This window comes from Oncorhynchus kisutch, linkage group LG5, assembly GCF_002021735.2.
Source record: "Oncorhynchus kisutch isolate 150728-3 linkage group LG5, Okis_V2, whole genome shotgun sequence".
In the NCBI taxonomy this organism is placed as follows: Eukaryota; Metazoa; Chordata; class Actinopteri; order Salmoniformes; family Salmonidae; genus Oncorhynchus; species Oncorhynchus kisutch.
Genome location: NC_034178.2, coordinates 58601473 through 58718589, shown reverse-complemented (window position 1 = coordinate 58718589; position 117117 = coordinate 58601473). Strand labels below are relative to the sequence as shown.

At 43.0% G+C, this 117117-nt stretch overlaps 6 protein-coding genes and 1 long non-coding RNA gene across 16 annotated transcripts; 2 read left to right on the top strand and 5 right to left on the bottom strand.

The window, feature by feature from the left end:
• Positions 1-967: 967 nt before the first annotated feature.
• Positions 968-3901, bottom strand: LOC109890276 (uncharacterized). The gene is made up of 2 exons (XR_002255393.2): positions 3793-3901; positions 968-2742 (listed from the first exon to the last, which is right to left on the bottom strand). It is a non-coding gene; the product is annotated as an uncharacterized LOC109890276 (long non-coding RNA).
• A 3717-nt stretch (positions 3902-7618) lies between these two features.
• Positions 7619-16121, top strand: LOC109891333 (NCK-interacting protein with SH3 domain). Of its 2 annotated transcripts, none has more exons than XM_020483794.2 (13): positions 7619-8031; positions 9168-9280; positions 9719-9896; positions 10041-10116; positions 10289-10830; positions 11084-11254; positions 11534-11620; positions 11848-11986; positions 12699-12779; positions 12918-13046; positions 13409-13498; positions 13663-13835; positions 14022-16121. In XM_020483794.2, exons 1-13 carry the CDS (start codon positions 7861-7863, stop codon positions 14238-14240), a joined length of 2169 nt encoding a protein of 722 aa, XP_020339383.1. In that variant the 5' UTR covers positions 7619-7860; the 3' UTR covers positions 14241-16121. The 2 variants fall into 2 exon arrangements, with proteins under 2 accessions (XP_020339383.1, XP_020339382.1); XM_020483793.2 differs by having other exon boundaries at positions 10286-10830.
• A 3413-nt stretch (positions 16122-19534) lies between these two features.
• Positions 19535-33176, top strand: LOC109890275 (cAMP-dependent protein kinase type II-alpha regulatory subunit). The gene is made up of 10 exons (XM_031825518.1): positions 19535-21592; positions 21985-22026; positions 22172-22311; positions 26277-26383; positions 26642-26795; positions 26874-26975; positions 28579-28653; positions 28741-28806; positions 28973-29111; positions 32581-33176. The coding sequence occupies exons 1-10, from the start codon at positions 21352-21354 to the stop codon at positions 32703-32705; spliced, it is 1191 nt and encodes a 396-aa protein (XP_031681378.1). The 5' UTR covers positions 19535-21351; the 3' UTR covers positions 32706-33176.
• A 506-nt stretch (positions 33177-33682) lies between these two features.
• LOC109891332 (msx2-interacting protein) lies at positions 33683-54407 on the bottom strand. Of its 4 annotated transcripts, none has more exons than XM_020483791.2 (15): positions 54295-54407; positions 52366-52686; positions 49255-49743; positions 48821-48984; positions 48334-48534; positions 48021-48184; positions 47776-47901; positions 47520-47633; positions 47303-47416; positions 47115-47215; positions 39433-46987; positions 39224-39307; positions 38861-39055; positions 36729-36887; positions 33683-34979 (listed from the first exon to the last, which is right to left on the bottom strand). In XM_020483791.2, the coding sequence occupies exons 1-15, from the start codon at positions 54378-54380 to the stop codon at positions 34848-34850; spliced, it is 10005 nt and encodes a 3334-aa protein (XP_020339380.1). In that variant the 5' UTR covers positions 54381-54407; the 3' UTR covers positions 33683-34847. The 4 variants fall into 4 exon arrangements, with proteins under 4 accessions (XP_020339380.1, XP_020339381.1, XP_031681376.1 ...); XM_020483792.2 differs by having other exon boundaries at positions 33694-34979; positions 48021-48172; XM_031825516.1 differs by having other exon boundaries at positions 33694-34979; positions 48821-48981.
• Positions 54408-60537: 6130 nt separating this feature from the next.
• Positions 60538-66094, bottom strand: LOC109891330 (transmembrane protein 82). Of its 2 annotated transcripts, none has more exons than XM_020483787.2 (6): positions 65576-66094; positions 65336-65408; positions 64947-65163; positions 64024-64441; positions 63290-63474; positions 60538-61784 (listed from the first exon to the last, which is right to left on the bottom strand). In XM_020483787.2, exons 1-6 carry the CDS (start codon positions 65658-65660, stop codon positions 61596-61598), a joined length of 1167 nt encoding a protein of 388 aa, XP_020339376.1. In that variant the 5' UTR covers positions 65661-66094; the 3' UTR covers positions 60538-61595. The 2 variants fall into 2 exon arrangements, with proteins under 2 accessions (XP_020339376.1, XP_020339377.1); XM_020483788.2 differs by having other exon boundaries at positions 64947-65160; positions 65576-66045.
• Positions 66095-66108: 14 nt separating this feature from the next.
• LOC109891331 (solute carrier family 25 member 34) lies at positions 66109-75864 on the bottom strand. Of its 4 annotated transcripts, XR_004210093.1 has the most exons (8): positions 75667-75864; positions 72827-73231; positions 72490-72653; positions 71821-72000; positions 70182-70247; positions 68750-68902; positions 67594-67728; positions 66109-67359 (listed from the first exon to the last, which is right to left on the bottom strand). XR_004210093.1 is itself a non-coding variant. In XM_020483789.2 (6 exons), the coding sequence occupies exons 1-6, from the start codon at positions 75730-75732 to the stop codon at positions 67177-67179; spliced, it is 1008 nt and encodes a 335-aa protein (XP_020339378.1). In that variant the 5' UTR covers positions 75733-75851; the 3' UTR covers positions 66109-67176. The 4 variants fall into 4 exon arrangements, 3 of the variants coding, with proteins under 3 accessions (XP_020339378.1, XP_031681373.1, XP_031681375.1); XM_020483789.2 differs by lacking the exons at positions 71821-72000; positions 72490-72653 and having other exon boundaries at positions 75667-75851; XM_031825513.1 differs by lacking the exons at positions 71821-72000; positions 72490-72653 and having other exon boundaries at positions 72827-74282; positions 75667-75850.
• Positions 75865-79477: 3613 nt separating this feature from the next.
• Positions 79478-109027, bottom strand: LOC109891329 (F-box only protein 42). 2 transcript variants are annotated; one of them, XM_020483785.2, is made up of 10 exons: positions 108842-109027; positions 107894-108175; positions 94673-94789; positions 92178-92312; positions 90421-90574; positions 83677-83787; positions 83279-83375; positions 81571-81627; positions 81334-81450; positions 79478-81203 (listed from the first exon to the last, which is right to left on the bottom strand). In XM_020483785.2, the coding sequence occupies exons 1-10, from the start codon at positions 108897-108899 to the stop codon at positions 80163-80165; spliced, it is 2169 nt and encodes a 722-aa protein (XP_020339374.2). In that variant the 5' UTR covers positions 108900-109027; the 3' UTR covers positions 79478-80162. The 2 variants fall into 2 exon arrangements, with proteins under 2 accessions (XP_020339374.2, XP_020339375.2); XM_020483786.2 differs by having other exon boundaries at positions 107894-108198; positions 108842-109003.
• Positions 109028-117117: the final 8090 nt, after the last annotated feature.

Genomic DNA, 117117 nt, shown 5'->3' with positions numbered 1-117117 from the left:
GTCATAATTCAACAGCTCAGACACAAGATTAATATGGCAGGGTCTACAGACAATCATGGACTACAAAGGGAAAACCAGCCACTTTGTGGACACCGACGTCTTACTTCCGGACAAGCTAAACACGTTCTTCACTCGCTATGAGGATAACACAGTACCACCAATGCGGCCCGCGGTACTAGGCGGCTTCCACCCAGATATTTAACCCTGCACCTTACAGGCTGCTGCTCCATATACATAGACTTGAAATCATTGGCCACTTAATAATGGAACACTATTCACTTTAATGTTTACATGTTTTTGCTTTACTCATCTCATATGTATATACTGTATTTTAGTCTAAGCCACTCCAACATTGCTCTTCTTAATTTGTATATATTTCTTAATTCCATTCTTTTACTTTTAGGTTGTGTGTATTGTTGTGAATGGTTAGATATTACTGCACTGTTGGAGCTAGAAACGCAGGCATTCAGCAACACCCGCAATAACATCTGCTTAACATGTGTTTGTGACAAATAAAATTTGATTTATATTCTTCCGAGTTTAGTGTATTAGGAGAGTATGTGATTGCGTGTGAATGAATGGTTGAATGAATGAATGGCCATGTGTTTGTGTGGTGAAGCAAAACTAAATAAATAATCTGCAGGATACGTGTATCAACTAATCATCTCTGAGAAGAACAAAGCCAGTGGAATTGCGTTGTATTGTGAGACAGATAGAGAAATGGGTGGTTCGGAGAGGTAAGGGTAGAAGATAGACAATGACATTAAAGAGGTTAATCCAAATGAAGGACAATCACCTTGGGTATATCCCATATGCTCTCACTCACTGAATTATTGATATGAATCAATGTCTTTCTGTTCCATTTAGTACATTTCTCCTGATAATCAGCAAACGGTGCTCAATGACGTGAACATGTCAGCATTACTCATTATCTTCAACACATGCAATTAAATAGATACAAAAAAACTGTTGTAGATATTGTTTATTGCTTCAATGGTAACATGCCACATGTATTTACAATGATACAGATAAAAACCACTAAAACACCCCCTCCAAATCATATCCTCCAATGCTCAGAAATACATAATTGCCAACACACTCCACTTCTCTTTTTCATTTTCATCTTCCCGTACACACACAAACTTCTAGAAATGTCTCACCCTGTTCACATAAAACCATGATACAACCTTCGAGCAAGGAGTGCAATTGCAAAAAACATACAGCATCTGAATCTGTCCTTATTCAGCATACTGAATAAGGACAAATTGACCCAGATCATGCATCCTAGAGTGGTGAACAAACATCCTCTTTTCCATCAAATCCCTCTTTTCCAAAAATACCTCATGTTGTTGTTGCTAGACTACTCTAGCTCTGTGCTGATTGGAGGAAGAATCAGACCAGCCGCCACCACTCACCTTTCACTGCTCAGGAAGTTGCACAAGCGTTTGGCTGAGGAAGGAGAAGGGATGAGTGTCAGAGAGAAGAAAAATGCAAATCATAGCTGCCCTACACATTCTATAGGCAGGGGCTGCCCATGTCTGTGTATGGATGGAGCTGTGGTGGCACACAGTAACTTACTGTGAGAGAAATCTCTTAAGAGGATATTCTAAACCAGGCTTGGGTAAACATGTCTATAAATGCTCATGTACTGAAATATATTGCACAACCACACATCCCTAATACTGTAGACAGATGTCAGTTGATGTCAGGTGTCCCTACTGTGTCCTGCACCTCCACAGTGATGCCTTTGCTCCGGAGAAGGGCCAGGATTTTGGGATCAATCAAATCTGACCCCCTGTATCCAGGACCTCTGTGGACACATATCATTCATGAGACAAATCATGACCATACAGACATACACTATAGCCATAACTCTGAAGTGGAATTCACAAAAACATTTGAAGTATGAACTTTCAACTATTTATAACAAATGACCTATAATTCACTGTGTTTATTTTGTCGGTATATGCCAGGAAAATGCAAGATGCAAAGACAGAAGTACATGAGGTTGTGTATTTATACATTTGAGTATCACATTTTTTGTCTATCATAATTTGTGTCATCTTGACTGAAGTATAATTCAATTACAGTACCAGTCAGAAGTTTGGACACCTACTCATTCAAGGGTTTTTCTTTATTTGTACTATTTTCAACATTGTGGAATAATAGTGAAGACAAAAAAACAATAAAATAACACATATGGAATCATGTAGTAACCAAAAAATGTGTTAAACAAATCTAAATATATTTGAGATTCTTCAAGGTAGCCACCCTTTGCCTTGATGACAGCTTTGCATACTCTTAGCATTCTCTTAACCAGCTTCACCTGGAATGCTTTTCCAACAGTGTTGAAGGAGTTCCCACATATGCTGAGCACTTGTTGGCTGCTTTTCCTTCACTGAGGTCCAACTCATCCCAAACCATCTCAATTGGGTTGAGGTCAGGTGATTGTGGAGGTCAGGTCATCTGATGCAGCACTCCATCACTCTCCTTCTTGATCAAATAGCCCTTACACAACCTGGAGGTGTGTTTTGGGTCATTGTCCTGGTGAAAAATAAATGATAGCCCCACTAAGCGCAAACCAGATGGGATGGCATATCGCTGCAGAATGCTGTGGCAGAGAAAAACCCTGGAATGAGTAGGTGTCCAAACTTTTGACTAGTACTGTGTCGCACCAATTCGAGGTTCCAGCACGTGAAGAAGGACCATGCCCTCGACACTGATATCTTTATAGCTGCCAACCTGCAGGGGGCGACATATGGAAAGCTAAAAGGACATTCAACATAATAAATACACTGTTAAATCTCATATTCAACTCATCACTACTCATCTCTCTCTCACACAGCACTCAACAGTATTACAGGAAGCAGGTAAACTAAAGCTGAAGAAAGATTTTTTTTAAATAGAACAGTCATAAAGGTTGACTTCTGGTGAGGATTAGAGCAAAGGTCGAACACAACATGGGGACCAGTACTGAAAAAGTATGGAAATGTATCCACTCACTACTGTATGTCGCTCTGGATAAGAGCGTCTGCTAAATGATTTAAATGTAAAAATCTAAGTGTATATTTTGCATTTGTGAAATTATTTTGATGTGATATGAAAGTAAAGGGCTTTATGTTTCTAGAACCATATCGCAATTCAGAATCGATTCACATTTAGATGGAGAATTGGCTGTTTTGGCCGCCAGAGCAAGTCTACTTGTGAAAATAACATATAAGGTCCTTTGACCTCAAGGAATAATGATAGACTGCTTAAGAGTACACCTTGGGCTAGTCCGTCCCCAGTGCAGCTGTAAGCAAGCATAGGGTTGGAATCTACTCCGGCTAGGATGATAGGCTGATGTGGGATAGGGACATCAGACCTGTATACAGGGCTCAACTGTAAAAAGTTGGTCTCAGCATGACTCTGTCAAAATAAAGGTTCATATATATATCTTTTAATTTCACCTTTATTTAACCAGGTAGACCAGTTGAGAACAAGTTAAATTGAGAACCAGTTGAAAACAAGTTCTCATAATAATAAAGACGTGGCAAACTTTGATATTAGGATTCACTTTGAATTTTGGACAGATTATATTAAATGGGGATCTCACATGTAGCAAGAAGTAATAACAATAGATCTGGCATTGGCAATAGCCTTGTTTGGCTGAAATGTCTCAAGTAGCAAGACAGTTTGAAACTAGCATTTTTGCTAACTAGCTTGCTTCCAGGGGGCAGAGATGTCAAGTTGTGCAGCTAACGTTAGTTAGCACTAAACCTTAGTGTATTTTCTGAATAGTCAGTGCTTTACCTTGTGAACGCAGGGGGTGTGAAAATCTCTGGAGATACAGTCTCGCATACATCGCGACAGACATGTTGTTGACAGTTACTTACCTAATGTCGATGGGAACTAATTTTGTGTAGCACAAAGTGTGATACTTCCGTTTGAGTACTTCCGGTTATTTTATTACGGACATGATCTTATGTAAATAGATTGTAGCAATCAGTGATTAATTATATCAAAAGATAGGTTTCCATCCAATTGGCGACAGATTTTCATGTAAATGTTCTCAAATCCGCATAAAGAAAATATGTGCATTTTCCCTCCAGCGGTGTGTTTCCACCAAACGGACTTATTGCAGAGAAAAAACAGTGCGTGGTAGTGCACACAAAATGTAATGTAAGCAAATGCGCTGACTCTGGTTTTGATTTGCGCTCAAGCCAACAGCTCGCAGATACATTGCGGTTAGAATATTCTACTCTATATGTTGACCTTATTATGGATAAAAACAATAATATTTGTATTTGTCAAACGGCAGTAAAGCATCGATCATCATGTCACCAGAAGAAGACCCTCGATATATTGGAAAGGAGTATTAAGCTCATTGCGTGCATTTTCAAGACCTTGTGAAACTCATCATAATTTACTTAGTCTGTTCCCTCATAAACTGCGTAAATTTCCCGAGTCCTAGTGGGTGGACCACACCGGATCGCGTGACTCCCAAATTTGCTTCGATATTATGGTTATTATATCAATATTTGCGCATAAAGTCATATCCACCGCCATTTCTCGCATAATACATTTTACCGACACAAAAATATCTCACCATGTCCAATGAACTAATTATCTTTTGACATTTATACAATTGTACCGAAACTTCCTGTTTTTATCAAAGCTGTCCTGATTTTTTAAAACAGTATAACTTTTACTGGCATCAATCTGTGGATGGAAACGTGGTTAAAGCAGAATTTGGGGGGATGATAATTTGCAAGTGGTAAAATGAAGCAGTTAGGCCGGAGGAGGTGTGGTATATTGCTAATATACCATTAAGGAAGTTCTTAAGCACCACACAACGCGGAGTGCCTGCATACAGCCCTAAAAGGCTCTACATGGTCAACCCGGCTTCTGCATTAGCCATGCAGCATTTACAGTGATATGACCTCTGCAGAAGTCAGGGGATTCATACTTCTTGCGTTTCCCAGAGGAGCACAGAGCTGTTTCTGTTTATACAGGACATCCTGTCCTCACCTCACAGCATGGACTGTGAAGCAACACAAATATAGGCACAGACACATGCATACACACGATAACATACGCAGTATACACACATACACATGGATGTGGTGGTGGTGGAGTAGGGACCTGAGGGCACATAGTGTGTTGTGAAATCTGTGAATTTATTGTAGTGTTTTTAAAATAGTTAAAACTGCCTTAATTTTGCTGGACCCCATGAAGAGTAGCTGCTGCCAAGGCAATGGGGACAAATAATAAATACAAATACCTACTTTCAACCAATCATGTCAATGTGGAGCTGTATGAAGCCCTCCACAGACAGTTAGGAAAGCTAAGGCTAGCTTTTTCAAACAGAAATCCTGTAGTACAAACTCAAAAAGTTCTGGGACACTGTAAAGTCCATGGAGAATAAGAGCACCTCCTCCCAGCTGCCCACTGCTCTGAGGCTGTTACCACCGATAAATCCACTGTAATTGAGAATTTCAATAAGCATTTCTCTACGGCTGGCCATGCTTTCCACCTGGCTACCCCTACCCCGGTCAACTGCCAGGCACCCTCAACAGCAACCCGCCAAAGCCCCCACCATTTCTCCTTCACCCAAATCCAGATAGCTGATGTTCTGAAAGAGCGGCAAAATCTGGACCCCTACAAATCAGCCGGGCTAGACAATCTGGACCCTCTCTTTCTAAAATGATCTGCCGAAATTGTTGCAACCCCTATTACTAGCCTGTTCAACCTCTCTTTCGAATCATCTGGGATTCCCAAAGATTGGAAAGCTGGGGGTGACACTCTAGACCCAAACTATTACAGGCCTATATCTATCCCACCCTGTCTTTCTAAGGTCTTCGAAAGCCAAGTTAACAAACAGATTATCGACCATTTTGAATCCCACCGTACCTTCTCCGCTATGCAATCTGGTTTCAGAGCTGGTCATGGGTGCACCTCAGCCACGCTCAAGGTCCTAAACGATATCTTAACTGCCATCGATAAGAGACATTACTGTGCAGCTGTAATCATCGACCTGGCCAAGGCTTTCAACTCTGTCAATCACCACATTGTTATTGGCAGACTCGACAGCCTTGGTTTCTCTAATGATTGCTTCGCCTGGTTTACCAACTACTTCTCTGATAGAGTTCAGTGTGTCAAATCGGAGGGCCTGTTGTCCTGACCTCTGGCAGTCTCTATGGGGGTGCCACAGGATTCAATTCTCGGGCTGACTCTCTTCTCTATATACATCAATGATGTCACTCTTGCTGCTGGTGATTCTCTGATCCACCTCTACGCAGACGACACCATTCTGTATACTTCTGGCCCCTCTTTGGACACTGTGTTAACTAACCTCCAGACGAGCATCAATGCCATACAACTCTCCTTCCATGGCCTCCAACTGCTCTTAAATGCAAGTAAAACTAAAAGCATGCTTTTCAATCGGTCACTGCCTGCACCTGCCCGCCCGTCCAGCATCACTACTCTGGACGGCTCTGACTTAGAATACGTGGACAACTACAAATACCTAGGTGTCCTGTACGCTCTCGTTGGTTGACCCTCGCTTCATACTCGTCACCAAACCCACTGGCTACAGGTTATCTACAAGTCTCTGCTAGCTAAGGCCCCGCCTTGTCTCAGCTCACTGGTCACCATAGCAGCACCCACTCATAGCACGCGCTCCAGCAGGTATATCTCACTGGTCACCCCCAAAGCCAATTCCTCCTTTGGTCACTTTTCCTTCCAGTTCTCTGCTGCCAATGACTGGAACGAACTGCAAAAATCACTGAAGCTGGAGACTCATATCTCCCTCACTAGCTTTAAGCACCAGCTGTCAGAGCAGCTCACAGATCACAGCACCTGTACATAGCCCATCTGTAAACAGCCCATCCAACTACCCCATCCCCATACTGTATTTATTTATTTATCTTGCTCCTTTGCACCCTAGTATCTCTACTTGCACAGTCATCTTCTGCACATCTACCATTCCAGTGTTTAATTGCTAAATTGTAATTACTTCGCCACCATGGCCTATTTATTGCCTTAACTCCCTTATCTTACCTCATTTGCACTCACTGTATATAGACTTTTTTTTTCTTTTTTTTCTACTCTATTATTGACTGTATGTTTTGTTAATTCCCCTGTGTAACTCTGTGTTGTTGTACGTGTCAAATTGCTATGCTTTATCTTGGCCAGGTCGCAGTTGCAAATGAGAACTTGTTCTCAACTAGCCTACCTGGTTAAATAAAGGTGAAAAAATAATAATAATAACATTGTTACACAATTTAATGGCGCACAGCAATGTGGTATGGAGCTCAAGGTAAGGACCTCTGGCCTCTGCATGCCTCTGGGTGCATCACACCATCCGACCATTTTCGGATCAAGCATAAATTGTCTCTTAGCTGTGGTATATTGGTCATATACCACAAACCCCCAATACATAGTAAACACATTTAAAAAAGTATATATTTACATTAATCTGGCAATAGTTTCCAATACGGACATAATTATGGCCCTATATCTGATACACCTGTGAAGCAAGCTTGCATTAACAGTTGTCTATATATATTGGATTTATATTGCAAACAAAAATGCAAGTATAAAGATTGGACAACAACAAGCCTCCTCCGTCAGCTCTGTCATTGATTATTTTGCCTGAATACCAAAGGGGCGTGCCCTCTACTGTCGGACAAGCGAGAGTCGCAAGTTGTAGTACATTGTAAATAGAAAGCAGGAGAATCATTCGCCCATGTCGTAAATATACATTACAAATGATCTTCGACTGAGTACATGTAATAATTAGCTAATTGTGTGTTTGCTGAAACAGTCATATATGTGTTTTTGAGGAATTACAAGGGATTTAAAGCAGAAGAAATAGCTATGTATCGGTCTCTGTATGCCTTCCGATCTGCGGAGCCCAACTCGCTCCACTTCGGGTCCGGCGAGAGCTTTCTGATCCTGGAACGCAGCAACAAACACTGGTGGCTCGGCTCACGCTGCAGTTCGGGCGAGACAGGCTACGTTCCCGCGTCTTACATCGAAAGGATTCAGGTATGTTTAACCATGGTTTCTTAACTTTCTTGATTAGTGAAAGTGGAACGTGGATTTTGACAAGTATTCCATGCTAGCTTGTTAGCATGATAAAAGAGAGTGGACCAGTCAGTCAAAGAATTGAACGATCGGGAGAGGTTCAATTGCTGCGTTGCATTCCAATAGACCTGTCTTCAGCTACTTTTGTGACTTTCTTTCACGTGACAGTCCTACGTGAACTGGAGACATGCTCTGCTGCATTGCCTGTCTTTTGCTCATTTGTTTCTATAGGCTTTTAGCTGCATATTAAACGTATTTTACATATTCATCACGACACTTATATGTGGACGTTTACATGCAAATTAAAATATTTTTTCAGAATAAACCCAAATGGTCTAAAGAGAGCGGCTCAGAGAGTCATGCCAAATTCGCAATGCCAGCTGGGTCTGTACCGCAGGGGTAGTTGGGACATAAGCCAAAATGCATGAAAAATGTGTCGACGCATCTGTTATTTGTGTCGCGTCTAAAATCTCGTGACTGATGATGAGATTAGAGAAAATACAATACGCACATAGGATACATTGCTTTTAATCACACAACACCAATAAAAACTGTAATCTAATGTTTCACGCTTTCTATGGGGAGAGTTCAGTTAGAAGAGCTATGCATAGTTTGTGACATCTCAGGCCTTTCAGATTAATGCCAGCATCCCATATTCCATACAGCTACACAGCTGGATGCTCCAATGCATTCTTATTTTAGTCAATGAGTTCACAGTGTGAACTGCATGAGTGTGTTTTGCTGACTTGGTGAAGTGAAACCACGCTCTGGATATTCAGTCATTGTGGATTCCAGGCTATCTCTGACTGTACAGCAGGATTTTCTGTCTGACTGTGTCCCTGCCTGGGCCTTGTAGGTGAGGTCAGGCTAGGTTTTTGTCTGTATTGGTTGGTGTGTTACTGTTCAGAGGGTTTGATTTTGGGTTAGATAACTGTGCTGTCCTAGTTTTTTCTGACTGGAGTCCCATTTTGCCCTCTAGACAAATTTTGTTGACTTGTTTCGTAATAATTAATGCTGATGTTGAATATTTAACTCTCTCTCTCTCTGCCCTTCTCTCTCCTCTTTCTCTCTCTGCTCTCCTTTTCTCTGTGCCCCAGGCTCCAGAGCAGGATGAGGTTTTACAGTCTATCGACCGGGCCATCGAAGGGATCCATAACTTGGCCATGAAGAACGGGGGCAAATACAACCTGGAGCAGCGAGACATGCTACAGTGAGTGCAACATTAACACACACACAGATGTGTAGAATCCTCACGCTACAGTTCCCTGATTGGTGCTGATTCCTCATCATCATAGGGTGGCAAGTAGCCTATAGGTTAGAGCGAAAGGTTGCTGGTTTGAATACCGGAGCCGACAAGGTGAAAAATGTGCCGATGTGCCCTTGAGCAAGTCGCGTAACCCTAATTTGCTCCAGGGGTGCCGTAATACTATGGCTGACCCTGTAAAACAACATATTTCACACATTTCACAGCACCTATGTGACAATAAATACAAATAAACCTGCATTGTTTCTCTCTGATCAGTTATCTTCATAGGCTGCATCTGAAATGACCCCGTATGTATTCATTACATAGGCTTGTGCACTACTTTATTAGGAATACATTACATTTCAGACATAGCCATTGACTCTCTCTTTGCGTCTGGAACAGGAAGTTGATCCATCACAGGAAGGAGACCCTGTCAAGGCGAAGTCCAACTCCATCCAGTCCTAAGCAGGGCCTGTCCTCCTCTACCAGCGAACTGTCCCTCAGCCACACCCCTCAACCACCCAATGGGATCAGCCGCACAATGTCAGAGAGTACCGACAATGTGCAGGGGCTTTACCAGGTCTTGGATAGAGACTTGCATTCATTCACACCAAAAGAAGAATGCATGATAGTCCATTTCATGATAGTCCATTTTTTTTTGAGGAGGCTGAGACATATAACTGATATCCTGATACTTACTCTGATTTACTGTTATGTCTTGCAGGTGCCTCCTCAGCCCCGTCGTGCAGCACCCATAACTCCGCCTCCTCCTGAGAAACTAAGAGCCAGCCGACACCCAGGTGACTGTCTCATCGTCACCATGGAGACACAGCTACTCATCTTCTCTCCACACACATCTTCTTTCCACTCACAGACACACACACACACACACTACTCATGTCATCTACTGTAACTTCTACTCTATTCTCTCTCGCTCCTCCTTATTCTTCCTCATTCTCGCTGTCTCAGCAGAGTCATCCATTCCTCCTCCTACTGGCCCCGCCCCTGCTGCAGGGACTGGCCTGTCCCCCTCTGTCAGCTCTGTCTCCCTGGACTCTGGTTCCTCCCACTCTGTGGTGTCCTCTGATGTCAGCCTTCCAAGCGTTGCCAGCACCCCGCCCCCAGTGCCAAGCCGTGTGAAGCCCCCACCCCCTCCTCCAGACGACCTACCTCCCTCTGACCCCTCTCCCCAGCCAGATCCCTCAAAGAAGGGCCCCGCACCCCAACCTCAGCCCACTCACCCACCACAGCCCAGCACTGAGGACCAATCAGAAACCGACTGGCCTCTTGCCCCGCCCTCTGTCGCTGAAAGCCCCCCTGGCAGCCCCACTCACTCAGAGCCTGTGCCCCGGACAACCGGGGCGGAGCTTATCGAGCTGGTGAGGAGGAACACGGGCCTGAGTTACGATCTGTCTCGGGTAGCGGTGGGTGTGGTCGTGGGTCACCTGCAAACTACCTTACCTCAAGCCTCATCTGCCTTAGAGAATGTCCTCCTCTCATTGGTAGAGAGCAAGGTCAGTTACATAATCGTTTAGTTGCAGAATGTCAACTTACTTGCTCCAATACACAGTATTTCATGGTATAACCTCAACCTTTAGAAGTTAAGCTGTTATACGTGCACATTATACTTGTACATAACAGGAAAGTCTGCTAATTAAAATGCTCTTTATACCAATTATAACAGTGACAATGTTTCGATCCGATGTGGATCTTCGTCAGGTCGAACCGATTCCATGTGCACATATCAACCCAGACTTCTCCCTGTAGGATCAGAGTTCGGCGTTGCCACAGGGACAAGTGTGTCACGATGAACAGCGCCTGGAGGTCATCTTAGGCGACCTTGCCCGTCACTTTGACGACTCTCAGCAGCGCAGCTGGGCCCTTCACGAAGACCACTCTCTCATTGCATGTTACCTGGAGGAGCTGCTGAAGATACTGGTGAGATATGTGCACTCAGGGAAAGTTGACTCAGGACTGACACCTGGGTTGAATTCAGTAGACGCCAAACGGAAGACAACGGAGTGAAATTGGGAGGGACTGCCTGAATGTGTCCAATAAGAAACGCTTGTCTTTGTTTTCCGTTGCAAAATGTTTTGCTATGGTGTGCACTAATGAATACGACCCTGGACAAAGTGATTCCTCGATAGATGTGATAGTATTACCACTGAGACCTTTGGTAACTGTTGAATCTAAGGAAGATGGTGTTTGTGTCCCCAGACGGATGCAGATCCAGAGGTGTGTAAGAAGATGTGCAGGGCCAACCACTCAGAGCCAGTGCTGTCACTAGTGACCTATTACCAGATGGTAAGATATTCTACATGTCACTCACTACCAGACCCTATGTTACCCTGTCATCCTGTTTCCCACCCAAGAGATCCACAATGTAAACAATATTTTATCATTGCATTATTTTTAAACGTGTTGTTTGTGGTATGAATCAACTTAATTATCATAGATGAGTGATGTTTCACCGGCATGTTGTAAATGCATAGTTGCATAGTAACAGTGTTACTTCATGTGTCACTGTGCAGGAACACCGAGTGTCTCTACGCCTGCTGTTGCTCAAGGTGTTTGGGGCGATGTGCAGCCTGGATTCTGCCCTTATCTCCACCCTCCTCAACTCCATCCTGCCCATGGAGCTGGCCAGAGACCTGCAGACAGACACACAGGGTGAGAAGGCCTCCTCTATCACTTCTTTTTCTCTCTCTCTCTTTCTCTCTCAATTCAATTTCAATTTAAGGGCCTTCATTGGCATGGGAAACATGTTTACATTTCCAAAGAAAGTTAAATAGAGAATAAACAAAAGTGAAATAAACGATAAAAAATTAACAATCAACATTACACGCACAACTTCCAAAAGAATAAAGACATTTCAAATGTCATATTATGTCTATATACAGTGTTGTAATGATGTGCAAATAGTTAAAGTACAAAAGGGAAAATAAATAAACATAAATATAGGTTGTATTTACGATGGTGTTTGTTCTTCACTGGTTGCCCTTTTCTTGTGGCAGCAGGTCACAAATCTTTCTGCTGTGATGGCATACTGTGGTATTTCACCCAATGCATACGGAAGTTTATCAAAATTGGATTTGGTTTTTGAATTCTTTGGGGGTCAGTGTAATCTGAGGGAAATATGTGTCTCTAATATGGTCATACATTTGGCAGGAGGTTAGGAAGTGCAGCTCAGTTTCCACCTCAGGCTATGTGCACACTGCCCACAAAATATCTTCCCTTGAGCATCTCTCTCCTTTTCTCTCTCTTTGTGACCTCTGTCTCCTTCCTCATGTCTTTCTGTTTCAGTCTCTTTTATTTAGCATCTCTGTACCCCTCTATATCTCTTTCATGAATGTTTGTGTGTCTGTGTTTTATCTCTCCCCAGAACATCAGAAGATGTGCTACACAGCCTTGGTCCTGACTATGATATTCTCTATGGGGGAGCAGGTGCCCTATCACCACTATGGTATGAACAATATTAAATATAACCACTATGTTGCTTTAGAATACTTACAAACTGCCATCACACAATCGATCAATATGTTCAAACTCAAAGCTGAAAATGTATCTGTCTCTCTCTCGCTGTCTATCTCTCCCTCCACAGAGCACTTAAACGCTAGTTTTGTTCAGTTCCTGCTAGATGTGGTTGAGGACGGTCTTCCCTCTGACCCCACAGAGCAGCTCCCTGACCTCTGTGTCAATCTCATCCTGGCCTTTAACCTGCACCTCATAGGTGAGAGGACACAGGCTTTAGACAGACCATACACCTTTTATTTTAACAGTTGTCTTCACCACTCTTAAAGGGGTACTTCACCACTCTTTAACTTCATATTCATAGTCTGTAGCTCCATACCAGTTCAATGTGAAAACAGTGGTTTTCTGTGTCCTATAATTAATCAATATGAGGTTAAAAAGTGGTGAAGGGGAATGTTCCCTATTGACTGCTTTTATGTATTATGGCAAAGGGGACCCAATAACGCTTGGGTCCCCTTTGAGTGTTTTAAATTACTTGCTCTTTGTGTGTTTTACCTGTGAGGTGTGGTATTTGTGCTAATGTTGTTGTTTCAAGGTGTGTATGTTATTTCTTGCTCTCAGTGCCCAGCAGCAACGTGATAATGCAGACTGTAGTCAAGAAGAACGTGAAGATCTTCTCTGAGAAAATAGTGCTTCTACTAAACAGAGGAGGTGAGACACACACCTTTGTTTACATCGACGATATTCAATACGATACAGTGTGAATCCATTCCAAGTTCTTTGCCGTTTGTTTTCGGTTTCTTCTTTCTATGCTTCTTTTTTCACTTTTCTCTCTGTCTACACCCTCTTACTTGTTATTTCTCTCCTCTCTCCAGATGACCCTGTGTGTGTCTTTAAACATACTCCCCCTGCCCCACACTCAGTACTTAAGTTCCTGCAGGATGTCTTTGCCAGCCGAGACTCTTCAGACATCTTCTACCGCACGGACATGATGGTAATGATAGACATCGCTGTTCGATGCATCTCTGACCTCTCACCTGGGGACAAGGTGAGACTGATATGCACGCGCACACACCACACTTCCCATTGGCCAGGCAGCCTGGGATTTAAGCATGGCTGAGTCTTATGTTTAGCCTGATAAATGCATCCTCAAAAGGAAAGTGAATGTGAACTGTATAATGATTGTGCTTGCTAATGGGTTCACATTCTCGCTCTCTCTCTTATTCCCCCCCAGTTGAGGATGGAGTACCTCTCCCTCATGCACTCCATCATACGCTCCACAGACTACCTGGAGCACCTGCACCGCCTCTCCGACCTGCAGGGCGCACTGCAAAGGATTCTGAGAGAGGAGGATAACTCTGGAGCGGACGAGGGCGGGGCCACAGCTAAACAGATGGATAAGCTAATAGTGCAGGAGATGTACAAGGAATTCCCTCAGATCAGCGAGAGCTAGGAGGACTGAATATGACAGTGGTGATGTGCACTCATCCAGTAGTCTGCTCCTTGATACTGAGGGATGGTGCTGAGGAACTTCCTAGGATTAAGAAAGGACTGTAGACCGCTACTTAGTTTCTGAGATAACATACTGTTACAATTGACTTGAACCATCCATCATAAGGGCTAAAGCCCTTATGATGTAATCCCTTGTACGGAGGGGCCAGTCTACAGTGTTTTATGTAGGGCCTTGTAACCCTGGTACTAGTGTACTGTATTCTGTAGAACAGTGGTTCTCAATCTTGGTCCGGGGACCCAAAGGGGTGCACTTTTTAGATTTTGCCTTAGTACTACACAGCTGATTCAAATGATCAGCTCATCATCAAGGTTTGATGATTTGAATCAGGTGTGTAGTACTAAGGCAAAAACTGAAATATGCACTCTTTTGGTTCCCCGGACCAAGATTGAGAACCACTGCTGTAGACCACTTTATCACTCATTCTTATTCCTCATCACATGGCATGGCCTCACAGTATGTTCAATGAAATGAAAAGACAAATGAGCTAATACGCTGATAACAAAACATTGTGGGACGGTTTCCTGAACACAGATTAAGCCTAGTTCTCTAAACTAAAAAGCATGCTCAGTTGAGAATCTCCATTGACTATGCTTAATCTGTGTCTGGAAAACAAGCCCTCTCTCAGCAAGACATTCTAGGCTTTGAGGTTACTTTTAAAACTCACAATTTATTGCAATGGCAATGCTGCTATGTGGTGAACCTCACTTAATATCTATGGCTGTGATTGTCTGACTGAGCACTACTTGTTACCTTGCTTTCTGCCCTACACTTTATCTATAGTAACCTCCTCTCTAGGCATGGCTAACCTATGACATGCCCTAAATTCTTCCCAACAAGGCCGCTCCTACTCTGCTCTGCTGCTTGTGCTGTAGATGGAACGTAACAGCACTGTAATAACAAGGCTGTACCAAGTAACAACAAGCTGTAACACGTTGCTTCAACATACTAAGCCTTGACTAACTTGGTTATGGCTCTGTGAAAGGGAATGGTGTTTCCACTGGTAGGTATTTATTAGTACGAAATAATAAGGGATTGTTATGTTTCGATTGTTCAGTATTACTTTAACTGCAGTCTGGGGTTAACTAAGTGACTTGTCACCAAATGCGATTGATTGCTTTTCCTTGAACATTTTGGCACGAAATCTCTCTGTTATCAGTCCCATCCTTAAAATGGCACTCCACTCTGCCCCCTACTGTATAATCCACCCCCTTAATATAGTACCCCTGAGAATCACTGTACAAGACACAAAGGACATCTTAGTTTCCACCCATTTTGCAGGACACACACATCCAGTTTTTCACATTGCAAGTCTCACTCTCTTAATGACTTCTCTAAATCACTGTCTCCCACTCTATCAAAGCTTGTTCTCCCTTGTATCAGGTTATTTTTACTCAGCTCTGTTAGAGCTAATAGTGGAAGTGTTTCTGTGGCAAAATGTTCTAGTGACCATCATGATACACATATGCTGTACCCTTTAGCACACTTAGTGTTTACATATTTAAAATGGGATATACCAGAGTGTACTCTGTGATATGTGTTTTTATTATCCTGTGTTTATGCATAAAGCTATGCATGTGTCTGTGTCTATGTATATTGTTGTAAGTGTGTGAGAAGGTGTATGTGTATGGTTTCCTGTTGTTTAATCATTGTCCTTTGGACTTATTTTGTCCCTTAAAGCCCCCACTGTGTTATAGTAATAAAATCAATTTATCTATTTTCCCAATTAAATATATTTGAAATGGTTGTTCAGAGAGAGGCGATGGTAAGAAAGTGTATTTTCTTAATGTTTATAATCTACTAATAAACAAACATCTCAATTAATGGTGGTCCAGTTTTGTGTGTGTATATGTGTGCTGTACTTGTTTTGAATTGAAATAATATTTGTTTTATGGAGGGGCATCCTTCGCAATACCCAGTATTTTAATTTGAAATAGTATTTGTAGAAGTATGTCGAAGAATTGCATTAAAATTCTTCCTGTAGTGTATGTTTACAAATAATATGGAGAGTTTATGGTAGAACTCTAAATTTAAGAGGGACCAAAGCAAACGTGTAACCCTTTACTCGGTCCGGGCACATGTATGGGTGAAATGCTTCTACCACTGCATTGCTTGCTGTTTGGGGTTTTAGGCTGGGTTTCTGTACAGCACTTTGTGACATCAGCTGATGTAAGAAGGGCTTTATGAATAAATTTGATTATGTCCGTACTGGACAAAACACGATGGTGGATGTCAAGAAAATATATCGACCTCTCATTTGAACCGATAGTGGTGACACGGACCGGTTAGCTAGCTCGTTATTTCCCCCAAATAGCTGCTGGTCGTAAAGACGCAACATTTTGTGTTTATTTTCTTGTTAGCTAACCGTCTTTTCTTGAACAGAAACCATGTCTAAATAGCAAGCGATAAACCCAGGGAATAACTTATTCGCTGGGTGCTTTGGTGGTGTCTGCTTGGTCTTCGCAAGATAAGTTAATAACAAAGCTAACGTTTGCTGCTAATATCTTGCCTCGCGAACCTAACTTTCAGTGGTCTCTGCTGCAGGTAGTATTCCTAGCAAAGTAATCAATACAAATGTATATTTAGAGATTACTGGAGATTACTGGTTACTGGATGTTAGTGTCCTTGTTCTTTAAATTTCATAGAACTCATGATAGGGACTGTCAGTTTACACAATGAGCGATTCACTGAGCTGTAGTATTGTGCAGTTTACGAACAAGTCATTATTCGTTTTTTTTCGAGTGACTCCTTCATTTTAGTCGTAAGTTTGACCTGCTGGCCAACCTGGTGTCGGAGCATTTCGTATGTTATGTATTAATTTGTGGGTGTGCATCACCCATTTCGTATGGTATGTTAAGAATTACCAGTTACAAATGTACAAAATGTACTATATGTTACGAATTTGCAAAATGCATGATATTAGCTGACTGGCGTCAGCTAGGCTATGGGTTAGGGTTACGTTTAGGAGTTAGGTCAAAGGGTTAGTTAACATGATAAGTTGTTACAAAGTAGATACAATAGTTGTTAGTACTGGAAAAGTTGCTAATGAGCTAAAATGCTAAAGTTGTCCATGAGAAGATTTGAACTCGCAACCTTCTGGTTGCTAGAGCTTGCGTTATAGCCCACAACTTGGTGGGTGGGCGTCGATTTCGATTTAAGTAACCGTCTGTTATATCATATTATACTGAACAAAAAATATAAATGCAACATTGGTCCCATGTTTCATGACCTGGAATAAAAGATCCCAGAAATTTCTCTCAGATTTTGTGCAGAAATTTGTTTAAATCCCTATTGGTGGCATTTCTCCTTTGCCAAGATAATCCATACACCTGACAGGTGTGGAATATCAACAATCTGATTATGCAGCATGATCATTACACAGCTGCACCTTGTGCTGGGGACAGGGAGCATGCAATTGGCATGCTGTCCATTAAAATAACATCAAATTGATCAGAAATACAGTGTAGACGTTGTTAATGTTGTACATTTTTATTTCTTTATTTTTATTTAACCAGGAAGGGCTGATTAAGATTTGAAATCTCTTTTTCAAGATGCTGCCAAGATAGGCAGCACCAAGTCATTACACAATTACAGACAGACAACATGAAAAACGACAAGTAATCTAGTAAAAACCATAGAATTCACAAGAGTATAACAAAATCATAAAAAACATTGACAGGTCAGGGAATCAATCTCAAAATCTTTCATCAGTGATTTAAAAACACCAATCGGGATAAGTTCTTCCAGTTTAAAAGTATTTTGTAAGGTGTTCCAAGCCGATGGCGCAAAGTACATAAAAGCCCTTTTACAAAATTAAGTTCGGACATTTGGAACAGTTGGCAGGATAAAGTCCTGTGAATGAAGAGAGTACCCACCACATTTATGAACAATAAAAATGCCCAAATAAAATGGAGGTAAAGCCAAAATGGCTTTGTAAATAAAGGTATACCAGTGACTGAGCCTACGAGTGACTAGAGAAGGCCGGCCAACCCTTGTATATAAAGTGCAGTGGTGAGAAAGGGCTTTGCAGTTTAAAATAAATCTCAATGCACCATGGTAAAGGGTGTCAATTGATCTCAAACACTGAGCAGAAGCATTCATATATAAAATATCCCCATAGTCTAGTAAAGGCATACATTTAGCTGATACTATCCTGCTTTTGGCTTCAAAAGAAAAACAGGCCTTATTCCTAAAATAAAATCCCAACTTCAGCTTACATTTTTTTGTAAGTTGTTTGAATATGCAATTTAAAAGAGAGGCCGCCATCAATTAAAATTCCAAGATATTTATGAGGTTACAGTCTCAATCTCATTGCCCTGACAGGTAGTAATAGGTGAAAGGTTTAGAGATCTATTTCTTGCTTTAGAAAACACCATTACATTTAGTTTAGTCACTATTGAGGATAAGCTTCAATTGACACAAGGTATGTTGAACAGTATAAAAAGCAGTTTGCAAGTTTTGGAAAGCTTTTGTGAGAGACGAGGCACAACAATAAATAACAGTATCATCAGCATAAAAGTGAAGTTGCGCATTTTGCACACTTTTATCTAAATTATTTATATAAATAGTGAATAAGAGGGGACTGAGTACAGTGCCCTGGGGCACTCCATTACAGACAGACAATTTAACAGACATGAGCCCATGAAATTGAGTTTTTTATTTTATTTCAGGCAGGGTAGCCTAGTGGTTAGAGTGTTGCCGAAAGGTTGCAAGATCCCCAAGCCGACAAAGTACTAATCTGTCGTTCTGCCCCTGAACAGGCAGTTAACCCACTGACTTGCCTAGTTAAATAAAGGTAAAATAATAAAATTATTTAACCAGGTAGGCAAGTTGAGAAGAAGTTCTCATTTACAAAAGCAGTTCAACACAGAGTTACATGGAGTAAAACAAACAAACATACAGTCAATAATACAGTAGAAAAATAAGTCTATATACAATGTGAGCAAATGAGGTGAGATAAGGGAGGTAAAGGCAAAAAAAGGCCATGGTGGCGAAGTAAATACAATATAGCAAGTAAAACACTGGAATGGTAGATTTGCAGTGGAAGAATGTGCAAAGTAGAGATAGAAATAATGGGGTGCAAAGGAGCAAAATAAATACAGTAGGGGAAGAGGTAGTTGTGTACAGGTGCAGTAATCTGTGAGCTGCTCTGACAGTTGGTGCTTAAAGCTAGTGAGGGAGATAAGTGTTTCCAGTTTCAGAGATTCTCGTAGTTCATTCCAGTCATTGGCAGCAGAGAACTGGAAGGAGAGGCGGCCAAAGGAATAATTAGTTTTGGGGATGACCAGAGAGATAAACCTGCTGGAGCGCGTGCTACAGGTGGGTGCTGCTATGGTGACCAGCGAGCTGAGATAAGGGGGGACTTTACCTAGCAGGGTCTTGTAGATGACCTGGAGCCAGCGGGTTTGGTGACGAGTATGAAGCAAGGGCCAGCCAACGAGAGCGTACAGGTCGCTGACAAAACGGATGGCACTGTGATAGACTGCATCCAATTTATTGAGTAGGGTATTGGAGGCTATTTTGTAAATGATATCGCCAAAGTCAAGGATCGGTAGGATGGTCAGTTTTACGAGGGTATGTTTGGCAGCATGAGTGAAGGATGCTTTGATTTGCGAAATAGGAAGCCAATTCTAGATAGAATCCTGTAGCACCCCCATAGAGACTGCCAGAGGTCCAGACAACAGGCCCTCCGATTTGACACACTGAACTCTATCAGAGAAGTAGATGGTGAACCAGGCAAGGCAGTCATTTGAGAAACCAAGGCTGTTGAGTCTGCCAATAACAATGTGGTGATTGACAGAGTCTAAAGCCTTGGCCAGGTCGATGAATATGGCTGCACAGTACTGTCTCTTATCAATGGCGGTTATGATATCGTTTAGGACCTTGAGTGTGGCTGAGGTGCACCCATGACCAGTTCTGAAACTGGGATTCGAAATGATCGGTAGTCTGTTTGTTCACTTGGCTTTCGAAGACCTTAGAAAGACAGGGTAGGATAGATATAGGTCTGTAGCAGTTTGGGTCTAGAATGTCTCCCCCTTTGAAGAGGGCAGCTTTCCAATCTTTGGGAATCTCAGACAATACGAAAGAGAGGCTGGTAAATAGGGGTTACAACAATTTCGGCAGATAATTTTAGAAAGAGAGGGTCCAGATTGTCTAGCATATGTACATATGTACACATGCTGTGTGGCTCACATTAGGCTGTTGTGTCTTTTGAAAGTGACATTAAATATGCATGTTGGTCGGACAGGTCCATAGAAATACTGTATACTAGAAAATAGTTGATAACGCTCCCCTTCCCAGAAATGAATGACTGTAATAGCCTACTTCAGACCACAGATAGAGCACCTTGCGTCAACGTCCGATACACAATTGGCCTAGGTTAGACTGGCATGAACTACATTTGATCTGAAGGTTTTGACAACCTCGTATACCCAGTCAATACTTTCCGATACACTGCTTCTAGTCTAAATGGGGAAACCGGTAGCCCTGTCAATGAACCAGTCGACGTGGACGGGGGTGGGGTAAAGGATGGTGGGTATCGCCGGGGGGGGGGGCAGAACCGCGCTGTGTGCATTTATCAAAGTAGGCCATGCATTATGTCAGACCTTAACTCCTCTTCAAAAGGCCACAATGCAAGGAGGTCGGTAGATTGGTTAAAAATGTATTTGTTTGATTGCTGTCATTGGGAGTTTTTAGTAAATGTATTTGTTTGACATTTAACCTACTTTGAGATTTGCCATGGCTGCTGATCATTGATCTGGCTCTCTTTATCCTCACAAAGTCTTGGCAACATTGGTGGATGGATGCATTTTATATTGGACAGACACTGAAGGTTATATTCAAATGCTATTGTATTTTTAATACTCAGGCTATTTAGCATTCTTTATGAGTTCTTAAATTTTACAAATCCCTGGTCTTGGAAACTCTTGATTGGCATAGAGTTCTATGATTTTCTTAGGCCTATTGCTATGGATTAGGCAGATAGTTTAATTCAAAATTGTATTTTTAAACTTGTTAAAGATAATTTATAGGCTCGGCCTATCATAGTTCTGTGATGAGCATCGAGATACCTGCTGGCTTGATGGATTTGCTGCAAGGATACACTGTGGAGGTACTACGGCGCCGACCGCCAGATTTGGTTGAATTTGCAATCCAATATTTCACGCGTCTACAAGACAGCCGAAAACACGACAGGCATGTCAAAGAAAGCTTAGCCGATTCTACACGGGAAGGAGTGGCTTTTGATAGTATTTCAGTTGAATCAAATGAAGATGAAGACTCTGATGATGCCTATAGTGAGTGACATTTTTATCTCTATTTGGCCACTATTTTTGCAATATTCTTCATGATTTGATTATTAAATCTATTTTAAAAGATTTTCTCCTCTGTATTTTTATTATAACCTTTTTACTCTAAATTATATAACTTTTTTAACTCTCACTTTTAAGTCTATTTTAAACAAAATAATACAAGTTTGTTTGTGGGTATCTCTGCCTCTTGATAACTCGGTTTCTGTGCCCTGACAATAAGTGATGAGAGAAAATTAGAGAGAAGAATCTGGTATGGTAGTAGGGGGATGGTCATGCACTGTAAGCTAAAGTGTGTCACTGGATCCATAAGAACAACTAATGATGTTCAGTGGGACCAACTTAATATCTGATGCTGAAACATTTCTCTCTCTCGATAGTGCCCCCCTCCAACCCTAATAAATACAGTCGCAGAGCATCTGGTGAGTGTCATCCTTTGGTTTTGCATCCATTATATGCTGTGTATAAAAAATATTATTTCAGTCTCACTTGTGTGTTAGTTACAACATTCCCTTTGAGTGAATTTGTTTGTCCCCAGTGTGTGTCACAGTCATTTTGCTCCCCCAGTCTGTGCAGAGGCCTATAACCCAGACGATGATGAGGATGAGGACTTTGAGCCGCGGGTGGTACACTCCAAATCAGACGAGCAGCGTCGCAGACTCCAGGACGCCTGCCGAGACATTCTACTGTTCAAAACTCTCGACCAGGTAGAGTATTGTATGTAGTCCTGTAAGGGAGTGCGTAACTGGTGGCAGGGAAGTCTGGCGCAGGAGATCAAAACTGGATAATCAACGGATCAGTTTTATTCATAAAACCACCGGTAACCAGAACCACAAACAAATGGGTACAAAACCCGTCGCGCACCAGAGAAAACGTGCACATGCACTTACAATAAACAATTCTGCACAAAGACATGGGCTAGAAGACCGGCGACGCCGAGCGCCGCCCGAACAAGGAGAGGTACCGACCTTGACCGTCTCCAGCTGCGCGCCGACACCAGCCTCAGGGACGACCCAGAGGGCGAGGCGCAGGGCAATCCGGAGAAGATGGAACTCCTGCAGCATTGAAGGGTCCAACACGTCCTCGACCGGAACCCAGCACCTCTCCTCCGGACCGTACCCCTCCCACTCCACGAGGTACTGAACGCCCCTCGCCCAAGGCCTCGAATCCAGTATGGAGCGAACGGAGTACGCCGGGGCCCCCTCAATGTCCAGAGGGGGCGGAGGAACCTCCCCCACCTCAGACTCCTGGAGTGGACCTGCCACCACCGGCCTGAGGAGAGACACGTGGAACGAGGAGTTAATACGGTAATCGGGGGGAAGCTGTAACCTGTAACAAACCTCGTTCACTCTCCTCAGGACTTTAAATGGCCCCACAAACCGCGGGCCCAGCTTCCGGCAGGGCAAGTTTCGGGTCGAGACCCAGACCCCGTCCCCCGGTGTGAACACGGGGGCCTCACTGCGGTGACGGTCTGTGCTGTTTTTCTGGCGCAGCACGGCCCGCTGAAGATGAGCATGGGCAGCTTCCCATGTCTCCTCCGCATGCCTGAACCAGTCGACCACCGCAGGAACCTCGGTCTGACTCTGATGCCAAGGTGCCAAAACCGGCTAGTGGAGCAGTTAGTGGAGGAGTGGCGGAGCGAGTTCTGTGCCATCTCGGCCCAGGGCACGAACACCGCCCACTCCCCCGGCCGGTCCTGGCAATAAGACCACAGAAACCTGCCCACATCCTGGTTTACTCTCTCCACCTGCCCATTACTCTCGAGCCGACCAAGCACCCTGCGCACCAGGGACACATGTTCGGCGCGTGTAGCGGAGTACATCAGAATGTCATCCAAAAACACCACTACACCCTGCCCGTGCAGGTCCCTGAAAATCTCGTCTACAAACGCTTGGAAGATTGATGGCGCATTCATCAACTTTTCCCCTGATCCTTGAGATGGATGAAATCATACCTTGAAGGCAGAACTCAGTGTGTCAGAGTGAGCAATGAGCTGTCGCCCACTCGTAGCTATGATGTGGGCGTGCCCCAAGGGTCAATACTGGGGCCCCTCCTGTTCAGCCTGTACATTAATGATCTACCTTCTGTCTGTACTGGGTCTGAAGTTCAAATGTATGCAGATGATACAGTGATATATGTGCATGCAAAGAGCAAACAACAAGCTGCACAAGAACTCACTACTGTAATGGTCCAGGTTACAAAGTGGCTCAGTGACTCGTGTTTGCATCTCAATGTGAAAAAACCTTTTTGCATGTTCTTCACAAAGAGGGCAACAGATGCTACTGAGCCAGATGTCTATGTGTCAGGGGAGAAGCTCCAGGTGGTATCCGATTTTAAGTACCTTGGCATCATACTTGATTCCAACCTCTCTTTTAAAAAGCATGTGAAAAAGGTAATTCAAATAACCAAATTCAACCTAGCTAATTTCCGATTTATACGAAATTGTTTGACTACAGAGGTAGCAAAACTGTACTTCAAATCTATGATACTCCCCCACTTAACATACTGCTTGACTAGTTGGGCCCAAGCTTGCTGTACAACATTAAAACCTATTCAGTCTGTCTACAAACAGGCTCTCAAAGTGCTTGACAGGAAGCCCAATAGCCATCATCATTGTCACATCCTTAGAAAGCATGAGCTCTTGAGTTGGGAAAGTCTTGTGCAATACACCGACGCATGTCTTGTATTCAAGATCCTTAATGGCCTGGCTCCCCCTCCACTCAATATTTTTGTTAAACAGAAAACCCAGACATATGGCAGCAGATCCACAAGGTCTGCCATGAGAGGTGACTGTATAGTTCCCCTAAGGAAAAGCACCTTTAGTAAATCTGCATTCTCTGTGAGAGCTTCCCATGTCTGGAATACACTGCCATCAGACACACATAACTGCACCACATATCACACTTTCACAAAATGCTTGAAGACATGGCTAAAGGTCAATCAGATTTGTGAACATGGTCCCTAGCTGTGTGTTGCCGCTTTCCATGTTGTCTGTTGTCTGTAGCTTGTGAGGTGTGGAAACACTTTGTTGCTTTTATGAATTTTGTCTTGCTGCTTTTTGTTCTATGTTGCTCTGTCTGTATGCTACGTCTTGCTTGTCCTATGTTGCTCTGTCTGTATGCTATGTCTTGCTTGTCCTATGTTGCTATGTCTTGCCTGTTCTATGTTGCTATTGTCTATATTGTAATTGTTTTTAATAACCTGCCCAGGGACTGCGGTTGAAAATTAGCCGGCTGGCTAAAACCGGCACTTTTACTGAAACGTTGATTAATGTGCACTGTCCCTGTAAAAAAATAAACTCAAACTCAAACCCGTACGGCATGACGAGGTACTCATAGTGCCCTGAGGTGGTATTGAAAGCCGTCTTCCACTCGTCTCCCCCCCGACCGACAGACCCCGATTTGGACGTCCGCGAGTAGCCAGCAGGTTATCCAGACGGATGGACAGGTCCACCAGCTGGTCGAAGGGTGGTGTCTCTGCAGGCCAACTCCCGACGGACGTCCTCGCGCAAACTGCAACGATAATGGTAGATTAGGGCCCTGTCGTTCCATCCCGTGCCGGGGGCCAGGGTCCAAAACTCCAGGGCGAACTCCTGGGCGCTCCTCGTCCTCTGTCTCAGATGGAAGAGCCGCTCACCCACCACTCTACCCTCGGGCGGGTGGTCGAAGACTGCCTGGAAGCGGCGGGTGAACTCCTCAAAATGGTACAACGCTGCATCTCCCTCTCCCCACACGGCGTTGGCCCACTCCAGGGCTTTCCCAGAGAGGCACGAGACGAGGGCGGACACCCTCTCACGGCCCGAAGGGGCCGGGTGGACGGTTGCCAGGTATAGGACGAGCTGCAACAGGAACCCCTGGCAGCCTGCAGCAGTCCCGTCGTATTCCCGGGGAAAGACGAGACGAATCCCACAGGGACCAGGACCTGTCTCTCCCAGCGGTCCATTGTTTGGACAACGCGGTCCATGGCGGTGCCAAGATGGTGGAGCATCGACGCGTGCTCCCGGACGTGCTCCTCCACCCCTATACCAGGGGCACCTGCTCCTGCTGACTCCATTAGCGGTGCGGAATTCTGTAGGAATTCTGCAGGAGAGCAAAACTGGGTAATCAACGGAGCAGTTTTATTTAAAAAAACACTGGTAACCAGACACACAAACAAATGGGTACAAAACCTGTCACGCACCAGAGAAAACGTGCACATGCACTTACAATAAACAATTCCGCACAAAGACATGGGGGGTACAGAGGGTTAAATACACAACATGTAATGAGGGAAATTGAGACCAGGTGTGTGAGAAGACAAGACAAAACAAATGGAAAATGAAAAGTGGATCAATGATGGCCTGAAGACCAGTGACGCCGACCGCCGAGAGCCGCCCGAACAAGGAGAGGAACCGACTTCGGCGGAAGTCGTGACAAGTCCTTGTAAGCCACTGAGAGTAATTCATTCTAACTCAGTGAGAGTAACTTGTAAGTTAAAAGTAATAGCACTTACTCTTTTATCTTTTTATCTTTTGTTTGGTTATGAACTCAACAAGCCCCCTCTCAATAGAGACAATACACATTAGAGATTGTATGGATTCATTTGTGTGATACTTGCTGGGTGTCCCAGTTTAGTATGCAAACACACACACATGGTCCTCTTCTAATGTGTGACTGTTGTTTCTCTCCTTCAGGAGCAGTTCTTAGAGGTTCTGGATGGCATGTTTGAGGTGTTGGTCAAACCACAGGAGCACATCATAAACCAGGGGGAGGATGGAGACAACTTCTATGTCATAGAGCGGTGTGTGTGTGTGTGTGTGTGTGTGTGTGTGTGTGTGTGTGTGTGTGTGTGTGTGTGTGTGTGTGTGTGTGTGTGTGTGTGTGTGTGTGTGTGTGTGTGTGTGTGTGTGTGTGTGTGTGTGTGTGTGTGTGTGTGTGTGTGTGTGTGTGTGTTGAATCTATCATTTTTTTCTGTTTGAGGAGCATTAGGCCTAATCATGTGAATATGATGTTCTTTGATTCCTCTGGTGTCCTGTGTACCTCTCTTTGTCTGCTGTAGGGGTGTGTACGACATTGTTGTGCTGATTGATGGAGTTGGAAAGTGTGTGGGGAAGTATGACAATAAGGGCAGTTTCGGGGAGCTGGCTCTCATGTACAACACCCCGCGCGCTGCCACTATCATGGCCACCCAGGAGGGGGCACTGTGGGGATTGGTGAGTCACAGTAGTGTGTGTGTGTGTTTAATGTGTATCTATGAGAGATGGGTTGTAACCTTTATGTGAATGTTTTAGGATCGGGCCACATTCCATAGACTCATAGTGAAGAACAATGCCAAGAAGAGAAAGATGTATGAAGCCTTCATTGAGTGTGTACCCCTTCTAAAGTCTCTCGAGGTGTGTGAAAAAATCCAGAAAATCACATTGTAGGATTTTTTATGAATTTATTTGCAAATTATGGTGGAAAATAAGTATTTGGTCACCTACAAACAAGCAAGATTTCTGGCTCTCACAGACCTGTAACTTCTTCTTTAAGAGGCTCCTCTGTCCTCCACTCGTTACCTGGATTAATGGCACCTGTTTGAACTTGTTATCAGTATAAAAGACACCTGTCCACAACCTCAAACAGTCACACTCCAAACTCCACTATGGCCAAGACCAAAGAGCTGTCAAAGGACACCAGAAACAAAATTGTAGACCTGCACCAGGCTGGGAAGACTGAATCTGCAATAGGTAAGCAGCTTGGTTTGAAGAAATCAACTGTGGGAGCAATTATTAGGAAATGGAAGACATACAAGACCACTGATAATCTCCCTCGATCTGGGGTTCCATGCAAGATCTCACCCCGTGGGGTCAAAATGATCACAAGAACGGTGAGCAAAAATCCCAGAACCATACGGGGGGACCTAGTGAATGACCTGCAGAGAGCTGGGACCAAAGTAACAAAGCCTACCATCAGTAACACACTACGCCGCCAAGTCCCCCTGCTTAAGTCAGTACATGTCCAGGCCCGTCTGAAGTTTGCTAGAGAGCATTTGGATGATCCAGAAGAAGATTGGGAGAATGTCATATGGTCAGATGAAACCAAAATATAACTTTTTGGTAAAAACTCAACTCGTCGTGTTTGGAGGACAAAGAATGCTGAGTTCCATCCAAAGAACACCATACCAACTGTGAAGCATGGGGGTGGAAACATCATGCTTTGGGGCTGTTTTTCTGCAAAGGGACCAGGACGACTGATCCATGTAAAGAAAAGAATGAATGGGGCCATGTATCGTGAGATTTTGAGTGAAAACCTCCTTCCATCAGCAAGGGCATTGAAGATGAAACGTGGCTGGGTCTTTCAGCATGACAATGATCCCAAACATCCTGCCCGGGCAACGAAGGCGTGGCTTCGTAAGAAGCATTTCAAGGTCCTTGATCTCAACCCCATAGAAAATCTTTGGAGGGAGTTGAAAGTCCGTGTTGCCCAGCAACAGCCCCAAAACAGCCCCAAACACTACTCTAGATGAGATCTGCATGGAGGAATGGGCCAAAATACCAGCAACAGTGTGTGAAAACCTTGTGAAGACTTACAGAAAACGTTTGACCTCTGTCATTGCCAACAAAGGGTATATAACAAGTATTGAGATAAACTTTTGTTATTGACCAAATACTTATTTTCCACCATAATTTGCAAATAAATTCATTAAAAATCCTACAATGTGATTTTCTGGATTTTCTTTTCTCATTTTCTCTGTCATAGTTGAAGTGTACCTATGATGAAAATTACAGGCCTCTCTCATCTTTTTAAGTGGGAGAACTTGCACAATTGGTGGCTGACTAAATACTTTTTTTGCCCCACTGTATGTCTGTTTTATTTGACCACAGAATTGTTTTTGTGTCCTTTACAATCAAAATTGTACTGTGTATTCAAAGTACAACATAAGAGAAGGTACAGAATGCATGTAAAGTTTGATGTATACTTTTATCACACCTTCTGCCCTCGTCTTTTCCTCAGCTCTCTGAGAGGATGAAGATTGTTGATGTCGTGGGAATGAGAGCGTTCAAAGATGAGGAGTGCATCATAACACAGGTATTATGGCTTTTTATTGTACAGTTCATCTAAGATTATTCTTTACTTTGAACCACTGCTTCTTCTACTGCTTTTCTACACTTTTAGGGGGAGGAGGCAGATTGTTTCTACATCGTGGAGTCGGGCCAGGTGAAGATCATGATAATAAGCAAAGTAGGTGTACATGTTTTGCTCTTCACTTGGGTGTGTGTTAGACCTACTCTATAAATAAAGACGTTGCTGTGGGTACCTGCTGCAAGGAACTGACTGTACTGAATGTATGCGTCTAGCATCATTGGAATGTGGTACAACAGACTCAGCTGTATGTCTCCCTACCTAGACTAAAGCAGGACAGCTGGACAATGCAGAGGTGGAGATTGCACGCTGCTCTAGAGGCCAATACTTCGGAGAGCTGGCTCTGGTCACCAACAAACCACGTGCAGCATCCGTCTATGCTGTAGGGGACACCAAGTGCCTGGGTACGTTGTACAGTGAGCTCCAACAGTGAGCTTCAAAAGTATTGGTACAGTGACACATTGTTTGTTGTTTTATTTCTATACTCCAGCATTTTGGATTTGAAATGATACAATGACTATGGGGTTAAAGTGCACACTGTCAGATTTCATTTGAAGGTATTTTCATCCATATCAGAAGAACCGTCTATAAATAAGAGCACTTTTTGTACATAGTTTTTAGGGCACCAAAAGTACTGGGACAAATTCACTTATATGTGTATTAAAGTAGTCAAAAGTTTGGTATTTGGTCCCATTTTCCTAGCATGCAATGAAGCTCATGACTCTACAAACTTGTTGGATGCAAGTTTTGGTTGTGCCTAATAGAAATTAATGGTAAATAATGTATTGTGTCATTTTAGAGTCACTTTTATTGTAAATAACAATAGAATATGTTTCTAAACACTGCTACATTCATGTGGATGTTACCATGATTGCAGATAATCCTGAGCGAATCGTGAATAATGATGAGTTAGAAAGTTACAGACGCACAAATATCATACCCCCAAAACATGCTAACCTCTCACCATTACAATAACTGTCTCTCCGTCTCTAAAGCAGTCAGAAATGAATAGATCAGGGAGTGTATTCAAGCAGGGGGGAATTCTGACCTGAGTTAAGTGCACGTAAATGGAACGCAATTCCCTTTTAATGTACTTCTCTCTTTATGCGTACTCTGTATTCTGACCTTGAATTTAAGCATGAGAATAGCATGCTATTCACCCGCTATTCGTTCGTGGTGATCTAAGAAATGAAGTTGTGACGGAAGTGTGTTTACTGATACGCCATATTCTGACCTTGACTTAATTTCCTCATAATTCCACCACCTTTACACCATGAATAAGTAAACCATGAATACGTTTGAGCAAACCTGCCAGTTCCAAGTAGAAAAAGCATCTACTTTCTTTATTTCTGCAACTGTTTTAGATGATTTTTCCTTATGATCCCTGGAGACGAATGTGAAACCAGTCATATGGAAGCAAACTAAAAATCATATCAACATGACATGTATTGCGGACCCTTTCCCACAGTGAAGTAGGCTATAAATAGCTGTGCTGTTATTCAGAATTGTAATTGTTTGTCCCCCGATGATGTCCCAACGCAGATGCTCGTTGGCGCGCACGAGCAGTGTGGGTACAATAATTGAATAACATATATTCCTACATTTATTTTGCTACGCTTGCGCACCCGAGCGGTATGGTCAGCCTGTAACATGCTGACCGGACACGTCGCCTCCGTTGCAAAATAAATGTAGGAGCATATGTTATTCAATTATTGCCAACGAGCGTCTGCGTTGCCAAGGGCTAAAATAGAAGTAATTCCTATTTCTGACGCAGATCGTGCTGCAAGTCCTGCCTTCACCATATAAATTCAAAGATCAAAAAGCCTGGAAGGAGAAGAGATGACTAGAAATGATTTGGTTGACAGTTTTATGTGTGGATGAATTGTCGGAGTAGAGGACCTTGTGCATTTGATGTAAAATAACAGCTCAATGTTTATATCCCAGGACAAATTAGCTAGCAACAGCAAGCTAGCTAAATAAGACAAATTAGTTAGCATGTGCAAGCTAGCTAGCTAAATTGCCATACATGTTTAATGCTTTTCGACCTGTCCCCAAATTAATGTAATTGGTTCAGAGTTTGTTTTGATATTTTAACCTGCATGTCGTGATCGTGTTTGGTGTGTGGGGGTCAAAATAAATATATGCACAATGGCGCACGCACGCAGCCGGTTTGGGTTCCGTGTAAATGTCTAACATGCTGACCAGACCGCTCACACGCGTGCTTCCGCGTGCGCCATCGTGCGCATGTTGATTTTGTCCACCCACACCAGAAGCGATCAGGATATCAGGATATGCTGGTTGAAATATCAAAACGAACTCTGAACGAACTATATTAATTTGGGGACATGTCGAAAAGCATTAAACATTTATGGCAATTTAGCTAGCTTGCTTGCTGTTGCTAGCCAATTTGTCCTGGGATATAAACATTAGGTTGTTATTTGACCTGAAATGCACAAGTTCCTCTACTCTGACAATTAATCAGATAAAAAGGTAAACCAAGTTAGTTTCTAGTCATCTCTCCTCCTTCAGGCTTCTTCTTTGGACTTTATATGGCGTTTGGCAACCAACTTTAAGGTGCATTACCACCACCAACTGGACTGGAGTGTGGACCTCAGTTCATCTTTCAATCACCCACGTGGTTATATGCTCCTTAAAAACCAATGAGGAGATGAGAGAGGTGGGACTTGCAGCGCATCAAGTGTCACAAATAGAACCAAGTTCTATTTTAGCACCTGGCAACGCAATCACTCATTGATGCTCGAAAGCATTGTGGGTACAATGATTGAATAACATGTATGTGTACATTTATTTTGCAACGCGAGCGGTGTGATCAACATGTAAGCCGTTGGGGGGCTAACATATGGAATTGTTTTAAGTTAGTCATACCATGGATCATTTAGCTAGTCAAAAAGCAAATCTTAAGGAATAAGGTTTTGAAGTGTCTGTCCAATATCTAGGAGATACAAGAAAGCTCAGGAAATATTTGTGTTTGTTTGGCACATATTTAACCCTTTATTTTTAATGGCACAAAACTATTTCCATACTTCTATTAATTTGTGTGGGTTAACTTCAGACAAGTCCTGTGAAACTTATGGGGTCGTAGAGCAAAACGGTGGCTAATATTTAACATGATAGAAAAAGGAAACAAAAAATGTGGGTAGCCTATAATTAAGACATTCGAAAGTGCCCGTCTCTGGAAGTTAAAAGGCCATACAATTTAAATTCTACATAATTGCACAGCATTTCATAAACTTGACTGTGGGAAAGTTGATATGATGATATGCTTCAGTATGCTGCCAATATGACTGGTTTCACATTTGTCTCCAGCGATTTTAAGGTAAAATAAAGGCTATCTAAAACATGTGTCATTTATATTTGCAATTCTGTTATCCAAACAGATTACTCATTTACCTAGCTCTTATCAAATTGTAAATTACAGTGCATGGAGAATGCTGTTATTTCTATTGGAAAAAAATTAAGTAGATGCTTTTTCCACATGAAACAGGTAGGTTGGCGAGACCTTAATAGGTTCCTCGCGTGTAAAGGTGGTGGAATTATGAGGGAATTAAATCAAGGTCCGAATATGGTGTATCTGTAGACATGCCTACGCCACACCTTCATTTATTCAATCTCCACCCAAAATGAATTGCAGGTGAATAGCATGCTATTCTCATGAAATTCAAGGTCAGAATACACAGAGAAAAGTGCATAAAAAGGGAATTACATTCCATTTACGCACGCTTAACTCAGGTCGGAATGAATAAAGGCCCAGAAGATCAGTTTGGGTCTGTTTAGCTTTATCGGCTTTTTATTGTTTGACTTGACTTGCACTCCCTCCTTTTTTCTCTTTCCTCCTACACCCCCGCCCCCCAGTAATAGACATTCAAGCGTTTGAGCGTTTGCTGGGTTCCTGTAAGGAGATTATGAAGAGGAACATTTCCCAATACGAGAACCAGCTGGTAGCTCTGTTTGGTTCTAGTGTAGATTTGAAACATTAAAGTATAATTGTAAGAAACAGCACACTAACACAATCCCACAGAGTGCTTCCTAAATGCATACTAGCTTTACATACTTACAAGATATTTGTTGACATTTAATTGTAGAATCTACTGGACCTGATTTAATAACTGATATCAACGTTACAATGTGAACTGTCTCAAATTACTTTGATCATTTTGTTTATATGTAGTATTTTCCTTGTTTGATTATTGTGGAAGTATCTGTATTGTTTACCGTGTTGACTTGGCAATTGTTCATGCATGTTAGCCCAATTTATTGATAATTCTAGCCCAATAGCTCCCTCACAAACAGATGCTGTTTTTTGTACTGAAATTACCTTGAGGTCAAAGGTCCATCAATCAAATATTAATATGTGCTTTGATATGGAAATACTTTTCATCTGCAGATGGGGAGATTTCATAAATATAATCCCTGGTCAAAATGTTATCAATAAAGTAAATGGAAGTTGGTATTATGCAATGATTTCTGCAGTTAAAACTGTGCTGTGTTACTGATGTGCTGGGTGGCACTGGAGTTTATTGAACTTCAGGTGGTGTGAAAGCCAAGTGTCGGTGGGTAAGGGCTTGGACCAACGTGTTACTGTTATGTAACTATTCTGTGATTAGCTATACAATTCCAATACACAAGTCACCCCTTTGGTAGACAGTATCAGTGATGAAATCCTATCAAACTATAGAATGTTACCATAATGGAATGCATTTGCAAACGGGCGAGTTGGATAGGCGGAGTTTGCACATTTTAGACAGTTCCATTGGTCCTTAACTGAAATCATGCAAAACGAACTGGCTGACTGAAGGGGGGGGGGGGGGGGAAACATCATGTAATCCACTACCGCATCCTATCAATATGTTACATAAACCTAACCCAGCTGTTAGGAATGCAGAAGTAGACTTCTACTGAACTGCAACAGAATATACATCCCCAGCATTAAAAAAATGTTAGTAGAAAACTCAGATTATATTTACACAATGTTCAAATATTTATTTCAAACAGACAGCATCTCAAAGAGAAACAAGAAAAAAAAACATCCAGATGAAAGAGCTCATGACTGTTTTAGTTTTCTGGATTAATTTTTTATTTGAGTAACAAAATGTGAAGTGCCCTCAGCAAACTCCACACAAGTATTCCAACCTGCTGTGTCACAAGTATTTACACCACAAAGGGATTTCCCTCAGTCCTTCCTTACACCCCCAATTAATTAATCCTTGTATACATTGTTGTATTTCCATGGTTGGATGGAAGTCTCTTGGTGTCAAGTTGTCCCAAGTCCTACTTTGTCAGTTTTAAATATTTAAAATATTTACAGGGTCCAGTATTCCAAAAACTCTTAAATCCCACTGTTGGTCGTATAATGCGGAAACAGATGGAAGGGAACAGCCTAGTCTTGTTTAAGTAGAGAAATGGAACAGAGCTGGTGGAATCAAAAGGGGTTTGTTAGGCTGATACAGTCCTCTCTACAAGATCTCAGTGCATCCCAAATGGCACCCTATCCCCATATGGCGCATTACTTTTGACCAGGGCCCAAAGTAGTGCACCATATAAGAAATAGGATGCCATTTGAGACGTGCCCTAAAAGTTTTTGAAAGTTCCTTCTTCCTCTATGAGAAAGGCTGAACAATGAAATTTGTTTGTACATAATCGCTGTACTTAAAAACACCTTCAAATGTCTATTTTTGCCATTGTTTAATGGCTTCCATGATCCTTTCTTATGAAGAATTTTAAAAAATGAACAAAAATCATTAAAATTATGAAGAATAAAAGGCCACCCAGGAAGTCACTCATTCTTCTTATTCATCAAACATCAACATTTTTTCTTCAGTAACTCCCTACGTAAAAATAAAACTCCCCAATAAATACAAATACAGCAGAGATATAGGGTTCTGGTGTAGTCCATCCCTGAGCTCGCTCTTTTGAGAAGGACAAAAATACCAGACAGGTGTGAAAAAGAAAAGAAAAGACGTGACTTGGAAAAAGTTTGAATAGCACGTTATTCCCAAATGTTCCCAGTGTCTCCAGGAGCAAAGATCCTGCCATTCCTCTTGTTTCCTGAGGCTCAACTTGGTGTACATCCACTAATAAGAAGATGTGGTTCCTTTTCCCCACTGGAGGGGGGTGGGTTGTTACACAGAGGTGATGACAATCATGAGGTGAGGGGAGATATTGGAGATCCGGTTGAGGAGGTCAGGGGCTAGCCGGGATAAGTGGCTCTCTGAAAACTCACATGGTGGGAATATCTGCAACACATAGGCAGGCTGGAGAAGAGAGATAAAAATGGATCAGTTGAAAGACTATGCGATCTAAAGACCGCTCCAAAATGTAAAACATAACATTTAATTTGTACAGTGGGGCAAAAAAGTATTTAGTCAGCCACCAGTTGTGCAAGTTCTCCCACTTAAAAAGATGAGCCCTGTAATTTATCATAGGTACACTTCAACTATGACAGACAAAATGAGAAGAAAAATCCAGAAAATCACATTGTAGGATTTTTTATGAATTTATTTGCAAATTAAGGTGGAAAATAAGTATTTGGTCAATAACAAAAGTTTCTCAATACTTTGTTATATACCCTTTGTTGGCAATGACAGAGGTCAAACGTTTTCTGTAAGTTTTCACACTGTTGCTGGTATTTTGGCCCATTCCTCCATGCAGATCTCCTCTAGAGCAGTGATGTTTTGGGGCTGTTGCTGGGCAACACAGACTTTCAACTCCCTCCAAAGATTTTCTATGGGTTTGAGATCTGGAGACTGCCTAGGCCACTCCAGGACCTTGAAATGCTTCTTACGAAGCCACTCCTTCGTTGCCCGGGCGGTGTGTTTGGGATCATTGTCATGCTGAAAGACCCAGCCACGTTTCATCTTCAATGCCCTTGCTGATGGAAGCAGGTTTTCACGCAAAATCTCACGATACATGGCCCCATTCATTCTTTCCTTTACACGGATCAGTTGTCCTGGTCCCTTTGCAGAAAAACAGCCCCAAAGCATGTTTCCACCCCCATGCTTCACAGTAGGTATGGTGTTCTTTGGATGCAACTCAGCATTCTTTGTCCTCCAAACACAACGAGTTGAGTTTTTACCAAAAAGTTATATTTTGGTTTCATCTGACCATATGACATTCTCCCAATCTTCTTCTGGATCATCCAAATGCTCTCTAGCAAACTTCAGACGGGCCTGGACATGTACTGGCTTAAGCAGGGGGACACGTCTGGCACTGCAGGATTTGAGTCCCTGGCGGCGTAGTGTGTTACTGATGGTAGGCTTTGTTATTTTGGTCCCAGCTCTCTGCAAGTCATTCACTAGGTCCCCCCGTGTGGTTCTGGGATTTTTGCTCACCGTTCATTCTTGTGATCATTTTGACCCCACGGGGTGAGATCTTGCGTGGAGCCCCAGATCGAGGGAGATTATCAGTGGTCTTGTATGTCTTCCATTTCCTAATAATTGCTCCCACAGTTGATTTCTTCAAACCAAGCTGCTTACCTATTGCAGATTCAGTCTTCCCAGCCTGGTGCAGGTCTACAATTTTGTTTCTGGTGTCCTTTGACAGCTCTTTGGTCTTGGCCATAGTGGAGTTTGGAGTGTGACTGTTTGAGGTTGTGGACAGGTGTATTTTATACTGATAACAAGTTCAAACAGGTGTCATTAATACAGGTAACGAGTGGAGGACAGAGGAGCCTCTTAAAGAAGAAGTTACAGGTCTGTGAGAGCCAGAAATCTTGCTTGTTTGTAGGTGACCAAATACTTATTTTCCACCATAATTTGCAAACAAATTCATTTAAAATCCTATAATGTGATTTTCTGGATTATTTTGTCTGTCATAGTTGAAGTGTACCTATGATGAAAATTACAGGCCTCATCTTTTTAAGTGGGAGAACTTGCACAATTGGTGGCTGACTAAATACTCTTTTCCCCCACTGTATGTAAATGTGAAGTTATCAAAAACCAGCAGTGGCTGAATGTTTGCAAAAACAGAGACATCTACAGTAACAAACAAGCAGAGAGACTCACCTGATTGGAGCCTGGGTTGGGGACATTGATGATGCCTGCAGCCAGCTTGGCCTGCAAGTAGTTTATGAAAGCGGTCCTTAGGGCCTGGGTCTGATTCAGGACATCGTCCTGGTCCCGTCCACAAGGCAGAGCTAGCAGGAGACAGAACTCACTCTCCCCCTGCAAAAAATAGAAGAAAAAAAAACACATTAAAACAGACATGCGATGTACATGAACTTGAGAATTTCTTCCTTAAAATTGAATTGGTCGCATTCACTACCAAAAGTAAGTAGACACCTGCTCGTCGAACAGCTCATTCCAAAATCATGGGCGTTAATGTGGAGTTGGTCCCCCCTTTGCTTCTATAACAGCCTCCACTCTTCAAGGAAGGCTTTTCCACTGTTGGAACATTGCTGTGGGGACTTGCTTCCATTCAGACAAGAGCATTAGTGAGGTCAGGCACTGGTGTTGGGCAATTAGGCTTGGCTTGCAGTCAGCATTCCAATTCATCCCAAAAGGTGTTTGATGGGGTTGATGTCAGGTCTCTGTGCATGCCAGTCAAGTTCTTCCACATCGATCTCAAACTATTTCTGTATGTACCTCACTTTGTGCACAGGGGCAATGTCAAACTGACCAGGAAACAGCCTTCCCCAAACTGTTACCACAAAGTTAGAAGTTCAGAATCATCTAGAATGACACTATGTCAGGTTGGATGGGTCAAGTCCGGGCTCCGGACATTCCCGAGACTTGTCCCAAAGGCACTCCTATTTGACTTGAATGATCCTAGTGATCGCGCGTTATGAATTTGGATTACTGGGCTAAACGCGCAAACAAAAAGGAAGTATTTGGACATAAATGGACATTATCGAACAAAACAAACATTGTGGAACTGGGATTCCTGGGAGTGCACTCTGATGAAGATCAAAGGTAAGTGAATATTTAGAATGCTATTTCTGACTTCTGTTGACTACACAACATGACTGATATCTGTTTGGGTTGTTTTGGTCTCTGAGCGCTGTACTCAGATTATTGCATGGTGTGCTTTTTCGGGTAAAGCTTTTTTGAAATCTGACACAGCGGTTGCATTAAGGAGAAGTGTATCTATAATTCCGTGCATAATACTTGCATCTTTTATCAATGTTTATTATGAGTATTTCTGTAAATTGATGTAACTCTACAAAATCACCTGATGTTTTGGAACTACTGAACATAACGCACCAATGTAAACAGATTTTTAAAAATATAAATATGAACTTTATCGAACAAAACATACATGAATTGTGTAACATGAAGTCCTATGAGTGTCATCTGATGAAGATCAAAGGTTAGTGATTAATTTCTCTCTATTTCTGCTTTTTGTGACTCCTCTCTTTGGCTGGAAAAATTGCTTTTTTTCTGTGACTTGGCTCTGACCTAACATAATCGTTTGGTTTGCTTTCGTCCTAAAGCCTTTTTGAAATCGGACAATGTGGTGGGATTAACAAGAAGAGTATCTTTAAAATGGTGTAAAATACTTGTATGTTTGAGGAATTTTAATTATGGGATTTCTGTTGTTTTGAATTTGGCGCCTTGCACTGTCACTGGCTGTTGTCCTGTTAGCGGGATCTCAGCCCAAAGAGGATTTAAGCATGAAACATACATCTCTGCCTTATTTTTCCCAGGAATGTTCTTTATTCCTGTCTGTGCAATGTACTGAGAACCCAGCTGGCTATATGGACAGGGACAGTATATCCGGAGAGAGCCATGATTCCGTATATCAGAGTGTTACTTTATTGTCCAGGGGCTTAACATTAGCGTGTAATATACTTGGAAGCGGTATGAACAAATGCTCCAATTCAGGAATGTTAGTGCCGCTCTAATATCCAAAAGTTATTTCCGGCTGTATGTGATAGTGCAAAGGACGTTCTGAGCTAATAATGTGAGAAATAACAAACAAAAAAATGTACACTAAAGTTGCTATCGGCGCCATCTCGCCAGTCCTTAATGATTGGACCATTACTTTAGTTACCGAGTGACTAGTTTAGTGACTAGGTTAGTGAAAAGTGCTCCTCATCAAGTAGCATCCACTCACTTGCTGTTTGCATCCACTTACACTGGGCCAAGTTAACACAATTTAGGATGGACTCATCCTCATGATAGGGAAAATAACTTACAGTCATTCTTCTAGCCACACCATCCAGTTGTGATGCCTCAAGTCTCATTCTCTGGACGATCCGTAGCAGCGCTCCTCCCTCTGGTAAGGGCAGCGATCGTAGAGCCAATGCTTTGTTGCCACAGACAAAATGCAACTGGACAGCAGCTTGGTCATTCTTCAGTGCTAGCAGCCCTTGCCACACTATCGGGTACTTCTGCTCAAACAGAAAATAAAACAGTGATGCAAAATGCTATTTATTTTTGTAAATATTTAAAATAATATAAAAACAAAAATCCTGAAATCCTGTTCAGTTGTCGTTCTGGTTTTACTGTCTCTAATTGCCTGTCTGTTCCCCATTTCCATAAATCCTTAAGTGACTCACCGTGAGCAGCTGCACCATGTTGACAGGTTGGTGTCCAACTTGTTTCACCTTGCCATCAGCTTGTGACTGGCTGGGGTCTGTACCCTGAGGCCCAGAAGAGTGATTTTAGTATAAACAAGTTGTTTTTCCAAACATCATTCAAGACACTACCCCGTGATCATTATCAAAATTGTGCAGAGATACAGTACACTGAATAGTGTTTAACTCACTAAGGCAGAAGTGATGTTGACAGGTGCCTGGTTGACCCCAAAAGAAGTCTCTGGGATCTGGGAATGGACGGCCCGGGTGTTGCTGTACATTCCTGGATACTCTGAGAAGGAAGCTCCGGTCCCTGATGGCAGCAACTGCACCCTTTGTGGGGAAGCCATGGCGGCCATAGATGGCCGAATCCCCATCATCCCATCCTTCAGAGGAGAGTGTGGGCTCTTGACCTCCTGTGGCTTTGTGCCATCCTTCTCAGAAACACCTTTAGTCAGCAGATGTGCCCTGGGGGACAGGGACGATGTGATATTGGCAGATGTCGAAGAGGGGGGGACAGTCTCTTGGATGTGTCCCTGGTGTGGTTCTGAGGCAGAGCGCTCTCCCTGCGGGTGGTGCATGAGCACACGCATGTCCCTGGGTGACATGTACGGGTCCAGCTGTAGCCCACTACGTAGAGCTCCGCGGGGATCCACCTGCATAGTCTCTGGTTTCAGCTGGGTGGCAGATGGTCTCCCTGTGGCCTGATGGAAGCGTCTGGCATCCTCTTGCTCTCCCTCGTGGCCCCTTACATTCCCAGGGTTAACCTTGAGGACCATGTCTCTGCCTACCGCCTGGGGCGAGGTGGGACGTTGCTGGAGAGGACCAGACCAGGGAGAGGCAAGAGGGTCTCCATGCATCCCGAAACTCATCACAGAGAGGGGTGGTGTGTTCACCCTGACCTCTCCTTGGACAAGGTGCCCCATGGGGATTGCTTGGGAGACACGATGGGGTGACATCCTGCCAATGCCACTGTGAGCACTGTGAGGTTGCATGATAACAGACTGCTCAGGGTGGTGGACACTGGTGACATACTGCTGCATGGCGGGAAGGCCAGAGGGCAGCATCCCAGGGAGGCCTTTCGGAGAGGAGCCGCCAATGGGAGAGGACACTTTAGTGAACGGAGAGTGTGGGTGGCCTGACTTGCGAGGAGAACGGGGCTCCTGTTTGACCCCACTGAGATGTGATGGAGTTCTGTCAGTGGCCGAGCCGGAAACAAAGCCTACGTGGTTGCCAGCCGGAGAGGGCAAGTGGGGGCTCATTACAGGACTTATGGCAGAGTTCCAAGATGGTTTACCCCCATCAGCAGTCATAGCATCAGCCCCATCCACTTTTTTTGGATGCTTCAATAACATTGTGAACTCTGGATGATGGTAACCCATCACTTGTGGACTACTAACCGTCTGCTGGAGCCTCTTCACAACTCCTTGAGGCCCTGATGGGTAGGGAGATTCTAACTTTTCCATACCAGTGTTTTCTTGTTTAATAGCAGACACAGGTTGTTGCGTCTTAGGATGCCCATGGTCTGTCTGTATTTGAGGACACTTTGGAGTGTTTGACTGGGAGTGGGTATACATCTCCTGTTTTATTTGGGGCATGGACACAAGCTGCTGAGATTCCATGTCAACTGCAGTAGCTGGTGGGATCTGGCTGATTTTGGCACTGATCCTCTGTGGTCCCTCCTTGATCTGCCCTGAGTGACTCAGCACCACCACTCCCTCTGAGGTATTCACCCTTAGACCTGGGATAGAGCCCGTACCCAGACCGGAGCTCTCAACCAAGTACCTCCCAGCACTTCCACCCTCCTCACCAACTGATGGTCCATGGTACAAACCACTGTCCCTGTCCTCCATGCTGGGCGGCCTGTATGCCTGCTTGGGAAGTGGCATGTCCACACAGGGATTTCTGTCAACAGACATATTAACTTTCTCCATGTCGGGTGGATTGCAAACACGACTGATAACAGAAGTGGCAGTGGAGGCGATAACAGAAATCACAGACTTTGACTCAGGGGATGGTAGTGAGGCTGGGGGCCGGACTACAGGCTGAGCTGGATGAGATGGCAGCCTGTTGTCATTTAGAGGGGCCTTACTAGGCACAACAACCATTGGAGTATTACTATCAGAAGGATGTGGAGGATCCCTAAGGGACGAGGTGCCCAGATTGGAAGGAACAGTACTACTGCATGGGACTGGGAGTGAAACATTTTTGTGCTTCATGAGAATCCTACGCAAGTCACTGATGTTGTGATCAGTCTCCATGTGCTCAGTGTCAAGGGGAAGTCCTGGGTTCTCTACGGGAGCTGCTGATGCTCTAGGAGAGGAAGGGACAATTGCATCCTTGGACTGGTTGAGCCAATCTGGTGGGGAAACTGGGATCCTGCTTGGCTGTGTGGTTCTGATGTTTGGCCGGGTTGGGGGTGGAGAAAGTGAGGGTGAGATGCACTCCGGTGGTGGTGGTTGTGTATGAGGCTTGGTGAGAGTGGGACTTTTGGTTGTGGGGCAGACAGGTTGCAGATGTTTAGGTGGAGGTTGCTCTGCAGGGGCTGGAGGCAACTTTGATTCTTTAGGCATGTCTGTAGTCTTGAGAGCCAAATGCGCCGTTTCAGGCTTCCAAGAGGTGGCTGTAATGACACCAGCAACTGTAGATGAGGGAATACTTTCTGGAACAGGCTGTTCGTTGGAGGGTGTGCTGTCTGATGTGATAACAGGGGTGTTCTCCGGTTCTAATGAACTTTCTTTTACAGCATCCTTTTTGTTAGACTTTTGGCTCTTAGACCGCTTCGGTGTTTTAGCTCTACCCTTAGCACCTTTCCTGGGTGTGGTTGGGAAAAAGGACTCCCCCTGAACAGGAGATATGTTAGTCACAGGTTCAGCTCCCTTGGTCGGCTGGATGAAGGTTGGAATCTCTAGATCTGAATCCACAACAGCACTATTTACCGGCTCTTGAGGCAGAGGGACAGCTATATCCTCACCCATAATGGAATCAATTGCAGCAGCAAGTTCATACTCACTAGCAGGATTGGCTGGTTTGTCTTCCTCAGTCTCAATTTTTAATTCTGCAGGTGGTTGGGCAGGTGGAGTGGGTGGCTCAGCTGGGAGGGTTGGGTCTGTCAGTTTAGCAATGTTCTCCACAGCTTGCTCCAGCTCCTGTTCCTGTTGTAGCAACGTTTTAGGATCTATTGGAGGCTTATTCTCTGATGTCACCCCATCTTTATCCTCGTTGCTAGAACTCACATCTTGTCCTGGACTACACTCTAATAATAATGGGTCATTAGTAGGTTCCCCTGGTTTAGTCTTTTTAGAAGAATCATCCTGATTTCCGGGTTCTTCATCCCCCATTTGAAGTAAATCTTTCACCTCAGTGACATTTAGTCTTATCTTGAGGTTCTTGAGGACAGGAGATTTTGGAATCCGTGTCAAGCGTGGGGCTTTTCCTCTCCCACTCTTCTCCAAAACAGGCTGTTCTTCCATGACTGGAGGTTCAGTCTCTTTCTCACCTAATTTAGTTCCACTGACTTTCTCGTCAATAGGGTCAATTTTCTGCCCGTCTTGATCTCTTGATTTCTCTGTTCCTAGTTGTTGCTTGACATTCTCCTCTTTTTTTGTCACAACTGGCACCACAGAATCTTCTTTACATGAGACAGTGGAATCTGGCATGGCCAAATTGTCCTCCTCTGTAAAATCTATCGGTTGAGCAACATCTTCAGGGGGCTCAGTTTTTCCCCCCTTCCTACTGGATCCAGTCACTGTGGGCGTGGGTAACTGACTTGCCAACACTTTATGACCATGAGGAGAATGTCTGCTTTTTGACACTTTTGAGATTCTTTCACTACTCTCTGATTCATTGGAGTCCGTATCCTTGGTCTCCATTTTTGATCTATCCCCTTTAGCTGTTAACATGTCATCTCCTTTTTGACGATTCTTAGGAGGACGTCCCCGCCTTGAGGTGATAGGTGCAAGTGAATCCTGTTCTAATGGTTGCTGAGGGGCAGCTTCTTTGTCTCCACCTCGCTTTCGTGCAGAACGTGGTGACTCAGTTACATCCTTTCCAGCCCCCTTAGTGGCATCTTCCTCAACTGGGGTGGCATATACAGATTTCACATTTCTACGTCTTGCTCTTCCAACATATATACTTTGCTCTGTGCCATGCTCGGGGTCTGCACCATGTATGGGAGACTTGCCTGTGGATTTGGAATCCAAGCTTCCCTTCAAAGACTCCGCTCTAGGGGATGATGCACGCTTTGTGCGTTCACTCTTGCGTGTAAGTGGTTTCTCTGAACTATTTGCTGAAACCAAAGGAGTCAGTGGGACTTGAGTAGGAGACTTACTCTTTTTGTTCTTGGACTTCTGTGGTGAAATTGACTCATCCCTGGTTTCATTATCAACAAGCACCTGTATCTGATTAAGATCAAGTTTCTTTTCCACCTCTGTATGAGTGTCTGTATCTTCAGTGTTGGTATCCTCTTTTGACATCTCATCAACAAGGTTAGGTGGTGTGTAACTTTTCAATTCAGGTGGTAATTCAGGAGGTGCCAGCTCAAGCTCAGAACGACTCAATAACGTTTTATGAATATGGCAATCACTGTTGGAAGACTGCTCAGGGGTCAATGTTTTAATATCCTGAGCTATATCTTTAGATTTCTCTTCACTAGGGAATCTTTTAACTTTTCTCACCAAACGAATGGGCTCGGGGGCTACTAAATTAACAGAAGCAGGGGGAGACATCGAATGGGGAGACATTTGCGGGAGGGGAGGGAGCTGTTCATTTTTTATGTTTTCTTCTTTAGTCGAAGGTTCTAGAGCAGCTGACTCTAGGGATGGAGTAAACATGACACGTGTTTCCACTGGTGGAGACATCTCTTTGGGTGGAAGGAGTGGAGATATCTGCTTGGGTGGAAGGGGTGGAGACATCTGCTTGGGCATAAGTGGGGGCTGGGAAATCATGTCCTCGGCTGGGCTAATAGGTTTAATCTCTGGATCCATGACAGGTTCTGAGGTTTTAGGTAACTGCAGAGGTTGCTGTTCTGCCTCAGGTGACTTCTCCACCCTATTGTCATCTATGGAATCTGCCTTTTTCACATCCGGTAGCGGTTGGTCTTTCTGCTGTTGAAGCCGTGTGAACTCCAAAAAGCGGCTATGGAAGAGGACAACTGGTTCTGTGTCAGGCTGCCCGTCTGCCGGGCCTTGCTGACCAGTTTGCTGACCCTGACTCTGCTCAGGGTCCTCATGCTTTCGCTCAAGGTGCTGAAGACGTCTTGAGTCCTGCTCAAATATCGAGCTGTGAAGGAAACGTGAGGCAAACAGTTCCCTGCGTTCATGTTCCTCTGGCTTGGGCTTGGGCTCTTCCTTCCGGTCATCTAGTTTGTCTTCAGACCCACTACTGCGAATTTTCTTCTTCTTCATGTACCAAGAGGGTGTAGGTCGAGGTGCTGACTCGACCTTTTCAGTATCTTTCCTACTGCGTAAACCAGCAAAGTGTGAATCATAGTCCAAGAAAGACCAGTTGTCCTCCCTAGAGGAGGACAGAGACTTTGCTCGCTCTAGCAGGGCCTTGGTATCTGGTGTGATGGTTTGGTCAAGTGCAAAGGAGTAGAACTTCATCCTTTCCAAGGTGGCAAGCTTAGGGTCTGAAAATCTGTCCACTCTCTGCCTGTCAGACAAAGGTACCGAAGTGGAGGGCATAGGAGAGTGTGGTTTGTTCTCTCTATCCTCCTCAGAATCGGATCGTACTTCCCCAGGCTCCAAATCATGCACAATTCCGTACTCCAAACGCTTGCGATGGTGTGGATTTTTTGCAATGCCTCTTGAGAAGTTTAAGTCGGGTAAAAAATCTTGCTTGACTCTGCTTTCCCAACGTTTTTCCCGCTCTTCCTCACTAATTTGTAAAGGAGTGTTTGACTTGGACATTTGCATTGTATGTGTCCTTTTGACTGCCAGCTCCAGGTCTGGGTGGCTTTTATCCTCCGTTTTAACCTCCCTGAGGTGTGAAGATACCACAAAGTCCTCTTCAGCATGATGAGAAAAGTGTTGCAAGCCTGGAGATGCAGTGTTGTTCCACTCAGGATCTTCAGCACGACGAGAGAAGTGTTGCAAGCCTGGAGATACAGTGTTGTTCCACTCAGGATCTTCACTCTTTTGCCGGAAGCTCCTGTAGACACGGTCCCCCCTCTTGGCACTAATATCTGCATCAAATTGCTCTAGTTTCTTGAGTTTATGAGATGGGAAATTATCTGTGACGTCTTGAGGTGGCTTGCCCACTTCATGTACCAGACTGCGGTGTTCAAGATCCTCCCTTTCTATGTCTTGTGGACTTCCTGGTTTTTCTTGTTTGTCTGGCTCTTGGAGCTGTTGGTGAAGTCTCCTCTGCTCCATCTGTTTGCGGTAACTCTGGGAGAGGTCAATATCCAGAGGCTCTTCCTTGACACCCTTGTCATTGTCCTGTGCACCATATTTGAAAGGGCTTGGTGGATCTTGATCTCTTGCATTATCCTGATCCATGTTCCCATCGTGGGAGTACCTTCTAGACATGCTGTGGCGTTTTGGGTCTATAGGGTCCACGCTCCCCTCGGGCAGCGCTTCCTGTCCTCTCATTACAGGATCCTGACTACCAGGAAACACCAGCCTCTCCGTTTTGGATCTTGAATCCCTCCGCTGGGAGTCTTTTTGTTGAGCCTTATTGTCGCCATCCGTCTCTTTTGAAAAGGCAGTGCTTGCTCCAAAGTCTATGGGTTGACTCCCATCCTCCAGCCTTCTCCTCTTCTGCCGAATGGTCCTCCCACTGGCATCTCCAAAGCGCCTCTTTCTCGCAGCCAGCCGATCAGAATCCAGTGATGGATCTTTCCCATCATTTCCAGTGTCAGACTTTTGGTGTTTCTTGGATCGTGTTTTAACATCCTTGTCTGCGATCTCACCTTTCCCTGACTCAAGTCTCTCACTTTTTACAGGCTCATGGCGAGAGGTTGTCGCTGTCGGATCTGAAGGAGGAGGGTCATTGTCACCTTTATATATCTGTCTCTCAAGGCTGTCTTGGTCCGACACCTTTCCCCTTCCAGAGCCTCCATCCAGGCTGGGATCTAGCTTGGTCTCAGATGGTGGGATGCCAGGAGATTGCACCTTTCCTTTCCTTGATTTACTCTTCTCCCCTTTTTCTTTGTCACCTTTCTCCTTTCGTCTTCCCCGCTTGCTTTTCTCAGCCCCAGCTCCACGCTCAGGTTCAACCAAGTGGGCGTCTTTTTCCAACCTCTCACTCTTAGAGCTGGCTCCATGTTCCAATGGAGGAGCCTTGTCAGCCTTGTCAAAGCGTGGTGGTGAGAGTGAGCTGCAACTACCACTTCGCTCAGAGGACTGGCTGTAGACCTGTCGCTCTGGGTCTCTGGGAGCACGCTCAGATGGTGAAGGGGAGGCAGATGGGGTGATCGGGCGCCGTGGATGAGACGGGCTCCACCTGACTCGGTCTGCCTCAAAGCGCTCCCGCTCCCTTTCTCGCTCCCTCTGGATGTATGTGTATTTCCGAATGTCCTGCTCAAAAGGATCTCGATAATCCCTGAACTCCCGAGGGTCCTCATGATAGCGTGGGTCAAAGTGTTCTCCCTGGTAATGCTCCAACTCCGAATACCGCTCACGGCTGCGGGCGGGGTAGTCTCTGTGAGGGTCTTCGGGGTAAATGGTGCCAGGGGTGCGTACATTCTCAAAGTAAGCTCTTTCTGCTGAGAACTCATGGTATGGAGGTCTTGGTCGTTCCTCCCTGTAAAGCAGGGGGTTGTGGAATAGGAGGGGACATTTTTTTTAAGTGAGAACCAATAATTACACCAGAAAACAAGTAATTCAAAGTATTCCCTCCATTCATCTCACATTACAAATGTGAACCTTACCTTCTTTCAGTTGGAATTTCATAGAAGTCTCTAATGTCTTGCCCCGAGGCCTGCATAGAGCGATAAAAAGCCATCTGACTCTCTTGGCTGGCAAAATCCACCTGCAAATAAACAAATTAGCTCCCTTCATCTGGTTTACTGTTAAAATGTCAGTCACTGATTGATTAATGAAACATATTTATTCATACTTTTATTTTGTTGCCTCCAATCTTCCAGCCTTTGGTCTCCCTGACAGCTGCCTGTGCAAAATCTGTGTTGTTATACAAGATGAGAGCCATCCCCTTCAACCTGTCAAACACCACCTAAAAGAAGAAAAGCAGAAATCGTGTTGAGAACAACTTCTCTAATATAGTATCAAAAATGCCAGGGATTCCAAGAACATTGGGGAGGGGAAAAAGGGTAGACCTTGACTACATGTCCATAGCGGCAGAAGTGGCGTGTGAGATATTGCTCTGTGATGTTGGAAGCCAAACCGTCCAGCCAAACACATGTTGTGGGCATACTCTTTCCAAAACCCAGCTGCAAAGGAGACCGAAAACACAGGATGTAAAAACATTGACAATAATAATTGCAGAGGGTAGTTCTGTATCACTGAACTCAATTCCTTTTGTACCAATATGGATAACTAGAGGTAAGGGCAATATAGATTTATGAATAATACCTTGAGCCGGTTGCTCCCTAAATACTCTCCATCCATCTTCTTTATAGCTTTGCAGACACTGGCAATATCAGAATACTGCACAAAGGCATATTGAGGAATACCATTGACTTTTTTAATGTCAATATCCTGTATGAGGGATGACAAAATTAATAAATATTTAAAAGAAAACAGGCAATTCTCTGGCATTTTTTTTTTGAAGAGATATTTAACTTGCACAACCCATCAGTGTGCAGTAACATACATACCACAATCTCTCCAAAGCGCTGGAAGATATCAAGGAGCTGTTGGTAACTGGTGGTCTTCTCCAAGTTGCCGATAAACAGGGTCCTTGTGGCCTTGGGGTGGAATTCATCAATCCGTCCATCTAATGGCCTGAATTCATTCTCGCTCTCAGTTTCTGAGGGAAAGACTTCTATTACAATCACTAAACAAGACAATAGAAGTACACTCAACAGTATGTGAATGACCGCTCATTACAGCTCCATTAGGATTTAAGGCCCAAGCTCAAATAATGAAAGAATTACAGATGTTACATTATGACACTAAAAAGTTTCATACCAGGGCCGTTCCAGACAGAAACCTCGATCATCATGCCGAAAAAAAGCTTTCCTTTGGAGACGTTGAGGGCTTTCTCTTGGTCTTCCTGCTGCCTGAAGAACACCAGACCATATCGGTCCTCTGAGGCCCCGTGGATCTGCACAGATGTCACTTTCCCATGTTTCTTGAACTCATGGAACAGTCCATCTTTCAAACTTGTGTCTGGCAGGGGAAATGGACAGTTAATTGATGCTTGATATGGGTCATGCAGCTGCATCGTGAGGGACAAAATCAAATGTTAGGTCAAGGTGGAGAATGGGGATGCTTTGATTAGCTACCTCTACAGCTGAACATGTAGACACGAAATGGCAGAGGATTACGCTATTGATTGGTGACCCCCTTCATAATGCCATGGTGCCCAGCAAAGTGTAACCAGAATGTCAAGGTGCACAGCAAAGTCCAGACAGACTGCATGTTTATGAGTATGCTGCTAGGTATTGGTACTCACCTGTGGAACGCACTGGTAGGTTCTGGACCCTGATGCCAAAGCTTCTGCGTGGCTCATCACCTTCCATCACCATGGAACAGGGCTGAGAGGGAGGTGCATGTGTAGCAGAGGACTGAACAGAGCGTGCACGAGACCCTTCACTTGAACTGCTGTTTGAGTCGCTGCTGCCAAACGGATAAATGTGAGGAAAGAGAGGGGGTAATGTTCAGAGGGTCTTCAGCTAACTTGACTAAATAAAAAGGGTACATTTGTATGCATCTCAAGTCAGCGATATTCTCTCCATAATCCTAGAGTCAAGCAGGATATTTTACAACTGGATTAGTGGAATATGTTCCCTTATCTTGCTACATTCTCTACAACATAGGCTAATTGACTGATGTGTGCTCCATCCATACAAACAATGACATCCACACCATCACAAAAGCACATCCTACCTGCCACTGCCAGTGCTGCTGGTGCTGCTGACAGAATCAGAGCTAGAGGACCTACTGCGGGACCTAGAGCACGGACCTCTTTCTGGGGAGAGGGGGGCTCTTTTGGGGGAATGGGGGGCTTTGGGTGTTTGTCCCGTGGTCCTTTGCGGGGAGGGGTGTCGGGACTGTGAGGAATGAGATGATCGACTGCGGCGGTGATGGTAAGTCCTGTCAACACGACGCCCCCTGTCATCTCGATAGGGGTCGCGGCGTGCAGCACTAGACAAGATGAAGGGATCTCCTCGGATCCTGGACTCAAAATGAGGCTCGGGGGTTTCAAAGCTCCCACCCATTGCACTGCTACTTCCAGGGCCAGGGCTAACTCCAGCTGCAAACATGGTGCGATCACGGTAATAGTCTGCGTTGTAGTGGCGCTGTCTATCAAAAGTGCCAGTGCGCTCATGGTGTCCATAGGGGCTGTGATCATATGCACGCTCCCGGGTCTCTGAGCTGGTGGAAGACACAGGCAAAGGATGGATGGATAGGGGAGAGAGACAGAGTAGATATAGAGAGGGCGAGTGTTAGTGTGACTCCAAAAATACAGATTAGTTCCAACACACAATGAAGTTTAAAATAGGTAGGCAGTGCACTGTTAAAATGTCAACTTAAATAAACACAAACAGGGACCCCGCTGAACACGGGTCTATGAAGATACAGGCCAATCATTTGCGATTCCAGTAGAAGCAATAGAATACACGAGGGGCATTTCTCTAGTATAGGCTACTTATCGTAATGAACGATACCAGCAAAATTCCTGCGATAACTGATTGGTGTCAATAACTTTCTATTTATCGTCCCAGCTCTAGCATAGAGTAAGGTAACCCTGGGACAGGTTTAGTTTCATAAGGGCCATGCTTGAGACTCAAAAATGCATGAACACACATTGTGAGAATTTCTTTGTTGGCCAAACGTAACACAACCGCATCTGTGAAACTATTGAACTCCATCGTTTGCATTTATTCCAATTATCTAGAAGCTGTGTCATATCACATTTGTCAGAGTGAGCAAGTGAGTTCCTACTGAGATCAAATACAATTTCTGAATTAAGTAAGAACAGTGGGTCTTGGCAGTTGAGGGAAATCCTGGTGGACCTGCTAGATCTTAACTAGTCTATATTAAGCCACCTAGTAACTAAGAGAAAAAGCAAGAGAGAGAGACAGAAAAAGTGACAGAAAAGAAAAAGAGAGCAAGGAAGAGAAAGAAAAACAAGCCCTCTGGCCCAAGCAGCTGCATATTTTCTCTCTAAAAGCTCTAACAATTAGTGCAGGAGACGAGGAAAGAGACGCAGTGGGCAGGACAATACCAACCTTTTCCAAAAGCAGTAACCGAACCTATAATCCCAAATACAATCTAGGTCGTCAGAATTGTGTGAGCCGGAATAAAAAATTAAAAATCATTTGCATTAAAAAATTTAAAAAACTTGAGCAAAAAGATTATTTTGTCTTCATGTGTATAGAGTCTGATGTTCGAGTAGAACACTGGGTAGGGTAGGCATCTTAGGTATAATCCACCATCTCTTAATCTCTTCGTTTGATGTAAAAAGAAAGAAAACAACCAAAGAAATTGATTTTTTATGACAACGATTGATACAGGTTTAATTTAAAAAAATAAAAAAACATGAGTCACACTTAAGGGCATAGCGGTGCATTTCAAAAGTGACACTAGAGACAGGATAGACTGAAAACATATCCAACTTGCTAGAAAAAAGGAACAAGTCTGAGTTTTCTGCATATTACTGTCCAAAATAGAGCTCTGTATTATTCCTCTTCAAAACTAGCAATCCAGTTTGCATACCCTCCAGTAAAAAAACAGTATCTTCTCTCACCATAATGCACGGAATAATCCTAGTCCACTGCAACGTAATTAATTCCTTAAAATAGCACTATTACATATCCCAAGGGGAAAATAGACAGTCTACTCCCATCACTGTGTAGATGACATCTTCAGGCTTCATTCGGTTTTCTTTGAAAATGCAGACGTTTCTGTTCTTTGTTAGTAACCCCAAATACTGATGCTGAGAGGATATACAGCTAAATCCACACTGAAGCAGAGTAATCCAACAAAAGAAGTGCGGTTACACCTGTGTACATCCTATACCCAACATCCTTACATCCAATGTGGGGGTTACTTCCATGAGGCAGGTACATCCATAATGCATGTCTTCAGTTGTCTTCATGGCCATCTCTCTCTGAAAAATATTCCAATGGAATTTCTTGATAGGTGTTCTGTTACTCCTCAGTTTCTCTTTAGTTCCTTTTGATATAAACTCCATACTAAATTACAATTATACCCTGTAAAATGTAAGTTCCCTTGTCTGAAAATGATCAACTAGCTGTGAATGATGTATTGATGGGGCCCTGTGATGACAACTAGCCAACTTACATCCTTACGATGGCAACTTACATCCCTTGGTCCATGATGTTATTTAAATCCAGACGAATCGCAGATATCCTTGGTTTGGAGACTTCCAGAAAAATGCTCTCTGCCCAGCAGTGGAACGGTGGTGAGGAAAAAACAACAATCCTCCCTGTCTTCTCTGATGAATAGTCCATAGGTGAATAAACCTGCCTGAATATAATTCTCAAGAAAATATAGGAGTATTTAATCCATCCAGGCACCGATTTACTTCCAAAGAACGACGATCCCAGGTAAATCGCGGTTAGAATCCATGGTTTGTCAAATAAAAATATCCGAAAACTCACCAGGATAAAATCCAACAAATGTGATATCCAAACTCACCAGGATATTCCCCACAGGTGTAATATCCAACGTGAAAGCAGGATACGTCTCACATAATAAATCCAAAATTTTGAATAATACTTCATACATCCATACCTCTCAATAGATTAGCATAAACAATTAACTTAGACCCAGGAAAAAAAGGCCAGGTCTGTGCGGATGGTAAAGGGATTGTTCCCTAGGTCACCTTTATGTAAAACTGTAAGGAATCTATTGCCCTTGATTTATTAATAACCCAACAATGAAATGATGTTATTGCGGGATAAAATATATATATATTTTTACTGACACCACGATCCCCCAGTACTTCAGAGGGAGACTATGTCCACTTACCAGTCTCTTATCCGTTCATACCGCCCCTCTCTGGTGTGGAGGGACACTGGGGGGCCAAACACTGGACCCACTGCCCCCCTAGAGAATCCTGAAACATCCCGCCCGTGACTGCTCGAAGGGGGGTTGTCATCAAGGCCCCGAACAGCACTAGGGACAGACCCAGGTTCGTTGTAGTCAGTGCGCAGGTCTCTGTCCCCCATCTTGTTGACAGCATTGTGAGCCTTCTGTGCACTTTTGATATCCACAAAATCCACAAAGGCTGCCACGCCGCCCTCCGACCCTCGCTTCCGCAGGACCTTGACACTCTCGACACGTCCATAGCTGAGCAAGAACAAAGAGAGAAAATATGTCACACTATTGAGATACTATGTACGCGTCCATTCAGACTTATGATAAGCACAATACTATAATAGCTAGCCTAGTAGCTAGATTTTTAAACAGCAAAGAAAGCACAGGAGCCCGATTTTGCCTGGCAGCCAATTAGTCAAATTAGCATGAAAGGGAAAATCCACTCATTAAATATATATGTGTGTGATATTAAACTTTCAAGAAGCAGAGTCACCGGCATGATGATGTGGCCGGTGACACTTTACTTCTTTAAAGTCCAATATCTTGAAAACTTGACTGCTGACATGCAAAGCATTGGGACTCTATCAACAGTGGACTAAGAAAAACCCCACCAAACAATACTTTCGAGTGGACTTTCCCTTTAAAAATGGAGGCCCAAGTATTTTGGCACCTTTGTGTAGTGAACTTTAAAAAAATAAAATGACTTTTCTCAAATTAAAGTTGTTCTATTCCTTTACTAAATCATCTTACATAGAATATGAGGGTCAGTGGAACCTGTGGATTACAATTATGCTTTAATAGGAATCTATTATTAGTGTGAAAATAGGGTGTTCTGCTGTTATTTTGAAGTCACTGAAAAAATGCCAAGAACTCAAATGTTGGTTCTTCAAGAGTTGCACACTTTCACTGAAACACTAGATCCATGTGTTGGTGTACACAGTGCTCATGTTCACTGAATCTGGCATTTGGCTGAAAGCCAGTTCAAAGAACCTAACGTTAGGCTCAAAGTAGTTGATTATGATGTAAATAGTTTCAAATAACGTATCATAGCTACTTTCTTGCGGTTACCTCCTTGCCACTTTAAAGCATTAGAATATTGAGTGATCCAATAACGTTACCTGGCACACGCTTAAGGATCGAGCAGAGAGATTGATGATTATGGTAGCCACTTTTCGGACCATATGAACCGCTAAACATTGCAGTTAAGGCGTGATGAATTATGCAGTGAACGAGCGATATAATCAAGAAGCTCATATGTTACACGAGGGCTTTCATCGTGTTAGCACGTTGATGAACTCGCTGCCAGGCAATCAAACCCGATATCGTCCACTAGGTAATTATGGCAGCTAACAAAGCTAGCAGTAGCATCGGAGGAACGTGGAGAAACCATGCATTTAGCGATAAAGTTAGATGACTTTGCACTATTCAGTAATCCGACTAATGATTAACACATAGCCCCTACTAAACATAACTAGTAGATGTGATACCACATCCTTCAATCATAAAATTTGCTTCCTAACTAGTATGTTAGCTATATTTCTGCTAGCTTGCTGAACTAGTTACCAAGGCATTAACTGATGTAGCTAGCGACGTCGTTAACGTATATCAAGTGAGCAAACGACAAAATGGTAGCTAGTTAGCTGACAAGCTAGCATTCAGTGACATTTCAGCTTGCTGGATTCCAATAAATTGTGAAATTCTGGTATGTTGTGTGTTTGTACAAAAAATATCACGGGGGAAAAAAAATCTTAAACAACAGAGACCATTTGGTGTTGTATCTTGAAGATGGCTAACGTTAGCTAGCTCAGATAGCTAGCTATTGGACACAGAGCGCGCTGCCTCTCCTCTTGCGTAACTTACCGTTTAAAATGTTCGACAATTTTCTCCTCTCGAACATGTTCGGGTAAATTTCCCACCCAAAGGTGCCTGGTTTCCCGAACCATCATGTACGTTACTTTCCCCCTTCATACACATATGCTCTAGCAAGTTTTGATCTCCGCCGGTCGGGAAGTCCGCCTTACAAAATGAACGACGAGTGATTCCGTGTAAAAAAAATTTTTTTTTTATCTTGGCCTAGTAAGCTCGGTTCCAATGCCTCCGAATGTGTGTGTTCTTCTTGCCTGTGACGACGGCTTCGTTTCTCATGATTTGCGCGCTCACGAGATCATGCGACAGCTATTCGAGAGCAATTTTCCGTGCTTTTTACATTTCATAATAATGTAGCAGTCCTTTGACTTTGCATTATAAAACACATCTATGCAGCATCAGAGGTTGTAATTAAAAGAGAAGTCATCCTGGCTTCGTTACTATGTTGCCTGAGGATGATCTGTGATTATATGCTCCCCAAAATGGCTTATTCCAAGGCAACCCTGTGCTGACAAGGTATGGCACGATCTTTGCCTGCAGTGAATTGACAGGATAAGCGTAATTCTTCCCAAATCAAAGAGCCTTTGTATTTGTATAATTGCTTTGTGAATATTCTATTTAAATGGAGGTTGGTTAAGCAAGTAATCTTTGTATGTCTAAATCATGGAGGTTTTAATGACACCTCTACTGTGTGTGCTCTGATATTGCATAGCACACCATGTCCACCCCTATCATTGTTTATGTTCTCAGAACTATACAGCCCCTGGGTTTATTCCCCTTGCATAGATCCTGTTTTCCTTGCATTATTGAATTAGCATGTGTGTTGTGTTCCCTTGAGGAAATTATGCATAAAGCCATACAAAGAACATGCTTGTCTGAAAAAAGCTTGATGACATGGATAGAGGCAGAGCAGCGCAAAGCAATACTGTATAATATATTTGTTTATTTTGTCATATGAAAGGCTATATTGAGAATGGACACGCAGCACTGAGCACTACATAATATTCTAAGAATGCATACCACAAAATACTTAGGACACCTGTTTTTTCCTTGACATAGACCAACCCGGTGAATCCAGGCAAATATTTTTGATGCATTTACTAGTGTGGGTTAAAAACTAGTTCAAAAGTATCAAGTATGAAATAAGTATAGGAGGTAATTGACAAACATTTATTGCTACATAAGGGATAATTGCAAATAATTTTTAAATACTGTGATTAAGAAAGTGTGTGACATTTAAAGTCCAATTACTTATTCCCATGATGCAGAATTAAGAAGACCTGTCTTCTCTCCTAGTTTCATAGATAGTTCTCCTTTACAATCCAATCAGGACTGTTGACTTTCAGCTTGCTTCTACATTGGCTCCACTGCACATTTGGATGTCTGTGCTGTGAGCTCTGGCTCAGTCCTGTCCTGGTTCCTGCCTGGGCCCATATTCAGTGTCTCAGAGTAGGAAAGCTGATCTAGGATTAGGTCTGCCCTTTGTATAAAAGCTTATTAATCTAAAAGGCCAAACTGATCCTAGATCAGCACTCCTTTTCTGAGACGCTTTATTAATACGGGCCCTGGTTCTGAGTTCAGTATTAGAGCTGGGCAGACTGGACCGTGGTCAGGTGACAACATAGAGAATGATAGAGGCCTCTAGTGGCCAAAAGGCCATTTTAGCATGAGCAGTGCTATTGAGGACTTCCACCATTTTAATGTAGTCAACTGGGTGGGACTTCCAACTTCGTTGGCTGATCTCTCTTGGTGACCCTGTTGGAGTCATATGCAACAGGATTATCAGGAGGGATCAGCCAATCGTGAAGAAGAAAATTGAATACTTCAAAGGGGCGGCAGGGCAGCCTAGTGGTTAGAGCGTTGGACTAGTAACCGGAAGGTTGCAAGTTCAAACCCCCGAGCTGACAAGGTACAAATCTGTCGTTCTACCCCTGAACAGGCAGTTAACCCACTGGTGCTGGGTTCGGGTTGCAGATGTTTTGGATCCTGAACTGCTGCGTGAGTTTCACCGTCGCCGGCCAGATTGCCCTGCGCCTCGTCACCCTCGAGGCCGGTGTTGGCGTGTCAAGGGGGGGGGGTACTGTCACGACTTCTGCCGACGTCAGCCCCTCTCCTTGTTCGGGCGGCGTTCAGCGATCGACGTCACTGGCTTTCTAGCCATCGCCGCTCCATTTTTCGCATATCCATTTGTCTTGTTTCCATACACACTTTTTCATTTCCCCATTAAGTTACTTATATTTAACCCTCTGTTTCCCATGTTTTGTGTGTAATTGTTTTCATGTTAGGTGGTGTTAGTTTACACGCTCTACTTTTATGTGCATTTGATTTATGTAGTGCTCTCGGTTTTTGGAACTATAATAAAAGTGCGCCTGTTCATTATAATCTGCTCTCCTGCACTTGACTTTGCCTCCAATACACCATCCTGACAGTACCTGATTTGTTATGAGGGTGCCCAGCCCCTCTCGCTCCCCTGTAATTCGACCTCTGATATCAAATGTGAAGGCCCGGGTGACATTTCTAAAAGTTACCAGACACAGTTTCACCCTTCACCTTACCCTTGGTCTCTACCATCACTAGCTGCTCCTCTAGACTGCCCTGGATACGCTGAGACGGTTCCTTCTGTTCCCCCCCATTAGATGGTGTGCTTTCGTCCAGCTGTCTATCCACTGCAGCGCTCTGTGGGTAAAGGGGGATAAAGTCAAAGATTCTTCACTTGCGTGACTAATCATTTAGTTTTAGCACACAGACATGGTATTCTTAAGCCGTCCTCAACAGTGCCATTTTCAAGTAATATCAATACACTATTTTCTCAGTCTCAAAATTAGATACATGTTGGGGTCCAAACCTTCTGGATGGAGAGGGAATAGGGTTACAGTTCATGGTGAAAGGTGTCCCAGTCTTGCACACTGTTCTTTGCAAAAATACATAAAATCCCCAGTGCCCCTCCGTTCAGGCATCTTATTGACCTGTTTTCATTGTTTCGAGTGAGAGATCGATAACACAATGAGGCGACAGGGAGGTTCATGTTTTTATGAGAAGTTTAGATAAAATCTAAGTAAAGGGAGGCAGTGCCAGGCGATTGACTGAGAAAGGCCCGAAGACTCCAGCCACCCGAGACATGGACTTTTCTCCATACTCCCGTCCAGCAGGTGGTTATGGTGCATCATGGCTCAGACCAACGGACTCTGAAACAGCTTCTATCTCCTGGCCATAAGACTGTTAAATGGCTAAAAACGACTGCCTCTCCCACAGACTATCCACACGGACTCTGTGCCCATAAACTGGTCTCTAACCACTCAGATGCACACACCTTCCCTGTCACTCTTACTCACATACACACACTCACATACACTCTCACTCACACACTCATTACTGACGCCACACACAACCCCCCCACACCTATGGTTAAGCTAAAATTATTATTATTGATTAGATGTATTATTACCATTATGCTGCTGTTGATTATTGATTGCTATTACCATTAGTATCTATTTATCATGCTTCTGGTCACTGTAACTCCTGTTTACATGTAAATGTTATCATTCAAATATTGCCAAGTATTTATACACTGAGTATACAAACAAGAACACCTGCTCTTTCCATGACATAGAATGGAGGTGAAAACTATGATCCCTTATTGATGTCACCTGTCAAATCCACTTCAATCAGTGGAGATGGACAGGTTAAAGAAGGATTTTTAAACCTTTAGACATGGACTGTGTGTTTGCCATTCAGAGGGTGAATGGCCAAGACAAAATATTGAAGTGTCTTTGAACGGTTATGGAAGTAGGTGCCAGGTGCACCGGTTTGAGTGTGTCAAGAACTACAACGCTGCTGGGTTTTTCACGCTCAACATTTTCCTGTGTGTATCAAGAATGGTCCACCACCCAAAGGACATCCAGCCAACTTGACACAACTGTGGGAAGCATTGGAGTCAACATGGGCCAGCATCCCTGAGGAACGCTTTCAACATGTTGTAGAGTCCATGCCCCAACGAATTGAGGCTGTTCTGAGGGCAAAGGGGGGTGCCACTCAATATTACGGATAGCCAGGGACACACTCCAACACTCAGACATTATTTACAAAAGATGCATTTGTGTTTAATCAGTCCACCTGACCATAGGTAGAAGGGATGACCACATGTTCTCTTTAAGTGTGTGAATTTCACAATTTTCCTGTCCTGCTAAGCATTCAAAATGTAACAAGTACTTTTGGTTGTCAGGGAAAATGTATGGAGTTAAAAGTACAATATTTTCTATTGGAATGTAGGAAAAGCAAAAATAGTAAAGTACAGATACCCCAAAAACTACTTAAGTAGTACTTTAAAGTAGTTTTACTTAAATACTTTACACCACTGTACCCCTGTACATTGAATAAAGTACTGGCACTGACCTGTATAGTGTTCTTGCATTGTCCAGTTTCTTCAATTTATATCGTACTTCTTGTGTGTTTTTGATTACATGTTCTATTATTTTCTATATTATTCTTATTATTGATATTATCACGTCATTGTTGGTAAATTGCTCTGAAGTAAGAATTGTACTGTACTGTTTTACACCTGTTACACACTACAGAGTCTCTGTACACAGCTTTTGGCACCCATCACTATCAGTACATCACCGTGTGCATTGCTAGACATTACAGAACACATTTTCAACACAATGGTCATCATATGAGGTCTCGTCAGAAATATAAGTGGACCTGTTCTATAGTATTGTCAGAAGAAATCTGTCACCACTGAAAAATCCCAGATAATCGAGAATTTCATGAATCCTTTCTCTACGGCTAGCCATGCTTTCCACCTGGCTACCCCAACCCCAGCCAACAGCTCTGCACCCCCGCAGCAACTGGCCCAAGCCCCCCCTCCCCCACTTCTCCTACACCCAAATCCAGACAGCTGATGTTCTGAAAGAGCTGCAAAATCGGGATCCCTACAAATCTGCTGGGCTAGACAATATGGACCCTCTCTTCCTAAAATTATCCGCTGCCATCGTTGCAACCCCTATTACTAGTCTGTTCAAACTCTCTTTCAGATTCCTTAAGATTGGAAAGCGGCCGCGGTCAAACCCCTCTTCAAAGGGGAGACACTCTAGACCTAAACTGTTACAGACCTATATTCATCCTGCCCTGCCTTTCTAAAGTCTTCGAAAGCCAAGTGAACAAACAGATCACTGACGATTTTGAATCCCACCTACCTTCTCTACTATGCAATCTGGTTTCAGAGATGGTCATGGGTGCACCTCAGTCATGCTCAAGGTCCTAAACAATATCATAACCGCCATTGATAAAAGACAGTACTGTGCATCCATCTTCATCGACCTGGCCAAGGCTTTCGACTCTGTCAATCACTGTATTCTTATTGGCAGACTCAACAGCCTTGGTGTCTCTAATGACTGCCTTGCCTGGTTCACTAACTACTTCTCAGATAGAGTTCAGTGTGTCAAATCGGAGGGCCTGTTGTCCAGACCCCTGGGAGTCTCTATGGGGGTGCCACAGGGTTCAATTCTCGGGCTGACTATTTTCTCTCTATATATCAATGATGTCGCTCTTGCTGCTGGTGATTCTTTGATTCACCTCTACGCAGATGACACCATTCTGTATACATCTGGCCCTTCCTTGGACACTGTGTTTACAAACCTCCAAACAAGCTTCAATGCCATACAACACTCATTCCGTGGCCTCCAACTGCTCTTAAATGCTATTAAAAACTAAATGCATGCTCTTCAACCGATCGCTGCTCGCACCCGCCCGCCCGACTAGCATCACTACTCCGGACGGTTCTGACTTAGAATATGTGGACAACTATAAATTCCTAGGTGTCTGGCGAGACTGTAAACTCTCCTTCCAGACTCACATTAAGCATCTCCAATTCAAAGTTAAATCTAGAATCAGCTTCCTATTTCACAGCAAAGCCTCCTTCACTCATGCTGCCAAACTTACCCTCGTAAAACTGACTATTCATACCAATCCTTGACTTCGGCAATGTAATTTACAAATTAGCCTCCAACACTCTCGTCAGCAAATTGGATGCAGTCTATCACAGTGCCATCCGTTTTGTCACCAAAGCCACATATACTACCCACCACTGCGACCTGTATGCTCTCGTTGGCTGGTCCTCGCTACTTCCCTTCATCAAGAACCCAGATGCAGAAAGGGGAAAACTGACAACACAACTCTAATACTTCTGTAAGAGAAGAGATGGCCATTGTAGGAAAACAGCACATAATGTTACATCACTTTGAAATAAATGGCCTTTTGGTTTATTCAGTACAAATAGGGTGACTCCAAGGGAAACACAAACAGGATGATAATGAACATTTCACAACAAGTGTGTTTGTAAAAGGACAGAAAAGGCATGTAGGCATGATTTGCATTTTAGAAACCATTTGCGTGGCCTTGGCCACAAATAAAACCCTGTTCTCAACTTTAATCTGGTTTTATTCGCAACTATTTAAAACCCTAGACATAACGCTGGCATCATAAACCAAATAATGGTCTAATTGCTCTTTCATTTAGTTGATAAAGCATGATTCCTGTCTGTCCTTCCTGTTTGACTGTAAGTCGCCCAGGACAAGAACATCTGCTAAATGACTAAAATGTAAATCTACTAGGATTGCGCAACAGGGTGATGACTACTTTTTGAAGGGACGAGGTACACCCAGTAGAGACAACAGTTACCACACACCTCTCCCTCTGGTCTTGGAACCTCAGTTCATCCCTATCTTCAACCCTCTCCTTCTCATCATTCCCCCATTTGACTTACCACTCAACCACTTCCTTACCACCTTCTATCTTTCACTGTATACTCACCCCTCTTAAATAATATAAATTATCATCTCAATTGTTATAGTTTAAATAGTCAACTCAGGACATCTGGTAAAGCTAAATAGACTACAACTCCTAGCTACAGCTCAAATCTATACCGTATCTATACCATACAGTGTCATGTAAGCCACTTAGCCAGAGAACAAACTGTATATTTATGGCTCTAGCAACCACGTCCTTGTCACTGTGGTAATAGACTGGTTAATAATTCAAGAGAAGACAGAGGAAAGAAACAATAGATATTGTGTAAGCAGGTTTAGGTCTCCCTTCACTGGTCCAAACCACACAGTGTCATAAGGTCATAAACAACAATTCATATTTTAATATTGCTATGATTTATGACAGAAATGGTGTATGTCTATGGGAACAAAACAGTATCAATGATTAATATGCGTAAATGGGGACATTATTGGATTTCAACATATCACAGAGTGAGACAGGCCAGTAGATGGCTGTATTTGAAGAACGAGTTATTTTTCTCTATCTGAGGTAGAGTGAAACAGGGACTGGTCTGTGTTGTGGTATTCTGCAGCCTTATAGTTTCTCTGTGTGTCTCTGTCTGATGACATGGAGCACAGGCTTCTCCTTGGTGACATGTGCTGCTGTGTGCTGCTGGAGTGCTGGGCAGATCTGCTGGGAATGTCTTCTTCTGCTTCCACCTAAAAAGCAATAGAACAAAAGAGAATACTGACATGAAGATACAGAAAATTATTTGGAATCAATGATTACCGTAGGATCACAAAAGTCTGTGCCATAAGAGCGGAAGAATCTTTCCCGTTTTGTGTTTTCTCCCCGTTCCCTAAAGGTCCTTGAAGCAGAAATGAAAAGTCTGTGCCATTAGAGGTATAGTGTTTTCTCCCCGTTCCCTAAAGGTCCTGTCGTGGAAATTTCCTCTATTTACCAAATCATGAGAGCAAACCACACACAAGTCAGAGTTAGTTATCACAAAGTCCATTTTTTATTATATGAGCTCTATCACAACCCTGTGACTCTCAGATCAATTCAGTGTCTATCAATGAATTCTCTGAGAGTCCCTTCCACATTTCAACTGAGATCCTTTATAGCAAAGACACACACAGGATAAGACAGCATCGGCATAATTCATCGTTCAGCTTTGTCTCCTAAAACATGTTATTTTCTCCAACTCAGAACCATAAACCAATCCTCCATATCAACAGGCATATATCAAATCCATCCTATCTTGACACGCTTGACCTCTCCCCTCTCTCCGGCCCAAGCAACTTAGTCTTGACATAGAACAGATACTGCAACCCCGCCACAGTATTATACAAACACATTCTGATGAGAAGTAACTTACAAACATATGATGAATATAAAACATTTACCTATGTTACCAACCAATTCTGATTATTCCCCAACAGTCCTTGAAGCAGAAATTAAAAGTTTGTGCCATTAGAGGTGTTGTGTTTTCTCCCCGTTCCCTAAAGGTCCTTGAAGCAGAAATGAAAAGTTTGTGCCATTAGAGGTATTGTGTTTTCTCCCCGGTCCCTAAAGGTCCTTGAAGCAGAAATGAAAAGTCTGTGCCATTAGAGGTATTGTGTTTTCTCCCCGGTCCCTAAAGGTCCTTGAAGCAGAAATGAAAAGTCTGTGCCATTAGAGGTATTGTGTTTTCTCCCCGGTCCCTAAAGGTCCTTGAAGCAGAAATGAAAAGTCTGTGCCATTAGAGGTATTGTGTTTTCTCCCCTGTCCCTAAAGGTCCTTGAAGCAGAAATGAAAGAGAAAACGTAACCCGATTTCAAGTAAATTATTGATGCATTCTATTATTGATGCTCATTCTAACATTCTTCTTGTAAGCAAAGCTTTATTAAATCTTCTACGGCAAAGTTATGACAGACGAGAAGCTGCATGTATGTAATTACAGACAAGTTGACTAACAAATAGCCTACCCAATGTTGGCAGAAATATTATCTAGGCTTTTTAGAAACATGTCTAGGTTTAAACTATTGTTTTCCCGCACCCCTGTGAAATGTTTTCGCTGTCCCTGCAGAGAGAGAAAGAGAAGGTGAAAAAGAGAGAGAGACAGAGATAGCGAGAGAGAGATAGCGAGAGAGAGAGAGAGAGAGAGAGAGAGAGAGAGAGAGAGAGAAAGTGAGCAAACACAGAGCAAGAGTGAGATGTGTACAGGCTGTGGAGCCACACTAACCTGGGTCAGGGCTTGGAGGAGGTCATGAGAAGATAAGAGACATACAAATTCCCCCAGGAAGGTGATGAGGATGTGGAGCATGTCGGTCCAGCGGCCCACCATCAGCATGAGCACCAGCAGGGCTCCCAGACGCAAAGCCACCGTGTGCAGCAAGGCCTCACTGCCAGGGCGTCGATTCCGCTCCTCTGTGGAGGGCAATAGAGAAGACAATGAACAAACGTGACACGACTAGGGTGTTAGATAAATGTATACTGATAATGTACATTTGTACATACAGTGTATATCAACTGTATATTTGTAGAGCCACTGCTCAATCTCTTATAGCTCTATGCTCATTCTACCTATTTGTATATAATGTATGCAAACTTTGTGTAAACTCCGCTGTCTGTATTCTGTCTCTAATTGTTGTCTATCACTAGCAGCACCATATCACCAAGTTAAATTCAGGTATGTGTAAATGTACATGGCAAATAAAGGTGATTCTGTTCAGTAGGGCACACTGCAAAGTTTTGTGACCGAACATGAAAATATGTGTTCTTATTGGACAAATTGAGGTAGTACTTGCCCCATTACACTCTGTTGTGAAATGTTTCCTCACTACTGAACACGACCCTGATCTTATAGAGGCTATTCTACTTGTTATGGTGCTACTTCTCTCAATTGATTGATTCAACTCATTCTTTGGGCTGCTAAGATTTTCAATGGAAATCAAGTCAATCTAAGTGATGCATCACCTTGGACATAAACCACCAACAGGGTGTAGCAGATGGTCAGTGGTGTCCAGAACCTCAGAGACTCCGCCTCGGACAGGAAGTGGTGGTGCACGGTGGCGAGGCCGGCCACGCCAGCCACGGCAAAGGCCAGGAGCACGGCTCTCTGCAGCGAGGGGAGCAGGGAGTGGCCGGAGTTCAGGAGGGTGATGCAGACCCCACAGTAACGCTGGGAGCTGTGTATGTGGTAGAGCCTGGAGACGTGGCCCCAGAGAAAGTGACAGTGACCCGCCAGCAGCCAGCTGAGACCGGCCGCCAGCAAGAGGCTGAGTGAGCGATGGGGAGCCCCCTCCTGGAGGAAGTGGAGACTGCAGCTCAGAGCACAGCCTAGAGAAAACTGGCACTGGACCAGCATGAGCTTGGTGCTGCCTGGGAGGACATCCTGGGTGGGTGGGTAGGCAGGCAGGCAGGCAGGCAGACAGACAGACAGACAGACAGACAGGCAGGCAGGCAGGCAGGCAGGCAGGCAGGCAGGCAGGCAGACAGGCAGACAGGCAGACAGGCAGGCAGACAGACAGACAGACAGACAGACAGACAGACAGACAGACAGACAGACAGACAAGACAGACAGACAGACAGACAGACAGACAGACAGACAGACAGACAGACAGACAGACAGACAGACAGACAGACAGACAGACAGACAGACAGACAGACAGACAGACAGACAGACAGACAGACAGACAGACAGACAGACAGACAGACAGACAGACAGACAGACAGACAGACAGACAGATTAATGCATGGATTAAGGAATACATTTATAGAACAATGAATGACAATGTCCCCCAAAACAAAACACAAAAATAACACCATATTTACAAAAGGAACCAAAAAACAATATTAAACACACTGTGTTGATGTGTGTGTGTTTGTGTGTGTCTCACCGGTCCTGCAGTGATCCAGGCAGCGACGGCTCTGAGGGAGAACTCCAGGACCACTAGAGAGGAGACCCGGGGGCCGACCAGAGACAGGAGGCCAGTCAGGAACCAAAACTGCAGCACACCACTCAACCCATGTCCCCCCAACAGCTTGTTCCCTGCTGCAGGCGAAGACTCTGACCTTCCCTTGTCTTTACTGTCCCCATTATATTCAGAACCACTGCTACAGGGGAGAGATTAAGTTAAGTGTACACCAGTAACGTTGTACACATATGCACTATCGCATACAACATTGCATTTGATGTAAGCATTCATGAACACAGGTTATTCATGAACACCGTAGAGGTTATTTATTGTTTTGAGACAATATATATTAAAAAGCAACAGTATCTCACCTGATTGACTGAAGGAGTAGGTGAACTCTCATGAGATTATAGAACACTGAGATTCCACACGCACCAACCAGACCTGAGGAACACAAGCACACACACGCGCGTTACTATCAGCATCACCAATAAAGTTTCTGAACATGATCGTTTCATCATCACCACCATAATTCAAGGACTTAATTAATATGAAACCGGTGCAATAACATAGACGCGAACGGATAAATGCCTAACCGTATAGCGACCCACCTTGCAATACACAATCAAAAGGGTTGGAGTCAAATGGCAGCCACACCGGGATCCACGCTAGCCAATTTGAGGGAGACATTGACATTTTTTCGTTTTTTCTGACTGGCACGATGCGCGCAAGTATGTGTTATGCATCCGATGCTAGAAACTTCGATCCAAAATGTACAGTGATATAGCCATTGATTAGAAACGCAGTGACCAAGTAGGAGGTATTAGTATCCTTTCCTCCGCAACACGAAACTCTTCAGATGGTTTTCATGTTGCCTTCATTTTCACCGTATTGATCACTTGTGTGTTCTCTTCGTGTTGAAGTTTCAAAGGTCGTATGATTGTGGTCTGACGTGTGCCCCCCTGTCCGAGGAGGCCTAGATGTTTCGTGATCAAAAGGGGTTGCAATAGATGATTGTCTGAAATCGCATCAAGGGAATCTGCTAGATTAGACTGTTGTCTTTAAAAAATGCATTCTCAGAAGCTAGGCTGGGGTACTCATCTGTGCCGTCAATGGGGTCTGTGAATATTAAAACGGATGTGTATTCCAATTTTAAAGTAGAATGGTCTTTATTAATGGCAATTCAATATAACAAGTATACATATACTTCAACTAGTTCAAATTATCTTACATTTTTGTCATCTTCAGACATGCACAAGTCAAAGCATTTTTATTTTCACACATTACATGGAAATGACAAAAATATCAGTAAAACTGTTGCCTCAAAATGATCTAGGTCACTAACCTAGAATAAAAGCCACATATTACACAGAATTGTTGATCTGACCAACCTTTGTCTTGCTTCATTAATAATGGGCCTTCTTGTGCACAGTTTGACTTTTGATCTTAAAGCGGCAATCAGCAGTTGAATCCATAAAAAAGATAAAAGAGACCTCCCCGATTCCTGTTTTGGTCAAAGTTGAGGGATGTGGCTGGAGAAATGTAACCACTCTTAAATCCATAGACAGAACTATGGATGCAAGGACTGACCATCCATGATATCAAAATTATAGTTGTAACCATGTTTTGGGGATATATAGTGTTAATTTACATTTACACTTTGTTTACAAACACTGGAGTAAAACAAGCTTATATTTTGGGTTCTGGTGGGGTATTCCATTTGAACTAAGCTCATGGAGAAATTCTAAGTTATATTCTTTAAGAATCAATGGATACATATAATTTATGTATAAATCCAAAAATGTATATAGCAACTGCAGATTGCCCCTTTAAGGCTTAGGCATGGAGTGAGCCTCATCTTCCATATCCTCCTTCAACATCACTGTCCAGGAACTTGCAGTGTCAGTCAAATAAACTGGAGATGGAACAAATTGTTTAAGTTTAGTGATGTATGTCAAGCCATTATGTATAATTTCTGTCAACTACTGAGTGAGTGCAAGAGTGTCTACTCCTCAATGTCTCTCCTTCTCTCCACCAATGGACCTGTCAATTATTAAACCTCAACTCTGTCCATGTACAGTATGAGGCCCTCTGTCTCAGGTCTGGCTCTGACGAAGGCAACAGACCAAAACCTGTTGGGTTTAGTAATTAATCATTATTTAAAAATTCAACTTCCATTGTCATCCAGGATTGACTGAATATCCTCTTCTCTTCAGCTCTGGTTCTGGACGTCCTGGAAGGCTCTCTGTCTCATCAGGTCCCAGAAGAGCATGCTGAGAATGGTGTGAGGGCACAGGCGGAAGAATACAGGACCCATGCCTTTATAAAGTCCCAGCACACCTTCGGTCCGACACACCTTCACCAGACAGTCTGAGAAGCCCTGGTACAGACGACCCTAACAGACAGGCAAGAGAGGTAGAGGATAAAACTGTGAGTTCAACAGCTATAGATAGTTACAGTATAGATATTGATATATATTTGGGTTGAACAGCTAAGAGCTAGGGGTGTACAGTATATGGAGAAGGAAAGGTACTTAGAAGCCAAGAGAGAGGCCAGGGAATATCAGGGTGAATTGGGCAATGCCAATAATGATGGATGAAAGACAACAAGATATTGAAAAAAGGCTCACACTATGATGCTCATCCACTGGCTGGTTGTAGAGGCGGGTGCTGATGACATCAAACGGGGTCATGGTGATTGTCACTGCGACTCCACTGATACAGGCAGCTGTCAAGGCAACCAGCCAGCTGTTTGGACTGTACCACTACAAAGACACAGAGAGAAATCAACTAACGGTAGGGGTGCCAGATTATTCATATCTTGTTGTTTTCTTGTATCATATGTTCCTTGTAAAATAACAATCAACTCAGAAACAATCAATCGTTCTGGATTAGGACTGGTCACTGTATTATGGCCACACCGACAGTCAAGAGTCATAACTGCAGTAAAATTCCACGTGGCCATTGAGTCACGGCATTCTCCTTTTAGCACTCTGGACATGCTTTGGTAGTACCCAACTTGCTAATGACCACCAGGTCGCTAATGGCCTGGTACTCAGGGCTCTACTTTCCCTCTAACCACTCTGACATCAATGCACATGCAATCGAAAATCACTTCAAACACATCATCAAAACAGTATCCTGCTTTTACAACTCCCTTCACCGTGATGATCAATTTGAAGAAAAAAGTTTCAACAGCAGGTTGAAACTGAGTGTAAAACATGATCGTTGTGGATGTTGTTTCAAAGCCTAACAAAGAAATGGACAGAGCTTTCTATGGTGATGATGAGCTGGTTTATTCCATATAAGAGCTAGGTATTGTTGATTAGAAAGTCTACTTCAGCATCACTCAGTAGCATGCATACAGCTCCTCATAGCCAGATAACATACAGTAGGCCAACTTATATTCTGTTCTTCAGAAATACATTTTCTTTATATCATAATGTTTATTTAGACATGACTAAAATAAATAATGGATTTATTGTGATGGTGTATGTTAAATTGATTTATTATACTTTTTTCAATGTAGATGTTCAAAAGGTGTGCATCAGCGGTTTGTTTGAAGCTTGTATGAGTGGAGGCCTGGGGATGCTAAACATGTTTATGTTAATTAACGGCCAATTACCGTGAGACCGGCAGTATTTTGCATGACAATAACAGACAACCCTAATCTATAAACACGATCCTTATCTGCTGGTACTGTACTATGATTGCCATCTGCATGTGTGACACCTGGCTTGTAATGCAATAGGCAACACAGTCTGCATACATGGTTTCTATAGTTACCTGCAGGCGTGCCACCCATTCTTTGGTGGAGCTGAAGGTGGCCAGTTGGGTGGCTGATCCTACCATGACTCGAGGCACAGCCCCGTTCACACCCCTCCACAGCCCCACCACGCCCTCCCGCCAGTAGATATTGGCGAAGGCACTCGACACTCCCTGAGGGAGGGAAAGGGGATCCTCCATCAGTTAAAGTGATTTGCTTCTTTTTACCACAAGGTGTGGAGAGGTATGCTCTAGTAAACTGTAGCTAGAGGCAACTGGCTTGTAAAGCAAATTCTGAAGAAGACAGATACATTTTGAGGGAGAAAAGTTGAAGTGTCGAACCACATGTGTAGGCTACCATACATAGCCTAGTGTTTCTCGCTGTTGAATATGAAAGTGTTTTCAAATGGAAATCCCTCTCTGAAGTATGGACATTTTTCTACTATTAAGTTATGAACTCTGCACTTACATCACTTGTGGACATTTTGCCCACAAATGATAGTGTGTCAGGGTATTGGATTGCTTCAGCCTATGGCAAACACAAAGGGATATTGTACCAGTTGACTTTACTGTAGAAAACCTGCATACCTTAGATCTATACATTGCCTTGAGCTTCACTGCAGGGTCCTCGGGACCCCAAGAGGTGCATGTTTTGGTTTTTTGCCCTAGCACTACACAGCTGATTCAAATAATCAACTAATCATCAAGCTTTGGTCATTTGAATCAGCTGTGTAGTGTTAGGACAAAAAACAAAACGTGCACCTCTTGGGTCCCGAGGACCAAGTTTGGGAAACGCTGTTTTATTGTAAGTGTGAGAGGAGTACCAAGACAAAATAAAGCAAGTTTGCCCCTACCTCTGAAACTGAAAGGGTGTTAATACAGGATTTTTGCAATATCAGAGCCATCATTAAACATTTATTGGCATGGGGCATCCTGAGTGGCGCAGCGGTCTAAGGCACTGCATCACAGTGCTAGAGGCATCACTATAGACCCAGGTTCGATAGTGGGCTGTATCACAACTGGCTGTGATCGGGAGTCCCATAGGTTGGTGCACAATTGGCCCAGTGTTGTCCCGGTTAGGGGAGTGTTTGGATGGGGGGGCTTTACTTGGCTCATCGCGCTTTAGCGACTCCTTGTGGCGGCCCGGGCACCTGCAGGCTGACCTCAGTAGTCAGGTGAACGGTGTTTCCTCTGACACATTAGTACGGCTGGCTTCCGGGTTAAGCGTGCGGGTGTTAAGAAGCGCGGTTTGGCAGGTCATGTGTCGGAGGACACATGACTCGACCTTCGTCTCCCGAGCCAGTTGGGGAGTTGCAGCAATGAGACCAAGATCAAAAGTGGGGAGAAAAATGGTAAAATACAAAAACAAATTATTGGCAGGTCTTGAACACAGGGAACAGATGTCCTGCATCCACATGTGATACACATGTACACACATGCATACACCCCTCACCTGATGGTTGTGCTGGTGACCCACTGCGATGGCCTCAACTGTCTGGGCCTGCAGATGTGTCTTCACCTGTGGAGGAAATATAAGACATAGATTCTTCAATGTAATTGAATACACATTTGACATACACAGCATTGCAAAGAGAGCCTCTGCAGTACATCACCCTATAATTAAATAAGCACAACCCTGTCAATATATAGAGACACACTGTTCAGTGGTTACACCTGGTATTAGTTACACAACATGTACACATATTTCAGCACTCTGCACACACACCCCTTCAGGATGCCCATGATCTCAATTTGGGGCGGCAGTGTAGCCTAGTGGTTAGAGCATTGGACTAATAACCGAAAGGTTGCAAGTTCAAATCCCCGAGCTGACAAGGTACAAAATCTGTAATTCTGCCCTTGAACAGGCAGTTAACCCACTGTTCCTAGGCCGTCATTGAAAATAAGAATTTGTTCTTAACTGACTTGCCTAGTTAAATAAAGGTTTACTAAAAAAAACAAATTCATATCTGTCTTTCCTCACTGTTCATCTCTCTCGCTCTTTCACTTTCTCGCTCTCTCTCTCAATGACCATTGCTTAGGTTATTGAGATGAGTTTGGCTCCCACAGTATACATGCATACATACTCCGGAGGCCGAGCCCTCCCTGGTCTTTCTCCCATACCGGGTGTAATCAGAAATCTCTTTCTATCATTCTGTCTCGCTTACCTTCATACACTGCCAAAAAGGACAGGAGGGAGTGCTGGGAAGTATTTTGGGTAGTGCTTGGAAGTGGATACATGCCAGGTATATTTAGTGACCCAGATACTCAGAAACATATCTATATGTATAGTGTTTTCAGAGTGCTGGAGAGATTATGCGGCTCATTGATGTATTGAGCAACAGATGCAGCCTAGACAACAACAACAGTAGCATGAGTATATGAGGGCCACCTTAGGTTATTATATGGGTTATTATACAAGTGAGGGGCAACTGCCTGAACGCATGGGGAAATACACAGCCACTGTAGAAGCCACTGCCCTTCGCACAGTAACAATCACATCCCTGAACATAACATGATACGTAACATGCTGAACTGGCTGACTTGATAGATTTAAGCAATAAGGCACAAGAGGGTGTGGTATATACCACGGCTTAGGGCTGTTCTTAAGCGGAGTGCCTGGACACAACCCTTAGCCGTGGTATATTGGCCATATACCACAAACGCCCGAGGTGCCTCATTGCTGTTATAAACTGGTTACCAACGTAATTTGAGCAGTAAAAATAAATGTTTTGTCATACCTGTGGTATACGGTCTGATATATCATGGCTGTCAACCAATCAGCATTCAGGGCTCGAACCACCCAGTTTATAATTGTATTTACAGTACCTGCACAAATGCACCAGGTTCTCATAACAGGGAACATGGCTGGTGCAATATTTATGACACTTATGATTATACTCCATAAGGTATGATGCACTGAGTGCTCAAAAAGCCTTTGTTGTGAAATTGGGGCACATACTGTAGGGCAGGGTGTCACGCCTGTACCAGCTCACCCTCTGTGTCGCTCTGGCGCCCACGAGCGCCTCTCTGGAACGGAATCATTACACACACCTGTCACCATCATTACGCTCATCAGCGCTCATTGGACTCACCTGGACTCCTTCACTTTGTTGTTTTCCCCTCTATATCTGTCTGTTCTCAGTTTGTTCCCAGTGTCAGCATTATTGTCGATTTGTTTTCCCCTGTCCAGACGCTGTCCAGGTTCTGTTTCATGTCCATTGTTTATTAAATGGTCACTCCCTGTACTTGCTTCTCGTCTCCCAGCGACTGTCCTTAACACAGGGATCATCAACCAGATTCAGCCTCGGGACGATTTTTTATTGAGCGGATGGTCAGGGGGCCATAACATAATTACAAATATTTTGTAGACTGCAAATTGACGGCAAGAAGCCCAAACAGATATAACATTTAACTAAAACATAATCAATTCAAACGTTGCTTATGTTTGTATACGATAACATATATCTATCTATTCTGTGGGGAAACATTGGAAGAGATTTCCTAAATTAAAATCAATTTGAGCTGATTTGCTGTTGTTTATCAGTTTTTACAATGTAGGGTCAACACTGTTGTTACAACCTGGCTCATATTTCCTAACAACAAAGGGAGACCACGCATGACTTAAATGTGTAAAGGAATACATGTATTAAACTAAATAATAATACATACAACAATGTAACATAAGCTGTGGACGTCTGTAGGATCAGTAGTGTATGTAGTGTGTGGATGAGTGGAGAGGGTGTTAGATGGTGAAAACAGACCGAAAAAAACACAAGGTGGTGGAAACCAGCCTGCCAGTCAGGGAAGAGAGAGAGTGTTGGCTGATGTGGCCTCCCTTTATAGCCTGCAGGCCAAGCCTGCCCAGGTGCGCCACATCAGCTGACGATCCTCTTGCTCTGCCCACTGGCCTCCTGCAACAAGCAGACTACCAAACAGGAGATCTCAGCACACAGAGTGGGAGGGACGTCACACTGTAAATACTGTAGATGCTATATATGTTATGTATGTACATTATGACCCCAAGTGCCTTCCATACCTCTTTACCTTTTACAAAGCTATTGACTACGAGAGAAACAACAAAACAAACATGCTACTCACCAGATAGGCAGGAGAGGCGATGAAGGCACCCAGAGCCCCGGCAATGGCTCCTGACATCAGACTCCCTCCAGGGGCTGCAGTGACCCCCACGGCATCACAGTAGGAGTAGAAGCCCAGCCTCACACCGTTCATCATTCCCTGGTACAACAGCCCAGCCGAGAGCCCCTTCTGCAGCCCGCGTAGCCCGTCTGTTCTACCCACCACCCATAGGGCCTGAACCACCCCGCGGTAGTGCCGCTGGTAGGTCCCCCGCGCCCGCAGCTCTCCCTGCAGCTGCAGTCGCGTCTTCACCACCTCCAGGGGGTTAGTGAACACACAGGCCCCGCAGCACGACAACGCACCCAAGGCAAAGTCCAGTGGGGGCCACAGGGCCAGAGGGAGCTGCGGCGAGGTGACCGTGGTGGCCTGGGAAAGAGGGGGGATTGGGGATGTCATGGCAACTTAATGGAGCTGAATAGAGTGGGAGTTGGGAGACCTGAAGGGAGAGTCTGTGGCAGGGTAGTTTAGAAGCTGGGTACCGGTCATCTCTGAAGTGCGGAGTGTCCAATGGTGTCCTGGGTGATGAGTCTACCTACTGCCCAGTCTATGTCAGGGCTTCCAGATGGGTGAGAGGGTATAGAGTGTACTACTGGGTATGGTGCATGTGATCATGAAATCTTGGAAACAGAGGTCAGAACTGTACGGCTGACGGGGACTGGTATGAGAAGAAGTCAGTGATTACTGCCTGATATGCCTGATATGACGTCACATGTGACCTGTGCTCCTGTTACTGTGCTCCTCTGCCATTGGTGTTCAGTGTTTCTGGGATGATGTTCTTAGATGCCTCATGCTAGTCTGTCCATAAGTATAATTACATCTTGAGGTCCTCAATGTTCTTGAAAACATTGATGAATTGGGTTAAAGGGTTGTGTGTGTTCACTGAGCTAACTTGTGCAATGATCATTGAGTAAGTCCAGCCAAGAGATCTGGCCCAACTTGAGAGACAGCAGAGCCTGTCACCCCTCTGTGTAAAGGTGAGACTCTCACGAACACGTACATGTTGGTTGTTTTCCAACAGGCCTCACAAGACTCATCTGAACGTCCCCTGGTACCAGTTGAAAAAATGAATGGAAGTATATAAGGAGACTGTTTAGTGCCAAAACAATAAGGGGTTAAATATATGTTAAAAAATATATATAATAATGTTTCCTGTTTCTTATATCTCACAGATATAAGGCAGACACTTCAGAACAAACTTCCTTTTGATTTTTGGGTGGACTATCTGTTGTTCCATGTAGTAAATCTGTTATTCAATGTGTTTGTAAGGGCTAATAGCAGAAAGGCCCCGGCTTAGACAGGGCTTAGACTCATGGGTTAAAGGGTTGTGTTTGTTCACTGAGCTAACATGTCTACATGTGCAATGATCATTGAGGAAGTCCAGCCAAGAGATCTGGCCCAACCTGAGAGACAGCAGACCCTGTAAAATAATGAAGGAACTTATGAGGAGTTATGTAGAGGTGTTATGAGGAGTTATGTAGAGGTGTTATGAGGAGTTATGTAGAGGTGTTATCAGGAGTTATGTAGAGGTGTTATCAGGAGTTATGTAGAGGTGTTATCAGGAGTTATGTAGAGGTGTTATGAGGAGTTATGTAGAGGTGTTATCAGGAGTTATGTAGAGGTGTTATCAGGAGTTATGTAGAGGTGTTATCAGGAGTTATGTAGAGGTGTTATGAGGAGTTATGTAGAGGTGTTATCAGGAGTTATGTAGAGGTGTTATCAGGAGTTATGTAGAGGTGTTATGAGGAGTTATGTAGAGGTGTTATCAGGAGTTATGTAGTGTTATCAGGAGTTATGTAGAGGTGTTATCAGGAGTTATGTAGAGGTGTTATCAGGAGTTATGTAGAGGTGTTATGAGGAGTTAGGTAGAGGTGTTATGAGGAGTTATGTAGAGGTGTTATCAGGAGTTATGTAGAGGTGTTATCAGGAGTTATGTAGAGGTGTTATGAGGAGTTAGGTAGAGGTGTTATGAGGAGTTATGTAGAGGTGTTATCAGGAGTTATGTAGAGGTGTTATCAGGAGTTATGTAGAGGTGTTATGAGGAGTTATGTAGAGGTGTTATGAGGAGTTATGTAGAGGTGTTATCAGGAGTTATGTAGAGGTGTTATCAGGAGTTATGTAGAGGTGTTATCAGGAGTTATGTAGAGGTGTTATCAGGAGTTATGTAGAGGTGTTATGAGGAGTTAGGTAGAGGTGTTATGAGGAGTTATGTAGAGGTGTTATCAGGAGTTATGTAGAGGTCTTATGAGGAGTTATGTAGAGGTGTTATCAGGAGTTATGTAGAGGTGTTATCAGGAGTTATGTAGAGGTGTTATCAGGAGTTATGTAGAGGTGTTATCAGGAGTTATGTAGAGGTGTTATCAGGAGTTATGTAGAGGTGTTATGAGGAGTTAGGTAGAGGTGTTATGAGTTGGAAAGAGGAGTTATGAGGAAGAACTACATGTCTTGCTTTGGTTGCTTCTTTGGTTACCTTTATTTAAATAATATGTAACAGGAGAGAGTGAGGAAAGAGGACAGCTGACACTACATTTTTTCTCAACAAAACTCAGTCACATAACACTCATATTTTCTACCTCTGCAGTTTGGTCACTTTACAGCTTGTTGTACAAAGAAAAATACACATTAACTTCCAATATCAGCACACACATACATATACTAACTCTACAATTACGGGCGTAAGGAGGGCCCACAAGTTATAAATCAAGCACTTAAGACACTGAAGTCTGATCCCCAGAGTGACTCTGCATAATCTGCACATATCTACAAACGTCTACATTTCTGATAGCAAATGAAGCAGATCTTACTCTTGTTGTGTTCCTTTCCTCTCTCTGCTTCCCTTCCATGCACAGCCAGACAACTTCAGTTAACATGTGTTCCCAGAACTCCCATTCATTGTGAAAGTCTCCTCCTACTGCCTTAGGCCAGAACCAATCCAGACAACCCTGTCCGACACCTCACCACATCCCCTGCTTTGTTCAAATGCTCTGTTCCAATCGAAAGCTCAGCTCTGTCCCCTGCCTTGGTCCAATTGATTCTCTCTGGGTAAAAGGTTATAGTTATGAGAGAGGGGGTGGAGTGGAAGTGTGTCACACAGGAAAAAGGGGGAAAGCATATTGACCACTGCTGTGCTTCTGATACTGTGGTTTAGATATTTGTCTAGTAGGATTCCTAATCCTGTGTTAAGGAAAAACAGGTTCATCTGCGAACCACAACAAAAGTAGAGACACATTTATAGGCTACTACACTCGGTCCCTAATTAAAGTTGGGCTGGTATTATATCATAGTCATGGTGGTAGGCAATTATGGTTGGTAAAAAACTGGTTTACCCAATACATTTTATATAGTTTACTCGCCATTAGCCGGCAACTTTACCAACTTTTTTGTGTCCGCCAGCTTATGCTTTTTATTAGGTGATAAAATGATTTCTTCATGAACAAATCACAACACCCAACATGAAAAATACTATAGTATACTATGGTATAAATACTATAGTACTGACTAGTGTTTTACTGACTTTACTGTAGTATTCACTTTAGTGTTTTCCAAACTAAAGTCCGCAAAAACACTACAGTGAATACTGTATTATTTACAGTAAACTATAGTATAAGTACTGCAGTAAAGGACAACTGTAGTATATACTATAGTAATTAATGGTCCTTTTGCAGACTGTAGTATACGGTAGTATTTACTGTAAGGTTTTTGCAGACTTTAGTATTTACTGTAGTTCGTTTGCAGACATTACTGTAGTATTTACTGTCATGTTATTGCAGACTGTAGTATTTACTGTAGTTTGTTTGCAGACATTACTGTAGTATTTACTATAGTGTTTCTGTTTTATTATCATTGAAATAAAGTGGAGTCTTTCTCCTTGAGGAAACCTACTGGAGAAATACTAAAATAGCAAGTAGGTAGGACTGGGGTCTGAACAATAGTTGACAGCGTCTGCTCTTTTCTATAACGACAATAGGCAATAGACCTGATTGGGCAGCTCAGAGCTTCTGCTCTTTTCTGTACATTAAAAACAAATGATTTGGTGGAAGAGGCAGGGCAGACCAGGAGCAAGGAAGGAGGGTGTGGTCAAGCAAAGCATCCCCCGAGTCTAAGTGCACTAAGGTTTTATTAGAACAGGCATAGATTAGTTACTCTATTTTTTTCCTTTCCTGACACAAGTTTATTGTGTTTAAAACCAACTTCATTAAAATTACAGTTCACAGCCGTGTGAAGGGGCTGGGGCTATGGAATGCATCCACCTATATACACACACTATTTGTACTTTTGTATTTTGTAAAAAAAAAAATACTTTTTTATATAGTCTTAGAATGTTATTGGTAGTTGATCTTGTTTTTTTCAAAGCCAGCTCGGTGGATTCCAAGGAGGCCCATTTCCTCAGTGTTGCCGCTCAGTCTTTGGGTGAGTACTCTCACACAGCTTCCCGACATGACTGAGGAGGCTGATTGGTCTATAACTTGTGACAGTTGTATGGATCTTTACCAGGTTTGTGAATCATTGTGACAACTGCAGAATTCCACGGTAGGGGAAAATAGCCTTCCATGAGACGTGGTGAAGAGGTTAGAAAGGAGGTGCAGGTATTCATCAGGTGCTTGTTTGATGAGTGTACTGTCAATGTTGTCTTCCCCAGGTGCTTTGTTATTCATTTTTTTCAAATTAGTCTTAATTTCTTCAATAGTAACAGCAGGTGAGGGGATGGTCTACTGATGTCGAATTTCTGGTTTATATTGTTTTCTGTATTTCTCTATTGACAATGTTTATTTCCTATAACCTGTATGGAACACATTATATATACATGGCATGTAGGTTTCTCACTTATGGGTGGCACAAATTGGGATATGGGGGAGGGAATGGGCAGGGTATATTCAAATCAAATACTGCAGTATTTACTATAGCTAAAAAGTGTAGTGTTTTTGCCGACATTACTGTAATATTTACAATTGTTTCTTTGGATAATACTGTAGTATTTACTATAGTATTCTACAGTATACTAAAACATTCTATAGTAAGTGCTACACATGATCGAGCAATTCTACAGTGTGTAGTGTAGTATTCTACAGTATACTGTAGTATTTTTTCATGTGGGAATGACCTTGACAATTGGGAAATGCTGCAATAGATGATTTAGCAGTCATTGTACTGTAATCAAGCTGTCTATTTTAGAACATATCTTTTGTTTCAAAATTACTCTTTTAATGCCAACGTGTTAGTTTTTCGTGTTTCCCATACCCATTCATTTGATTCGGCTATAACCGCAGGGGCCACAAGAGGCCTAGACTTTAGCTAGTGCAGTATCAATAGTGTACCATCAGAACATCCCATCCTTTGTTTTGGGCCTGAATATCAGGAAATTGACCCAGGAGTCGTTCCTGTCAGTCGTGTTGTGACCGCCCTGAATTTGTCTGAACCGTCTCAGTGCTTCTCCTTCCAATAGGGCGCTTCCCCTTTAATTCCCTGTTAAATAGCCAGCATCAGCTGCGCAAAAGTGGGTTTGTGACAGTGGCGCGAGAGAGGAAATGTTCTACCCTCAGTTTGGAAGTTCGTTAAGAGACAGTTTATTTTGTTTGTAGTAAAAAAAGTGTGTACAGTAGCCGTGTCGCAGGATCTACTTAAGTATATTGTTTGACTACTAATCTACGTCGGTCTCCGCTGTTTCTTCGTGGCCTTTCCCAGCCGGAGATCTGTTGGCGAATTGGATTGTCTAACTGACCACAACTTTTTGCATGTGGTCTTCAATTTGTTTTGGTGTGATGTATACCGTGATGATTTAAGTTGTAGTGAAGACTACAGAGATGTGACACTCTTTAGTTGTGTGGTAGAGTTGATCGCAATCTGATTGTATTAATGAGACCGGGTTTACCCATCACTTTATGAAAGGACAATTGCAATACTGAGGTCACGTGTGTTCACTCTATTCCGTTACCGGGCTAGACTCTAAGGCCAGAGCTACAGGACGTTTCTTGAGGAACCAGAGCTCACAGTTATGTGATGGTTTATTTTGGTAATGCAAAAATAACCCAGTTTAAGTTTTTTCCAATGTTGTAAAGGTTTATGAAAAGTGTTTGTCCATACCGACTTTTACATGAGTCCTTTTGTATTGGTGTAGACTTGACGGATCAGATGGGACTCATTCCCTCCCAAACAAAAAAGGTGAAATCAATATTTTCTCTGGTAGGTAGAACCTACCTGGCACCCTACAAACAACCTCAAGTCAAAAGGTTTATTTTATTTGTAACCTTTATTTTGTAAGATGTTTGCCAAATATGTGATGGCCCAGAATCAAAATACTTTCAGGACACATCAGCTTAGCCGCTCCACTGAAGGTGGATTCATGTGTCTGAGAAGAACTACACCTCGAGTGCCAAGATAAAAATCAAGATCATTTTATGAGCACTGTGTGCTAGGCTATTTGTGATAACTCTCACCACTATTTTCAACACAGGTGATGTCATCACAATCAGATCATTGGTGTATAGCTTGTGAAAAGAGCAGGAGTGCAATCATGTACAAAAGCTGTGAGGTGGTTTTCATTCTTACAATAAATGCAGGATTTAGACCTGGAACCTCAGTTAACTATAGTCCATTAATCAACAATAAAACACAACCTGACAGTTAAGACATGGAGGCCTTTATTGTTTTCTTATGCTACACAGTACACTGCAGCAACCTCCCCCTAAACAACAACCAACATGCATTTACACCACACACACACACACACCAACATCCATGCTATTACACACACTCACACAGTTTCCAATGTAAACAATGCAGGCTGAAAGAGTGATTTTAAAAAAGCAAGGTAGTCTGTTGCCCACTGTTGCGCCCTCGTAAGCAAGCGCAAGGCTCGTTCCATTTTCTTTTCTTTCAGTAAGTTCAAAGCGGGGCGACCAAAGAGTAAAATAAACTGTCTACATCTTTTGGGATGAACTGCTGTCCACTCAGGCCATTTGACCAACCTTCGTCTCTCTCTCACACACACACACACACACCAGGTGTTGGGAGGTCAGGATGCCCATTCATCCAACAGTCACCATTATAGCAACAACACCCTCAAGTGTCTTATTAAATGTACTGTCTGAAATGTTATGTGATAGGAAGATGGGGGTAGAGGGAGAAGTTAGTGTGAGAGGGGAGAGGAACGTCAATAATTAGTGTGACACATTCTATTCCCACGATCCTCAGCGGTAGAGGAAAAAGGCCTTGTTTGACTTCCCTTGTATGGGTTAGGATGGATTGATCGTCCATTACCTAGCAAACACTTTGGCGTCACTCACAAACCCAGCCATCGCTATTACCTCTTAGCGCGCACAAAGTACAAGGCGTTGGTTTTAGGGTAGTACTTCACGTTCTGCTTCTTGTCCATCAAGCCCCCGAATATGATGAGCTCTCCCCTACCCTGGACCACTGTGTGAAGGCTGGTCTCGGGGGGGCCTGTGACGGCAGCGGGGGTGCCGTTCCCGTAAACCCTCCAGGAGACGAGACCGGCTGCTTTGGCTCGGGACACGTCCAGGACATACATCTGCATGGGCTTGCAATTGAGCGACTGGTACAGGGGCTTGCCCACATTCAGGCTCTGGGGCGGGTGGTGGCCAAGCCGCCGTGCGATAGGCGGGATGGAATGTCCGTCAGACCCGGCAGCAGCAGCCTGTGGCGGGCTGGAAGAGGGGGATGTTCCTGCTGAAGCCACTCCTCCCCCACTTCCTCCTGAAGCAGCTCCTTGGGACAAGGGGTTTGAGGAGGATGAAGAGGACAGGTTTTTGACAGCTTCCAGGCCTCGTCTCAGGGCTGCGGGGGACACGGCCCCCGGGGGAGTGCGTGGGGAGCCAGGGGCAGGTGGAGGCGTGTGCACGCCGTTAGTGCTGGGTACCTCAGAAAGGGGGTGGGTGGCTGAGGGGGGAGACTCCCAGCCGTAGTCCGAGGAGACAGGGGGGCGAGAGGGCGGGGAGGCATCCTGGGCAGGGCTGGTCCGGGGAGAGGGGGATGAACCGTTGAGTAGAGGATGGAGGGAGGGCAGAGGCGGGCTGTCAGGCCCCTGGGAGGGGGATGGCTGTTGAGAGGAGGAGCCGGGGCTACCCTCTCTGGCACCCCCTCTGGCCGAGGGACGTGGTCTCAGTGTCCCCCAGCGGCCGTTCACACAGGGGGCCTCCTCAACTGCCCCCAGGACGACCCCGGCGGCGCCGCTCCTTAAAGGGGACTGGGAGCGCAGGGAGGGGGGCTCTGGGCCCAGGGGGCCAGGAGAGGCACTGATGGGGGAGGGCCGAGAGTTCAGGCTGGGGCTGAGTGGCGCACGGCCAGACGGAGCCTGGGAGAACACCACTACACACTGTCCAACCTGGAGAGAGCGTGGGATGGACGACAGAAAACAACGAAGGAAGTTGAGATGAAAGTAAACCTACAAAACAATATCCCAACAGTGTTTAGTGCAGTGAGGCAGGGGATAGATGACAGAGAGCCACACATACCCTGCAAGCAGGGTGGCACCACAGTTCTGGGGCTCCCTGGTCGTCGTTCTCCACCCTCAGCTGCTGCCATGTCCAGGGTGGGGCACCCATGTGCAGGAGCCAGGCATCTTTCAGCAGCTAGCAGGGACATGAGAGAGAAGGGAGGTGCAGAGTCACAAACAGCAAAACAAGAGGGCAGAGCTTTTTATGCATGGACAATAATAATGCTGCCTTTCATTAGAGAACATAGGCTCTCACTGCATTAGGGCCTCCACAGCCTCCCAGAATAAGAAGAGTCTTGTTGTCAATCACAATCTGTGAGAGGAGAAAATACATTTAAAACATGTAGATAACCATCTATACGAGCCACAAAAAGGTAACTTGTATTCCCTGTAAAAACAGACAGATACCTTTCAAAAGTTTGGTGTCAATTAGAAATGTCCCCGTTTAAAAAAATATATTTTTAAACACATTTTGTCCATTGAAATAACATCAAATTGATCAAAAATACAGTGCAGACATCGTTCATGTTGTAAATGACCATTGTAGCCTGAAACGGCAGATTTTTAATGGAATATCTACGTTGGCGTACAAAGGCCCATTATCAGCAACCATCACTCCTGTGTTCCAATGGCACATTGTGTTAGCTAATCCAAATGTATACTTTTAAAAGGCCTAATTGATCACTAAAAAACCCTTTGCATTGATGTTAGCACAGCTGAAACTGTTTTTCTGATTAAATAAGCAATAAAAGTGGCCTTCTTTAAACTAGTTGAGTATCTGGAGCATCAGCATATCTGGGTTCGATTACAGGCTCAAAATGACCAGAAACAAATAACTTTCTTTTGAAGCTCGTCAGTCTATTCTTGTTCTGAGAAATGATGGCTATTCCATGCGAGAAATTGCCAAGAAACTGAAGATCTCGTACAACGCTGTGTACTACTTCCTTCACAGAAAACACCAGTTTCAACAGTGAAGAGCCGACTCTGGGATGCTAGCCTTCCAGGCAGAATTCCTCTGTCCAGTGTCTGTTCTTTTGCCCATTTTAAACGTTTATTTTTATTGTCCAGTCTGAGATAAGGCTTTTTCTTTGCAACTCTGCCCAGAAGGCCAGCATCCTGGAGTCGCCTCTTCACAGTTGACATTGAGACTGGTGTTTTGCGGGTACTATTTAATGAAGCTGCCAGTTTAGGACTTGTGAGACGCCTGTTTCTCAAACTAGACACTAATGTACTTGTCCTCTTGCTCAGTTGTGCACCTGGACCTCCCACTCTTTCTATTCTGGTTAGAGACAGTTTGCGCTGAGTAGTACACATCGTTGTACGAGATCTTCAGTTTCTTGGCAATTTCACACATGGAATAGCCTTAATTTCTCAGAACAAGAATAGACTGATGAGTTTCAGAAGAAAGTTCTTTGTTTCTGGCCATTTTGAGCCTGTAATCAAACCCACAAATGCTGATGCTCCAGATACTCAACTAGTCTGAAGGCCAGTTTTATAGCTTCTTTAATCAGAACTACAGTTTTCAGCTGTGTTAACATAATTGCAAAAAGTGTTTTGTAATGATCAATTAGCCTTTTAAAATGATAAACTTGGATTAGCTAACACAATGTGCCATTGGAACACAGGAGTGATGGTTGCTGATAATGGGCCTCTGTAGATATTCCATAAAAATACAAATAAACTGCAATTTCCAGCTACAATAGTCATTTACAACATTAACATAGTCTACACTGTATTTCGGATCAATTTGATATTATAAAGAACACGAATGTGCTTTTCTTTCAAAAACAAGGACATTTATAACTGACCCCAAATGTTTGAATGGTAGTGTATTTACTAAATAATCTGAAATACTACATGATGGGGATATGGAGGGTGTGTGGTGGAAATGCAGGAATTGAGATATGTAGAGGGTGATGGAGGTATTGAGGGGAGAAGATGTGAAGGAAAAACATCATCCTGACCTGAGACTGGCCTCCTCGTGGGTGTGGGGACGGCCCTGAGATGGTGGGCTTGGACCAGGACCACTGCTCCAGATCCAGAACCCACACCTCGTTACTCCTGATTTGGGACCAGTGGAGAGAGCAGGGGGACACGGTGAGCCAAAAGCACACACACCGTGACAGATTCACAGACAACTATCAACATTGAAAAAAACAGTTTAAATGACATGATTTCCCTTTACTTTCAAGACATTCACATTACAACCTTTGAACATTGTCTCGCTACACCACAACTGTATTTATTTTAAGTGTTTTAACTGATGTGTCAGGTTGTTCCATTGTAATGTCTGGTTTGGCACAGCATAGTAAAAATGTGCAGAAAACTCAAGAAGTAAAAGCTCCTCAAAGTAATGACATACATTTGGCGGGCCCCTAGCGACCCTCCAAACACCACCATGTCGCTCCCTATGACGGAGGAGGAGTGACCGGCCATGGGTAGGGGTCCTTGGGTTGTCACGATGCAGTTCCACCTGAGGGCACATGGAGAAGTTTACTGGCTTAGCTAGATGAGGGTAAAGTGATAAAAGACCAAGCACTGATGGCTAGGTAAGGTTATACGTATAATTAAGTGAGAAGCAGGCATTGGTCTGAAGAAAAAGGAAATTCACAAGCCCCACAATGTTATTCCACCCATGCTCTACCAAGATTTTCCAGCACACAACTTTGACCTACTACAGTAGCTATGTTGGTCTATTGTACATGCAGGTTGGTTAGGATTCAAACCTTCTCAAACAGCCTAATTCATACTGATAGAGGTGCCTCCATAATAATGTGATTTGTACTGAATACAAGTTCAAGTATTGTATTCTTCACACACGCCACACTAATCTAATCACACTAAACACTAATTGGGGTGGCAGCGTAGCCTAGTGGTTAGAGCGTTGAACTAGTAACTGAAAGGTTGCAAGTTCAAATCCCTGAGCTGACAAGGTACAAATCTGTCGTTCTGCCCCTGAACAAGGCTGTTCCTAGGCAGTCATTGAAAATAAGAATTTGTTGTTTAACTAGGTAAGTCAGTTAAGGTATAAAAAAAATCCCATTCCACTACTTCAAGCTGTTTTTATTATCAAGCTTATTTGAGTGAGCGCTTTTGTCTTGTAGTAGTGGTGCCTGTCTGTATTTCCTAAAACCTTTATTTTAGCAATACATTTTTTGGGGTCGGTAGGTGCCCAACATAAGTGTGATGGACACAGTCACTAATTTATAGAGGTCTATAGAGCCTGTCTGCATTCTGGATTTCTGTAACCGTTAGCTGTGTAATATTGACAAATTCAGAAACACCAAAAGTCTGTCATTGGCAGTGCTATTGTAACATTTAAATGTGTCATCTGCCAAAAGGTCTGGGCCTTAATGGTACAGGTTGTGTGCTTGCATAACTGCAAGGGTTATTAGTTTAAACCCTGGTCTGCTGGCTGTTGCCAGCTGAAATCTGTTCTGAACTATTAAAAGTATGTGTAGAATTTACCATGGATAGTCAAAAGTAATTGTCTGTTGTTTTCAGAAGGTGAATAGCTCAATTGATTGCAACAGTAAAATATGAATCAATTTCCATTGAAAACAATGTATACTGTTGGGTTCTGAGAAAATGAAATGTTACTTATGTCACTGATGGAGGGATAAGGTAGAGGGTCTACACCAGTAGTTAAGGGTTATAGGAGGAAGGTAGATAGTGGGTGCAACTAATCTTGGAATGTGTTGAGTGCAGGGAAGCGATTACATGTGGCAGACATTGATAAGGGGAGACAGGTGGAGATCTGAGAAACTAACAATGTCACTGAGGAAGAGAGGGTAATGTATAGCGTTTACATTATGTCAGCATGTTATTGTTAGCAATCAGGGATCCTCTGGGAGGAGAAGAGACAGCCTGGTATCAATAACCATGACAGCCTTGAGTTGGGCTGGAGTGAGCACTTTGGGGTAGAGGTCAGGTTAGATGAAGTGAGGAAGAACAGATATCAATAAGGTTCTGTCTAGCAACAGGGATGCATTGGCTGTTCGGTTGTGGAGACAGTGTTAAATATCAGTGCTTGTGTGAAATGTTTTTTCTGAATTACAGCTGTAACGACCCTTTGGGAAGAATTACACTTTGTTAAGCTTCTCTAGTGGCCATGAGCTATTTACTCTGAAAAATGAGAACCTAACAATACTAAACAAGAATAAATATAATATAATGTAAAATCTTGGTTCCGTGTTTCATGAGCTGAAATAAAATATCCCAGAAATGTTCCATACGCACAAAAAGCGTATTTTCTAAAAGGAAGTACACAAATTTGTTTAAATCTGTTAGTGAGCATTTCTCCTTTGCCAAGATAATCCATCCACCTGACTAGTGTGACGTATCTAGAAGCTGATTCAACAGCATGATCATTACACAGGTGCACTTTGTGCTGGGGACAATAAAAGGCCACTCTAAAATGTGCAGTTTTGTCACACAATGCCACAGTTTTGAGGGAGCGTGCAACTGGCAAACTACTGCTGGAATGTTCACCAGAGCTGTTGCCAGAGAATTGAATATTCATTTCTCTACCAACGTCCTTTTAGAGAATTTGGCAGTACATCCAACCGAACTCACAACCACGTGTAACCATGACAGGCCAGAACTTCCACATCTGGCTTCTTCACCTGCGGGATCGTCTGAGACCAGCCACCTGTTGTGGGTTTGCACAACTTTAGAATTTCTGCACAAACAGTCAGAAACCGTCTCAGGGAAGCTCATCTGCGTGCCCATCGTCCTCACCAGGGTCTTGACCTGACTGCAATTAGGTAAATACTCACCTTCGATGGCCACTGGCATGCTGGAGATTGTGCTCTTCACGGATGATACCCGGTTTCAATTTTACCAGGCAGATTTCAGACACCTTCTATGGCGTCGTGTGGGCGAGCGGTTTGCTAATGTCAACGTTGTGAACAGAGTGCCCCATGGTGGCAGGGGGGTTATGGTATGGGCAGGCATAAGCTACAGAGAACGAACACAATGGAATTTTATCAATGGCAATTTGAATGACGAGATCCTGAGGCCGGCCCACTGTTGTGCCATTAATCTGCCACCATCACCTCATGTTTCAGCATGATAAAGCACGACACCATGTCGCAAGGATCTGTACACAAATCCTGGAAGCTGAAAATTAACTGTTGGGCACCAATGAATAATATTTATAGAGCTGTTATCTTCTGTTATCTTCTTAAAGACCTAGTAATATTTTACATCAATAGCAGTCAATATTAATCGTCATCTTAATTCAGTCTCATCTGAAAGTTGTAAATTCTTGCTTATCTGCACAAACCCTGGCTAACAAGTTGAATCAGCAATATAAAATTGGGTTTAATTATTTATTTACTAAATATCTAACTAATCACACAGAATTACACATAATTAAATCATAACTTGATTACAAATTACGTCATAAAGGAAAAACGCCCTAGCGGGCGGAACAGATATGACAGCTTGTTACACAAAAGAAAAGGGTCTGGGTTTGAGTGAATGAGCGGGAAGACTGAGGAACAAAGGGCGAAGCTGTGCTATCGTAAATACCGTATCTTATGCATTCTAAATTACCGGCCATTTGGAAAAGGAAAATGCAATAAATATTTACTCTGAGCTGCGCTTCGGTAGGTTGGTGGTAGATGGAAGGCCGTGTTGTCCAACCGAGTCCTTTGAAGAATGTCTCTGGTTGTCAATTGGATACGTTGAAGTAACGTTGTTGTGTGATAGACGGGATACTCTGTCTGTTCCTTCTTAACCCTCGTTTGCAGCGGCTGTTGCTAACTCAATGGCTAGGAGGTATCACTTCTGTAGTGAATAAGAGTTCAAAGTTCATACCATTCGCAACCAAAGCTCACGCTGATGTTGGCTTCGTTCTGTAGTTATTATCTGAACCATTCTGACATCGGACCGTCGTCCCCACATCCTCGGAACAGGAGGTTACATTGTCGTCAAGGCTTTATATATTATATTATTCTGTTGTAATCTCCACCCGGCACAGCCAGAAGAGGACTGGCCACCCCACATATGCTCTCTCTAATTCTCTTTTTTTCTCTCTCTCGGAGGACCTGAGCCCTAGGACCATGCCCCAGGACTACCTGACACGGTGACTCCTTGCTGTCCCCAGTCCACCTGGCCGTGCTGCTGCTCCAGTTTCAACTGTTCTGCCTGTGATTATTATTATTTGACCATGCTGGTCATTTATGAACATTTGAACATCTTGGCCATGTTCTGTTATAATCTCCACCCGGCACAGCCAGAAGAGGACTGACTGGCCACCCCACATAGCCTGGTTCCTCTCTAGGTTTCTTCCTAGGTTTTGGCCTTTCTAGGGAGTTTTTCCTAGCCACCATGCTTCTACACCTGCATTGCTTGCTGTTTGGGGTTTTAGGCTGGGTTTCTGTACAGCACTTTGAGATATCAGCTGATGTACGAAGGGCTATATAAATTGATTTGATTTGATTTGATATAGGAAGGGAGAGGAGGGCGTGTTTGAAAAGTTTTATAGACCATGTCCCTTCACAGGGGCGGGCCACTGATTGAGCAGAGAACCTACCTTATGAAAACCCAAATCTCACATTTTAGAAGCTAAAATCACATTTCATCCCATCACGAATAATTTCATATTCAAACATTTAAATTGAACAACAATTCCATGTGAATCCGATAACTCTGATGGGTAGACTTTCCACTGTAGAGTTTATGTCATCCTATCATTGATGAGAATGTCTCAGATGACAACCGAACTGACATCATATTCATTAAGTACCACCGCATATGTTCAATTGGTCGGATTACCAGAATATAGTTAATTTCCCCCCCCACCTTCTGATGTTCCCAGAATTTCTATGTTAACCAAGGGTTTTGCAAATGTAACATCAGTAGGGTAGAGAGAGGAAAAAGGGGGAAAGAGGTATTTATGACTGTCATAAACCTACCCCCAGGCCAACGTCATGACACTAGCTACATGTGGCTAGCAATTTGTTTTCTCAGTTTGAGTTGTTTCCATCGCTTGCGGTATGGTTTTGGAAACATAAGGAATGCATATTTCATATCAGTGAGAAATCATTTAAATAAAGGTTCAATTAAACACCTTTATAGGGTTAGGGTTCCCACTCGGTCATATCTCCATGCAACAGCAATTGTTTACAGAAGACAGACTGAAGACAAAGACGGCCACCTATGCTAACTGAACAAAGCTAACCGCTGAAAAACCTACCAAGAAAAATGTTCAAGAGCTAGGTGGCAGTGTGACAATTTGCCCAAAGTTGGGTGTTGGTTTTGAAATGATGTAGCTATGTTTTGTGGAAAAAATGTAGGGCTGGCATTTGGACCTAAACTAGCTAATGTTAGCTAGTGTCTGTGTCGAGGTCAGCTGTAGCTAGCTAGCTAGATAATGACTGAAGTGATTTGTGTAAAAACTTTTCTTTGCCTGTTTGTTAGCTAGCCGGCTTACGGCTGACTGGTGTTAGCTAGCTAGAGAGGCTAGTTTCTGGACTTTGGATACGCAAGCTAACATTAGCTAGGTAACGTTTACTAGCATTTGATTAACCTCAGCTTGTATATACACCATACAGTAGCTTAAGGTTGTTCTCTTGTAACTGGCAGCCTGGTTCTGCAGCATCAGCTGTGTTGTTGCCTATCAACAGTTGTTCGACATGGTGTTAGAACTCTGAAATTCAACTGAAAAATATGGTAGCATGTCAGAAATGCTACAAAATGGTAGCACATCATTGAATTCTAATGGACAGAAGTTAGCATGTGAGAGGGATAAATTATACATTTAATAAAAACTGTTGCACTTACAAACTTAGACATTTTTTAACCTCTCTGGGATATGTGGGACGCTAGCGTGAATCCAGCCAACATGTCAGATTTCAAAAAGGCTTTTCGGCGAAGGCAAACAATGCTATTATCTGAGGATAGCACCTCCGTAAACAAAGAGAGAGAAGCATATTTCAACCCTGCAGGCACGACACAAAACACAGAAATAAAAATATAAATCATGCCTTGCCTTTGACGAGCTTCTTCTGTTGGCACTCCAATATGTCCCATAAACATCACACATGGTCCTTTTGTTCGATTAATTGCGTCGATATATATCCAAAATGTTCATTTATTTGGCGTGTTTGATCCAGAAAAACACTGGTTCCAACTTGGGCAACGCGACTATAAAATATCTCAAAAGTTACCTGTAACCTTTGCCAAAACATTTCAAACTACTTTTGTAATACAACTTCAGGTATTTTTAAAAAGTAAATAATCAATCAAATTGAAGACAGGATGATCTGTGTTCAATACAGGAAGAAAACAAATTGACACTACCTTTCTGGTCTCGCGCCTTTAACAAACAGTACACTTGAAGTGACCCTCGTTTTGAACAGGGCTACTTCTTCATTACACAAAGGAAAAACCTCAACCAATTTCTAGACTGGTGACATCCAGTGGAAGCGGTAGGAACTGCAAGGAAGGTCCCTTAGAAATCTGGATTTCCAATGAAACACCATTGAAAAGAGTGACCTCAAAAAGAAAATCTGAATGGTTTGTCCTCGGGGTTTCACCTGCTACATATGTTCTGTTACACTCATAGACATGATTCAAACAGTTTTAGAAACTTCAGTGTTTTCTATCCAAATCCGGACATGAAAATACTGCCCCGTCACCAAGAAGTTTTAAGTCCAATGTTCACTTTCAGGACAATATAGTCTCGTTTTAATCTGACATCTACAATTTGAGCTAGGTGGGTACAGAAAATAACTCAAAACTCAATAGCTAACAACCCTGTTAAAAATCTGGTAACAGCCGGACGACTCATGTCGGAGTGTGTCATACCTCCAAGTTGATTTGCGAATTTTCATTGGTGTCATTGGCTTAGATATGATGGTATGGAGATTTGCACATAATGTTGAGCTTCAACCAATGCCATACTATTGTGGGGCTATGGGTTTTCAGTCTCTACACAGAAAGAATTGTCATGAGTAATAGCACTCTGACTATCAGCCTGTATGAGAGTGAACAGTAGTCAACATGTGATGTTGACACATACTGTATGGCTAAAGGAGTTAATTCATCCACAGGGTCTAGAGGCCTATCTCCAAACCTTCTGGTCTCTTCCTCTTACCAGTTTTTGGAGGGGGAGTATGTGTGGATCTCGTCAAAGAACCTCTCAGGCTGATGTAGTGGGTATGGGCTAGGTCGAGTCCATCCACCAAACAGCACCAGCAGATTGTTGTACATCACCAGGGTAGCACCCGCTTTAGGAGACGGATAGGAGCCTGTGTGGCCAAAAGGAGTAAGAGTAAGCCTTCATACAGAGCATTCAGACAGTATTCAGACCCTTTGCACCTTTGGCAGCGATTACAGTCTCCAGTCTTCTTAGGTATGACGCTACAAGCTAGACAGACCTGTATTTGGGGAGATTATCCCATTCTTCTTTGCCGATCCTCTCAAGCTCTGTCAGGTTGGATGGGGAGCATCGCTGCACAGCTATTTTCAGGTCTCTCTAGAGATGTTAGATTGGTTTCAAGTCTGGGCTTTGGCTGGGCTACTCAAGGACATTCAGACACTTGTCCCAAAGCCACTTCTGCGTTGTCTTGGCTGTGTGCAGTTGGAAAGTGAACCGTCGCTGTGGAGCAGGGTTTCATCAAGGATCTCTGTACTTTGCTCCGTTCACCTTTCCCTCGAGCCCGACTAGTTTCCTCGTCCCTGCCGCTGAAAACATCCCCACAGCATGATGCTGCCACCATCATGCTTCAATGTAGGGATGGTGCCAGGTTTCCTCCAGAAATGACGCTTGGCATTCAGGCCAAATAGTTCCATCTTGGATTCATCAGACCAGAGAATCTGGTTTCACATGGGCTGAGAGTCCTTTTGGCAAACTCCAAGCGGGCTGTCATGCGCCTTTTACTGAGGAGTGGCTTCCGTCTGACCACTCTACCATAAAGGCCTGATTGGTGGAGTGCTGCAGAAAAGGCTGTCCTTCTGGAAGGTTCTCCCATCTCCACAGAGGAACTCTGGAGCTCTGTCAAGAGTGACAAATCGGGTGGTTCTTGGCCACTGTGTTCTTGGGGACCTTCAATGCTACAGAAATGTTTTGGTACCCTTCCCCAGATCTGTGCCTCGGCACAATCCTGTCTCGGCGCTCTACGGACAATTCCTTCGACTTCATGCCTTGGTTTCTGCTCTGACATGCACTGTCAACTGTGGGACCTAAAATAGACATGTCCAATCATTTGAATTTACCACAGGTGGACAATCAAGATGTAGAAACATCTCAAGGATGATTAATGGAAACTGGATACACCTCATAGCAAAGGGTCTGAATACTTATGTAAAGGTATCTGTTTTTATGTATTATACATTTGCAAACATTTCTAAAAACCTGTTTTGGCTTTGTCACGATGGGGTAGTGTGTAGATCGATGAGGATTTTTTATTTATTTCATCCATTTTAGAACAAGGTTGTAATGGAACAAAATGGGGTCTGAATAATTTCCAAATGCACTGTACATACTTCTATGTCATGCATACAAAAGGTTGGAAGTCGATTTAAACATGACAAATTACATCTGCAAGCAGAGTAAAAAATGACTAAAAATGTTTTTATTTTTTACCGCCATGTGTAAAGCACACGAACCATCAAGGAACATTATTTTCACTTTCCTTGTTACAAGTAGGCAGTATGCACCCCATGTAACTTAAAGGTTGCAAGTTCGAATCCCCGAGCTGACAAGGTACAAATCTGTCATTCTGCCCCTGAACAGGCAGTTAACCCACTGTTCCTAGGCCACCATTGAAAATAAGAATTAGTTCTTAACTGACTTGCCTAGTTAAATAAAGGTTTAAAGAAAAAAGAAGAAAAAAAGGGCTGATTTCTTACCCGAGGCTAAAGGGCGGATCCACTCCTTGCTGTTGAGGTCAAGTCTCCACAGGTCATTGAAGGCAGCGTTGCAGCTACTTTGAGTACAGCCCCCAAACACATACATGGACTGGTTGGAGTCGTAGTAGCATGCACCTGCAACACACACATACATGGTTTGAGTCATAACCAGGGCTATTTAACTGGCTTCCGTGGGCCAGATCCTGCCTGTTTATCAATTAAGAATAGCCTTTTGATCAATTATGAACATTCATTTAAAAATCCAGTGCTTAGGGCCAAAAGGAGCGTTTGTTCAATATTCTCCAATGGGAGAATCTGTATTCTTGTAGTCCCACCCCTTAATTGCTGTCAATCAATATCACCCAACATACCAGTTACAGCCTATTAGAGCTGCAAACAGGGGTACAAGGGTCTGCCCGCCTGTCAGCTCTTTCCCCGCAGAGGAGATCACTACACTGCCCAATACACCATAGCATGCTTTGTACTTAACTCAGCTGTGAGTGAAAAAGACCATGGACTCAGTTTCGGCGATCATGAATGTTATCCGATCAACATCTAGACTTCAACATTGCTTGCTTCGTAGTCTGCTGAGCATCCTGATCCAGTTTTACATAATGACGGTGGCTAAGAAAGGGTAATAATACTCTCAAGAGAACAGCCTGTGAGATTAGGGAGGACATAGTTGCTTTTCTCCAACACAAGAAAGCTAACACATATCTAACGAAAATGCTTGATGAGTTCGTATCAGATGTTTTTCAGTGATCTTCAATCAGCTGAATGGACTTAATTTGAGACTACAGAGGGATTAAACAGTTATTGACATGATTGAAAAACAGACATTTTCAAAATACATTTTCTCCTCTGAATTGAGCCCAAACAAACGGCTCTATTTCGGTACACCGCGCAACTATATTCAGTCACCATCAGTTAGAGCTGGGCAATATGGCCTGAAAATCATCTGGATTTTTTCAAGCTTATTGTTGATTCAGGATATACATCGATTTCTTAAATGTTTTCTCTAAATAATCTTTGATGTACAAATAAAGGTAAAATACTATGCATTTCAAACAGTCAGCAATAATCAAATTAATTCCATGCATGTGAAATTAGGCTAAATACACAGAGTGTGCAAAACATGTGCCATTCAGCGGGTGAATGGACAAGACAAAATATTGAAGTGTGCCTTTGAACAGGTATGGTAGTGCAACACTGCTGGGTTTTTCACGCTCAACAGTTTCCCGTGTGTATCAATAATGTGCCACCACCTAAAGGACATCCAGCCAACTTGACATCCCTGTGGAACGCTTTCGACACCTTGTAGAGTCCATGCCCCGACAAATTGAGGCTGTTCTGAGGGGAAAAGGAAGGTGTTCTTAATGTGTTGTACACTCAGTGTATAAGCCCCACTAATTCAATTATTTTATCAAAATAGTTTAGCCTGCTTTTTTTGCAATAATCACTGATCTGGCTTTCAAGTATGTCTATGAAAATGCCCTTTTTGATACAAATGTAAAAAGAAAAAGGAATAATGCACATTCACTAATGACTAACTTCTTGTAGCAGACATTATAGGAAATGAACACAAGGTCTCAAAACAATCTCACGTGCTAGTGAGTAGCCTGCTAATCTTTATATTTCAAGTTTAGCCAACTTGGATCTATTTCCTAGCTAACAAGGTTTAACAGTTGAATTGTTATGAACACACCCTTGTCTCCAACTGTTTGAACAGCATGCTAGCCTGTCCACTTTGTTCAGATGTTGAAATCAAGTGTAAGCCTATCTTATTTCTCAGAATGAGAACGAGTTGCCAATTCCTTATATAAAATAGTGTTCTATGCTTATTGCACACACGACCAAATCTCTCCTCCACGTTCTCTACTGATGTGGGGGAGAGACTTCTCCGCAAAAGCTAGTCAGATATCCCATGCATAAAAGGTTTCTATGTGTAAAAAAATAAAAATAACAAAATGATAAAGAAATAGAAAATGAAACAGAATATGATACTAGTCAACTGAGATGCCATGCACAAAGGTTTCCTATGTGTAAATAAAAACTAAAGATGAAGCTATGTATGTAATTAAACAATTTGATGCACTGAATTAGGCTAATCTTAAAGCACTTAAAATCAACTTTTAGCAAGATTACATTTAAAGAGCTTCATAAGATTAGAATTGTGTTGGTGCATGGTTTTTTATACCGGTTTTAGGAAAGAGTAATCCCATGTAGAAAATATCTGGCCCCTGTAAATAACCTTTTTCAAATCCAACCCCTGCAACAAGATGGGGCTATTCAACTGATTTACACCTTCAATGCCCTATCCCTAATACTTACAATTTAAATTGTGTATGGCATTACTTTTTTTTAAAGATAATACTTAGGACTACACAGCCTGGAGTTGATTATCCAGCTTATACCATGGCAAATCAACTCAACCAGCTTATACCATGGCCAATCAACTCAATTCAACAAAGCGGTGGTATATGTTGTATACTGACTGTGTGAGAAGCGTTGCGTGATGGGTGTTCCAGGATATGGGTATGTACGACTCTCCCACTGAATATTGCCCTCCTGGACGGCCCGCAGAAAACCATGGTAACACTGATATGCAACACCTGGGGGGAGAAAGAGATTGGAGATGAGGTGAGTGACTATTTTGGTTTTATGTGAGTCACAGCCACAATAAAAGCAACATAATAAGTAACACGTCATTATCTTAACTGTTTTTGCAATAACAAGTCACTTATTGTCATGGTTGACTCAGTGTCCGATCTGAAAATGGAATAAACGTTACTTGACGCATTGTGAAAAAGAAACCACTTCAGTCAAACAGCTGAGTGGTAGTTTGGGTTTTCACTTGGGGGTCTCAAAATGCAGCATAATGGCATGTTGTTGCCTTTTTGGTAATGCTAAGCGATTAGTGCTTTATGAGGTTGGTTTGGTTTCAGTTCAATTATTACAAAATAATCACGTTTTTGATTTCACTATGTATTTATTTTACATTAAATTCATTATTAAATAAGCCAAAAAAAATTTAACATTCAATTGCCAAAACATTGAAAATATTATATTGAATCCGTCAGGTCCACATTGGGTAGATATGAATTGAAAAAAAAACGAATACTATGAAATAATAAAATATTTAAGTTGTGTATATTATTTGATGACTAATATATTTATTTGATGACTAATATTTTTAATTCCTTAAAGTCATTATCTCATCTCTGCTCAGGCAGTAGCAGCCAGCCAGACAACGATATCTCTGCTCAGGCAGTAGCAGCCAGCCAGACAACGTTATCTCTGCTCAGGCAGTAGCGGCCAGCCAGACAACGTTATCTCTGCTCAGGCAGTAGCAGCCAGCCAGACAACGTTATCTCTGCTCAGGCAGTAGTAGCCAGCCAACATTATCTCTGCTCAGGCAGTAGCGGCCAGCCAGACAACATTATCTCTGCTCAGGCAGTAGCGGCCAGCCAGACAACATTATCTCTGCTCAGGCAGTAGCGGCCAGCCAGACAACATTATCTCTGCTCAGGCAGTAGTAGCCAGCCAGCCAGACAGACAACGTTATCTCTGCTCAGGCAGTAGCGGCCAGCCAGACAACGTTACCTCTGCTCAGGCAGTAGCGGCCAGCCAGACAATGTTATCTCTGCTCAGGCAGTAGCAGCCAGCCAGACAATGTTCTCTGCTCAGGCAGTAGCAGCCAGCCAGCCAGCCAACGTTATCTCTGCTCAGGCAGTAGCAGCCAGCCAGACAGACAATGTTATCTCTGTGTGTTCTCCATTCTGTACTGTCATTAGTCATCATATTTAACTAGCTTAGCCTGCCTAAGTATGCTGCAGAGCTGACTAGTTCTCCAAAGTAGATAAGACATACTTTCACGAACTGTCTCTATCCCACTATCACCGTTATGGTGTACATTCCTCTCTCATGCAGTCTATGTGGTCTGTGTGTACAGAGCCTTCAGAAAGTGTTTACACCGGTTTACTTTCTCCACTTTGTTATAGCCGGATTTTAAAATTGATTAAATTTTGTTTTTTTTGTTACTGGCCTTCACACACACACACACACAAAACTCCATAATGTTAGTGGAATTATTTTGGTTGATTTAAAAAAAACAAATTAATAAAAAATGAAAAGCTGAAATGCCTTGAGATTCAACCCCTTTGTTACGGCAAGCCTAAATACGTTCAGGCATAAACATTTGCTTAACGACTCACTCTGTTTGCAAAAATAGTGTTTAACATGATTTTTGAATGACCCCAAACACAGATTCAACCACCAGGGAGGTTTCCCAATGCCTCGCAAAGAAGGACACCTACAGTATTGGTAGATGGGTAAAAACAAAAAGACATTTAACATGCCTTTGAGCATGGTGAAGTTATTAATTACATTTTGGATGGTGTATCAATACACCCAGCCAGTACAAAGATATAGGTGTCTTTCCTAACTCAGTTGCTGGAGAGGAAGAAAACCCCTCAGGAATTTCACCATAAGGGAAATGGTGACTTTAAAACAGTTACAGTGCAATGGCTGTGATTGGAAAAAACTGGAGGACTGATCAACAACATTGTAGTTACTCCACAATACTAACCTAGTTGAGCGTGAGAAGGAAGCCTGTACAGAATACAAAATATGCCAAAACATGCATTCTGTTTGCAGGTAGCCTAGTGGTTAGAGTGTTGGGCCAGTAACCGAAAGGTTGCTGGATCGAATCCCCGAGCTGACAAGGGAAAAATCTGTTGTTCTGCCCCTGAACAAGGCAGTGAACCCACTGTTCCCCGGTAGGCCATTATTGTAAATAAGAATTTGTTCTTAACCGAATTAACCAAATAAATAAATGTTAAATTAAAAATAAAAATGCAATAAGTAATACTGCAAGAAGTGTGGCAAAGCAATACACTTGTCCTAAACAAACTGTTATGTTTGGGGCTAATCCAATACAACACAATACTGAGTAACACTCTCCATATTTTCAAGCATAGTGGTGGCTCAGAATTAAGGGCGTCCCGGGTACAATAAAAATATGTCTGGGATCGTTCAAAACAGACAGTTGTGGGACGATGGACCAGAAAAATATCAAATGCACAAAACAGTGGTTCATTACTAAAATGTTTAAACACAACTGGGGCGGAAGGTAGCCAAGTGGTTAGAGCATTGGACTTGTAACCGAAAGGTTGCAAGATCTAATCCCCGAGCTGACAAGGTAAAAATCTGTTGTTCTGCCCCTGAAGGCAGTTAACCCACTGTTCCTAGGCTGTCCCGTTATTGAAAATAATATTTTTTTCTTAACTGACTTGCCTCAAGGTAAAAAGTAAAATAAAATTAATAAAAACAAAGACGAGGCTGATGAAACAGATCACAACATTTAGCTTAAGAGTTGATAAACTATGAATAATTCACATTACAAGCACAGCAATGGGTTTACTCGTCTCGGCCATAAGCGTGAATGTTCAAAAATGCTATTACGGGAGAACACCATTCTCAAACACGCACCTGATGCTAGAGGTTTTTATAATGCAACATATGGATATAGAGCATAATAGTAGAAACTTCGAATATCTGAAGATGCAACAATATGATTTTGCCTTACTGACTTTGGACAGTGGAAGAAATGCTGGTAAATGGCATATCTAGAAATCTTTGCTTATTTTTTTTTTAACCCCTTTTCTCCCCAATTTTATGATATCCAAATTGGTAGTTACAGTCTTGTCCCATTGCTGAAACTCCCATACGGACTCAGGAGATGTATAATATTAGAATATCATTCCAATGTTGGGCAAATAGACCTATTAAAATGCACATTTGACTCTCTCCCAGCCTGTCTGCGGCCCAGCGGCCCGGAACTGAGGTTTCGTGTGCCGGGAGTTGCTGCGGCATTTGCATTGTCTATAGGCTAGCTACTATAGTATTCTACAGAATATGGTTATATCTCCCTGAGGTGAACCAAATGCACACTGTAAAATGTGCAAAGTATTTATGCCTCGTGTGCAACACTGCCTGGCTGGGGTCTGAGTGTGCGCACGTGAAGAGCGGCGTTACATATTCATTTTTAGAAGCATTGCGCAGGCATAAAAGTCTGTTTAACTTGAAACGGAAGTCTACTGAAGACTTTGTCTTTGTGTTCCTTGGCTATTTACACTGTTTTGTTCAAAAGCTAGGTTGTTTTTCAATATTTGTGTTTGAACTATGTAATGTAATGAATAATGTAATAATGATTTGAATAATGTAATGTGTCTGTTTTCATGAACAAATTAAGTTTATGTAATATAGACGGTCTCAGAAATACACAAATTACTTTAAAAGCACTGTAAATTACCTTGACCCATGGTCGCATATCAAAAAATAAAATAAGTATTTCCATTTTGGGACGGTTCAAGTTCAGTTTGGATTAGTTGAAATTGCACTTCGGAATGGTGATGAAAAAAGTTAGTCGCAAGACCGGGTTATGGGTATGCTTGTAATCGTTAAGGACTGGGGAGTTTTTCAGGATAAAAAATAAATGGAGCTTAGCACATGCAAAATCCTAGAGGAAAACCTGATTCAGCCTGCTTTCCGGAGACAGAAGAAATGCACACCAGGTTAGGTAAGGTGCTGGCTAGCAGAGTAGAACACTTGAAAAAGAAGAGTCGCACACTAGGAGCTCAGATGCAATAATTTAATAATGTTTCGACAGCCAAGCTGCTTTCATCGGGGAATAATGGTCACCAGTTTATATAGAGTTTGAAAGGACACACATGGGTGTCTAATCATGGCCGGCTGTGGCTTGATTTCATTGGTCAATTTTCAGATATGAATAGAACATATAATAAAGCATGAATGGATTACATTCACTTACATTGACCAACAAACATTTACAATGGATAGCAAAAACACAATCACAAGAATGGCTTCAGATCAAACTTTCCATTGAAACTGAAGGAAGCAAGGATCTTTAAATTAAAGATTCAGATGGCCTCTTGTTTTAACAATGAATAGTCAAGGTCACCCCCTCTCCTAAGGAGGGTGCCGTGTTCGATGCCAATATAGCAAAGGGACAAAATAGAGTAGTTTGTTTCCAAAATGTGTGCCGCAACTGGATACGTCGAGTTTTTGCACCTAATGGTGCTACGATGCTCAGAGATTCTTACTTTTAGTTCGCACTTTGTTTTGCCCACATCATTTAAGATAAATAACTACCTTAATTGAGCACGTGACAACACCTTTAATGATCTACATTTGTAAGTGCAGCCATTACACTTGTAGTTTCCATCCGGAAGGGGCACAAGGAGATGTCATGCGGGGTATTATGGGGTGGTAAATCACAGAGTCTACCACTTGATCTCAGATTTCTGCTCCAAGAGAATACGACCAAGGGAGGGTCCGAAAAAACACATTACCAATACTGTCATTGGATCTTAGAATCTGCCAATGTCTGTGAGATTCTCTTAATTTGTCCAGAGTACTTTGAATAGTGCATAGTAAGAACGGAAGAACGCTTTTTGCGAGACGATTTTTATTGTATTTTTTATTTCACCTTTATTTAACCAGGTAGGCTAATTGAGAACAAGTTCTCATTTACAACTGCGACCTGGCCAAGATAAAGCATAGCAGTGTGAACAGACAACAACACAGAGTTACACATGGAGTAAACAATAAACAAGTCAATAACACAGTAGGAAAAATTTAAAAAAGAGTATATACATTGTGTGCAAAAGACATGAGGTAGGCGAATAATTACAATTTTGCAGATTAACAATGGAGTGATAAATGATCAGATGGTCATGTGCAGGTAGAGATACTGGTATGCAAAAGAGCAGAAAAGTAAATAAATAAAAACAGTATGGGGATGAGGTAGGTAAATAGGGTGGGCTATTTACCGATGGACTATGTACAGCTGCAGCGATCAGCAGTAAAAGAGGACTCAGTAAAACACTTGCTGTTAGGAAACTATTAAATTCTAGTACTTTTGTTTTTAGGTCTGTGCCGGTCCAGTTTTGTTTTGGTCGGTTTGTTTTTATATTGAAAGTCAATATATATAAAAAATATTTAAAAAATAAAAATAGTTCTTAACAGTTCTTAACAGGGCGTGCTCAGATAGCAGATGTTTAAAGTTGGTGAGGGAGATGCATCTCCAACTTCAGCGATTTTTGCAATTAGTTCCAGTCACAGGCAGCAGAGAACTGGAAGGAAAGGCGGCCAAATGAGGTGTTGGCTTTAGGGATGATCAGTGAGATACACCTGCTGGAGCGCGGTATAAGGTGCTTTAGTAACAAAATGGATGGCACTGTGATAAACTGCATCCAGTTTGCTGAGTAGAGTATTGGAAGCTATTTTGTAGATGACATCGCCGAAGTCAAGGATCGGTAGGATAGTCAGTTTTACTAGGGTAAGTTTGGCGGCGTGAGTGAAGGAGGCTTTGTTGCGGAATAAAAAGCCGACTTTAGATTTGATTTTAGATTGGAGATGTTTGATATGAGTTTGGAAGGAGAGTTTACAGTCTAACCAGACACCTAGGTACTTATAGATGTCCTCATATTCTAGGTCGGAACCATCCAGGGTGGTGATGCTAGTCGGGCGTGCGGGTGCAGGCAGCGAACGGTTGAAAAGCATGCATTTGGTTTTACTAGCATTTAAGAGCAGTTGGAGGCTACGGAAGGAGTGTTGTATGGCACGTTTGGAGGTTAGATAGCACAGTGTCCAAGGAAGAGCCAGAAGTATACAGAATGGTGTCGTCTGCGTAGAGGTGGATCAGGGAATCGCACGCAGCAAGAGCAACATCATTGATATATACAGAGAAAAGAGTCGGCCCGAGAATTGAACCCTGTGGCACCCCCATAGAGACTGCCAGAGGACCGGACAACATGCCCTCCGATTTGACACACTGAACTCTGTCTGCAAAGTAGTTGGTGAACAAGGCAAGGAAGTCATCAGAAAAACCGAGGCTACGGAGTCTGCCGATAAGAATATGGTGATTGACAGAGTCGAAAGCCTTGGCCAGGTCGATGAAGACGGCTGCACAGTACTGCCTTTTATCGATGGCGGTTATGATATCGTTTAGTACCTTGAGCGTGGCTGAGGTGCACCCGTGACTGGCTCGGAAACCAGATTGCACAGCGGAGAAGGTACGGTGGGATTTGAGATGGTCAGCGATCTGTTTGTTGACTTGGCTTTCGAAGACCTTAGATAGGCAGGGCAGGATGGATATAGGTCTGTAACAGTTTGGGTCCAGGGTGTCTCCCCCTTTGAAGAGGGGGATGACTGCGGCAGCTTTCCAATCCTTGGGGATCTCAGACGATATGAATAGAGAGGTTGAACAGGCTGGTAATAGGGGTTGCGACAATGGCGGCGGATAGTTTCAGAAATAGAGGGTCCAGATTGTCAAGCCCAGCTGATTTGTACGGGTCCAGGTTTTGCAGCTCTTTCAGAACATCTGCTATCTGGATTTGGGTAAAGGAGAAGCTGGGGAGGCTTGGGCAAGTAGCTGCGGGGGGGGGGGGGGATGTTGGCCGAGGTTGGAGTAGCCAGGAGGAAGGCATGGCCAGCCGTTGAGAAATGCTTGTTGAAGTTTTCGATTATCATGGATTTATCGGTGGTGACCGTGTTACTTAGCCTCAGTGCAGTGGGCAGCTGGGAGGAGGTGCTCTTGTTCTCCATGGACTTTACAGTGTTCCAGAACTTTTTGCAGTTAGAGCTACAGGATGCACATTTCTGCTTGAAAAAGCTGGCCTTTGCTTTCCTGGCTGACTGCGTGTATTGGTTCCTGACTTCCCTGAACAGTTGCATATCGCGGGGACTATTCAATGCTATTGCATATCACGGGGACTATTCAATGCTATTGCAGTCTGATCTCTTTCAAAGACGATGTCTCTTTTTTTTTTCTCTCTCAACGCCAGTATTGGTCTGACAATTTTTGTACCCGCTTTTCTTGAATTTCCTTTGCATCTCAGCCAGGTTTCTGTTGAAATCTGAATTCAGCTTTCAGAAAGACAATAACCTAAGACAAGGTCAAATCTACACAGGAGTTGCTTACCAAGAAGACGGTGAGTGGCCGAATTACAGCTTTGACATAAATCTGCTTGAAAATCTATGGCAAGACCTTAAAATCTTTGTCTAGCAATGATCAACAACCAATTTGACAGAGCTTAGAGAATAAAAAAAAAATAACAGGCAAATCATGCACAATCCAGGTGTGAAAAACTCATAGCTGTAATCACCTCCAAATGTGATTATAACATGTATTGACTCAGGGGGTTGAATACTAATTCTAATGAAGATAGTATTCATTTTTACAAATATTATAATTTTTCTTCCACTTTGAAAGAGTATTTTCTGTAGATCGTTGACAAAATAAATGACAATCAATTTTAATCCCACTTTGTAACAACAAAATATCTAACCTAATGTAGCAGGCATAAAAGTGTATCCATCTCTGTCTGAGCCAGAAAAAAACAAGCGCAATGGATTATGGTCATTGTATTTCATTACCACGTTTCTGTGCTGAACTAGGTTGAATATTTGCTTAAATGAGAACTACAGCTCCTTTCAGTCCAGCATCCCACGTACACTGAACAAAAATATAAAACTCAATATGTAAAGTGATCATGATCATTACACTGGTGCACCTTGTGCTGGGGACAAAAAGGCCACTAAAATGTGCAGTTGTCACACAACACAATGCCACAGATGTCTGAAATTTTGGGGGAGTGTGCAATTGGCATGTTAACTGCAGGAATGTCCACCAGAGCTGTTAACAGAACATTTTATGTTAATTTCTCTACCATAAACTGCTTCCAGCGTCGCTTTAGAGAACAGTACATCCAACCAACCACACAACCACAGACCACATGTATAGCGTCATGTGGGCGAACGGTTTGCTAATGTCAACGTTGTGAACAGAGTGCCCCATGGTGCCGGTGGGGTTATGGTATGGGCAGGTGTAACTGATGTGAAATGGCTAGCTAGCTAGCGGGGTGCGCGCTAATAGCGTTTCAATTGGTGACATCACTCGCTCTGAGACCTTGAAGTAGTTGTTCCACTTGCTCTGAAAGGGCCTGGGCTTTTGTGTTGCGATGGGTAACGATGCTTCGTGTGAGGCAGTTGTAGATGTGTGCAGAGGGTCCCTGGTTCGAGCCCAGGTAGGGGCGAGGAGAAGGACGGAAGCTATACTGTTACACAGGCATAAGATACGGACAATGAACACAATTGTATTTTGTCGATTGGCAATAAGAATGCAGAGATACCGTGAAGAGATCCCAAGGCCCATTGTTGTGCCATTCATCTGCTGCCATCACCTTATGTTTCAACGTGATAATGCACAGCCCCATGTTCCAAGGATCTGTACACAATTCCTGGAAGCTGAAAATGTCCCAATTCTTCCATGGCCTGCATGTCACCCATTGAGCATGTTTGGGGTGCTCTAGATGCAGCATGTTCCCATTCCCGCCAATATCCAGCAACTTCTCAACCATTGAAGAGGCATGGGACATTCGAAAAGCCACAATCAACAGCCTGATCAATTCTACACAAAGGAGATGTGTCATGCTGCATGAAGCAAATGGTGGTCACACACCAGATAGACTGGTTTTCTGATCCACACCCCTACCTTTTCTTTTTTTTAGGTATCTGTGACCAATAGATGCATATCTGTATTCCAAGCCATGTGAAATCCATAGATTAGGGTCTAATGAATTTATTTAAATTGGCTAATTGCGTTTAGATTTTTGTTAAGTATACTTCTTTTTTTATCCCATTTTTATCCCCAATTTCATGATATCCAATTGGTAGTTAAGATCTTGCCTCATCGCTGAAACTCCCCAATGGGGTCGGGAGAGGCGAATGTTGAGACAAGCGTCCTCCGAATCATGACCCGCCAAGCCACGCTGCTTCTTAACACACTGCTCGCTTAACCCAGATGCCAGCCATAACCAATATATTGGAGGAAACAACGTTTGACCAACAACCGAAGTCAGCTTGCAGTTGCCCGACCAGCCACAATGAGTAGCTAGTGCGCGATGAGCCAAGGAAAGGCCCCCGGCCAAACCCTCCACTAACCTGGACAGCGCTGGGGCAATTGTGCACAGCCCTATGGGGCTCCCGATCACTCACAGCTGTGGCACAGCCTGGTATTGAACCTCAGGGTGTAATGGCGCCTCAGCACTGCAAAGCAGAGCCTTAGAACGCTGCGCCACTGCCTCTCGGGATGCCAGCATCCCACATAGTTCTAGACTTGATTCTCTCATTAATTATTGGATTTCTCTCTAAAGAAACAGCTCACTGGGCTCGCAAATTATTATTTTTATAAATGCAATTCAAGTATTTGAGTTGTATTTTAGAGTAACAATGGCGCCGGAGAAGGGTGACGTTTTACATGTCCCCAACCGATCATGTTTTTTTGTTTGTTTACTTATTTTGTACATAATGTTACCGCTACCATCTTATGTCCGAAAATATATTCTAGACATCAGGACTGCGATTACTCACCAGACTGGCAGAATAATTTTTTCCCTTTAACGAGTCTGACGAGCCCGATGCGAATGATATACTACTTTCTCAGGAACAGGCCCAGATCCCCGTGAAGAGGTGGAGAAAAAGGGGTAGGAGGGCAAGCAGCCTTCTGAGAATTCGTAGACGATCGAATAAAACCCCCACTTCCTTCCATTCTGCTAGCAAATGTGCAATATTTAGAGAATAAATTGATGACCTATGCGGGCGATTAAACTACCAACGGGACATTAAAAACTGTAATATCTTATGCTTCACGGAGTCGTGGCTGAACGACGAAACTATCAACATACAGCTGGCTGGTTACACATTGTACCGGCAGGATAGAACAGCGGTGTCTGGTAAGACAAGGGGCGGAAGACTATGTATTTTTGTAAATAACAGCTCTAGCTATTGCTCGCCTGAGGTAGAATATCTCATGATAAGCTGTAGACCACACTATCTACCTTGAGAGTTGATCTGTATTTTTCTTGCGGTTTACATACATACCACCACAGTCAGAGGCTGGCACTAAGACAGCATTGAATGAGTTGTAATTCCACCATAAGCAAACAAGAAAACGCTCACCCAGAGGCGGCACACCTAGCATCCGGGGACTTTAATGCAAGGAATCTTAAATCAGTTTTACCAAATTTCTATCAGCATGTTAAATGCACAACCAGAGGGGGGGGGGGGGGGAAATAAAATTTAAAAACACTCTGGACCAACTTCACTCCACACACCGAGACGCATTCAAAGCTCTCCCTCTCCCTCCATTTGGCAAATCTGACCATAATTCTATCATCCTGATTCCTGCTTACAAGCAAAAATTAAAGCAGGAAGCACCAGTGACTAAATCAATTAAAAAATATTTTTTAAAAAGTGGTCAGATGAAGCAGATGCTAAGCTACAGGACTGTTTTGCCAGTAAAGACTGGAATACGTTCCGGGATTCCTCTGATGGCATTGAGGAGTACACCACATCAGTCACTGGCTTCATCAATAAGTGTATCGTTGACGTCGTCCCCACAGTGACCGTACGTACATACCCCAACCAGAAGCCATGGATTACAGGCTACATACGCAATGAGCTAAAGGCTAGAGCTGCCATTTTCAAGGAGCAGGACTCTAACCCGAAAGTTATAAGAAATCCCGCTATGCCCTCCGACGAACCATCAAACAGGTAAAGCTTCAATACAGGACTAAGATCGAATCGTACTACACCGGCTCTGATGCTCGTCGGATGTGGCAGGGCTTGCAAACCATTAGAGACTACAAAAGGAAGCACAGCCGAGAACTGCCCAGTGATACGAGTCTACCAGACGAGCTAAACTACTTCAATGCTCACTTTGAGGCAAATAACACTGAAACATGCATGAGCGCAACAGCTGTTCCGGAAGACTGTGTGATCATGCTCTCCACAGTCAATGTGAGTAAGACCTTTAAACAGGTCAACATTCACAAGGCCGCGGGGCCAGACGGATTACCAGGAAGTGTACTGCGAGCATGCGCTGACAAACTGGCAAGTGCTTTCACTGACATTTTCAACCTCTCCCTGTCTGAGTCTGTAATACCAACATGTTAGAAGCAGACCACCATAGTGCCTGTGCCCAAGAACACTAAGGTAACCTGCCTAAATGACTACAGACCCGTAGCACTCACGTCTGTAGCCAAGAAGTGCTTTGAAAGACTTGTCACATCAACACCATTATCCCAGAAACCCTAGATCCAATCCAATTTGCATACCGCCCCAACAGATCCACAGATGATGCAATCTCTATTGCACTCCACACAGCCCTTTCCCACATGGACAAAGGGAACACCTATGTGAGAATGCTGTTCATTGACTACAGCTCAGCGTTCAACACCATAGTGCCCTCAAAGCTCATCAATAAGCTAAGGACCCTGGGACTAAACACCTCCCTCTGCAACTGGATCCCGGACTTCCTGAAGGGCCACCCCCAGGTGGTGAGGGTAGGTAACAACACATCCGCCACGCTGATCCTCAACACAGGGGCCCCTCAGGGGTGCATGCTCAGTCCCCTCCTGTACCCTCTGTTCACTCAGGACTGCACTGCCAGGCACGACTCCAATAGCATCATTAAGTTAGCCGATGACAACAGTGGTAGGCCTGATCACCAAAAACGACGAGATAGCCTATAGGGAGGAGGTCAGAGACCTAGCCGTGGGGTGCCAGGACAACAACCTCTCCCTCAACGTGATCAAGACAAACGAGATTATTGTAGACTACAGGAAAAAGAGGACCGAGCACACCCCCATTTCTCATCGATGGGGCTGCAGTGGTTCAGGATTAGACCTTCAAGTTCCTTGGTGTCCACTTCACCAACAAACTAACACGGTCCAAGCACACCAAGACAGTTGTGAAGAGGGCACGACAAAACCTATTCCCCCTCAGGAGACTGAAAAGATTTGGCATGGGTCTTCAGATCCTTAAAAGGTTCTACAGCTGTACCATCGAGAGCATCCTGACTGGTTAGATCACTGCCTGGTATGGCAACTGCTCGGCCTCCGACTGCAAGGCACTACAGAAGGTATGAGGTAGTGCAAACGGCCCAGTACATCACTGGGGCCAAGCTTCCTGCTTTCCAGGACCTCTATACCAGGCGGTGTAAGAGGAAGGCCCTAAAAATTGTCAAAGACTCCAGCCACCCTGGTCATAGACTGTTCTCTCTGCTACTGCACGGCAAGCAGTGGCGGAATGCCAAATCTAGGTCCAAGAGGCTTCGAAAGAGCTTCTACCCCCAAGCCATAAGACACCTGAACAGCTAATCAAATGGCTACCCAGACTATTTGCATTGCCCCCCTCCTCTGGAACACTGCTGCTACTCTCTGTTATTATCTATGCAGAGTCACTTTAATAACTCTACCTACATGTACATATTACCTCAACTAACCAGACCAGTGCCTCCGCACATTGACTCTGTACCAGTACCCCCCTGTATATAGTCTCGCTATTGTTATTTTACTGCTGCTCTTTAATTTACTCTTTACTTTTATTTCTTATTCTTATCCAGATTTTTTTAAACGCCATTGTTGGTTAGGGGCTTGTAAGTAAGAATTTCACTATAAGGTTGAATACCTGTAGTATTCGGCGCATGTAACTAATAAAATTTGATTTGAACCAACGTTGGTCAATTTGTTTAATAACCAAAACATTTTTATTTGGGTTATTTGCACAGCACTACTATTTGGGTTTAGAATGGTGGTGGAGGTTGTTATGTCATCAGTAGAGAGACATACCTTTAATGAGGCGATACCACTGTTTACACACCAGTGCAGCGGTCTTGTGCTCCTGGTATGGTGAGAGGAAGGACAGGATGTATTCTAGGACTTCCTCTGGCAGCTCCACCATTGTCCCCTCTGCCTCATTGCAGCCTTCTACGTCCCCCTCTCCTCTGCTGGTCCCCAATTTCAGATCTTCCCCCTGTGCCATTCCAACAGGCCCTGATACATCTTCCTCTGTATCCATGGCAACAAAGTACCCATCATCACTGTCTGAAGAGCGGGACATTCTTTCTGTGCCTGGACATAGATGGGAGATGACACTAAAAAGGTGGGCCCAAAGACAAACAATAATAGTACCTTCCATCAATTCCATCACGTGACATGTGCTTCATGGTAGTTTTGGGAAATTACAACAGGGTGGGGATAGACATACTGTAGCTAATTTAGCTTGCTAGCTTTGGGACAGGGAGTATGTGTATTGGTGGGAACCAATACACAGACTCCCGATGGTGTGTTCTAAACTAAAGCGAACTAGCAACCTGCTTAATTAATGTAACTAGCTAGCTGGATAACTAAGGAAAGTGGTTAGCTAATTGGCACAATACTGTTAGCTAGCTACTAGTAGCATTAACATCCACCGATGAACGCATCCCTTCTGGCCCGCCCTCACTAATTAGAATTTCCATCTTAGTTAACACTGTCTCAAATAATTGATATTTTGCTAACAATCCGTGGAAAACTGTCATGAAAAATGCCAGTGTATCTGTGGAATATAACGTTAGATATAGCTTGCTAGCTAGTGGGTATAGCTAAAGTAGCTAGCTAACGCGTTAAATTAGCCAGCTAGGATGCAGTAAGAAACTACTAACGTTAGTGGTTTGTTTGGTTTCTGCTCTATTTCTGTCAGGTTTTCAGGGGCCATATTTCCCTTCCAATCATAACCCCAACAGCTTTGATATTCACCGTAATTCTGCACGTATTCTTTAGTTGGTTTTCTATCTTGTGAATTCCCTCTTCTCATTCCCTTTATCAGCTTCTGCAGTAAATCGTCATACTCCAAGCATTCGCCATCTTCATCAGTGGCAGCATCATCTGCAACGCGGGAGCGCGCACGTAAATCGTCATGGTCAAGAACTCGAGAAAGGAAGTGGATTGGTAATAATCTGTATTGATAGGTCTATTGGACTAAAATACTGTACACTTGTTGTATTCGGCGCATGTGACAAATAAAGTTTGATTTGATACAAATAGATTTATCTTCCGGACTCTGACTTTGCTCATTTAGGTTTTTCTTAATTAATTTGTTTACATTTTGGGAGTTGTGTCTATTATTTTGTATTGTTCGTAGTACTGCACTGTTGGAGCTAGAAACATAAGCATTTCGCTGCACCTGCGATATCATATTCAAAATATGTGTACACAGAAGTGACCAGACCATCTCTATTTCTGCGCCCGAATGAAGTTTAAACCAAGTTGCCATACCTAAATGAAAGGTCACGTACAGTAACAAAGTTGGGACAAACGAAGTCATAGAGAGAATGGATCTTTATACACATAGGTCCTCCTCCTATATTCAAATCAGTAAATCTTCAAACATGTTATTTTTGGAGGAGTACAGTTTTATGTTAGGAATCAATGCGCGTTCCCCAATGTACATGTACAATGTCCATGCAGTAGAGTTCGCTGTTAACTGTATATCAGGATTTTGTGGCCATTTACAGTTGAAGTCGGGAAGTTTACAAGCACTTAGGTTGGAGTCATTTAAAACTAATTTTTCAACCACTCCACAATTTTCTTGTCAACAAACTATAGTTTTGGCAAGTTGGTTAGGACATCTACTTTGTGCATGACACAAGTCATTTTTCCAACAATTGTTTACAGACAGACTATTTCACTTATAATTCACTGTATCACAAATCCAGTGGCTCAGAAGTTTACATACACTAAATTGACTGTGCCTTTAAACAGCTTCGAAAATTACAGAAAATGATATCATGGCTGTAGAAGCTTCTGATAGGCTAAATAACATAATTTATGTTTCTAGAGATGAATGTACTTTGGTGTGAAAAGTGCAAATCTATCCCAGCACAACAGCAAAGGATCTCGTGAAGATGCTGGAGGAAGCAGGTACAAAAGTATCTATATCCACAGTAAAACGAGTCCTATATCGACATAACCTGAAAGGCCGCTCAGCAAGGAAGAAGCCACTGCTCCAAAACCGCCATAAAAAGAGCCACAGTTTGCAACTGCACATGGGGACAAAGATCATACTTTTTGGAGAAAAGTCCTCTGGTCTGATGAAAAATATATATAATTGTTTGGCCATAATGACCATCTGGAGGAAAAAGGGGGATGCTTGCAAGCCGAAGAACACACTCCCAACCGTGAAGCACAGGGGTGGCAGTTTTATGTAGTGGGAGTGCTTTGCTGCAGGAGGGATTGGTGCACTTCACAAAATAGATGGCATCATGAGGCAGGACAATTATGTGGATATATTGAAGCAACATTTCAAGACATCAGTCAAGAATTTAAAGCTTGGTCGCAAATGGGTCTTCCAAATGGACAATGACCCCAAGCATACTTCCAAAGTTGTGGCAAAATGGCTTAAGGACGACAAAGTCAAGGTATTGGAGTGGCCATCACAAAGCCCTGACCTCAATCCTATAGAAAATCTGTGGGCAGAACTGAAAAAGCGTGTGTGAGCAAGGAGGCCTACAAACCTGACTCAGTTACACCAGCTCTGTCAGGAGGAATGGGCCAAAATTCACCCAACTTATTGTGGGAAGCCTGTGGAATGCTACCCAAAATGTTTGACCCAAGTTAAACCATTTAAAGGCATTTCTACCAAATGCTAATTGAGTCTACGTAAACTTCTGACCCACTGGGAATGTGATGAAAGAAATAAAAGCTGAAATAAAAAATTCTCTCCACTATTGTTCTGACATTTCATATTCTTAAAATAAAGTGGTGATCCTAACTGACCTAAGACTGGGAATTTTTACTAGGATAAAATGTCAGGGACTGTGAAAAACTGAGTTTATATGTATTTGGCTAAGGTGTATGTAGACTTCCAAATTCAACTGTATGTACATATAAGTAGGGGTAAAGTGTCTATGCATAGATAATAAACAGCGAGTAGCAGCCGTGTAAAAAAGGAGGGCGGTCAATGCAAATAGTCCGGGTAGCCATTTGATTAACTGTCTAGCAGTCTTATGGATTGGGGGTAGAAGCTGTTAAGGAGCCTTTTGGACCTAGACTTGGTGCTCCGGTACCACTTGCCGTGCGGTAGCAGAGAGAACAGTCTATTACTAGGGTGGCTGTAGTCTTTGATCATTTTTAGGGCCTTCTTCTGGCACCGCCTGGTATAGAGGTCCTGGATGGCAGGAAGCTTGGCCCCAGTGATGTACTGGGCCATACACACTACCCTCTGTAGGGTAGATGGCGAGCAGCTGCCACACCAGGCGGTGATGCAACCATGCTCTCGATGGTGCAGCTGTAGAACTGTAGAAACGTTGGGGATGGAATAAGTCAGCACGAGACAGAAGACTTTACAAGACTTAGGCTGGGTCACATTTGGCTGAATAAGTAATCAAATCTGATAGGAAAACATTTAACCGGAAGGTAGGATATACAGTAATGGGAGGTGTCAGAGGAAAGCCCAGAAAATTGTCAGAGGCATAGACTGTTTTCTCTGCTACCGCACGGCAAGCTGTATCGGAGCACCAAGTCTAGGATCAAAAGGCTCCTTCACAGCTCCACTGCTGAACAATTAATCAAATGGCCACCAGACTATTACATTGACCCCACCTCCATTTGTTTTGTACACTGCTGCTACTCGCTGTTTATTATCTATGTATAGTCACTTCACACCTACGTACATGTACAAATTACCTAAACTAACCTGTACCCCCGCACACTGACTCGGTACCGGTACGCCCTGTTTAAACAATAGCTTCGTTATTGTTATGTTGTTCTGTTACTTTTTATTATTTTTTACTTAAGTTTATTTGTTAAATATTTTCTTAACTCTTCTTGAACTGCACTGTTGGTTAAGGGCTTATAAGTAAGCATTTCACGGTAAGGTCTACACTTCCTGTATTCGGCGCATGTGACAAATAAAGTTTGATTTGATTTGATTTTGTTCCTCCCTGTCTCTGGCTCACACTCCAGCACAGTAGTGGTAATGCACCAATAACTTTGGATGACAATGGCAGAAAAACCCCAATGAAGAAGAGAAGGTTGCTGATGACCATAGATGTAGATAGGGGACTCTAGTTCCCAAAAGCCTAATTTTAGCATAGGCAGTGCCATTGAGGACTTTCACCATTTTGAAGTGGTCAACTTGGTGGGACTTCCTATGGGTTAAGGAAGGATCCCATGATTCCATCTGGATCATCAGGAGGGATCAGGCATTGAATTATACTTGTAAGCATAACTGCAAGTGGCAGTAAATAGTAAATTGCCTAACTTGGCTTTATACCTGTTCAAATCACACACTCTAGTAGTAGAATGCACCTTTTCAGTTTATTTGCCAACTCATAGAAGTAGTATAAGAAGAAAATTAACGACTTCAAAATGGAGATGGCCTCAATGGCGCTGCCCATGCTTTCACAGACGCCCTAATGTGATATCTATCGAAGTCTATGCTAGTGATGGACTGTTCTTATTTTTTTATTTCGCATGAGTGCAGACTCCCAGCTACAGTGTCCGTTGTTATGGTGAACTGTGAAGTGTAGAAGTGTGCAGCATGGCATGGGACAAAGGAATGTGTAGTATCGGTGGAAAAAACTGTGTGTGTCAATGTTGCTGGGCTTCAGAAGTGCCCGGTACAAGAGAGACAGGTTGAGGTTGCCAGGGACATTGTCGAACAGAAGGTGTCTTGTGCTGAGGCAGTAATGACAGTATAGGATCATGGGTCAAGGGTTAGTAGGCCTAGGCCCGGGTTTCCTGAACTCGGTCCTCGGGACCCCAAGTGGTAAATGTCTTGTTTTTGCCCTAGCACTACACAGCTGATTCAAATAATCAACTAATCATCAAGCTTTGATCATTTCATTCAGCTTTGTTGTGTTATGGAAAAAAACGAATGGACCGACTTTGAGAAACACTGGCCTAGGCCAATACAGAGTGATCCGAATTTGTGCTTCAGTAAGGTTGGCTTTTTAGCATTCTTTGCCAGAAAATAGAAAATAGATGTTGTGATGGCAGCTGCAGAGAAGTACTTGGGTGTACAAGGTTTTACTGCAGAAGAGTTCATGCTGCATTATGTTGAAATCCCAAAACAAGCAATCATTATACCATCTAAACCGTTTTGAAATATCTGTTCATAACCAAAAAGATTGTGTTTTCAGCTGTTTGAAGCTGATGTACAAAACCGAAAGTAAAAGACACAAAAATGTACTTAAAGAACTGGAAGCATAGCAACAGTGCACACAGAAAACATATATATAGCTTCTTAGACTTGCTTTCACTGATAATGACAGATCTATAACTAACATTTATTTGTGATTTTGTTCTCTCAAATGTTGTGAAGAAGCTGATTAAACAGCACGATCATTACTCAGGTTCACCTTGTGCTGGGGACAATAAACGGCCACTCTAAAATGTGCAGTTTTGTCACACAACACATTAACTGTAATTCAGTAAAATCTTAAAAGTTGTTGCATTTGTGTTTTTGCTCAGTATAGATTGTCATTATGGAGACACCTATTTCCAACCCTTTTTTGTAAAACATATTAATACTCATGAACTGATGCACATCAATAAATAATGTAGACAATGCACTGGAAATGTACTAAATTCGCTTGGAGGTTGTTTGAACCTCGTTCTAATGTTTACTTTGCTTAAAGGAAACGGTATCAAGCTAAGAGTTTTATGCATTCTCAGTTCTTGGGTCTCGGGGGCTGCACAAGTGGAAATTTGAAATGGAAATTATAGGACTACTTTGGGTGGTTATTTTAATGGAGAAAGGGCCTCAATGAAACTGACATTAAATTTGGAGAATGATACATTTGCCTCTGTTGGCCATCAAGTAGCCCATTCGAAACGGAGGAAATAGTCAAGGTGTTCATGAAACACAATCTCAAGATGACGGACGAACGGGTGGAAACAATTGATTTTCAAAGAACTCATCGTTTTGGTGGCAGAGTAGAGGGAAGGTCCCCGTCCGATCGTAGCTATGCTAATCCAATACAAAATGAAAATTGCCTCGGAGCAGAGAAGCAGAATATTCGTCTAGTGGTCGATAAATTATAAGTAAATTATCAAATGTTCAAGGACTCGAAGATTACAACGTGGCTGTGAGTGATAGCTACCTCCCGTTGAAGTAGTCCCGGATACATATTTGCACCGCATTACACAGTACAAATATGGATTCATTGTTTTTTTACAACAACAAAAAATTGCATTAACTACTTTTTTTGTTTTTAGTCATGCATTATGGAACCGTGGACTATGTGGACTTAAAATAAGGTTGAATTTATGGCAGTGCAGAATGGATATGATGAACTTATCCTTTTACTATTTAGGCAATATGGAAGTTTGCACTATATGGACGTAATATCAGGTTTTGATTCAGGGGAAAGCGAGGATGGGTAAGGCTGACCTTTTTTTAACTTTATGATTTTTTATGTATTTAATTTGAAGATTGTACATTAGAAATAACAAGGTCGTTTTTGTTTTTGTTTAAAATATGATACAGTATGTCCTAATTGTAGAGGTCGTGTATATTATGACAAAAGCTCTTATATAGTGCGGCCCTTGTTCGCCGATGTGAATCGGAATGATTAGCTTTTAAGATAAAACCTAATAAATATGTATAGATGTATTATAGGGCTATGATAAAGGTTTACATAATTAAAAACCTGCCTAGGTTCTTTATTGGAATAGGCCGATACGATCCTAAAATAATTGTTATTGTCCTTTTAAATTTAAAACATAAATGTCAATATAAAACATATAAAGGATGATTATTCTTCCGACACACACCGGCAAATGGATGGATTAGGTATTGTCAACAGGGTTGTCTCTAGTGTGTGTGGGTGGGCTGGTTAACACTGGGATAAAGTGATTAAAGTTAACGGTAGAACTAATACAATAATTGGCTTATGGAAGCACTTCTCAAAGTGAAAGGAAGTTATATTATATATTTCGATATAAGCTCTTTATGCTACCTTTTATTTATTGATCCTAATGATATAGGCCTAGGTGTAAAACAGCCGAGGTGATAGAGCAACGACCCTGGAATAAAAAACATCATGTGTAGGGTGGAGGGAGGGTTAGTTTTACAAGTTTACTCGCTCCTGATTGTCAGTACTGTATGTGTTCTTGGCTGTCGTGCGGTGGCTGTGTCGGAATCGATTGTGAGATTGAATTTGAGTATGCCTTCCCATAAGGGAGTGCCCGGGGTTGGCTTGCGGTCGGCTCTGGCAGAGCCATGGCACGATACAACAGGATATAATGTGATACCTAAGACGAATTTTTCCTTGCAGTCATTAGCGGCCGTTAGAATCTATGTTCCTTTTTCCTTCTTCCTTTTTTTGTCGGGATATAACAGGATATAATGAGGACTACATGAAATATGATTGCATGTAATGGACATTAAAAAAGGACTGGTCTTGTGATATATCAACACAGTCTCACAATCAATTCGTGCATATATGTACAAAATGCATTTCAGCAAATTTCGTGCGTTTTTGTGCGTTTTTCTGGCCTGGATATATTTAGGTCGTTTTCTCTTTTTTATTTTGTTTTACGACTGAATCCAATGAATCCAATGAACTGAGCAGGCTGGGCTGACATGCTTATAGCCTTGCTAGGACTTTCAAATATTAGCATGCATGTATAAGATTGCGCTGTTATTATTTATATTAATATTAACTATTATTATTACTATTTTATTCCCCTTTATTCCCTTCCCTTTTCCATGTTATTTGGTTAGTTCTCTTTGGCATCCTCATAGATCATTATATTATCATGGGACTGCCCATATTTCCCTCAGCCTCTTGCCAACGCCAATTGACGGCCAAGGGTTTGCCTTAGGACGCAAAGGTGCGCCATGAGTCAGGGAGATGGTCTTAGTGACAATATTAGGACAATTGGAGGTTTACAAAGTTGCAGATACAGTATGCTTAACAGTGAAAATTATTATGGTACAACTATATGGACATTTAATCATCATGGTGCTTTTGAATGGTAAGTTCACCAACATTGGTTGTGGTAAGTATAATTGAAACTTGGGTATCATTATGGTAAGTGGGAAAATAAGTATAGCAAGTAGGTTATAATTGTAATGGCTTAGCTGATCATAAACAAATAAGATCTATTTTTACATGGCTAAAAGATAAATAATATCATATCTACTGTTTACAGGAAACTCATTCTACAAATATAGATGAGGTTGGGTGGAAAAAGGACTGGGAGGGAGAAATATATTTTTGTCATGGTCAAAGAAACTCAAAAGGGGTGATTACATTAATATAACTTTTGATCCGATTGTGCAAACAGATCCGCAAAGAAGATGGATTATTTTAAATATTCTATTGTACCAAAAACAGATCTGGCTAATTAATCTATATGGGCCAAATAATAATGATCCACATTTTTCTAAAATATGTATAATAATATTTTTAGCTCACAAGCAACGAAATCATGTATTATTATGGTGGGAAATTATAATACGATTATAAGTACCTCAATGGATCGTAAAGGAAATCATTCTACAAGCTATCACCCTCAAGCACTTAAGGAGATTACAAAGATCATGGATACATTATAACTAGTGGATATATGGAGGTTGAAAACCCTGACCTAGTGAGATATACATGGAGGAGGCTTAATCAAGCCAGCCGTCTTGATTACTTCCTAGTCTCGTTCTTGCAAAAAAAACTATTAATAGGAGACCAAATGTGATCGGACCACCATCTAATTGGCTTCCATATAACTCTTATAAAATTTCCACGTGGACGGGGTTATTGGAAAACTAATCCAAGTCTGTTGGATGACAATTTATGCTTAACTAAGACAAAATAATTCCGAATTTACTTTTTTTGTACAACATAGATACAGTAGATCCCCTTACTGTATGTGTCACGTTCTGACCTTTATTTCTTTTGTTTTGTCATTATTTAGTATGGTCAGGGCGTGAGTTGGGGTGGGCAGTCTATGTTTGTTTTTCTATGATTTGGGTATTTCTATGTTTCGGCCTAGTATGGTTCTCAATCAGAGGCAGGTGTCATTAGTTG

Coding starts and splice junctions, on each gene's coding strand:
- LOC109891333 (XM_020483793.2), top strand. CDS start 7,861: ATGTATCGGTCTCTGTATGCCTTCCGATCTGCGGAGCCCAACTCGCTC. Junction 11,621..11,847: donor TAGTGACCTATTACCAGATG/GTAAGATATTCT, acceptor GTCACTGTGCAG/GAACACCGAGTGTCTCTACG. Junction 12,780..12,917: donor GGTGCCCTATCACCACTATG/GTATGAACAATA, acceptor CTCCCTCCACAG/AGCACTTAAACGCTAGTTTT.
- LOC109890275 (XM_031825518.1), top strand. CDS start 21,352: ATGAGCATCGAGATACCTGCTGGCTTGATGGATTTGCTGCAAGGATAC. Junction 21,593..21,984: donor AGACTCTGATGATGCCTATA/GTGAGTGACATT, acceptor CTCTCTCGATAG/TGCCCCCCTCCAACCCTAAT. Junction 28,654..28,740: donor AGGAGTGCATCATAACACAG/GTATTATGGCTT, acceptor CTACACTTTTAG/GGGGAGGAGGCAGATTGTTT.
- LOC109891332 (XM_020483791.2), bottom strand. CDS start 54,380: ATGATGGTTCGGGAAACCAGGCACCTTTGGGTGGGAAATTTACCCGAA. Junction 48,985..49,254: donor AGCAGCACTGGCAGTGGCAG/GTAGGATGTGCT, acceptor TCCGTTTGGCAG/CAGCGACTCAAACAGCAGTT. Junction 47,417..47,519: donor GCTATGGACATGTAGTCAAG/GTCTACCCTTTT, acceptor TTCTTCTTTTAG/GTGGTGTTTGACAGGTTGAA.
- LOC109891330 (XM_020483787.2), bottom strand. CDS start 65,660: ATGTCAATGTCTCCCTCAAATTGGCTAGCGTGGATCCCGGTGTGGCTG. Junction 64,442..64,946: donor CCTGGATCACTGCAGGACCG/GTGAGACACACA, acceptor CCACCCACCCAG/GATGTCCTCCCAGGCAGCAC. Junction 63,475..64,023: donor GTTGGTGGTTTATGTCCAAG/GTGATGCATCAC, acceptor TGCCCTCCACAG/AGGAGCGGAATCGACGCCCT.
- LOC109891331 (XM_020483789.2), bottom strand. CDS start 75,732: ATGTTAACTGAAGTTGTCTGGCTGTGCATGGAAGGGAAGCAGAGAGAG. Junction 68,903..70,181: donor GTCACCAGCACAACCATCAG/GTGAGGGGTGTA, acceptor TCCCTCCCTCAG/GGAGTGTCGAGTGCCTTCGC. Junction 67,729..68,749: donor AATGGGTGGCACGCCTGCAG/GTAACTATAGAA, acceptor GTGTCTTTGTAG/TGGTACAGTCCAAACAGCTG.
- LOC109891329 (XM_020483785.2), bottom strand. CDS start 108,899: ATGAGAAGAGGGAATTCACAAGATAGAAAACCAACTAAAGAATACGTG. Junction 108,176..108,841: donor AGAATACGTGCAGAATTACG/GTGAATATCAAA, acceptor ATCTATGTCCAG/GCACAGAAAGAATGTCCCGC. Junction 92,313..94,672: donor CACGCAACGCTTCTCACACA/GTCAGTATACAA, acceptor TGTGTGTTGCAG/GTGCATGCTACTACGACTCC.